Source organism: Triplophysa dalaica, chromosome 8 (assembly GCF_015846415.1).
Source record: "Triplophysa dalaica isolate WHDGS20190420 chromosome 8, ASM1584641v1, whole genome shotgun sequence".
NCBI lineage: Eukaryota > Metazoa > Chordata > Actinopteri > Cypriniformes > Nemacheilidae > Triplophysa > Triplophysa dalaica.
Genome location: NC_079549.1, coordinates 11,825,322 through 11,950,800, shown reverse-complemented (window position 1 = coordinate 11,950,800; position 125,479 = coordinate 11,825,322). Strand labels below are relative to the sequence as shown.

Here is a 125,479-nt window from a genome sequence, read left to right as displayed (position 1 = left end):
CGGATGTGTTATGGTGCGATTCCTGACCGTAGTCTGCGAAGGCAGTTGACCTTAGTCCCCTTAGACTGCTCGAACCCGATGATTACTGCTTGCAGTTATATTTAGGGTTCGAGCCCGAAGGGCTAGAAACCTATTGTATTTGTTAGTTTTATTCTTATTATTATTCTGCCCTAAAACTGATGCTGCAGCCCAAACCGTAAGACCGACAGAGCTGAGACTTGGTCAGATGGTAGTAGTCCTTGTCGCTACTCAGATACACGGAGCCAGCCAAATCGGCCCATAGGTGGCGCTACAACGATGAAAAGCGCGTTTGCGCCTTATACTCCTAAACCATTGGTCGCACACCCAAGTGTCTTATATCAGTGTAATCACTGGCTCAAAACTTAAAAAACGTATATCTCCGATTTCATTTCCGGTATGCAAATTTTTTCGCTAATTTGCATTTTATGAAAAAAAAAAAAAATGAACTAGTCCCTGGATTTTTGCCCTATCGAAACCAAACCAACGTTGATGAATTCTGTGGACTGTGAATGTAAATAGTTATCGAAAAAAAGTTGAATTTTCCATTCACGGCCGCTAGGTGGCGCTAAAACGTCCAAACCGGAAGTGGCATATTTAGCTAAAATGGCCATAACTCGTGAACTGTTTGAGATATCTTCATGGGGCTTGGAACATATGTGTAGACCCTCAGTCCGGAGTCACAATAAAAAAAATGTGGCATTTTGGCCACTAGGTGGCGCTATAATTTGAATGAGCTAGAAAATGGCTATAACTACGCAACCCTTTGCCCGAATGACTTGATAATTGGTATGGTGTCTCTTTGTCTCATGCTTCATGAATATCTAAAAGGACATTGACGTATGTCAAAAAACATGGCCGCCATTGGCCAATGAATTTTGAGCGCTCATTACACCGGGTAAACGGAGGCCGATCAAAACGACACTCGCTGGGCTTATTCATCTCAAGGTCCTTAAGGTCTGTAAGAAATGTGAACTCATTTGGCCACCGGGGGGCGAAATAACGCTTTAGTAGTGCTTAAACATTTGTGTATCATGTGACACTTGACATATAACCAAACTATTTGTATTATATGATAGATCTCCTTATTCTAAACAACTTTGCCTCTAGAACAACTTCTGTCGATCAAATGGTTTGTGAGTTATCGCAGATATTGATAGAAACCTTTCTTCGCAAACTTGTCCCTGAGTTTTTGACCGATCAGACCCAAACCAATGTAGATGACTTGTGTTGAGTGTGAAGGTAAATAATTATCAAAAAAAGTTGAAATTTCCTTTCACGGTCGCTTAGGGGCCCCAAAATAAAAAAATGGGCGGAGCCTATCACATTTAAATGGCCTCAAATCAAGAACGGTTTAACATAACAGCAAGGGGCTCAGGAAATATCTGGAGACCATCACTAGGATTTCACATAAAAAAGAACGTGGCGTTTGGACACTAGGTGGCGCTATAATAATAAAAATGGCATAATGCACATGTCTTTTGGTAGCCTAGACAACTGTTCGTCACGTGACATTTGAGTAATACACAAACTATTGATATCAAACGATAGATCTCCTTATTCATAACAACTTTGCCTCTTGAACCATTGATGTCTATCAAATGGTTTGTGAGATATTGGTGATGATTTAAAAAACTACTTTTTCAAACTTGTTCAAGGACTTTCAAGCAATTTCAAAATTTCCACCTCAGTTCATTTCTTTGGACTCTCTAGGTCAATAATCATCAAAATCATGTTGAGTTTTTTTTGTTTTGTGACCATAACAGGGTCCTTTATTATATTAGCGTGAAACGAGTATGTTATATGTCGATACTCCTTAATAAATAATCCAACTTACTTGCCATTTAGTACTATTATACATATTATGACACTTAACAAGCATGCAAAATGTGATGCTCATAGGAAGAGACATTCATTTCGATGGCTTTCTTATAGAGTCACCAGATCACAATGCATGTAGCTTTGCTAAAGGAACGATAAATATGTGCAGGATAAAGGTGTGTAGTGTGCGTGTGTGTTTATGGATATCATTTCCCTCTGTATCATATGAGTTTGAATGCACTGTATAGTTCTGTATGTCTTGTGTGATCGAGAGTGTGCATGTGTGTGTAATGAAATGTGTCTCACAGGAAGACAGTGTTAGAAATATAATGTATTACACATTAAACGTTGCTCCATATTTACACATCTATAAATATAGCACATGTCTGCTTGCTTTTAAGATGAGTGTTGATATATATATATATAACAAAGCTTTATTAGATAAAACCAGTTTAATTGCATGTAAACCCAAATTGCTACTCAGCCAGTCACATGGCAGCAGCTCAATAAATTTAGGCATTTAGACATGGTAAACATGACTTCCTGAAGTTCAAAGCAAACATCAAAATGGGGTATATTGTATTATGTGAGGTGTTTGTATAAAATTAAGCATAATTTAAATGCCATGGCATTCTAGAATATTATGAATGTGAATCAATGTATCTATTTAAGATGCTCCTGGCCTAAAGCCTTAAAAAAAATGTATACACGTCTATCATAATGTATGGCAGGTGCCATGCCACATCCATAGCAACTAAACAGGTTAATTTAGCAACCATTAAGCTAGACCTATATCTCTGGAACAGAACATCGTAGAGACATGAGAATTGGTTAATTTCACTCGTCCCTTATCTGTTTAAACCTGCATATGAGTGTAAGCATGCGTGGTCTGTATTAACCGTTGCTGACCATTTCTTTCATTTTTCTGGATATCGGTAAGTGTCATCCGTTGCGGATGTGTTATGGTGCGATTCCTGACCGTAGTCTGCGAAGGCAGTTGACCTTAGTCCCCTTAGACTGCTCGAACCCGATGATTACTGCTTGCAGTTATATTTAGGGTTCGAGCCCGAAGGGCTAGAAACCTATTGTATTTGTTGGTTTTATTATTCTTCTTCTTATTATTATTCTGCCATAAAACTGATACTGCAGCCCAAACCGTAAGGCCGACAGAGCTGAGACTTGGTCAGATGGTAGTAGTCCTTGTCGCTACTCAGATACACGGAGCCAGCCATATCGACCCATAGGTGGCGCTATAGCAATACCAAACGCGTTTGCGCTTGTTACTCCGAAACCGTTTGTCGCACACCCAAGTGTCTTATATCAGTGTAATCACTGGCTCAAAACTTAAAAAACGTATATCTCCGATTTCATTTCCGCCATTATAGATTTTTCGCTAATTAGCATTTTATGAAAAAAAAAAAAAATGAACTAGTCCCTGGATTTTTGCCCTATTGGAACCAAACCAACGCTGATGAGTTCTGTGGAGTGTGAATATGAATAATTATTAAAAAAAAGTTCAATTTTCAATTCACGGTCGCTAGGTGGCGCTAAAACATCCAAACCGGAAGTAACATATTTAGCTAAAATGGCCATAACTCCTGAACTGTTTGAGATATCTTCATGGGGCTTGGAACACATGTGTAGACCCTCAGTCCGGGGTCACAATAAAAAGACAGTGGCGTTTGGCCACTAGATGGCGCTATAATTTGAATGAGCTAGAAAATGTCTATAACTACGCAACAGTTTGCCCGATTGACTTATTATTTGGTATGGTGTGTCTTTGTCTCATTCTACATAAATATCTAAATGGACATTGGCGTATATCAAAAAACATGGCCGCCATTGGTCGATGAAGTTTGAGCACTCATTACGCCGGGTTAACGGAGGCCGATCAAAACGCCACTCACTGGGCTTATTTGTCTCATTGTCCTGACGGTGTGTAAGAAACATGAACTTATTCGGCCACCTGGGGGCGTAATAGCGCTTTTGGAGTGCATGCACAACTGTGTATCACGTGATATTTGACATTTACCCAAACTATGGTTATAATATGATAGTACTCTTCATTCTGAGCAACTTTGCCTCTGGAACAACTTCTATTGATCAAACGGTTCGTGAGTTATCGCTGATGATGTCAAAAACCTACTTTCGCGAACTAGTTCCTGGTTTTTCAACCGATAGGAACCAAACCAATGCAGATGACTTCTGTGGAGTGTGAATGTAAATAATCATTGAAAAAAAGTTGAAATTTTTCTTTCACCGCTGCTTAGGGACGCCAAAACTTAAAATGGTCTGAGCCTATCACATTAAAATGGCCATAAATCCAGAACGGCTTAACATATCATCATGGGGCTCAGATGGTATGTGTAGACCATCACTCCAAGGTCACATACAAAGGAAGGTGGCGTTTGGATACTAGGTGGCGCTAAAACATTAAAAAAGGCAAAATGTACATGTATTTTGGTGGCCTGGACAACTTTGTGTCATGTGACATTTGACTAATACACAAACTATTGATATCAAACGATAGATCTCCTCATTCATAACAACTTTGCCTCTTGAACCATTGATGTCTATCAAATGGTTTGTGAGTTATTGGTGATGATGTATAAAACCTACTTTTGCAAACTTGTTCAAAGATTTTCAAGCAATTACAAAATTTCCACCACAGTACATTTCTCTGGACTCTCTAGGTCAATAATCATCAAAAACATGTTGAGTTTTTTTTTGTTTTGTGACCATAACAGGGTCCTTTATTATATTAGCGTGAAACAAGTGTGGTGAAGGTCACCACTCCTTAATAATTAATCCAACTGACTTGCCATTAAGTACTATTATACATATTATGACACAAAACAAGCATGCAACATGTGATTCTTATCGGAAGAGGCATGCCTTCACAACAGTCAAAAAGGTGAAATATCATACATTTAAAATTACTATTTTAAACTTGTCTTTAATAAATACATCATTTGCTAGTCAAATTGCTAATCAGCCAGTCACATAGCATAAACTCAATCCATTTTGGCATCTAGACGTGGTAAACACACTTGCTGAAGTTCAAACCGAGCATCAAAATGGAGAAACAATTGGATATATGGTATGGGATATATTAGATAACACATACCACCTGAGGATTGTTGCCAACCATGTCCATGTTTTGATGGCTACTTCCAGCAGTAAAAAAAATCGACCATGTCAGAAAGCTCAAATGATCTCAAACTGGTTTCTTGAACATGACAATGAGCTCACTGTACTCCAATGGCCTTCAGAGTCACCAGACTCAACCAAATAAGCATCACTTAAATGGCAAGGTCTTCTGGAATATTGTTGCAGACCATGAATGTGAATCAATTATCTATTTAAATTGGTCGTATTTTTTTTATCAATTCTTCAGAACAAAAAATAAGCTATTTTGAAGAATGTGCATTGTATTAAAAAAAAGACCTATATCTGTGCAATAGAATGTTTTAGAGACACAGGAGTTGCTTTGTTTTGCTAATGGCTTCGTTCTTTATCAATTGACAGCTGCCAAGCCACGCCCTTAGCAACCAAACAGATTATTTTTTGCAATCGTCTAGCCAGACCTACATCTCTGCAGTAGAATATTATAAAGACACGGGGCTTGGTTCGTTTGACTTGTGGTTTGATGTGTTATTAATTGACAGGTATTAATTGACACCCATGGCAACCGAACAGGTTAGCTTAGCAACCGTTTAGCAAGATCTCTATCTCTGCAACAAATCATCATAGAGACATGAGAAATGGTTTATTGCACTCGTCCCTTAGGTATTATCGGTTTACGCCCGTTTTTGCATACGAGTGTACGCATGCATGGTCTGTATTAAAAGTTACCAACCGTTTCTGTCATATTTCTTGGTGTGGAAGAGTGTCATTCGTTGTGGATTTGTTACGGTGCCATTCCTGAGCCTAGTTGACAATGGCAAGGCCAATAGAGGCCTTAGACTGCTCGAACCCGCTAAATGCTGCTTGCAGCTTTAATGTTATTTATAATTGCTCACAGAGCAGATTTTCCCCCCTAAAACTGATCGGGCAGCCCAAACCGTAAGACCTAGAGACTTGATACTTGGTCAGATGGTTGTACTCCTGTTGGCTACTCGGAGACAGAAAGACAGCCAAATCGGCCGTTAGGGGGCGCTACAGCGATGACAAACGCGTTTAGGCTTATAACTCCTAAACCGCTTGTCGTACACCCAAGTGTTTGGTATCCTTGGAATTGTTGGCTAAAGCCGAACAAAACGTATATCTCCGTTTTTATTTGCGCCCGGAAAAGTTTTCCGCTAATTAGCATTTTATGCAGCTAACACGTTTTCAAACTAGTCCCTGGTTTTTCGCCCGATTGGAACCAAACCAACGCTGATGAATTCTTTGGAGTGTGAATGTAAATAATTATCGAAAAAAAGTTGAAATTTCGATTCATGGTTGCAAGCAGGCGCAAATATATCAAACTAGGAAGTGGCATTTTTTAATGAAATAGCCATAACTCGAGAACTATTTGAGATATTTTCGTGGGGCTTGGAATATATGTGTAGGACATAACTCCGATATTACGTGTAAAAGAAGGCGGCGTTTGGACACTAGGTGGCGCTATAACAGCAAAAATGGCAATATTGATGCGTTTTTCAGTGCTTAAACAATTGTGAATCACGTGACATTTGACATTTACGCAAACAATCGATATCGTATGATAGCTCTCCTCATTCCAAACAACTTTGTCCCCAGAAACATTTTTGTCTATAAAAATATATAAAAAACGGAGTTTTCTCTTTTGGAATGAAACTCTTCATAAATACAATTGTAAATCATTATATTGTCACTAAACACATATGAGCAATAATAGGTGTAAGCTCAATCATTGTTCATGATGGATTTTTAAATAATTTAAAATAACTCAAGTTTGACTTTTATTTTAAAACTGGCGCTTGTTTGACGTCGCTTCACTTCACTGATTTGAGATGGAAGTTTACCGCGAGCAGGTGATTTCTTAGCAAAGCGGATTAAAAGGCAAATATAACTACCATCCTTGTTTAAAGTGCATGAATGATGTTTTATCTAAAGTTGTAACACTTGTGTAAATGTTATCTGGGTAATTTTATCGTGATGGTTGTTGATATTGAAGCGGGTGATGTGTGTTTGGACATTCAGAAATCTGATGTGCTTTATTGATTCCGTGTTGAAACTGATGATTTGATGATTAAGTATTATTTCAGGATCAATCTTAATCAATTTAAAGCTTTAAGTGTTTATGTTTTGTTCCCTGAGAATTTACATTTACATGTGTATTTTCCCTTGTTTTACAAGTATAGCGCGATCTGCCTGGCTCCGTTACTTTAGTCATGTGTTACCGCCTCACGTGATGTATCCGGAAGTCTTTCACGCAAGCGGCAGTGGTAGCAGCAAACTGCGAGTTCTCTCAGTCTTCCGTTTCTAAAACGATCTCTTTTTCTTTTCTCCTCTTTGCTAAGCAATGTCTGTGAGTACTTCTTATCATTTAATATTAAGATAGTCTCTATTTTGTTCACGGTAAAGTTGTGGCTAAATTAGCTTCATGCCTATTACTGCAGACTGTTTATCAGCTCGATTGCATCTAATGACGTAGATTACCCGAATTGTTTTGACACTTGTATTTAACATCAATATGTAGAATTAACTCTTCTGTATTGTATTGCAGTTTCACAATAATCTCAGTAAACTTTATGGAAAATAATCATCCAAGTCGTGCAGTTTTTTTGGAGTGTTTAAACTGATTGGAGCACAGTCCATGAAAGTTTACATTGGATAATATACATATACTAGCACCAATTGCTGATCACACTATAAACCCAAACGGAAATGTTTAAATCTGAACGTCATATTTACATGGGGGTTGGTTTATCCTTCATTCTGGCATAAAGCATTTGATCATTAATCAATTGAGAACTGCCAGTCCACTCCCAAGCAACTAAATAGCATACATTAGAAACCGCTTCGCAAGCTCCATGTAGATGATCATAACATCATAGAGACTTGGTGTATGTTTTGTTTCACTTATTGGTCGATGAATCTTTAATTGGCAGCTACAATCCACTGCCTAGCAACCAAACAGAGTACATTAGCAAACATTTAGGTAGACCTACATCTCTGCTTCAGAACACAAGAGACAAAAGGGCTGGTTCGTTTCACTTGTGACTTGCGTATTATACGTTGAAAGTTGCAAAGCCTCTCCCTAGCAACCCAACAAAGCACCTTAGCAACCGTTGACCGAGACATATATCTCTGCTTTAGAACATTGTAGAGACACAGGGGCTTGGTTCGTTTGACTTGTGGCTTAGCGTGTTATCAATTGTCAGGTGTCATGGCACACCCATAGCAACCAAACATATTACCTTAGCAACCGTTTAGACAGACCTGCATCTCTGCATTAGAACATTGTAGAGACACAGGGGCTTGGTTCGTTTGACTTGTGGCTTAGCGTGTTATCAATTGTCAGGTGTCATGGCACACCCATAGCAACCAAACGTATTACCTTAGCAACCGTTTAGACAGACCTGCATCTCTGCATTAGAACATCGTAGAGGCACGGGGTTTAGTTTGTTTCAGTTGTGGCTTAGTGTGCTATCAATTGGCAGGTGCCATGGCACACCCATAGCAACCAAACAGATTATCTTAGCAACGGCCTAGCCATACCTACATCTCTGCAGTAGAATATCGTAGAGACACAGGGGTTGGTTCGTTTAACTCATGGATACGTGTATTATAATATGACACGTGACAAGCCACGCCCATGGCAACCAAACATATAACCTTAGCAACCGTTTAGACAGACCTGCATCTCTGCATTAGAACATCGTAGAGGCACGGGGCTTAGATTGTTTCAGTTGTATCTTAGTGTGCTATCATTTGGTAGGTGCCATGCCGCAACCAAACAGGTTAGCTCAGCAACTGTAAAGCAAGATCTATATCTCTGGAACAGAACATCGTAGAGACATGAGAATTGGTTAATTTCACGCGTCCCTTAGGTATTATCGGTTTACATCTGTTGTTGCATGTGAGTGTAAGCATGCGTGTTCTGTATTAACCGTTGATGACCATTTCTTTCATTTTTCTGGTTATGGGTAAGTGTCATCCGTTGCGGATGTGTTATGGTGCGATTCCTGACTGTAGTCATCGAAAGCAGTCGACCTTAGACCTCTTAGACTGCTCGAACCCGATGATTGCTGCTTGCAGCTATATTTATTAGGGTTCGAGCCCGAAGGGCTAGAAACCTATTGTATTTGTTGGTTTTATTATTATTATTATACTTCTTCCCTAGAACTGATACTGCAGCCCAAACCGTAAGGCCGACAGAGCTGAGACTCGGTCAGATGGTAGTAGTCCTTGTCGCTACTCAGATACACGGAGCCAGCCAAATCGACCCATAGGTGGCGCTACAGCGATAAAAAACGCGTTTACGCTTGTTACTCCTAAACCGTTTGTCGCACACCCAAGTGTTTTATATCAGAGTAATCACTGGCTCAAAACTTAAAAAACGTATATCTCCGATTTCATTTCCGCCATTATAGATTTTTCGCTAATTAGCATTTTATGAAAAAAATAAAAAATGAACTTGTCCCTGGATTTTTGCCCTATCGGAACCAAACCAACGCTGATGAGTTCTGTGGAGTGTGAATATGAATAATTATTAAAAAAAAGTTGAAATTTTCATCCCCCATCGCTAGAGGGCGCAAAAATGTCCAAAACGGAAGTAACATATTGAACTAAAATGGCCATAACTCCTGAACTGTTTGAGATATCTTCATGGGGCTTGGAACATATGTGTAGACCCTCAATCCGGGGTCAAGGTAAAAAAAATGTTGCGTTTGGCCACTAGGTGGCGCTATAATTTGAATGAGCTAGAAAATGGCCATAACTACGCAACAGTTTGCCCGATTGACTTATTATTTGGTATGGTGTGTCTTTGTCTCATTCTACATGAATATCTAAAAGGACATTGGCGTATCTTAAAAAACATGGCCGCCATTGGCCAATGAAGTTTGAGCACTTATTAGACCGGGTTAACGGAGGCCGAACAAAACGACGCTCGCTGGGCTTATTCGTCTCATGGTCTTTAAGGTCTGTAAGAAATGTGAACTCATTCGGCCACCGGGGGGCGAAATAACGCTTTAGGAGTGCTTAAACAATTGTGTATCACGTGACATTTGACATATACAGAAACTATTGGTATCATATGATAGTACTCTTCATTCTGAGCAACTTTGCCTCTTGAACAACTTCTATCGATCGAACGGTTCGTGAGTTATTGCTGATGATGTCAAAAACCTACTTTCGCGAACTAGTCGTTGGATTTTCGACCGATCGGAACCAAAACAATGCAGATGACTTCTTTGGGAAGTGTTTGTAAATAATTATTGAAAAAAAGTTAAAATTTCCTTTCACGGTCGCTTAGGGGCGCCAAAATAAAAAAATGGGTGGAGCCTATCACATTTAAATGGCCATAAATCCAGAACAGCTAAACATATCATCATATGCCTCGGGAAATATATGTAGACCATCACTCCGAGGTCACATACAAAATAACGTGGCGTTTGGACACTAGGTGGCGCTATAATAGTAAAAATGGCTAAATGTACATGTCTTTTGGTGGCCTAGACAACGGTGTGTCACGTGACATTTGACTAATACACAAACTATTGATATCAAACGATAGATCTCCTCATTCATAACAACTTTGCCTCTTGAACCATTGATGTCTATCAAATGGTTTGTGAGTTATTGGTGATGATGTAAAAAACCTACTTTTGCAAACTTGTTCAAGGATTTTCAAGCAATTTCAAAATTTCCACCACAGTACATTTCTCTGGACTCTCTAGGTCAATAATCATCAAAAACATGTTGAGTTTTTTTTGTTTTGTGACCATAACAGGGTCCTTTATTATATTAGCGTGAAACGAGTACGGTGAAGGTCGCTACTCCTTAATAATTAATCCAACTGACTTGCCATTAAGTACTATTATACATATTATGACACAAAACAAGCATGCAACATGTGATCCTTATCGGAAGAGGCATGCCTTCACAACAGTCAAAAAGGTGAAATATCATACATTTAAAATTACTGTTTTAAACTTGTCTTTAATAAGTACATCATTTGCTAATCAAATTGCTAATCAGCCAGTCACATAGCATAAACTCAATCCATTTTGGCTTCTAGACGTGGTAAACACACTTGCTGAAGTTCAAACCGAGCATCAAAATGGAGAAACAATTGGATATATGGTATGGGATATATTAGATAACACATACCACCTGAGGATTGTTGCCAACCATGTCCATGTTTTGATGGCTACTTCCAGCAGTAAAAAATGGACCATGTCAGAAAGCTCAAATGATCTCAAACTGGTTTCTTAAACATGATAATGAGCTCACTGTACTCCAATGGCCTTCAGAGTCACCAGACTCAACCAAATAAGCATCACTTAAATGGCAAGGTCTTCTGGAATATTGTTGCAGACCATGAATGTGAATCAATTATCTATTTAAATTGGTCGTATTTTTTTTATCAATTCTTCAGAACACAAAATAAGCTATTTTGAAGAATGTGCATTGTATTAAAAAAAAGACCTATATATGTGCAATAGAATGTTTTAGAGACACAGGAGTTGCTTTGTTTTGCTAATGGCTTCATTCTTTATCAATTGACAGCTGCCAAGCCACGCCCTTAGCAACCAAACAGATTATTTTTTGCAATCGTCTAGCCAGACCTACATCTCTGCAGTAGAATATTATAAAGACACGGGGCTTGGTTCGTTTGGCTTGTGGTTTGATGTGTTATTAATTGACAGGTATTAATTGACACCCATGGCAACCGAACAGGTTAGTTTAGCAACCGTTTAGCAAGATCTCTATCTCTGCAACAAATCATCATAGAGACATGAGAAATGGTTTATTGCACTCGTCCCTTAGGTATTATCGGTTTACGCCCGTTTTTGCATACGAGTGTACGCATGCATGGTCTGTATTAAAAGTTACCAACCGTTTCTGTCATATTTCTTGGTGTGGAAGAGTGTCATTCGTTGTGGATTTGTTACGGTGCCATTCCTGAGCCTAGTTGACAATGGCAAGGCCAATAGAGGCCTTAGACTGCTCGAACCCGCTAAATGCTGCTTGCAGCTTTAATTCTTATTATTATTCTGCCCTAAAACTGATGCTGCAGCCCAAACCGTAAGACCGACAGAGCTGAGACTTGGTCAGATGGTAGTAGTCCTTGTCGCTACTCAGATACACGGAGCCAGCCAAATCGGCCCATAGGTGGCGCTACAACGATGAAAAGCGCGTTTGCGCCTTATACTCCTAAACCATTGGTCGCACACCCAAGTGTCTTATATCAGTGTAATCACTGGCTCAAAACTTAAAAAACGTATATCTCCGATTTCATTTCCGGTATGCAAATTTTTTCGCTAATTTGCATTTTATGAAAAAAAAAAAAAATGAACTAGTCCCTGGATTTTTGCCCTATCGAAACCAAACCAACGTTGATGAATTCTGTGGACTGTGAATGTAAATAGTTATCGAAAAAAAGTTGAATTTTCCATTCACGGCCGCTAGGTGGCGCTAAAACGTCCAAACCGGAAGTGGCATATTTAGCTAAAATGGCCATAACTCGTGAACTGTTTGAGATATCTTCATGGGGCTTGGAACATATGTGTAGACCCTCAGTCCGGAGTCACAATAAAAAAAATGTGGCATTTTGGCCACTAGGTGGCGCTATAATTTGAATGAGCTAGAAAATGGCTATAACTACGCAACCCTTTGCCCGAATGACTTGATAATTGGTATGGTGTCTCTTTGTCTCATGCTTCATGAATATCTAAAAGGACATTGACGTATGTCAAAAAACATGGCCGCCATTGGCCAATGAATTTTGAGCGCTCATTACACCGGGTAAACGGAGGCCGATCAAAACGACACTCGCTGGGCTTATTCATCTCAAGGTCCTTAAGGTCTGTAAGAAATGTGAACTCATTTGGCCACCGGGGGGCGAAATAACGCTTTAGTAGTGCTTAAACATTTGTGTATCATGTGACACTTGACATATAACCAAACTATTTGTATTATATGATAGATCTCCTTATTCTAAACAACTTTGCCTCTAGAACAACTTCTGTCGATCAAATGGTTTGTGAGTTATCGCAGATATTGATAGAAACCTTTCTTCGCAAACTTGTCCCTGAGTTTTTGACCGATCAGACCCAAACCAATGTAGATGACTTGTGTTGAGTGTGAAGGTAAATAATTATCAAAAAAAGTTGAAATTTCCTTTCACGGTCGCTTAGGGGCCCCAAAATAAAAAAATGGGCGGAGCCTATCACATTTAAATGGCCTCAAATCAAGAACGGTTTAACATAACAGCAAGGGGCTCAGGAAATATCTGGAGACCATCACTAGGATTTCACATAAAAAAGAACGTGGCGTTTGGACACTAGGTGGCGCTATAATAATAAAAATGGCATAATGCACATGTCTTTTGGTAGCCTAGACAACTGTTCGTCACGTGACATTTGAGTAATACACAAACTATTGATATCAAACGATAGATCTCCTTATTCATAACAACTTTGCCTCTTGAACCATTGATGTCTATCAAATGGTTTGTGAGATATTGGTGATGATTTAAAAAACTACTTTTTCAAACTTGTTCAAGGACTTTCAAGCAATTTCAAAATTTCCACCTCAGTTCATTTCTTTGGACTCTCTAGGTCAATAATCATCAAAATCATGTTGAGTTTTTTTTGTTTTGTGACCATAACAGGGTCCTTTATTATATTAGCGTGAAACGAGTATGTTATATGTCGATACTCCTTAATAAATAATCCAACTTACTTGCCATTTAGTACTATTATACATATTATGACACTTAACAAGCATGCAAAATGTGATGCTCATAGGAAGAGACATTCATTTCGATGGCTTTCTTATAGAGTCACCAGATCACAATGCATGTAGCTTTGCTAAAGGAACGATAAATATGTGCAGGATAAAGGTGTGTAGTGTGCGTGTGTGTTTATGGATATCATTTCCCTCTGTATCATATGAGTTTGAATGCACTGTATAGTTCTGTATGTCTTGTGTGATCGAGAGTGTGCATGTGTGTGTAATGAAATGTGTCTCACAGGAAGACAGTGTTAGAAATATAATGTATTACACATTAAACGTTGCTCCATATTTACACATCTATAAATATAGCACATGTCTGCTTGCTTTTAAGATGAGTGTTGATATATATATATATAACAAAGCTTTATTAGATAAAACCAGTTTAATTGCATGTAAACCCAAATTGCTACTCAGCCAGTCACATGGCAGCAGCTCAATAAATTTAGGCATTTAGACATGGTAAACATGACTTCCTGAAGTTCAAAGCAAACATCAAAATGGGGTATATTGTATTATGTGAGGTGTTTGTATAAAATTAAGCATAATTTAAATGCCATGGCATTCTAGAATATTATGAATGTGAATCAATGTATCTATTTAAGATGCTCCTGGCCTAAAGCCTTAAAAAAAATGTATACACGTCTATCATAATGTATGGCAGGTGCCATGCCACATCCATAGCAACTAAACAGGTTAACTTAGCAACCATTAAGCTAGACCTATATCTCTGGAACAGAACATCGTAGAGACATGAGAATTGGTTAATTTCACTCGTCCCTTATCTGTTTAAACCTGCATATGAGTGTAAGCATGCGTGGTCTGTATTAACCGTTGCTGACCATTTCTTTCATTTTTCTGGATATGGGTAAGTGTCATCCGTTGCGGATGTGTTATGGTGCGATTCCTGACCGTAGTCTGCGAAGGCAGTTGACCTTAGTCCCCTTAGACTGCTCGAACCCGATGATTACTGCTTGCAGTTATATTTCTTATTATTATTTTTCCGCCATAAAACCGGTCGCCCAGCCCAAACCGTAAGTCGTAGAAACTCGACACTTGGTCATTTGGTTGTATCTGTGCAGGCTACTCAGATACAGTGACCCAGCCAAATCGGCCCATAGGTGGCGCTACAGCGATGAAAAGCGTGTTTGCGCACGTTAACGCTCGTTACTCCTAAACCGTTTGTCGCACACCCAAGTGTTTTATATCATTGTAATCATTGGCTCAAAACCTAAAAAACGTATATCCCCGATTTCATTTCCGGTATGCAAATTTTCCCGCTAATTTGCATTTTAGAAAAAAAAAAAAAATGAACTAGTCCCTGGATTTTTGCCCGATCGGAACCAAACCAACGCTGATGAATTCTGTAGAGTGTGAATGTAAATATTCATTGAAAAAAAGTTGAAATTTCGATTCAGGGTCGCTAGGGGGCATCAAAACGTCAAACCTGGAAGTGGCTTATTTCATTAAAATGGCTATACCTAGAGAATGGTTTGAGATATCTTCACGGGGCTTAGACCATGTGTGTAGATTCTCATTCCGGGGTCACAATAAAAAAAACTCGGTATTTGGCCACTAGGTGGCGCTATAATAGCAAAGAACTCGAAAAGGGCTATAACTAAGCAACCGTTTGCCCGATCGACTAATTATTTGTTATGGTGTGTCTTTGTGTCATGAACCTTGACTGTATAAAAGGACTTTGGCGTTTCTCAAAAATCATGTCTGCCAACGGTCAACGAAGTTTGAGCACTCATTAGACCGGGTTAACTGAGGCCGATCGAAACGACACTTGCTGGACTTGTTCGACTCATGGTCCTGAAGGTCTATAAGAAACGTGAACTTATTCGGCCACCGGGGGGCGAAATAACGCTTTTGGAGTGCATAAACAACTGTGTATCACGTGACATTTGACATATACAGAAACTATTGTATCATATGATAGCTCTTCTCATTCTGAACAACTTTGCCTCTGGACACGCTTCTGTCAATCAAACGGTTTTTGAGTTATCGCTGATGATGTCAAAACCTACTTTCGTGAACTAGTCCTTGGTTTTTCAACCGATCGGAACCAAACCAATGCAGATGACTTCTGTGGAGTGTGAATGTAAATAATCATTGAAAAAAAGTTGAAATTTCCTTTCACCATTGCTTAGGGATGCCAAAACTTAAAATGGGCGGATCCTATCACATTAAAATGGCCATAAATCCAGAATGGCTTAACATATCATCATGCGGCTCGGAACATATGTGTAGACCATCACTCCAAGGTCACGTACAAAATAAGGTAGCGTTTGGACACTAGGTGGCGCTAAAACAGTAAAATTGACGTGTATCTCATATCTTAAACAAATGTGTATCACATGACATTTGACACTTACACAAACTAATGATATCATTTAATAGTCCTCCTCTTCATTCTGAACAACTTTGCCTCTTGATCCATTGATGTCACACAAACGGTTCACGAGTTATCGGTGATGGTGTTTAAAACTGACTTTTGCTAACTAGTTCTTTGATTTTTTTAAGCAATTTCAAAATTCTCTATTGCAGGTACATTATAATTGATCATAAAGATTATGAAATGACCATGCCAGTAAACATTCATAACATTTAGTTTGATAATTATTCAAGGGAATGTATTCAATTATACAACACATCTCTTAGATGGTGTGTGACTATGTTCCACATTATAAATCTGGTGGCGAAATGGCCAGGCTCTGTTCACGACTCAAGTATCGGAGAGTTATGCACATTATTTGGACGTGGCAAGTCAAATAGTCTTTACAAACTAACTGGATTACTAATTTTGGGCCTAACAGAACTGCATTTTTCCATTATATAGGTGACTATGATGGAATCCTGCTAGGGGATAAAGGCTATGCCTGCAGGCAGTATTTTATGATACCATTACCTGACACCAACCAACTTTGAATTAGTTTATTTTGTTGTTTTATTGAGAGAAAACAGCTAGTCATGAGTGTGTAAGCATGCAACGCTTCTTTGAGCTGATACTGATAATTTCTATAATTTTTCTGTGTTGGTGGGAGTTTGATCCGTCGTGGGTTCGTTGGGGTCTGACCCCTTACACTGTTCGTGGATGCACTGCTCCATTGAATGGCATAAATACTCGAAACCCGCTTAAAGGCTGCTTGCAGCTTTAATTATTATTATTTTCGATGTGAACGCTCCTTTTTGGCTTTCAATGTTTTATGTCATCATCTTGAAAAAAACCCTCTAAAATTTGATCCTAGTAATCTCTCATTTGTAATAGTAATCACTATTCTCTGAACGATTATGAAAGCTAGCTAACACTGTCTCAAGTAACGAATCTGGCGACTCGATATTTAAAATCGTTTCGTTGTGGCGAGACGGTGACTAATCACCACAATTAAAAGATATTTCTTTCAGAAGCGGCACAATGCAAACCGTCAACGGCTCATTAGACATCCGAAACCTGCAGTTTCTCGTCACTCAGAGATGAGAGGAGATGATATGTGTCTGCTGCGGCGGGTTTGCGCTCCGGCTGCCGGTAAACGCCCCGCTGATCCAGGAATAGCGCCACTGCGCGCCGCTGCGCGTTCATTCCTGAAAGATTCTCGTATTACCACGAGCTCCGGCTCTCAGATAGGATGATCATTTACCAAAATCTCCATTGACGCTGAAATAAAGCTGTCTGTCAAAAACCCGGTTCTTCTGACACTTTTAAGCCCATGTATAAAAGGGAATGGATGCCCCAAATGACAGTGATTATTACATATGAGCGAGTGTACTCTGCTTTTCACATCATCTTTCATTGTAAAATAAACGGACAAAGACCTAATGAGTGACTTGTTTGAAGACCAAAGTACAAAATTATTTTCTTTAAATATTACCAGATTAACAAAGAAAAGTGGTAAAGAATTAGAACTAAGGTAACGTCTTTTTTCTCTTTTGTTGTTGAAATATATTGCTTAGTAATAAAATATAACATTTTACCTTTTATTTCAACTCCTGTTGAATTTTTAGTTGGAAACCACTAGAGGGCGCTTAACAGTTTACAGATCACTGTGATCCTTCACTGATATTAAACCTGAATATAATGTGTTTGATACAGGCCCTATTAAGTTCTCTCAGCGGAGGGCACTGTTGTACCTTTCATTTGAAAGTATCAAACCTAAACTCTTGTGAATTCCTGTCTCAAAACAAGATGCACCTCCTTCACCCATTTTGTCTTTGGTGTATCTTTCATTATTCAGGCATACTTTGACAGCACTGTTTTAGATGCATAAATATTTCACATAAATAGATCCCACAGCTGTTATTGTATGTGCTTGCTCTTAAAGCGAATGCTGCAGTGCAGGTCTATTAATGACTTGGCAGTTGGCACAGGGAATAAGGCTCAAATTTGAGTGCTAAACAGAAAAGTGCACATTATTGACAAAGTGGTACGTTTGAATTAAACCTCATTATTGCATTCAATGTGAATTGTAAAGGCTAAATTGCTCCAGTTAATTCTGATGAAGAGCTCTTTATTTAGAATTGCCGTGAATGAAGAGAGAGAGTTGCTGTTCCTCCTACCTGGCTTGGTCTGTTAAATGAAGAGGATGGAAAGATAAACAAAGCTGTTGTGGTGCTGACAGGTGAGGGACGTGTAGCGTTGGTCCGATGAAACGTGAATGGCTGTAATTAACTTTGAATGGCAAAATGACAGATCATAAACAGATAATCATGACAACCTGTTTTTATTCATATACCTAATATTATATATGCATTGTCTTAAAAACAATACAGTAAATGTAGGTTACAGCCTGACTGATGACTGTGTTGTTAAGTGAGGAATAACAATGGATGAAGAGATCTTCAGAATGAAAAAGTATTAATCATAATAAACATACATTTGTAAGCATTTATTGCAAGTTATTTACAAGATAAATTAAAATGTAAATGAAATATAGTAAAGCAGTGATTCATTTTATACATTTATTTAACTTTTTATTTAGAATGGTTTTTGCTTTTGCTATTTATTGTTTAAGTGAAATAAAATTGGCTTGTATTTGGTTCAGCATCTTCAAGAGTCATGAGTCATCTGGTCTCTCATACGAAGAAATCTGATATGTTCTGATGGCGAGAAAGAGAGAGACCTCTAGTCACAATTAAGCTGGATCTAAGTTCAAACTAATAAATTAAATGAGTCTTTCACATTCTTTTTATTCGTTACAGTATACATTTTACATGACTTATACTTGACATTAACCATCAACTGTAAGACATTTGCAGAATACCATGCAGTACATGAACAAGGAGTGTGTCCTTTATTGTGGGCATAAAGTGGTCTTAATAAGTCAAGGCCGCTTTAGCTACTGTCACTCTGCCCTCATTTTCCTCCTACAAGTTTTCTCACTGTAATTACATTTTCTGACTAGAGGAATTTGCTAGAAGATGAATGATAATAGTCTTTGCGTGGCTGAGATGTGTCACACCTGAAAGTTCAAGACCTTTCCTGTGTCTCCAGAGAGAAGCTTTCACACTGACAGAAAACCCGGGGCAACAATTTCACATTGAAGCGGGTCTCTTCCTGACACCTCTCAGTTTTTCTCATGTGTCTTTAATCAGATTTCACACATCGTTTCAAATTAATTATGAACATGCGAGGAAAGAGCATGATTTGTTGGCTTTGATTGCTCTTGTAGTCTTGCCAGTGTGACCATCGGTTATTTTTGAATACCTTTATACATACTCAACCTGAAGTGTGACAAATGTAAAACTTTTGACTTCTTTTTATCCTGGTTTACTGTTTTACTTTAAAGGCCCAGCTAATGATGTGTGTTAACTATTTAATCAAAAAGGTTGATTATGTTTTGCTATATTTATGTGGATCACATTTTATACATCATATCTTTTCTATAATTGTAACTATAATGACATTAAAAGCTGTGTGTTTACATTTATGTGAATGACAAGAAATGACACAACTAAAACAATGTTAATTTAAATTAGCAACTTGTGACAAGTTTCCAACTAGCCTCTCAATAATTGATTTAATGGTCAGTCTCATTTCACCGTGGTGAATGTCTTTAGATTCTGACATCTAAAATTCCTCATCTTTTATTTGATCAAGCAAAATGACAAATATCACCGGTCAGTATATAAAAAGGTTTTGTCACAAAATAGCTTATGCTTTAGAGCTTTTGTGGTTTATATCTTGGAGCCACTAACAGATATTTGCATTATGCTTTTAACGGGACAGTTCACACAAAGACGAACACTCTGTCATCATTTACTCACCCTCAAGTTGTATCAACCTGGGTTCATTTATTTGCTAAACACAAAATAATATATTTGCAAGAATGTTTGTAACCAAACAGTTCTGTGGCACTATCTACTTCCATAATAGGGGAAGAACTTATCATGCATTGGCATTAGTTCAGGCAGGCCTTGTTGTCAAGCTTGGATATCAGCTGTCATCAGCTGATCACAAATTCATATTCAGCTTATATCAGCTGATCCGATACGTTCTCTCGATTGAGTGCCCTATTTAAATTCTGTTTCACCCAAGCCTGCCTCGCTTGCCTCCACTGCATGTTGCTTTTCAACCCACCACATCCCCAGCTTCTCCTTTAACTAGTGTTTAACTAATATCAATGGCACTCTGTTGTCATTGTTGCACGCTCTGTTCTAGGGGTGGTTTGAGCTGCTCTCCCAGCTTAACCAGGAGAGCCATGCCAGATGCTGCTGCTATTTCCCTGTCTTATTTGTCATGTAGAGCTCATGAGAAGGAAGGGAAATTTAAATTCACGCATTTGGCAGACTGTTTTATCAAAAGCGACTTGCATTGCATTATCCTATAAATGTGTTACTAAGTATGTGCAATCACATGGGATCTAACCCAAGCTCTTACCACTGAGCTACAGGAAAGCATTAGAAATTTAGCAGAGAGCCATACCACCAAAATGTCAATTTACAATCTGCCTATAAAAGATTACTTGTCTCTAAATTTTGACTGTTTTTTCAGAACTGTTTGATTTACCACATTCTTCAAAACACCTTATTTTGTGTTTGGCAGAAGAAAGAGATTCATACAGGTTTGGATCAATTTTAAAGTAAGTAGGTGATGACATATTTTTGGCTATCCATTTCACAGTGGCTTGCTCCAGCGTGCATCCCAGTGGTCTGAACTTTAAATCTTTTTAGTTATATTTTCATGTTAACACCTATATTTTAAAGAAAAAGGGGCAATTTCTTTGGGAAATCTCAAAAAATCCAGTTAATTTGTTCCCTGGCTAGAATGAAGCCTGAAGCCATCATAAATTACCATTTCATTAAGATTCAGAAGCCAAACGGACTTAAATATTCATGGATTCCCTTCTTTCTCTGATTAGATTTTAATTACATGATATTGTCTTAAACAAATGAGGGACGTCAACGTAAATGAGCTATTTGTTTTGAGGGATTATGAACATCTGAAAGGTAGAACAGCTTCAAAGAAGAGGAGCATTTACCCACAAGACACGACGACCCCTAAGAGCCCATCGTTGTCTTGTTTCTGTCGAAGAATAAGGGAGAAAAAACCCTGAGCACTCGCACCTGGTCAGGACCTTCTTTTTCTAGATTGTTCTTCAACTCATTCACTTCATTTCCTGTCTGCTTTGAAAGTTTCATGACCTCCAGTAATTATTCAGTAGTGTGATGCATGACTCGTGTGCATGACGCTTCAAATTATGAGCAAAAGTTACAGCTCTTAGGTTCTTCTCCCCAATGAGTATTCAGTCATGCATGTAAATTTCTCCGTTTTATATTCAAGGCAGAAAAACATGATACACCTGCTGTAAGCAAGGTCAAGGCAGTGGCTGTAGACACAATGTTTGCAATGGCGTTAAGTGCATTTTAGCATTTTAAACTTGGTATAATCAGGTCAAAGCCATCACGCTTTTTAAAATTTAATTTTCCTAAAAAATCTGTAGCTGCTTAAATATTTACAAAGCTCAGCATGGAAATTAATTTGTATAATAAAAATTCCTTTTCCTAGTGTCACACCTGCTTGTTATGTTCTGCCACAATAATGTCAAATCAAAAACATCCAATACCAAATGAATGCTTACTAACTTCTGATTACTTTCCTTCAACGCCAGGCATAAAAAAGCAAATTATGGCTATGATGCAGCAGTTTTCTCTTTCCAGCATGAATAACTCGCCTCACAACGGAGATGCCAGCTCTTCACTATAATGGCCTCATTAAATTTGCTTGCAGGTGACTGGAGTGTCCACCACCATGAAAGCATATCAAAGCCACCGTGTGTTTGGCAGAGTAAGTGCAACAAAAGTGCTGTCCAGCACCGCAACCGAACACTTAAGCACCGATGCGAGGCATAAATGAGCATGTTGCGTATTTGCCGCAATATTTATGAACTCGGATCTGATTGTCCAGGACGACGGCATCTACCCATTATTGCACAGATGCAGTAACACTTTCCCAATAAACAAACAAATCGACTTCTCATTTACATAAGGTGGCTGTCTTGCACGGCCAGCACTCTTGATATCAAAAATAATAGGCAGTGATGAACAGAGATATATCAGCTCGTTCGAGTAATTGTGCCTTATGGGGATTTGCCGCCTCTAATGGCGTTCTTAAACACACAGAATAAGAAGACCATGGCTGACTCATCAGGTTCAGGCCAGTTCTTCTCACATCTTTCTAAGAATTTATTACTTACTTGAAACTATGAGATGGTTTTAGAGTGCATTGTGCGACTAAAACGTCTGATCCACACAGAATAATGCAGAAATTGGATTTAAGATTTACAGATCTTTCCTCGTCAAAGATCGTTTTTATAAATTTGAACGTTAGCGTGTATTCTTGCTCATACTTTATGATTAAATCTGTGTGTACCCACGTTATATAAATAGGCCCTTTATGTTAAAATGTGTTTGATGTATAATCATTGTTTTACTTATGAATGTTGTGCTATCTTTCTCATTTTCTGACACTCTAAAACTTGTAATTTCTTGCCCTACAGGACAACATTTTTTTATTCTTTCATCATTGACTCACCCTCTTGTCTTTTCAAACCTGTATGACCACAAACAAATATATTTTAAAGAATATTGGTAACCGAACAATGAAGGTTCCCTTCTCTTCTATTGGAAGCACACAAAACCAATGCAAGTCAATTGCTTGTTCGGTTACCAACAATTTTGATTAAAATATCCCTCAGAATTCTGTTATAAAAGTCCTAAACATTATGCTGTGGATTGGACACAGCACTCTTCTTCAAGAAGCGCCTGCAGTGTTCGAGGTGGAAATCTTTTTAAGAATCATTAGAAGTTCAATGATTTTCAGATCTATGGCCTCATTTATGAAACGTGCGTACGCAGAGATTTGATCATAAAGTGTGTGTTCGCAAAAAAATCCACGAAAAACATTAATATTTATAAAAACGTTTTTTGACGTGGAAATGTACTTAGCGCCACGTCATGGTCAGAGCAGACGTACACACTTTTGCTTGTCCGAGTGCTGCAGGTTTTTGGAAATATAAGTCATTCTTGCCGCTCTTAAAAGATTTTGACGTTGACAGGTGATCTTTCATATATCAATGACTTTAATTAGACATCATTAAAAGGCGGAGATCTGAAACCGTTAGCTGTGAGAAATTTCAAGATCATTTGCTATTTATAGATTTCACATCTGATAGAGAGGCGTACATGCGTTTTCTGTGCGTACGTTGGTTCAATGTATCACTCGTACGCACTTTGATAAATTGTTGTAAAATTGAGGACGGTTTCTACGCAACATTCTATAAATGAGACCCCTAGTGATTGATGAGATCAAGAAAAGCATTTCACCGCTTATACGAAACTTATACGAAATTTAAGATGTAGCTGATCCTGTAAGATCCTCACATTACTTGGATGTAATAAAACCGCACACAACAATCATCAGTTTCAATGACTTTCTCAAGATGACTGGTGCAGATCCCTCACCACATTTAACTTTCTCTGTCCAAGCAGTAAACTTGTCCGGATGTAGGAAACAGTGTGAGAGTCCTGGTTACAAGCGTTTCAAAGTTTCCTTTTTCATGTTGTGTTTACGTTATTTCATTCATATTCTGTACTGGCTATGATCTGTAGTGAGCAGTTTCTTACCTCAGGAGAGTTCCCACTGTCGTAGACTTGACATGGAAATTTCATCAGGCATTTGTCCTTTAAGGACCATTGCCTGTTCTAAAGTGATTCCTGTACGCACAATATACTCTATGTTTCTGAACGTTACTGAATGACTGCCAAATAAGAATCCACTGTCAGCCAAATACAACTGCAAACATTCCACATTAAAGATATGAAACAACCAAATATAACAATAATCGACAATAAAACAACACTGGACCCCACTCACTTCCATTGTAGGGACACAAAACCATTCCAAAATATCTTCTTTTGTTTTCCAAGTTAAAAGAATTTAAAATATCTCAATTTTTATTTCCAGAACATCACACTTATAAAAAACACCAATCCTCAGAAAAGCCTACACGAGTAGAGGAACGTCCTCTGACACAGGAGTAATCAGAGCACCTTGACTGTGGATTTAAGCGAGTCGAGTGAACGGAGCCAGGCCACGCTCTCCTGTGGAGCTGCGGAGGGCAACAAGGTCGCTCAGAGTCACAGTCATTTTCAAGATGAACAACCTTGTCCTCTTGGACTAAATATATCTGCAGGATTTCCAGGTGTGCAGACTAGCTCCCTCAAGCCACCCCACCAAGGACAGATGTCAGCCTTTGGCGCCCCGTTACTGACCCTGAAAGAGACAATCACAGCTGGATGAAGAAAACAGACCCGGAACAGATTCTGCATTGCTTTGCCTGAACGTAGTATGATGTTTTAAGCATTATGTGGGTGAGGAAAGATGTGATCCCCGTGCACAGGTGGTTGAATTCAGAATGGGGAAGGGAAAGTGGGTTAATGGAAATCATGTACACTGCATGTACTACCTCCTCTTTGTACTACTTGGGTGATCAAATTCATGTAATGTTAGTTTTACACAGGCAGGGAATTGATGCAGTAGACTGTGCTTAAATTGCTTAGATAAAGTTAATGGTGGCTTTCAGTCCATACATTGTTCAAACATGCTTAATTAATCCTCTGCAGGGTCACATGTTTGCTGGAGCCCATCCCAGCATCTCACACTATTGGCAAGAAACATCCGTGTCCGATCCATCATATTGACTTGAACACAGTCTCACAACAAATCTTTTAGATGTCACATGTGCTGTGTCTGAAACTAAAGACGGATGTTTCACTGGCCGGTCAGTTAATGACTCTGAATGAAAGAACCTCCTAAGGAAGTTCCAGATTGCTCACAAGACACCATAAGATCATGTCTAATGATGTAAAACAAATTCAAGTGTGCTTTAGAGGTAACCAAATTTAGTGAGTACAAAGCTTGTTACAAATGGTGTTCTGGGTCCATCCTCTAATCACAAAATTGCACACACAGGATTGTGAGATGGTCCCTTTTCTTAGATGTTATCCAAACAAAGCCAAAGCAAGTTAAAATACAATTCTTCATTTAAATAGTAAGACAATAGTAAGTACTAGAAATACATTACAGTTTTTCTTAATTGCTTTTACCTGGTTAAAGAAACTAGGATCCACTCAGTTTTCATCATCACTATCTCAGCAGAGCAAGAAGACATGTCTTGCAAATGTTTTAACCCTTCCTCATCGGATTGACACATTTTCCAACACTTTTCCAAAACAGTTGACACGGATGTCATTCAAGCAGTCCGAACTCCATTGTTTTGGCTATGGTAACCAAACAGAAACCATCTACAGTATTCCTAACTATTAGAAACTACCTAGATCAGTATGTAAACACTGAAGCACCTGTTTGACACTCCTTCACACAAATCTTCAATTAGCAATCAGTCTGCAGGTCTTATAAAAAAGGAACCTCATTGGTTACAGGCCCTCTATCACAGTTCCAGGACAGAGAGGTGCCAACATAACCATGTGTGCTGCCATCTCCAATGATGGTGTCCTATATCATATCCCAACTACTGGCCCATACAAAACCGAACGCCTCATAACATTCCTGAATGCACTTTATGAGAGACTGATTACACCGAAAGAGAGAGGGCTGTTGAGGCATGGCATGCCACTCTTCGTCATTATCAGGGACAATGTGACGTTCCTGCACTCTCGCATTGACAATGAGTGGTTTGGAGTACACCCTCGTATGATGATGCTGTTCCTTCCAGCATATTCCCCATTTTTGAATCCCATAGAGGAGTTCTTGAGTGCTTGGAGGTGGACGGTTTATGATCACCATCCCTATGAGCAAATGCCCTTGCTGAATGCAATGACTGCTGCTGCCCAAGAAATAGGTGCAGAGGAATGTCAAGGTTGGATAAGGCATTGCAAGAGAGGACATTGAATGTGATGTGGATGAGGTCATCTGGCCCCATCGTAAAGACAGAAGAGACTGAGTAGCCATTGTGCCTGTATTTTACAAAACTGTATTTTGGTTTACATGTATTTTATGTGCCCTGCGATGGGTTGGCACTCCATCCAGGGTGTATCCTGCCTTGATGCCCGATGACTCCTGAGATAGGCGCAGGCTCCCCGTCACCCGAGGTAGTTCGGATAAGCCGTAGAAAATGGAATGGAATGGAATGTATTTTATGTAGTATTTACAGTATTTCAGTTTTCAGCCACAGTTTGAAAAAATGTAGGGCATGGAATCAATAAACATTGCAAATGATTTCTTATTTTTGAACCAATTCTTTTAGGCCTGTGTGTTAACCGTTTTGAAAATGTGGAGTGAGTTGACGGCTGCATCAAAACAATTAAGAAAATCTGTAATTTGTGTATAGTGCCAAGGCACAGCATTGACTTAAAAATCTCAATTTTATATTCACAATCAGTTGAGTTGAGTTGTTCAACAGCATCTCAAAAATTATTTCTTACAACATCAAAAATTTTCAACATTTTGATCTGCCTTTTGGTAGACAAGAAAAGTCATTAATGTTTTTAACTTGCAATAAAGATTAATTAAAAAAAGGCAAGTTCAAGCAGCAGTCGTCTCTTTCTTGAAGCTGTCTTTGACATAAAACACACGTGTGAAGCAAAGCCTGCCAAACTTTAAACTCAATCTGACAAAATCTCATGACTTTATTCCACTCCAGTCCTATGTTTAGTTATTTTAGTAAGTGGGTGGCATCAAAATATGTTTCAAGAAAGCAATTTGTGTTGGCAGCCACTGTACTTTGTGCGAGGAGAGATTGTGAATAGTCAGTCATCTGGAATGTCACTGGGGAGCTTTTAGCTTGAAAAGTGGAAAATGCACTTTGAGGAACCAAAGGGTTTGTATTCATTTGGTGTAGAGCCTCAGTTTTTATAGCTTAGAAAACGTTTATATTGTATTACATTTTTTGTGCTTTCATTCCGCAGAAAGGATAGAAAGTATTAGTTGTTGCTCTTCTGACAGCATAACAAAGGATGTCTGACCCGAGTTCTTGAAATGTGTCTAAGTGCTCTTGTTGGTTTAATACATTGTTAAAAAACGTCTGATATTTACTGACCTTGACTCATATAGTCATGAGGGTCAGTAAGGGTTCTTTCTGATATAATTTACTGTTTTATGGTGTTTGGTCACATAACAATAAGCCTTCCTGTTGGTCAAGCCACACTGGCTTCTATTTGGTTTTCACTATTTTTAAATTTGACTATTTGAAATTGTGAAAACGTCTTTTTAAATATAAAATGTCACAAGAAAATGTACTTTTTTTACTAGGCAGCAATTTCACATGAACGATAATCACACAAAACTTACAATTGTTACAAAATAAAGAATTTGGTGTATTGTGAGAAAAAGATCATACTTGTCTTGGGGGGTTCTGAAAGAGTTTGGGAATCCCTTTTCTACTCAACCAGTGCACGTCTCACAGTTTTCTTAAAGGGAGAGTTCACCCCAAAATGAAAATTCTGTCATGAATTACTGTACTAACTGCCCTTTATGACGACTGGCTTGTAGGGCAGCAATAAAAGACATCCACTACTTCTCCAAAATTTCTTTGTTCAGTTAAACGCAAAGATATTTGGAAGAATGACAGATCTGGGACATCGACTACCATTTCGATTTTTTTTACTATGGTAGTCAAAGTTGCCCCAGAACTGTATCCGTCCCTAAATTCCTTAAAATATATTATTTTGTGTTTTAAATGTTAAAAAAAGCATTCGTGTGGAAAGCTGTCAGTTGCTAACAAGTTCTTCCAATTATCTTTCTTTGTGTTCATCAGAACAAATAAATTTATACAGTTTTGATTTTTTTTTTTTTTTTTTGGGTGAACTCTCACTTTAAAGAAGGCAGGCAGGTGTGTTAACACCTCTGAGGTGTCAGGTCTGCCTCTAAAAATGCATCTTTTTTAAAAGTTTCAAACTTTTTTTATTTTTCCTCTGCTATTCCTCAGATTTTGTATCAAACTCCTGCGCACACTTGAAGACCAAGCCCAGTCAGGAAAGGACCAGGGGAACCGCATGAAACATGTGTTTAACTTTGAACATCTCAAAATGTGATAATTGTGTTTTCTTGCACATCTTACTTTTGTTCATTGCTAGATATACATAGAGGCGTCAGCGTAGATTATCAAAGTAAGAGTGTTGACAGGCAATTTAGACATTAAACAAAACGGTCCTTTCAGTTGTTAACTTTACAGCTGAAGTAAGAAACAGCAGCAGAAACCTTTAGTGTTGAGGTGTCATTAATCAAGAGCATTTGGATGAAGGGGGGGAGGAGGGTGAGAAGGTGAGATGAGATTTGGTGCTCAGGGCTTATTTCAGACTCCATCCTTGAAGCAAAGAATTAATCAAAGGAAAAATATCTCTCACTAGTGTCGGATTCTCGCCGTGTGGCTCACCTACAGTGTCTGGCATTTTCGTTTCGTTGCATCAGCATCTTGCGGCCTTTTAACACTTTTACATTTTACATTTACAATAAAAAACTGTTTCAATAGAGATGCTACCTTACAAATTCACAGGTACACATAAACTAAATTATTTTTATAGCACTGACATATTAATGCACGCCTCAGTGCCGTGTTCGCAGTCTGTGTGAGATAATATTCCAACATTTCATTTGCATAGTCTGGAATTTGTGTCTCATGAGTGATTACACATCCATTTTATTAGTGTAAATATACCTGAAATTAGGTTAAACAGAAACAGATATTGCTCTCACATATTTTCACATTTTCTCACACTGCTGTCTCTGGTTACAAACAACCATTTAAATATTACATTTATAGAAAGTCATTTTTTAAAATCATCACTGTAAAAGAAGAATTGTAATAGCCTACCTACGTAGAGGTAAATGTATATAAATAACGTTACATTTCTGCCAGAATCAACCCTATGGCTTCTTTTCCCACAGAATATCCTATTGTCTGTGTGTAGAACACAGGAATTATGTGCACATTATGTTTGTCTTCTGGGTGTGTTCCTTTTCTCACATCCTGGAGTGCTTCCTAACCAGTTTCACACACTTAGTCGGTTGCTGTGCAGTATACTGTATCAAAGAGACCAATTCATTTCACATGATTGTTTGCTGTAAACAGTGTTATAAATATTCTTAGCATTTAAATGATTTAAAACATCACCTGACATTTGCATTCTATGTGACAACACCTAATTTTCTGAACTTCACCTGAACATTATATTTCTCTGAGCTCATGTGTGGTGCACACATTCAATAGCAACATCAAAGACAAACAAATACAAGGAGATATACTGTACAAGGCACATTCCACGAATAAGGTTCACTTTTGTGTCCCATTATTTTTGAAGCATTATTTTAATGATGTCCTCTGTGAGTCAACACATGTTTTTCCATCACTTTACCTGAATTTCATTTTATGAGTTATACATAATGCAGCTAGATTTTTAAATCAGTTTAATATCATTTAATTCAATTTAATTTAAAGTGACTTGAAAAGCTTATTTGATTTAATTACTGAAGGCAGCTTTTGAACCATTTTGAGTTTCTTTTACTCACTGTATAAATGATGCTATTATCATAATATTAGCAGAGCATTACAAGTAACACATCTATTGTCTGTAATCCATGGATTTGACCTGTTCTGCAGTTCAGAGGTTATATATTCCTTATATTGTAACAGTCAAGAACTACGTGACTGGTAAAATTTGGACCCTAGTACTTTCTTACATTTTGAAGAATATGTTTTTTTATATAACTATAAACAAGCATTTGGTCTCAAACTTGCTGAGCGAAAGCTTCATTTAGACCAAAATGTTTCCTATTCTCTGATATATAAATGAACATAATACATTTTCATTTATCTCTCTTTGACGTATTGAGGTCAAACATTTAAAAACACAGCATTAAAAAGCAGAATCTGAAATAAGAGGAATTTGGAAAATTCAGGTTTGTTTTAATGAACAAGTTATTTTACATAACAAATGTTTAAAGTCACCATCACTAAATTATAATTAATAAACAAATAATAATAAACCAGTTTGAAAGTTTACATAAACCTGTATAAGGTTACCTGATCAGTTACTGTGTTTTTATGTTTTGTCATAGTTGTTGAAGAGCAATTAATCTGTCTTCAGAAAACCTTTCCGATTCTCCTCAATCTGTGTTTTTAAGCATCTTCTGCAAACTTCAGACAGTAGTAAGAATAAGGTAATATATGTAAACTTTTAAACTAGCATTTTTTTTGTAAAATTAGTTATTATTCTGTGATGTTCACTATATGGAAACTATGTAAAATAACTTGTTCATGGCAGTGCCCAATTAAAAATGAACCTTAAATTTCAAACTGCCTCTTTTTGTTTTTAATTTGCAACATTTTCCAGATTCTGTAGGGTGTATGTAAACTTTTGACATTAACTGTGTCTCTGTTTCTATATTTTTAGGCTAAATTTCAGGTTCAGTTTTGTGTGCTTGTATGATGTTTTTCATAAATAAAATAACTACAACTTCATATGGATGATTTTCTAACACTTTTGTTTGCTGACACAGCTGCCGGTCTCAGTGCAATTACCAATTCAGGCATTATTTCAGCCTTTGTGAGTATGTTATGTATTGTATGTGAAGCCCATACATTATGTCTCATATGAAATATTCTTTCTTGTTGTCATCCATGGCGTCCTGCAGTGCCGGGTCTCCACGAAGAGCGGCATCTGCGGTCTCAGCAAACTCTGTGCCCTTGGCCTCATTGGTATGGTATGTGCCTTTGTGCTGGTACATGTATCGCAGAATGATGGCTAGGAGGAGAAGCAGGACCAGAACAACCACAGCAATGACAACTAGAACACACAGACATAGAGAGAGAGAGAAAGTTTATATTTACCTGTGGGCAGAAGGTAAGTAGAGACTGATCTCTATTTAAATTAAGAAATTTGGTGCAGGTTTAGTGGATTTAACTGATATTTATCATATTTAACACCATTATACTGAATTAGACGAAAAACAAATGAGATTAAATTTAGAGAATAAGGTGTAAATTTAACCAATGGAAATGTTTACAAATGTAAACACTACTAGCAAATATACAACAAGTTCCGTCTGTAGAAAATAACAGCAACCGAAACTAAACTACCTAATTAGAATGCACAATGAAATATCCAAATCCTCTCCTGATATGCAAAACCAGTTTCCCTGACAAGGTATTGAGAAGCTTTGTATCATTAGAACCCTGCTGTGGTTTACTGATTCCAATTACTTTTGTGCAAGAGTACAAACCAGATAGCGATGATTTATATGAAAATTAACTAAAGAGAGACCACAGTCTTGGCATGGTTCTGGCACTTTCATTCTCTACTCCACCAGAAAGGTTTTGAGGTGTTGTGAAAAAAGACCTATCATTTGTCCAGAAATCATCCTGGCCATCATCAAAATGCTCTTCTTTAATAGGCTCAACGACACAAGCATGCTTCTTTTCAGAGATGAGGAATGTTTTTACTTTAAAGTACATTTTCAAATATCTGTATTTTATCAGTGTTTTTCCTTGGAAAAAATTTACTTCACTGCATTACAGCACATATCATACCTTCCACACCACTACATCTGATAAATGCAAATCGTTTTTTACATTTAATAAAAATTGTACTCAAAACATTTTACTTGCATGATAAATATTTTGTGTACTTACGCATTAAAGATAATGCAGCACATGTAAAAAATCTATTCAGTGTAGTGAAGTTAAAAGTACAGTATTGCTACCCTGGACAACAAACCAGTCTTGTGGGTCAATTTTTCGAAATTTAGATTTTTTATCTAATCTGAAATCTTTCTATTGATGTATGAGTTGTTAGAAAAGAATATAAGGATATAGGATATTATACAATATCTGGCTGAGATACAACCGTTTAAAACTCAGGATACTGAGAGTGCAAAAGAACAAAATATTGAGAAAATTGCTTTTGAAATTGTTTATCAGAGGCACTGTGGCCGGCTATACACTCAAAAACATAAAGTTTTTATATATTTAAGTTAGGAAATTTACAAAATATCTGCATGGAACATGATCTGTACTTAATATCCTAATGATGTTTGGCATAAAATAAAAATCGATAATTTTGCCCCATATAATGTATTTTTTTCTAAAATAAAATTGCCTGCGCTACTTAAGATTGGTTTTGTCATCCAGGTTCACATATATGCTTTAAAATGAAGTAAAGTAATACATTTCCAGTAAGTACTTGAGTCATTTTAGTCTACCCAAGAACCTTTTTCAAGTACATCTGCTTATTTTTACTGATGAAAACAAATTGTTTCATTCTTTCTGTCCACTTTGGTGCTATAAGTTTAGTACAAAATGAATTTCCTTCAGATAATGCAAGTTTTATTCCTTTCAAGCTTTTTTCATTAAAACATGTTTATTCTACAGTTGCCTTCGGCTTGTTTACCTCAGGGCTTAAAATAGTAATACATGAGTTTTTTTATAAAGCTTTGAAACAAAACAATATGTATTGTTGAAAGAGCTCCAACATAAAAAAGAATTGTTTCGATTTCTATAGGTGAGTTTTGAGCAAAACTAGATATTTAAGAACTGTTACTTACCTCCAACTATAGCCTCGAAATAGTGACCAACTGATCCCTCTAAAGAAACCAAAAGAAAATATTTTAATAAAAGACTATTATTGTGTTTAAAGATCAAGTGTATGAAATTTACCGGGCATCTAGTGGTGAGGTTGCAAATTGCAACCACGGAGGGTGATGTCACATTACCGAATTTACGAAAAGGCGCCCTGTAGAGCAGTTTGTCCGTTTAGGCCCTAAACTTTAGGGCTACTGTGGAATCAACATGGCGAATTCCATGCAAGGGGACCTTTGGTGTATTTACATAGAAATCGCTCAGTCTAAGGTAATAAAAACATAATGTTTCATTGTTTATGGTCTTTATACACCTCTGAAGACATAGTAAAGTTATATATCATATTGCATTTATGTCAATAGATTCTCAAAAAAATGACACACTGCACCTTTAAAATGTAATTGTATCTACAGAAGGACCTTGTCGGACACCTTCATAAGACATTCTACGAGAAATCAATAATAATATAAAGCACTACTGTAACACTATAAACCACATGTGTTTTGTGACTTTTTTCGTTGACCTTTGCTTTTAGACAGAAGATAAAATGTCTTTTCCTTTGGATGTTTTCTAAGTGGCTAGAACTCTAAAATGTTTCCACAATGAATGTTACGGCCACACCGATCTCTCGCAAAACACGTATTGTTTACTTTCTGCCTGTGTTGTTCTAACACGGGTGAATCTTTCATGACTCTTTGTTTTTATAGACAGCTGTCTCCCTGCTGTACTGCATTCAGACTCATTCTCTCCTTCACCATGGGGACAAAAAGCTCGTTAAAGAAAGTGATTGAAGATAATCATGAATTATTGCAAAGGCAACATCTGCTGCCTTGACTTGACTTTCATCGAAGGACACGCAAACCAAACATGTTGCTTTCAGAATGGAGATGGATCTAGTCAGACCCCAAAACTACTTTTAAATAGAAAGAATAATGCAGATTTGACCAAGCAGATGCCCCCAAAACATGAACGATTAAGCTCCCTCATTAGTGTCTAATAACCAGTTACATTGTGATTAAAAGCTCATTGTGATTTGGTGTTTACAGCGTGGTTATATTTAGAATAATTAGGGAGACACCGAACATTGACATTTGGGTAATGTGAAGGGCATTGAGAGGTGTTTGCAGGTATAATGCACACACATGATCTTTCGTATCTTCTCATATGTGCCCACAGAGACCAGTAATTACAGCAGGTGTCCTTTACAAAGGGTGGGGTAATATAAAAAAACATAACTTACAAATGATGGCAACCTCAGAGAGGCTCTCGGGCAGTGAATTATTTATAAATCAATCAAGAGCTCCTAGCTCTACTAAACCAAAGGACAAAAAAGGTTTGCTGCTTTGGATCTCTCAGCGTCCCTTCTTCATAACTTTCTTGAAATTAGGAACACTCTGACTGCAATATACTTCTTGAATTGACCATAGACTGGTTTCTGCTTCAAATTGTGCCACAGATATTATTAAGAAGTGTGATCAAGTCTTTTACTAAATGTCAATGTCTAATGGTAAATACTTACTGCACTTAAGCTTCTGTTATGGAACTGTACACATCTCACATGTACATATTTGGTCATTTTCATTCATTTAATTTAACAGAGGCTTGAAAGACTATAGACAGTCCCGTCCCCTAACCTAATGTTGCAGTGTTGGGTTGATTGTGACTAACTGACACTTACACAACAACGATGGAGTAGAATACACAAACTTGTTTGCATTTTAAAGAAACACTTTGTAAAGAAACATTACGTGCCATGCAAAAGCGCATATCCACATTTAGCCCAAGTGACTTTTTATACCCGTTTTCAGCATGTATGCATGATAAAAATGTTGGTGTAAATAGCATGTCTCTGCTGGTCGTGGTGATGCAGTAAATCTACTTTTTTCTGGAGAAGCATTAATGTTGCATAGCACAAATACATACGGTCCTTGATTCCACCTTTTTATTAATCGCACATACAGAGAGAACGCTGGAAATAAATGTATGTATCAAACAGAGACAGGAATATAGAGGAAAAAGTTACAGATTTATTAATAGCGACACAAATGACAATACTCTTAAATACCACATGGAGTTTAAATTATGCGATGGGAAGACTTAAAAATTGACCCTGAGACAAAAATATAAAATATCCTCTCATTCTACTGGAGAAACAGTCAGTATGGTAGACGTTAAGCCGGTTAAAAAAGATCTTTCGAAGTCGCACAGCCACAGCACCCCAGGAAGCATTAAATCTCTGCTAAATTTGCCATGCAAACACGAGGGAGCCCGTCTCGCCTGGAGGCGTCCCCTCGTTAGCCTTGTTAGCAAAATCTGCTAGACACTGGGACACGGAGGAGGACATCTGTGCTGCGTGGCCAGCTCTGAAGAACAGCTTTTTTCACAGCCTGCCATCAAACCCGTCGGGTCGGTCCTAAAAGACGTCGAGGGCCAGAGGCATTCCACCCTGCATCTCTCACTCATGCCACACACACCCAGGGCATAGCAAATCCATCAGCCAGACATTTGCTTTCATCACCTTCCCAGAAGTGGAGCTAATCTCGCCCAAAGCCGGCTTTTGAAGCGCACTGGTAATTGTCTCCCGATAGGACGAGCAGCAAAACCGGGAGCCAAAATGAATTCCGGTCTCTTCAGTTCTTGGGTGGGAGAAGCATTAAGCTGATAATTTTCCACTTTGAATTAATGCAGATTTTTCATTGTTGCTCTGCCCAGTGCCCAAACTAAAAAACAGTCCAAATTTCAACAAACTGGATAACAACCAAAGCAGCGGCATTTAACTGTGATCGCCATTGTCAGGGGACATCCAGTGTTCTGGCTCTCCTCTGCTGGCCTTCACAGACATTTGATAACTAGGTTAAAATATCTCTAACTATCCTGCCTTGGAAATCCAAGAGAAACTATCCTGCCTCACAGAACTTCTGCCTTTCTATAAAATGGTTTATTAAACTGTCTTTCCATTTAAAAGACCATTTTCATCACCTCCATGGGCATTTCCTGGTCAAGCCTGGTATAGTGTCAAGATGGCAGGGACAGAGGTCGTTGTGTGATGTGTGAGGTGATGGAGTGTCAGGGCAGGCCTTCATGTTTCATGTAGAGGTGAGCTGAAGAATTAACAGCTCCTGTGATGTCTGTCAGGAAAGCACTCGACTGTGACCAACTGCCTGTGCCAAACTGAGAATAAAAATAGACACTAAACGCATGGCTAAACTCACTTTTAGACATTTTCCCTCTTTCACGCCCTCATCTTAAATGAATGGCCATTTATTATTAAGTGTACTGTTGAGGAAGAAAAGTAAAAATGGATAAATACAGCTGCACAGAATACAGGAAGTGTCATCTCATTCAGGCATTTTCTCCAGCTTTTCATTACATTTCTGACGGCATCAGTATATTTAATTTTTTTTAACTGTAACACATTCTGTACCTAAATGTCTTAACACAGTTTTGTTATCTATTTGCTATATTCACTGATACTATCCAAAACCAAAATCATATAAAAAATATAATATTAAAAAGAATAACAAATTTCCTGTTAACTGTCACCCGTTCCGTATACGGGACACCTAAGTTTGCCTCAATATTGTGCATGTAATTTCTAATCGAATCATGACTAACTATATATCATTGGAAAGGTCTAAGACTCTAGAATACAGATATTCTATTTCTAGTAGTTTATGTAGGGAGAGGAATTTATTATTTTTTATAAAGAGTATGCTTAGATTTTTTGTCATCCTTTTGCAACCCACATTTTTTAAAGCATTTTTTTAATCTAAGTAAAAAACAAACTTTTTGAATGTATTTTTTACAACAAACCTAACAACACACCTTTTTTGCCATTATCAGCTACTTTTCTTTTTTTCAAACCAGATCAACCATTCCAAAGAATTCACGAGTTACCGCCATTTTAGTTCCAACATGCGTTTTCATGTGTAGGCTCAAAAAGGGCTACGACAGTTAATAAATTTAGGATAGGCTGATATAAATAAAAATACATTGTAGTACATTGATTTAAATAAACTATTGCCCTTTTACCATAAGGGGTGCGTGATATTAAATAGCTAATTATTGTTTTTTAACTAAATTTAAACAATAAAACAGTTATAAACCCAAAACAAGATGGAAAAAAGCAAAATAACAGTAAAATAACATGATAACATTGTTTTGGTCAACAGAAATGGTGAAACTAGCAAATACAACATGTGACAACTTTCTCCAATTCAAATACCACAACCTAACCTAATAAAACACAGATGAACAAAAATCCCATTTTAGAGAATAAAAGCATTTGTGTTATTTTCTTCCTGGTGGAAACTCCCCTGTGACAACTTGCCCCAGTTTCCCCTCTAATGTAATATTTGAAAAAATATTGACACTTTTTGATACAACTTAAAGGCTTACAAGCCACAAGGTCATCATCCTTCAACCTGTTCAAAAAAAAGCCAAATTCCTGTTCTGTTGAGGAACGGCAAATGCTGAGACAATGAAAATAGATGAGGGATCCGGCAAGTAGCCTCAGCCTCTAATGAAGCTTTAACAAACCAGACAAACGTTCATTCATAGTTCATCAGCACACTTTAATTAGACACATTTTTCATTGGTGCACAAAGGATGTCCGTAAAGCATCCTGTAAGAATGCCATTAGATTTCACACTGTTTTACATTTTTGTGCCCTTTAAAGACTGTAAGAGTGAGAATTTATCTCGACAGTACCTCAGGGACAAGGAATCTGCCAAAGTGATGAATGCATTTGAAAAAAAAGGTTTAAAGTCCAGCTGACCTGCTGTCTTCCCAGTAATGTGTTGTATCATGTTCAGAATGAATTGTAAACCCGTAATATTGATGAACAAGTTATTTACTATGTCTGCAATGTACAGTTCCATATCAAGAAAGGCGTCAAAACAGCCTTGAGCGAAAGTCCATCATAAATCTCTCATTTACTGGTCAGAAGCTTGTCTCAGATTCCTACTATATACCACCAAGGCAACTCAGACCTTTAAATCCTCCTCTTAAACTGATTTTACGATTGTCATTTCTATCTTATTCGAGAGAAATGGCCACTGTATTTCAACACTGTATTGTAGGTGATACTGTATGATTGCTTTGCGGGACCATATCAGAAAATTGATGCTTGAAGAAGCTTTGGTGAAGGCTAAAGGATGTCCATCAGCCCTTTTATTTGATGGAGAATTCTGCAACAATTCATAAACTAGTAGCTTTTTTACCTTTATACTTGTATATTTATATAAATGTATATTTACATTAAGGAATACTTTAACGTTTCTTTGTTGAGAGAATTGGGCATGTTTCTGTAAATAAACTCTTAAATACCATTAAATAAATCTAATGTACAAAAATATCACTGTCTGTCCAGCTATCTTGAAAAAAAAAATCTTGGCTTTGTAAACTGTGATAGGCTGACTGAGACCAGTTTTTACTGCACCTTTGCATTGTTGTTCTTTTGTTGCACAAATTGCCTCTATTGTTTTCCTCTACTTTGTAGTCGCTTTGGATAAAATTGCGGTAAGTGACTAAATGTAAATGAGGTTATTTGTAGTCATTTAAAATTGGTTCTTCAATGGCACCTTTATATTTATTTTTTGGGGTTATTTAGCTGCATCTCACAATTTGTGTGACATTCTATTATGATTCTTTCAATAAACAAAATACAATAAATACAATAATACAATTATTTAAAATAAACACAAACACATCACATAAAGTGAAAGTATGTCAGGCATGTCCCATTACATTAAAAGTCCACGTATTTAAAATTTGGTTCAGAAGTAGGTATAACTTTTCTCGTGTCCGTCGGCCAGAGTTGAGCTACACAAAGCAATTGGCTGACTAGCTTTCTGTGCTAAGTTAAGGAGGTTTATCAGTCAAGCTATTGCATCGATTTTCATCATCTGGCGCACATTCAGCTCTGGTAACGTCCGTATTGCAGCCTGTGAGCAAAGAGAGGGCAGCAACAGCACAGGTGCAAGTATGTTTTACACAAGGTCTTGACAGTGATTACAGCCCTGAATTCTCAGCCATATTGGGCTGTGATAAAGAAGACAGAATTAGGAAGAGAACACGCTAGTCTACCGGTTTTTTAAGACGAACGAGCAATAGCGCTGATGACAGGGCAGGAAATGAAACTAATGGATGTGACTAATGGAGCGAGATTTCCGCACGTCTTAAAGGAGGAGAGAGGGCGGGACATTCACATTGGCTGAAAGCTTGTGCTGGTGCATTGAGGTAAAAGAGAGATGCTTGATATGAAGGCCAGATAGAGGATCCAACCCAGCAGCTGTGCAGCTTAATACACGAGCTGCTTGTTCTTCCACACCATTGCACAGCCAACCGTCTTTATTTCCTTCTCTAACTCTCTCGCCTGCTACTGTAGTGTCCAATAACAGTCATTTATGGTGTATTTTTTAAACTGTAGGCACCGCAGACCATTAGAAAGCTTGCTTAAATCACATTTACTTTACACTATCATTGTTTGTCAACTTACAAGGAGTGCAGTGCATGTGAATTCTGTGTCTGGTAACATTTTCCTGTGGAAATGACTACTGACTTGGCTCAATTTCTATATATAGCATATTGTCCTAAATATGTATAATTGATGTTCAATGTTATTCATATTTACACACAACACCAAATAAGCAAAGTTTTCAACAGTGTTCTGTTTAAAAAAGATAATAAAACAATTTCATGTACATTAATACTGTATGCTTAAGATACATTTTTAAGTTCATCACCTAAAATAATGCATGCTTGTCTATTATTACTATGGTTTTACTCGGTTTCTTTAGCTTTGTCAGTTTTTAAACACTCTTGACGTTCCCGACCCTTGTAACCTGATGTAAGATGATGTGACTTACCCTTGACAAACCATATATCAAATCCAACTGACATCCCGCTGAACGGTGACACAATGAATCTGAATGGCCTTTGCTACCTAGATGGCTCCATTTATCATCTGGATGTGTCTCACAATACCGTGTGCCATAATCAAAGCAGCATAATTATGAATATGATATTCATCTCTATAGTTTGCACTTGCCCTTGACAAGGTCAGTCTATCATCATTGGGACTAGGGCATCTAATCTTTGCGAGCGGTGAAACTGTAAGAAATAGATTGAGATTCACTGGAAAATATGTAAGAAAAGAAAATTGCAAATGACCCCCGGGTCAGTCGGCCACAGATACAGTTATTCAGTGGCCCAGAAATCAGATTGTGGCGCTGAGGGGGAAGAAAAATCAAATTGAGAATGAGGGCTCGAGGCGATGGAGAGCACGTCTATGAAGATAAGAGGAATGTGGAAATATCCACAGGGAGCCAAACCTAAATGTACAGAAAGGTTTTTAAAGTTTTGAGACTTTGCATTGCAAGTTGATAAGTACAAACATGAGACTAGAGGTCTTCGTCAGACGGGCCTCCAGGTAAAGGATTAGAACGGTTTCATGCTGCAGCTGTAGTAGTCGCGCTTAAGTCACATTTAGTAACTCCGACTGGAGATCTAAAAGGAATGGAACCCAGACCTGAAAATGTAAACTACAAACACACTTCTGTTAGACAGAAATGTACCGCCTGTGAATGGTGTAACCTACTTATATCTCAAACAAAAATAAATAACAGCGGTTTGAGTTCAGCTTGTGTGTGGAGTGGAACAGGCCTTGAGGATTTAGTTTTTTATTTTGTCAAAAGTTTTTGGAAATTGAATCTATAACACATTTCTGTCAGTTCCAGCCCCCTCCTAGAGTCTGTGTCAGACATAACTTTACAACAACATAAACAAACGCATGCGCGCTCTTTGGGCCAAAACTACCTCCGGTAAGAATAGAGGCCATGCAGATATATCTGAAAACAAGCAAAATAAATCACAATTAAATTACATTAGCTAGCAAGTTAAAATTATGTCTGGCAAGTATTTTTGGGGTTTAAAGAACCGAGGGTGGACTGACTAATATACAATAAAATAATACAAATGAATATGAATATAAATTAAATATCAAATAAATTGTTATATTACTAGCCAGTCCGATTAACAAATACAGTTTGGAAGTTAACTTCGGGCCAGGCACGTGCATCCGATGAAACCCTCTTTAGTTATGTAAATCGTTCTGAAATTAGAACATTTTTGCACGGGACTTGATTTTATCCATCGGGAACTGATTGGATCATTGGAAAAGGGAGGCAGATTGGAATCTTTTCAGTGACTTGTTGCCAAAGGGAAGGGGCAGAAACGAGTCCATGATAGCTCGGTCCTCACACTGTAACTCGTGACAGGAAGAGATGTCGTTTCAAAGGAGGAGGTTTACGTTTTTGATTAAGGATCAATGACGTATTAGATCTTTGGACACATGCCAATTTTAAAATACGAATAAATAATAATATCTATTGCAGTTATGCAAACATTAAGGATGTGGTGTACACAAAAATGCAGATTAAAATGTTAAATTACATGATTTTAGTGTTTTTCATCGTACATTTCATGAAATGGCAATAGTTTTAAATAAATGTCATGTGATTAATCTGAATACATGCCTTGATTTTTTTTACACATCTTTAGCATTTAAAGTGTTTAGAAATAAAGTATTTGTCTTTCTTTGATTATGTAATGATCTCATATTTTGTTAAAAATTAACAAACTTATTTCCATGAAAATACCGCACACAACTGATGTATGTAAATGTTTTAAAAATACCATTCACTGCATACTGTATCGTAGATTCATATTTCTGTCAAATTGAAAATTGAAACAGCCAGAATCTTTCAGTATAAACCTTCCATCACCCTTTGCTGTCGGGTTCATCATGTCCACAACACTGAGCTTAGACAAACTCAGTTGTGGGACTGGTCATGAGATTCTGAGTGTGACACACAGACACACACACACACGCAGCCCTGTGAGAGCCTCAGTTAAAGAACTCCTCCTCTCCCTCAGCTTTCTGATTTCCTCAAACAATCTGCTGTTTCTTTCCTTCTCTCTCTTTCCTTCATGGCCTCAGGTCACATCTGCCTGGGATTCGGGCTCAAGTGGTAACTGCTTCTATCTCGCTCAACCATATGTCATGCATCTCGACTCATAAGAATACGTTCCCCTCTCTCCACTCCAACACTCCCTCAGTCTCGCTCATTCACGCTGAGAGTCTGCGGTTCTCTGGGAGAAAAGGCTTTTTAATCAGTTTACTAATGGGCATGTGCTCTCATGAGCCACTCAAGTGACTGCAGGCCTACCGAGGTTGATTATAGACAGCTGGTTGAGAATAACACCTGGCTCTGTCAGTAATAATGAAGTCTGCTGTTGATGGCAAAACATTCCTGAGAATGAAAATAAACAGAGTGGCTGTTACGGCAAATACCGGACATGGAGAAAACTTGCTGTGGAGTTTCAAAGTGTTGTGCATTGCATTAATAGAGATGGACGCTGAATTCAGATTTGCCATAACTTTTTAACATTTATAACTTTGCAAAGTTAAATGGAAGAAAAGCAAAATATAGAGTTCTATATAGAACATATATTTGATTTAAATGCATGATTTTTAAATGTTTACAATGTATAACATTATTATTGTATTATACAATCCTCTACTGCGTAAAACCACTACTAGCATTGATTCATTGATACAGCAGTTTCAAAATGATTGTCCTGAAACTTTTCTTTCTTCCTTTCTTTCTTTATTCATAACGCACTTTCACACAACACTCAGTATCCGAATTGCTGTACAATACAGCTAGAAATAAGCAAAATTATAAACACAAAATCGCAAATACAGATAATCTCAGCTAGTAAAAAACGACAGACAGTAGGTGTGGCTTAGTTGTGAGAGCATGGCACTCACAAAGTTAATGCCATATTTTAAGTTCTTTCAAACAATGCAGCAGAGGGAAAATAAAGCTAAGTATCATCTGAGTACAGGTGGAAAGACACTCCATATTTCTCGAAGAACGCACCCATCCGTAGCATAAATATATAAAATAAAACGGGGACTAGGATTGAGCCCAGAGGTACCACACAAGCAAATGGGTATGAAGCTGACCTGTGTTTGCAAATAGAGACACAAACTTCTATTTGTTAAAAAAGATTTTCATATGGGATTGCAACTGAGTCAAGACAACTGCCTCAAGAATCGTAGAGAGAAATGGCAGGTTTAATACAGGCCTGAAATTATTAAGATTTGAAGAATCAAGATGTGGCCTCTTTAATAAGAGAGTTACTGTAGCTGATTTAAAGCAGTCAGGTACAACCCCAATAGATAAACTAAGATTAAGAAGCGATATAAGATCATATCCAATGGTATTACAAATCTGTTTTAGAAATCTGGGTGGAATGACATCTTCTAAAGATAAAGTTTCAGGAAATCAGGAGCATAAGAGGAGGAGCGACGGGACTGCTGACGAGAGAGGGCCGGACCCGGGCATATGTTTACGATTGTATTTATGTTCTTGTGGCTGGCAGTCGACCGTCAGGTGGCTGCCGGTCTTTTACTTCCGTTTCATTGTTTGTTCATTTTTAGTAGTTTGTTAAAATGTTCGCCGGTACCCGCCTCCTTCCTTCCCAACTTTAAACTGTGTTACAGATAGTTTATCTAATTTTACTGGGAGATGAGTAATTGAAAACATAACGAAAAGTAGATTTTTATTTATTTAAAATTAATCATTTAATTATTAGATTTATTAATTTCATTAATACAAAGAAAATTATTCTGTTTAACTTTCAAATTGCGAAAAGAGATCTGATAGCATTCTTTGAATTTCCAGGTCTGTAAAACAAGAAAACAAGAACATTTCTTTAAAAAATAAATAATAAAGAATAAAATCAACGTCAGTTTAACTGAAATAATCATATTTTTAATATATTCCGTTGTGCTTCTTAGCAGCCATGCCTGCAACACCACTGTGCAGCTATATACGCCATGACAAAAGACAAGTCCTATCTTCGTGAATGGCGGAGGGCATATATTCTAAAAAAACTGGCAAACATTTGAATTAAATATATTTGATTAAACCTGATATGGACGGTAACATAACGTTGGTATGCTGAGATGAAATTGTTCTAAAAATCCTCTTTTCAAGTCACTTCAGCTGCTTCACAGCTTCACACCCGCCACAGAGAATCGTCAGTCTTTATCGATTGACTATTGGATTTTTTTTAGGGGAAGGCGGGACTTTCTTGACTAGAGCCGTCATATTGAGCGTTGCATTCCTCTCCTTTCAATGTAATGGCAGTAACGCATCTTGTTAATATGGCTATTATCTTTGATCATTGATCTTACTGTCATAGCCATTCAGGTATGCCAATAACCTCTGTTTGAGAGAGAGGCCTTGCTACACACATAGATGTTCATTTAATAGTTCTCAATAAAAAACTATATTGTGGTTGCCTGCCAGTGTCAATTCAAGTTAAATGCACATGCAGCTGTTTTGCTGAGAACGGAGACCACAAAGTTTCTTTTAACTATTTTATCTCAGCAAGGGGACCAGCAAGGGGGCTTTATGTGTAAGGATTTTCAGAACAGAAGATAAATTCAAGTTGTGGCTTGTTGATTTTGTCCTCAGAGGAACAAACACACACGTACGTATGCAGGCACACACGCATTCCTTGTCCTGTAACATCTACAATCCCTCTGGTTTCAACTTTTTAACAGCATGCACTACTAGTGAAGCTATCACAGTGTGAGGGAACACTAGAAACACAGTGTTTGTTTATTGCTTCTCACACAGAGATTCCAGAGAGTAAATGCAGAAATTTATCTCAGCAAGTCTCCCAACATTGGAGGATTTCGTTCATTCTCACAGCCAAAACTGTTACATTCCTGTCTTATCTGCTTACATTTACACATTGATTTTATCACCTGAACAGACTTGCTTTCCTCCTGATATCAATCCATTTCTGTGGCATTATCGTTTTTCACTATGAAACATTTCTCCCCCTTTACTAGTTAATTCCAATATTAAATGGTGGCATAATAACTTGTGTGAACTTTGACACTCTCCCTGTACTGCATAGTCTTTACTTTTGTTTACAACATGAATCTGTTTATTCGACCTATTTGTATGATGTAAGATCTGGCTGCTAAATAAAAGTTGTTGCCCTGTAGGGGTGAGGGGTGTTACTCTTGGGTGTAATGTCTAGTCTTAAATGTCTCCTCACTGTTTGGGATCCATTTCTTTTATTTCCAAAACAAAAATCAAACAACTTCCTGTCACAGCAGGACATCATCAATTAACATCATCATCATGTGACTCATATTTAAATAACACTACGCCAACACACAGGAGGTGACAACCCGCTGGGTCTTTTGAAAATGCTTCCCAGACATTTGACCTACAATAAAACCTTGAAAAAGATTGATCTCTGCCATTGTTTGAAGCTAAACAAGTGAGATAAAAGCACATAACAGTTTATTTGTAATGTAACTGCCTGGAAAATACATTCTTACATAATTCAATTTTGCCTTCTGAGCTCATTCCTTAGTAATATCAATTATTAATATCATTGATTCATACAGGATGCATTAATCACTTTTTGCATTAATATGTTGAAACCCATTATGTTTCAACATTCTTGAATGAAAGCGTGTACATTAATGACCAATGTTTACACAGTAGCGAAGCTCTTGAAAGAGTCTGCATTCTTGTTATGATGCATGCGGTGTTTTCACAGCTCATTGTTCCTGATCCAGCAAACATTCAGTAATTTGATCATTCTCATTCATTGCTTACGACACCACCATCATCTGCTATCAAAGGAATCTTTGGTATGCCGAAGTGAAAATAAATTCTAAATCAAGCAGGAGACAGCCATATGGAAGCAACAACTGGTCAACACATTGCTAAGATGATTCTACTTTTTATTCTCCACACAACGAGAGTCAAGCATTGCTGTCATTTTATGCAATACGCACAAAAAAAATACACAAGCTGAATGACACGCACACACATCATCATAGACCACCAACATGTCTCCTTATTTCAGTTCCACATGACTTCTCTAAACGTCCCCAAAATACATTCAAATACAACCCCTTTGGATCACTGCACACTGTCGCTTCAACTTGTCCTGACACTTATTCTTTAAAGTTCACATAACTACAGAATACTTACTTTGATGTACGGGTGACGTGAGAAACGTTCTTTGGGTTGTGCTAAGTGCTTGTGCTGTGGAGTTGTCCATTAGGAACATGTGAAGGAATATTTGGCCGTGAGATTGAGAGGAACAGCTGTGGGAGAGTGTTCTCCGAGATGATGAGATGTCTGCAGAGAAACAGAGATGGGGATTGCTTCAATCCAGAGTGCTCTTGGTGAAAACAGAGGAAGGAAATAGCAGACAATCTTTTTTATGCCTTACAGACCAAATTGCATCATACACATCCCAATGTGTTTGTGAATATTGAATAATATTTGGATGTGGGATTTTGTTACTACACATCAGCTACATAAATCACTTTCATAGAAGCAAGTAACCCATTGTGAAATTATATTTCTAGAATATTATAATGCATTAATAAGAAAGAATCCAATGAAGATTAATGATAACATGATTGTGCAACTGATCTAGTTGAATTTAATACTCACACAGAAAATGAACTTGTCTTGCTTAAAGGTTTCACAGCTTTTAAAACACCAACTTTTTAATAAAAAAATCATAAAATTAAATAAAGTCAGTGTCAAAGTGAGGTATGATGCAGAAATCAGATTTGTCTATGAAAATGTTTGATAAAATGTGTCACAAAGCACTATTATGATCCAAATATTATTTACACTACTATACTTTCTAACAATTTATCGCCGCAAGGAAAAGCCCAGGGCCTTAACACTCAAACTGAAACAAAGAGTGTTTCCCTTTTTCCACCCACACCCTGCATGTGCTTCCTGCCTGAAATCCAGCAATAGATTATACACTGGCATGATTCAATCTTGAAACCTTTTGTTTTAATTTCAATATGTGCACAATAAACCTGAATATAGGGTTTAGGTTAAGCAAAAGGAGAGTCGCTTTTCTTTTAAGCTGGGCTTGAGAAGGAAACTATTATATGACTCCAGTAGGTTGTTTATGCCTGTGGCTTAATGAAGCTCCATTAATGTTTTTCACTATAATATACTTTCAGTATATTGAGATCACTGCTATTTAGTTCTTTAAATACTTCCAAGTACCAAGCATTGTTCATTTTTAAATGTATACTTGAATTGAGGTTAAATATCAATGTCTTTTATTATTCTCTCATCAATATTTTTATAATTCTTTTGATCATCCCTCTCATATTTACATTTGCCATATCACACAAGCCTGAGGCAACATGGCACACTAGACCACGCATGGGTAACAAGTCAACAAGTGGCCTTTATATGTGATAACTATTTCAATTCTGTTTAAAACTCTTGCTTGGTGGTTTCCAATGAAGTTGGTTAAGAGGATTTTGTCCAGTTTATAATTTCAATAGCAACTGAGTAGGTGTCCAAACGTGTCACCGGTACTGTAATTTCATATCCACATGACCACAGAGTCAACAGTAAATACTACAAGATTGAATCATATGTTTGCATAATGTGTAATGTAGTGAATAGTGTAATGAAGTATGCATGTGTTTTTGTAGCTCATATTAGCATGGCAGATGTCACTCACAATTATTTGGAGTTATTTGAGCTGGCATGTTGCATCTCTGTCACTCAACACCTTTAAGGCACACACAAAGCTTTGGAGGACATGACAATATGAAGGAAATCAACACATTTGTAACTATGAAAAAGAAAGTTAAGAGTTTGCCCTGAGTGTGAGAGATGTATTGGATCGAAAGAGAAAAATGAAGAACAAAACTTCACCATGCAATATATCACTTTAAAACTCAAGTCTTTTTTTGCATGATTGCACTCTTTAAATGTACAGATCTGAACTCACCGACTTTCCCAACAGAACACAAACAGCCCCAAAGTTTTCCAAAGTGTCCTGTTTCTCTTCCTAGTGTTTTTTCGAGAACCACAAACACTTCCTTTGCTCAGCAGAAGTGATTTTTCGCTTTCTAAAAAGAAAGGCACTATTATCAGAGGTCTGTTTTCATAAGATCCGCTTAGTTTAAATGTATGCCATTCTGACAGTCCCGTTCAGCCCTTTCCAGCCTTTACGTGCACCCGTACACATCATTTCTTCTGTTCGACCAATGGCTCGGCAGGCCCCACCTCCTGAACAACACACAGCTGAACAGACTCCGCCTCCTAAACAACAGACAGCTGTTGTCAGTTTGAGTCTAGAGAAGGAGGAATACCATTTGTCTGATAGGAGCAAATAGACAATAATAGTTATGCATGGGTGTGGGCAAAGCGTATTGTTAAATATTTGCATTTCTTTTGTAACATAAGAGCTGGAGGAGGAGCATGACGTTCATATATCAAAATAGACATTGTGGAACTAAAACAACTGTTATGTTAATATTGCTGCAAATCATATATAATAAGATGCATTTATAGGAATATACTACAGACATAGAGTATAGACAAATTGCACATACAAATTATGCACAGCATTTTATTTTTGTGAGTGTCATCATTATTCTCACCAACAGCACAAGCCATCTGTAGATCTACACGCAGGATGCCCAATGTGTTTAATTCAGGTGTTTGACTTCACAGAGCCAGTGAAAACCTATCTGTTATACGCTCGATTTTTCTTGTCTCAAACGGCATCAATATCCAGGTAGCAGTGTAAATCTCACATTATATTCTATCCAATCTCGCATGCTACTTACATGTACAGTTTTCAGTTGGCATACACTTTATTAGTTCAAGTTCTTTATTGTCATGTACTAATGCAGGTACAATGAAATTTTTACTTTATTTACTCCTCACGAGACAGACAACATACAGGACAATAAAATGTGAAATTTGAAATGAAAGTCAATAAAAATTGAATTTTCTGAAGTATGTGTACCTATTATTTTAAATTAAACACACAGAAAACACAAAATCTTCTTTGTAGTGTAAAAAAGCGTGCAAAGCAAAATGGTTCATCACTGTGAAGATTCTACTGTGTCATTTTTTTAAGAGCATAGCCAATGCATTGAAGTACTGATATTGACAGTCCTAAACTGAATCTGACTCATCTGCTACTGATGAAAAAAAAATCTTGTAGATAATCATGACCCATTGTAACACAGTACTAAATCGGTTTAAATTGATATTTGGTTGTGCATACCAACAATTAGTTTCACAATTTCACAATTTCGTTTTTGCACATAGGACATAAGAGCAGTCTTCATATCTTTATATCTTAGTATCAAACAATACATTAAAGTTTAGCTAAATGCTATTTAAAAGAAGCTCATAATTGGTAAAAGTGATAACCGTATTTTGGCACAGTGTAAGAATACTTAATTAAACTTTAAATTATTACTCAAATTTCACCCATAATACCAAGTAAGGTTTAATCATGGAATTGAGTTTTAAACCACTAAAAATAAAGAGACATGATTATTTAAATGAAAAGAATTGCACTGTTGCTTAAGATACCCCACCAAACACATGGTTCTTCTGTCCAGTTTTGATTGACTGTGATACTACGATGTGAATTGAATTTGTTAGATGAAAGTGGGATTTTAATTGCTCTCATCTTTCTGTCTAAAACATTATTGGTGATTTGTGACTATACTGGATAGCACAGATGCTGCGCAAAATGTTTCCATCACTGCTTTGCACAGACCAGGTGCCATTCAATTCTATGCCTGAACTCCATGAATGAAGTAAAGATTTTTTTTTATCTTTAGATGTAGCATAATGGTTTAGAGCACTTCCTAATAATAATATGTAAAATGTCAATTAGATTTCTATAAAGTAACTTGAGTTACATAGCAAACAAACGTTTTTTTATTTTATTTGCTGAGTTTACGAATGTCTAATTATTGCATTCAGACTTAAAAAAAATGACAGCCAGCCATTTATTTTTCACAATTTCACTTTTTAAATGCTTTATTGTGTTATCGTGGATTTATTGTGATTAAAGCATAATAGAATTAGATGAATAGAATCTGTTTTTTATGCCAATAAATTGTACTACTATATACTCATAATAAAAAAAAATGTAACTCGCTAGATTACAATCATTTCTTTCAGTCGCATAAGAATCTCCCCAGTTATCCTCAGGTATCTCTTGGCTTTGGCTATGCTGTTGTTTCAGTCATTGTCTTGCATTAGTGTGATGGGTGTTTACAGTAATTACCCAGAACAAGATCCCTCATCCTCTGAGGCAGGAGCGTTTGGACAGGCCTCTGATTGGCTGCCACAGAGAGCATTACAGCCTTTCTTTGTTCCACACACACAGAAAAAAATCTGTGGAGGAAATTATGCAAAGGCAATATGTAGTGCCTGTTTCTACAACAAGATTTTGATTACAGTAGTCCTATCACAACTAGAAGTATCCAGCAGGTAAATTACCTGTGGTAAATGATGCTTTACAACAAACATGCTCATATGTCTTTGACGGCCTCGGGCTCTATGTTTTATCGGTGAAGGAATGGCATTAACCTGCATCAAATTAGTTGAAATTGCATTTCTTTTAAGAAAATAATCACAGCCCTCTTCCACAGTTGCTACAACCCTCCCACAACAAACAACCTTGAGAGAAAATCAATTCTAATTGGTTATGTTGACAAATTTCCTCTCTTGGCATTTGTTTAATTGGACAGTCAGTCAAGGACAGTAAACCTACTTCTATTTTAACTGCATCAGGGAGTGTATTTAAGGTGAATTAATGAATGATTGAATGAATGAAGCATTTATATAGCGCTTTATTGTGTATTGCTGTACACCCAATGCGCTTCACAATCATATGAGGGGTCTTTGCTATTACCATTTAATTTAAATGTACACTATTTGGACAAAAACTTTTTGACGTCCCCTTCTAATGGACAGGTATGACTGCTTTAATCATTTAAATCTTAACGCTACAGTATATAATGAAATTCTAGAGAATTGTGTGTTTCTAGTTTTCAACAATTTGGTCAGGATCCTTTTCTATTCCAACGTGACAATGACCCTGATCAAAAATAAATTATTGATTCAGTCTATTGTGGAAGAACTTGACTGGTCTGCATAAAACCCAGACCTGAACTTGGTGCAGTCATTTCAGAACACAATAGACCATTCCAAAAAAGTTACGACACGATTGGAAACTAAATTATTTTGTATGGTAGTATAGCATTAAAGGCAGAACAGGTGGTCCTTTCCAGATACATGTTTTGTCATGTTGGTTGGAAATCATTTTACATCCTGATAGGAATCAAGAAGTATAGTAGTCAAATAATACTTTCGTTTATATAGTGTCCTACAATCAAATGCTGATGTTAATATTAGTCATAAAGATGTCCTTATATACATGTGATCACATACAGTCCATGCATTATTGTGCACATAAAAACATAGACTATTTTATGTATAAACTTGTATAAATGTAACAGGCGCAGAAGCAAATCATACTAAAACTAACAAGCAACATTGTAAAAATTCATATGAGCCACCTCGCAAAATAGTTAAACATTCTGGTAAAATTGTTGGTGTTTCTTCTTGTGTGATGTCAAATCCATACATTTTCGAGAAGGTATTGTCTCCTCTGCCAACCTCAGAGAAACCTGCTGTGCAGATAAGGAGAGATGCATTACCTTCTACCACACACAGACATTTAGAGGGTGGATTGATGTGTACAGTAAACAAGAGACTGAAGGTTTATCAGTGTGTTAACATCTCAGGAATATGTAAGATACAAACTTAAGCCTCAGTGTTTTATCAGCTCTCTGTTTTTTTCAGCTCTGATAGAATCTCGCAGATCATTGCACATCCCCAAATAAACTGGCAGATGGACAAAAACATATTTCCAACAGGAACAATGCAGTGATTCACTATGCACCAACAGGGGGTGCACAGGGCCTTTATCACATTATTTATGATTATCTTATTTGTCTAATTATACTCGTATACTCTATTTTTATAGGGTATTTACCTATCTGACAGATGCAAAAAGATATATAAACATTACTTAGTTTAACTACTAACTACAACAACATCTAAAATTCCCGTCTAAAGTAAAGATAACTACAAATTACCAATAAGAATGCATTTTTTCCCTAACTTGAGTCTAGTTGTACTGGCCTAAATGGCTTTGCAGGTTTACTGTACATCATTTTGTGTCTTATCTTTGCACAGTCCATCAGCACCAATACAATCAATTCCCCCCTCACATCCTTTAACAATCTTATCATGTCTATGTCACTCTTCTGTTGTGTCCTTGTCTTTTTATCATCTTTCCTCGATGTTCCATCTTTCATTTCACCTCCCTGCCATTCAGTTTCCTTTACTACTCCTTAAAGCATCTCTAAATCCTGGACAGTTGGGAGGGAAAGACAGTGTAAACAGGCTGGAGGTAAGGAGTCAAAGGCTAAAGGTGGATGACTGGAAATCCATGATGTTTGTTTTGGTTCAGTGATGGACAGCAGCGCCAAAACAAAAGTGCACACACACTCCAGGCACTAAGCGCTGGAACAAAATGAAATCAACCTGTTCCAGGGCTGTGTATGAGTAAGAGGGTGTGTTTTCTAAATGTATAACAAAATGAGCATGATAACCTGAAGGGTTTATATGTTAAACAATATATTATATAAAAAATACATGTGTATTTGCAAAACAAGTTTTATGCTTAAGTTATGCCATCAAAACAGCGACATCTGCTAACGGACAATTATTTCGTTGTCACGGGAACATGCCAGCTGAAGATATTGAGGAAATTACGTCGCTCCCTCTGCCAAGTGCATTCCAAACGTCTACATAATGGCACGCAAATGCCCTATTCACTCCAAAATCTAGGAAAATAGGAATGACGACTATATTTTGAATTTTCTACCATGATGCTTTGGTACGAAGACAAATACCATTGCAGCCCTAGTATAAAGGTAATGTTTTATCTGTTTAATTCAACACCATGCCAGAAAACCCAAAACTTGTGAATCCCCCATTCTAAAAAAATCAGTAGGTGACAAACACGCTATAAATCTTCAGACCTGTGAGCTTCAGTTTAACCACACGGGAAGCAGTCAAATCAATTACAGCATGTGTTTGTTCTCTTTGACACACCATGGTTGAATAGCTGTGACCTTGCGGAGACACCCTCTGTTCTTTTCCTCTATCTGTAGGGATCAGTAATCATTTAAATGGAAATTATCTTCCCAACAGTGTTGAAAAAGTGGGCCAAACTACCCTCATAGCTTGAAACCAAAGACCACCCAGTTGCCGGCACTGAATCTTCAAAATGAAAACTGCCCATCAGTGATGAAATCATGCATAGTTATGGTTTTCCTTAAAATTGTTTTTTTTTCACAGGGTTTTTCAGACTGCCCACAATAGCATTTAATATCCCCTCTGTACTCACTCAGAGGGATAAATAATATTGAACATGATCTTCAGACTGAAGGGTGAATTACATCATTATTAGTGCTGCACAGGGTCTCTGGAGCTGTTCAAATAGTGGGTGACATAAGAACACATTAAAATCATGATATTAAATTGGAAACATTCAGCTGCTGTATATTATTGACTATTAAACTGAACTTTGGTGTGTATTTTAATAGGCCAATCTATACAGGCACTGTTGTGCCTCCGCTAGATACACAACCTTTTACATGGTATTTATGTACAGTATAGGCCTTTATGTGTACAGTATATTGCAGTGTTCAGCACTTTACTGTTTATCCTACATCTTTTGAATGTATTCACCAAAGAATCAAACTCTTTACAAGACTCACTTATTGCTGTTTTGTGGATTTTACAAGAGGCCTATAAAAACTTGAGTGTGCTTTTTGACACTCGTGTTTGTTAATAGTTACACCCGAAAAACTTTATTGATTCAAATCAACTTTAAAGGTCAACAGAGAGAAATAATGATCTCAGTTGAACATTTTTCATTTCTCTGTGTCAGCTTTGCTTAAAACAAAAAGAAAGATAATAATACATTCAGAGACAAACCTGTTCGGCATTTAAATGTCATCAGAATGCTTGCGTTAGAGAAAACGTGAACAAACACGACAGTCCCAACAGCAGACAATGTGCAGAACCATCAGAAGAGTGTATTTATTATGAACCTCACTAATGCATTTCCAGGCAGATTCTCAGAAGTCCCAGAGCCGAGGAAAGGAAAATCCAATCCTCCTGCCAATGTGCATGAAATTAGCTGATATTTACTCCCTCGTCTTGTACTCCGTTTGACTTTTTCTGATTTCTGAACATAGACAATGTGAAATATGTTCTACAACTGCAGCTTAAATCTTTAAAAGCTCTTTCGGCTAAAACATGTACAAACAAAAATTGAACACAGTATGTTATAAATAGGATGACACATTATTTATGCATATGCCAGAACATTACTCAAGTATTGTAATTGTTTTTGTTTGTTAGGGTTAGGTGTATTATATTTTATCAATCTGCACAATTAAAATGTTAAAAAACAAATGATGTTGCAATATAAACAATATACTGTAAAGTATTGGCTATATATGTGACCCTGAAACACAACAAGTTTCAAAAGCACAGGAATATTTTTGGTAATAGCCAACAAAACTTGTATGTCAAAATTATTGATTTTTATTTTGTGATGTCAAAAATTATTAGGATATTAAGTGAAGTTTATGTTCCATGAAGATACTTAGTAAATTACCAAATGCAAATATCAAAACTTAATTTTTGTAAGTGGATGCAGCAAAATTGCTAACAAAATGGAAGAAACACACTTAAAAACACCACTCGCTGCTGCACGCTCTTTGGGAATAACCCACTCAAGTTTGATATCAATGTAAAGCTAGACTTTATGCTTTCAGGTTCATCTACAAAGACATTACAGCAGTAAGCCAATATAGAGCATTAAAAAGCTGAATAGGAGAAGAAAGACCTGCACGTGGTTTCAGTGCCACATAATATGCCGTGGAATTTGACTTCTTTCAGGTTCCAGAACAGGTAACAAAGCTGATTAAGGCATATTTTCAGGATCTCCAAATCTGTATTACCACACAGGATAGTCCACAACATGGCAACAGCTGGAGTTTGGCCTTGGTGTCATGATCCCGTCCTTGTCAGGAGTTTTCTAGTTCTGTGGACAGGGTCGTGACAGTACCATATATTTCTTGTTGTGTTTTGCCTGGAAGAAAGGGCCTTAGTTGTCATTTTGCGCCACTTGCTCTCCTGTCGCATGTCTTGGACCCGTCCCCTTGTTTCCCCCGTAATCTTCCCATAAGTGTTTCATTCCCCTCACCTGCGCTTTGTAATTTTCTATCGTTAGTATTCCCCATTTAAAGGAGACATCATATGAAAACCCCACTTTTTCTTTGTTTAAGTGCTATAATCGGGCCCCGGGTGCATCTAGCAACCTAGAAAGCGTGAAAAATAAGAAGTTTGTTTTGGTGTGCAAAATTACAAGGCTGGAGATGACGCCCTGCAACAGCGGTATCAGATGCAAAGGCAGCCCTCAGACATAGGGACATCGTGGGACAAGTTCAATTGGGACTTGGTTTGGGATCAACCACGCCCACATGGTGAAAAGGAAATGGGGAACCTGGTGGTGGAGGAGGTACAGAGTCAAGGGGAAGCAAGTAGATCCGCCACACCGGTCGCTCAAGCCCATCAAGGCTGCTGTATGAGGTGGGAAGGCATTGAATGGAGCAAAATCACTTGGAGTGAGCGTTGGAGTTTTATCACAAGTTTTATCGTAAGAGCTACCCTATGTTGCCCTTACCAACAAATCTGCACGTCTGGTGTGTACAGGATCCATTCTGCCACCTATGTGCAGCTCCAGCAAACCTTAAACATATTCTTGTGGGTTGTGATACGCATGGCGCCACAATCATGTACTTAAGTGTTTGGCTGCAGAAGTGAGAGTCTCAGCAAATGTCTAGGAGGCAGCCCTTAATTCGGGAGGGGCAGAAAAGTGGGCCAAGCCCTTATCCCCAGATTCAGGTCTGCTGAATATAGCCAGGGATTGGGAAATGCAAGTTGACTTAAACCATAGACTTACCTTACCCTTAAATCGTAGCAACCAATTTGTGGCCGGACATGGTTTTGTGGTCCAGCTCCATTAGGGCAGTCATTATAGTTGAGTTAAGTTTACCTTGGGAAAAGGCCATTTATGAAGCGTGGGAAAGAAATAATCTCCGATATGCAAACTTGGCATCAGAGGCAGAAGATTGGGGCTGGACAGCGAAAGTGTTCCTGTTGGAAGTGAGGTGCATTAGCTTTGTTTCCAATTCCACTACACGCCTGCTTAGGAAAGTGGGGATCAGAGGACAGGCTCAATGGAGGGTGGACAAAGAACTTGCCAATGTTGTTGAGAGCAGCCACCAGCTATGGTTGAAACGGAAGAACACAGTATGGGCTGCCAAATGAACAGGTAAAAAAATGATGTTACGTGTTGTAATGTTAAGCCATATAGAACAGGGGGCACTGAGCATGCATTAACTGTACCAGTTGGGATAGAACAGGCTTAGCCAAAGAATTGCCATGTATGGTTGCAAAGAGGTTTTGGTAATGTGTTGTAATGTTATGCCATACGGAACCGAGGGCGCTGAGAATGCAAATTGAGTGTTGTTGAGGCTGCAGCCACTAATCTAATGAGCTAGTTGACAAAGGAAGTGGGGTTCAGAGGAAAGGTCCAGGAGAGAATGATCAAAAACAGTCCAGTGGTGTGGAAAGAAGAAGCCACTGGCTGTGGTAGAGTCGGATGGACACAGTATGGGGTGCCTAATGACCATGTAACAATGCGACGCACACCCAGGTACGATCAACCTGTGGTGCGCCTCCCTTGGCTGAGAGGGTCTTGTGGTAAAGTGATGAAACACATTTTCACAACAGTAGGCTTGGAACACCTAGTCCAATTAAGCGGATCTGGAATTAGCCGGCCTGCTACAGCGGATTTGATTAACAACTGGGATTCTCTCAAAACTTGGATTTTTTTGAGAAAGGTTTTGTTGTCCTGGGTGACATACTGTATATCAGAATCAAACTAAAATATGGTTGGAATACCTGATATCTTACAATAATTGTGCCCTTAACTACAGTCTTGCTCACCATTATTGGCACCTTGGTAAATCTGAGCAAGGAAGGCTAGAATAAACTGCATCATATTAATCTGCCATACTTGAACTTCAACCAGGTCCATGGCCATATGGAATGAAAAAGCACATCAGCACATTTGTTCCAAATAAACATCCACATCAATAAAAATGGGTCACTGAACACAAAATAAAGACCCTTCATAGCCATCCCAGTTCCCTGACCTGAACCCTAGAAAATGAGTGATATGAACTGAAGAACAGGGAGGACCAACATTTGAAGGATCTGGAGAAATTCTTTATGGCGGAATGGACTCAGATGACTCGCAATGGAGTCTCAAACCTCATCACACTGAAAAGAAAACATTCAGAGCTGATTTCTTATAAATTAAGGTTGCAGGGTGAATTAAATACAAGGGTGCCAATAATTGTGGCCAACATATATGGAAGTTTTTTTTTCTCAATGTAATATTCATTGAGTAATCATTAATGAATTCATTAACCCCACTTCAAATTGTTTTCCTTCAATGAAATGTTGGATTATTGTAGATTTTTTTAATAATTTTATTTTTTATTTTTTCAGCCTTCTTTGCTTATATTTACCAAGGGTGCTAATAATGGTGAGCAGTACTGTATAAAGCAAAATCTTCAATTTCCTCTCTCGTTATTGTGAAACAACTTTAATATTAAAGGGCAGATAACCATGGAACTTTAAAATGTTAAAAATGAATCTTGTTTTTTTAATCACGTTTCTTCACTTATATAAAAGGTTGAGCATGAAAGAACCCTTGTCATTCAGTGCTGAGAAATGTTTCCTGAGGAATGTCTTTTTTGAGTAAGCTTCATCAACCCCTCCTGTATTTCTCTTCCCCCCCCCCTCTCTCTCTCTCTCTCTCTCTCTCTTTCGCTCTTGCGCACTCTCTCTCTCTTTCTCTATCTCACCCTATCGCTCTCACAGTGGGTCGGTTTCCCCATCGCGTGCTCCTATCACTGCATTCTCAATGCCTTTAATGGAACCTGAATGGCTACTGGCCTGTTATAGGCCACATGGGGATTGTAATAATCACAATGTAATATTTTCTCCATGGGGGATCAAGAGGCTGTAATTTGAGAACTGACAGGTGGTGGCCATCACTAAAGCCTTCGAGGGTTGTTGCTGTGAGTTTTTTCTGCAATTCTTTTTGACATGATTTCTTTCTGCTGAATTGTACAAAAAGAGTTGGACAAAAGTGTGAAGAATTATTGTTGGTCAGTTGAATCCAAAGTTTAGCGCATGCAACTGTGGATGTGTCTGCAGACATCTATTGATTTACTGTAATATCATAAAATGGTGAAACACTACAGAACAAATAAGTATTTTATATTAGGTAAATACTGTAAATATTAAAGTTAAATTGTGTATTTATTTGTATTATACTGTGTAAACCAAACACTCTGATAAAGACTGAAAATGCATTTATTTCATTATCTCCCTTCAGACTGATTAAAATTAGTTAGAGAATGAAAGAAGACAACACACTAGAGAGAAAGAGCTGCAGGACATTTGCAGTAAACACACAAAATGATTATTTAATGACTTTAGTGCTTATTTACTCAACATACAGTTATGTGTTCATGTTTCTGTTTAAATTAAAAAAACTCCTTAAGGATATTTGACTACTCCTCAGGTTCTGGATTTATCAACCATGGAAAGATTACAACTTTAAAAAGTAGTTTGATACTTCAGCAGACTAACCTAAAATGTTGACTAATTGGGCAAACACATTAATCCTCATTCATTTATCGGTCACTTCAACTTTGTCTTACCTCTAACATTTAATATAAAGAAAAAAGCACTCTAGCTGGCAGTAAAAATAAAAGAGCCATTTTACAGTAAAAAAAACCTGTTCGTTTAATCCAAAGCTGTTTAACAACCATTTCAATCCGCACTTATGATATGCATCATTAATGCATAATAAATCCACTCTAACATTCCTACTGTAAGACCTTTTCTCAACCCTTCAACCTATTGCTTTAAATGTACCCAAGCTTAAATGCACTGCTCGTGCTGTGTTACTTGAATAGACTTGATTGTACTTCCCTCAGCAATATCAACATAATTTACAATGCAATTGTTTAAACATTTCTTTGTCTTACATAAACATTATAAGTGCATGATTTGTCTGAATTTAATGAATTTGCAGGAACATCGACTGTTTACACTCAAGCGCTTGACTGCTGCGGAAGTCTTCCATTCACCTCTGCTCAGAATATTTTGTGAGTCTAGTGGGGTGATAAATATTACAAGGTATCAAAGTATTATATTTGTGAATCAAATATATTTTAGGCTCCGGTAATTAAGAAATAAAAGAGATTAGATTCATTTTCATTTGCTGAAATTTGAACTTTTTATCTGGTAAACATCCTTATGGCTAGTGACAAATAACCTCAGCACTATTAGAGCAGAAGGGGCTTAGTAATTTTAGTAGACGCACGTCATCACCCTGCGTGCATACAGTCAATTAAAGCTTTTTATTACAAATGGTCATTAAGCTGCTCCTCATCTGAACACTTCATACATCTTCTGGTCTCTCAAGTGTAATGTCAATGAAAAAACGACTGACCCCTATCTATTTGCCTTTATATTTCTTCTTTTTCGCTGACAGAAGGTTCTTACATATAAGTGCTGACTATTGGAACACACGTTGCATTGAATGTGTTTTCTGATTATTTGGGTCAGCAAATTTTCATATAAGCACTCCTTTAGGTAATAGACTGCCATTAGAGATTCCCTAGTGGCCGGTCTAAAATGATTTGCACTGGAAATTGAATGCAGATTTAAATTACAGCACATGAAATACAAAAACACTGCTGGTGAAGGAATTAATATAGGAAGAAGATATGGGAAATATTAGGAACATTTCTCCCTTTTTAAAACAAGATAAAGCACTATTTTAGTCTGGTCATTTTAAATGGATGATACTGTAACACAGCTTTTAATTCCTGGTTTAAGAAACCCTTTTCCAAAGTGGGATAAGCACTATTTTTGTAAGGTTGTGGTGCCAAATATTTACAGTTTGAAATAATGAGTTGATAGAATGTAACATATAGTTGTTAGAAACAGACAGACCATCGTAAAAAAGCTTGTGCTTACCTTATTAAATATTCATGTTCTTTGCAAAGCTTTCAAAACATTGGCATGTAGACAAGGATGAAAGAAATGTTTATTACCACATCATACAGGTGACCTTAGCGTTATTGACTAGATTCATATTCAAAATAGAATCTGCACAATCAATGTTTAATTTCTATCAAATAAACATCTAGTTCAGACATTAGAACCCTGGGTTATAATACAGGGTAATAATACAGACATATAGTGTGAAATCATGAACCCTGAATGACCACAGTAAAGTATGAACAATGTAAAACATAAAAACTAGATAACCTAGGATTACATTTAGCCTAAAAATGGCCCTTGGTTAACAATAGCAATAGTGAATGCTTTTCTGTGTGCTTCATTGAGACATTCATATGTCTTTATTGAGATGCTTGCGCTTCAGTCCTTGTGCTTCAGTGACAAATGACGACATCACTCTACATGAGAACTGAGCGACATTAGGGCTTCGGCACAAGTGTCACGCTTGATAAACCCGGTGAGAGGTGGTCCTTTTAGAGCCATGACACTTTGAAGCCATCACAGATTAAAAAGTGATTGACTGTCACTCATAGAATCATCACATGCTTGCACAGACATCTAATGTGAATTCCTAAGAGGAGAGCTATTAAAATCCTTTAAAGGACCCAGTCTTTTGCTGTTTTAGAGGCTTTGATTTTGTTTTTTGGATGTTTAACAATGGATGTTCATGTTTCTAATTAAAAAAAATGCTTTATATTTCACATATTTCAAGTCTATTGTTCACCGCTGTCCCCTTTCTAACAAAACGACTGGATTTCTTCGGTCTATATAAAGTCTCTCATTCCGAAACGCTCTGATTGGTAAAGTTGACCAGGTCTGTCCTGATCGGTCACCGCTTAGAGCATGTGTGAAGATGTCCCACCCATACCATATCAGTGATATGTAGCTGATTCTTATTACCAGCTTTATGGCTGTGATGAAAGGGAAAGTAGTTTACTGAGTAGCTTAGTCAAATGTTTACAATCTCTGATAACCAAAGACTACTCCAGCGGCTCTTCCTCTTCTCTAAGGAAGGCCTTGTCCCTTTTTTGGCATATTCCTTTGGGCAGAGGTTATTAAATGCACTTGGAATAGTGAAATCATGTACCCGGGAAGTAGAGGGCTGTAGTCCAATCCAGCCATTCTCTGTAGTCCTTAAAAAGCGAATTCTGTTAATGACAATATCTCGCTTGACACTTAACTTTGAGCTTTGTCATTGTGCAGGTATTGTTTATGCTCTAACAGTAACATTATACACTAACTAAAGGTTGAAAAATGTGATAGCGGGGAATGTGGCCTTTAAAGGTACGGACAAGAATATTTTGGGTTTATATGTGCAACAATCCAACAATCCATCCAAAAATGGCGTAATTTATGACTTTTGCCATTCTCTAAGTTAGCACACTACATGTACCCCATTCTGGAAAAGCAGTTAATATTAATAGGAAGACCTGTAAATATAAAAACACTGTGAAGCTGATGATTAATGAAATTGCGATGTATTAATCTGTTTAATAAACTGACAACTATTTCTCACAATCCAAACAGTTTAGACAATTGCTTTTTCAGTTCTCACCCACTAGCCTATTTAGACATTTTATCCATTACTCTCATTATTTTGCAATCAACAAAATGCTCAGTTCTGGTCAACAGAAGTTGCATATTTGTTGGATATAAAATAATTGGGGTTTGGCTTCAAATTCGTTTTCCCATAGCTCAGTTGTTAGACCATTGTGTTACCGACGGCAAATTGTGGGTTTGATCCCAGGGATTGCACATAGTCAGATACAAATATAAAATATAATGCAATGTATGTCACTTTGGGTAAAAGAGTCTGCCAAATGCATAAGTGCAAATTGAACGGCTGTTTGCCTCTGCAAATAGATAAGAAATTCCTTTCACTTCTTTATCTTTGGCAAAAAAAAAATCTAATGTGGGGAGAAATCATTTCATCCTCGCCACTTTTCTTTCCAGGTAGCGGAACAAATGATGGCACATACATCATACCACAGAGCCATTTTCAGCCCCCTCTCCTGACTAATTCGTTTATTGAGCCTTTGGATGTTCTGATCATTGCACAACGGTATTCTAAACTCTATGGGAGGATTTAGTTTAAAGCATAATCCCTCTTGTGAGGTACGTGTTTTGGATGCATATTTAGGAATTTAGTTTTGCAGACCTGTTTGCTAAAATATGTATCTACACCATTAAAACGAAAAAAAGTCTCAAAGCACCATTTGCAGTCTTTCAAGTACATGCTTGCTGAACCCTTGAATTTATTCAAGAGCTTCAATGTTTATCTTGAATCCTTTAACTAGTTTAATATATTATATCACTGAAGGAGACTGTTAGCAGGTCTTACATGAGAAGTTTCACAGAGATCTAAAGTTCTCCCGGATGTTCTGCAGGTCTGCCATCTGAGGAAACCTCCTGTCTTGAGAATCTTAACATTTTAAGGATGCGCATGAAAGTTTTCTCTGTAACTTCTAAAATTCATCTACACCACAAAAAGGCCTTTTCTAACATACATCTCTCAAATCGTCGACATGTAACAACAAATCCTCATGTGCTCTTGCGTCACAGCAATCCAACAAATCCAACCGCTGCTGATCTGGCAAGGGTTGAGCTCACTTTATAAACAGCAGATAACTGGTAACCATGCAGCACCTCCTCTTGATCTACATTCAAAGTTAATAACCTGCTGTGGTGTTCACTCCTTAGAGGCTACTGACTCATGTGAAATTAGATAAAGATATTCTTCAGGAGAGAGAAAATGAATCATTGTGATCGCTGACAGTTTTATTGTCGAGTGCTTGGTTGCACTGCATTATTGGTCCCAAAAGACAGATAATGATAAAAAGGCTAATATGCTCTTCAGCTGTTTCATATCAGGTATGGTTAGTCAGGTAAGTCCAATTTTTTGTAAAACATATACATTTCAACACCATTTTTTTTCAACCTTTATTTCAAAGAGGTATCCTGTTTTAAAGTCATCTCTCATTCAGCACCATTATTTGGCACTCAGTTATAATGTTTAGTTACTGCTTTATTCCAGTACTATTCAGTCTATATCATTGTCAACACTTGTAATATTGCCTTTTGACTTATCCTTCAACATCATAATCCTTCATTTTTCCATACTTTTTCTAACACTTGATCTGTACAGCACATTGCACATGCATTAGCAGTTGCGGCGACTGGGGTGATTATATGTGATTTTCTGTATGTAATGCTTATTAAATACATTATGTCTTGCTTCAAATGTGATTAGAATGTCTTTATAAAAAACAAACTTACATGAATATATAGCCTTTAGAAATGAATAATTGCAGCGTTGCATCCTAAAGGTGGTTAAGCGTGTTCCTTCGTTTTAAATTTCAGTTTCTTGTAGGCTGACTTTGTTATTCCCTCACAAATCACTCTTTGTTGTTATTCCCTCTTTGTTGCTATTCCCTAAACTATATTTGAAGTGTAAATGCAAGTGTCAGCACCCAGAGGGAACTATTACAGTGTTTTATTGGATTGTCATTGGAAAGGGATCAGCCAGATAATGAGATAAAACCCCAAAATTGTTGACCTTCAAGCTATGCTACTTAATAAATTAGGGATAAGTGTCCTCACTGCATAATTACTGTAGTTTTCAAGTGACAGTTCTAAATGTTTGTTGATTGTAAGACATTACATTTCTCTATTCATAAAATGGCTCAACCATGCTTGCTTTGGGCAGAAAAATAGAAAGGAAGGCATTGTTTTGAATGCATTTAACTTTTAATTGCTTGATAAAATAATGAAGCATGTAAGCAAATGAGAAAAGGATTTATGAATAAGAAGCAGTCAACCATCAAAACGGAAAACAATGTGCCCAGCCAAGTGCATGGAATCAATTTCGAATGGCTTTCACATCAAAAGTTACAATGGCCTACATCCTAAGCAAAAATTATCAAATTTTCTTGATATCAATGAAGCATTTAAGACAGTGTGGATGCAACCCTGGCTGTCATTCTAATCCTATTCCATGTGTATATTTAACAAAATTGACTACTTTAAATACAGATATGACTATATGTTTTCTATACAGTATATAGAGTGGACCAGGAGATACCTGCACAGAGCTACATTGGTTGCAATGACAACAAGATAAGGCCACATTCATCTCTGCATTAGTGTCACCAAATTTTAACCTCATTATCATTGTCAAGATGATATTTTCTGTCACCACCCTTTGATGTTCATTAAATCACACAAATTTTCACCCACTTTTCTTTTAGTAGAGGCACTAGCAGGTCACCATCTTTGGAAGCAGGACCATGTTGAACAGATTAATCCAAAACCTCTGCTTAATAGACAAACTTTGACTTTTACAAGAACTTGTGACACACAGGTTCTAGGGGATAAAGTAGGTTTAGTCAATGCAAATATTCAAGACCTCTCCCTTTTAAAGTGCAGGCATTTATTTGACTATACATGATTTCCATTTTCTAGATTGAATTTAATGGCTGCTATGTTGCTGTAAATGTGCCATAAAAGAGGTTGTGCATATGCAAATAAAAGGGCTTCAGATTTACACTGCCCTCATAACCTACTCTCACGCAATAGAGAGAAAAACATGCAGGGGTATTTAACAAACCTCCTATGCAAACCAATAATGGCGACTATAATAAACTGACAAAATGATTGCGTTTTCTGCTAAACACGATTATAGAGGCAAAATGGTTAAAAAGATCATTTCACATTCTGGCTGTCTAATACATGGCAATAATTCTAAAAAGAAGTATTTGTTTTGTTTACATTCAAAACCTCCCGTACTCACGAATCCTCTTTTTTATTCAACAGGCTTAAAATTCTAACACGAAACACAGACTGAGAAAATCCAAAACAAAGTAGATTGCCTAAGTTGGACATAGCGCAGAAGATATGGTGATGTATCTACTGGGATCCACTACTTCATAAAGGTTAAATGCGTAGAGAAACGCAGCGACTAGAGACCAAAGGCTGCTGGGGAGGAAGACGGCAGCCTGGATCATGCCAATGACCGTGACTCTCATCTGGCTCTTCTGTTGGGAATGGGAAAAAGATTCATTCTGTCCCATTTGCTTCAAATGTCCACAGAGATAGACAAAGGTTTTGCCCCAAGAGATGGACAGTGTGATTAGTGGACAGGTGCAATATAAGACAAACAACATATTTGACAACTTAAATATAGTAAGTCCTTTATCTGTGGTCGATGTCGTGTTGTGATTCGCAGTTGAATTGATCGTCGTTGATGGACTCTGCATGAATGTTATTGTTCCCATTGAAAGAGACATTAAAAGAAGTACCTGAGTTGAAATGAAGCCAATATATATTATTATGTTAACGTTCCTTTTAATCCATACGAAGATGTCACTCCTGTGCGGAACGATCGACATGTTGTAGAAAATGCTGATCCAAGCGTTACACGAGAAGTTGCCGGTAAATGCTTGATAAATCACAACTCTGCTTACAGTATGAAGCCAACTAGGTGGCTTAACAAAAACAGTTATTATCACCACTGCTGTGACAAATTGTAGAACGGCTGAATTGCACAGCACGGTGATTAACAAGAAGCGCATCGGATAGCGAACCGTCACTCCTTCAGCCGGTTGTATGAGCCAAACCAAGAAGAAAATGTTGACAAGAATGGCTGCAAGGCAGAACGGGCCACAAATAGCGACGAAAAGCAATGGTTCCATCATGATTGCTGCCTTTTTTGTTTGATCTACACCGTCTTGCAAATGTCCTGCTTATCCCGATTCATCCAGGATATATTATTCCCGTGATTGAAATGTGCCTTGATAGCCAACCATACAATCAACTGTTCCTCATTTGTAAATCGCTTTGGATATAAGTGTCTGCAAAATGGCTAAATGTAAATGTAAACAAATCACACCCATTCTCACCTGGATTTAAAAGCATGATGCACAACCATTTTTTTGAAGTATCATTATGCTCCATAAATACCAAGAGAACATCTGATGTGTAATATGTTAACATCTAAACGTGTCATTTTATGATTGCTTGATGTTATAATTTCTTAAACAGTGTTTAATCTGTACTGTTCTTAGTATCACATGAGTACAAACTAGATAAATTCCAGAGACTAGGTGGTAGGATTGACTTTTAACAACTACACAGCAACACACAGAGAGAGCTCTATGAAGCCACGAGGATGAGAAAAATAAACATTTCATTTCTTGACCGGTCAAACTCTCTATTTAGTTACTTGTGGTCTTAACCTTTTGAGGTGATTTGAATGAATTTCCATGAATATGAAGGTCTGAGTTTGAACAGTCGGATTAGATTTGATGTGCTGTATGTTCCCCAGTCATTTCTGAATGAATCTCCTACTTTTGTAAAACAAATAATAAAAAGACAACCGCTCTATTTTTCTCTATACAATACTTAAATCTATTGCAATTCCTGGTTCAAAGGGACTTTAATACCGCAATAAATTCTGTAATGGTACAGTGAAATCAGAAATCGGTTGAAAAATATACCCAAAACCTGGATAGGGTTGGATGCAAATTGTAGCCAACTGAGTCAATGAAGTTTGGTACTTTCACAAAAATCTGGGACGTCGATAAAAAAAGTGTCTTTTTTATTAAACATGTATTTACAATATATCTGTACATTTACATTCATACAAAACAGCCCCTAAAATAATTCATATCAATAGAGGTACAAAATAGTTTAAGAGATAAATATTACAAAGGACACTTCAGTTTCAAAAGAGAAAGAGAAAGATCTGTCAGTCCAGTCCTAGAAGAGACAACTACTTTTGTGTCAGTTGGGAGAAAGAGTGAAGTATTATTTAAAACAAAAAATACCCCTAAAACTTTACCTTAGCGTATTTGCATGGTTGTGTTAATTTTGATTAGACTTTCATGGATGGGGTTTAGTTTTAACCACCACAAAAAAACAAAGTGAGCATCAGAATGAATACTGATTTCGTATTGGCAAAAACTTGAGTACTAACTGCTACAGTTATAATATACTTCAGAACTGTCTGTGCAGATTTTCAGTTATCCAGGTCATTACAAATGGTCAAATAAAGTTATTCTTGTCAACTGTACATGCTTCTCTGTTAAAGGTATTGTGTTTATCTTCTAAGATGTTGAAACGGGATGATGGAGATTCGGTGATAGATTTGTTTAGAAATTATTTTGTGTCACGGATGGTCAGGCGGGACAGATCTGTGATAATGTCTAAAAAATTTTCTGTGACAACCTTTAATTACATTTTATGACGTTTTTTGGTCATTTTATAACAAGGTGTCGCCTTGGAGTTCTATTTGCGTTCTGAGTAGTTTTAAGACAAGATCTTCAAAGAAACGTACAGAATAAAACATCACAATGTGAATAATGCTACGTTCAGATTATAAGCGACTTTGTTGTTGCAATTCGCCAAGGGTTGGCGGTTAGGTCACTAGTGGGCGTTTTCTATAGTGGTTGTCTGAGTGACAACATCCAATGATCACGTTAGCTCTACCATCTACCTATTGGCTGTTGCTCCTGAAAGTCGTTCTTCATTTGTATGAAGTTGAAGATTTCAAAACTTTCTCACATCACTAGACATGCCCCATCCGTTCACAAAGGGATGCTACTGCTCGTGTCGCCAGAAGTCGCCAGCTCTCCATTGAAATGAATGGAATCATGTCGCTTGTAATGTGAACGAGGGGTAAATTGTCACAGAACACGAATATGTAAATAACTTCGTTTTGACATTTAGAACCTTATAATTCCAAGGGGACGAAGGTTTGAATTATTATATTTAATCTCTTTACATGATGTTTCAAGTGCAAATTTCCTAATTTGTTGTGTGCAGTGGATTACTGATGGACGAGTTGCATCCCTGTCAGTTTTGTCATGATTCTAATCTGACTGTAATTCACTCTATATACCAGAAAATCAGAGCAAGTACTAGAGAAACACATTCAGTTAACTAGAATAATTTAACTTTTTATACCAGAGTATGCGTTGGACTTTTTATGATTTACGTTTACAGCTTGCATGCTGAGACGTAAATGGTTACATTTATTAATAAATAATCTTTGTGTGGGACAAAACACTAAATATTTGTTTTAAGATTCAAAGAACAATTCAAGATTTGTTCACTATGGCAGATATTTCACATTTTAAAACACATGGGTATTGTTACATCATGTTCAACAACAATATTTCTGCACATTTGGAATTAATTAAGCTTCTGTTAGCAGCTTCTCATTAAAAATTAAAGAATTATTTGTATTGTGTAACTCTTAGAATTCAAATCTCAGTCATGTTCAGTATTAAGATCGAGTGTTCAAATGGGTTTGGAAATCTGCCTGCAACAATTTTGCAACCTTATGTGTTTCTAGCAAACAAGAAAAGTTCACATGCTTGAAATACATGTTGTTGCAGGACAACAGATCTCAATCCAGGAGTTAACATGAATTAACATGCACTGAAGCCCATTGAGCCTGTTCCCTTCTTTCCAGCATCTACCCAGAGGACATATTCATTTTGATAAAAACACCTTCTAACACACCACTCACATCCCAGAAATGACCTAACGTTAGTTATTCCAACACTTGTGGGTAAGCACTGTGAAAACTACAGACTACAGTACTACTTACATTGATCAGAGGATTCCGATGATCCCAAAGCGAGGAAACCTCCAGCTTACAGTATGAACCATTCTGGATATAAAAGGGCCTTAGAACAAATTTGCTGAAGGAGATACAGGAGGAACTGAATTTTGAACTGAAAACTACAAGGACTATTACTGCCAGTGTCTCTCAGATGTAATATTCCTGCATGCTGTCTCTTATAGGGTTGTGGAGGTGAAACTCTGCCCTATAAGCGGCTTCAAGGCTACGTTGGTTCTCCTTCTCTTGGAGCTGTGAAGCTCTTTGGGCTTGTCGGTGCTGGTAAAGGAAACGCGTCATCACTGCCAGTACACAGAAGGTACTGAAGACTGCAGCTGTAACCACACCTGTGAATCAGAAAGGCCTTCATATTAGGGGTATTATTTAAAGGTACAGTTCACACAAAATAAAAATTCTGTCATCATTTACTCACCCTCGAGATGTTCCAAATCTGTACAGATTTCTTTGTTCTGATGAACACAGAGAAATATATTTGGACGAATGTTTGTAACCAAACTCAAAATATGTTCTTTTGTGTTCAACAGATCACAAAATGAATAAAGCAATTGTTCCTACTATGGAAGAAGTCAATGGTGGCCAAGAACTGTTTGGTTCAAGCATTCTTCCAAATATCTTTCTCTGTTTTCATAAGAACAAAGACATTTATACAGATTTGGAACTACTAGAGAGTGAGTAAATGAGGTAATAAACGGGCTTGGTCTCTTCCTGAAATAAAGCTATTCGATGACTGATATAAACCACATTTATATATATATTTCATATTTTCATAAATGAAGCCAGAGTCCTTCATTTTTTTATTATATGGAATAATATATGTGGGGTACTCTTAAAAAACGCTTTTGTGTCCTCATACTAAGTCTTAATCTAACGCTCATATCTATTCTCCAAATCTCCTTTCCCATCCTCTCCCAGTTAATCCTCTTTGGTGAGGACTTCATGACCCTTTCCGAAAGTAAAGTGGCCATCATCCACAATTCAGTCTCCAACACCCACGCCTGGTCACATCTCCCACTCTGCTCCTAACCTTGTTTGAGAATAAACCTGCAAGCACTCGCCAAAAAACCGCTGAGTGCAGTTTTTGTGAGAAAACTCTTCAGATCATCTCTCTTTCTTTACTTCCAATACCTATACTTTACTACTCTTCAAGCATAGTGACATTCAAGCTGGCAGAGCTGTGATCTCGATCTGTTGGTTTACATTTCTGTCTGGATAATAGGTCAAATCAGCTAGAAATGTTCACCACTTACCCATCAGGCACCATTTCCACTTGACTGCCCCAAGCAACAGACATCCCATCACATGGCTTCTGTTATCACCATGATAAAGTCACTCAACTCTACATTCCATGTCCTCTTTCTACATTTGCACTTTTTGGATGTCTGGATGTCCAGCCATCAACTCAAACTTAGTCTTGAGAAGATGAAACTCATCTTCATGCCATCCAGAACCTCACCCTCATCAAATCTCCACACAGTAGATGCCTCCAGCTGTGTGTTATCTTAAAAGAGCAGTTCTCCTTTGTGGATCACATCGCAACAACCACCAGGTCATGTTGTTTAATGGGCCTTGATATAATGGAAAACACATTTCTGTGTCAACTGCTTGCACTGCCTCTAGTCATTTCAGTGCCAGTGACTCAGATATTTTTATTCAAAGTGACTTAGTGCATTCAAGGTCATACAGATTCATGTCGTGTTCCTTTGGGAATCAAACGCATCTGATTGGTGTAATGCTTTACATTTGAACTAGAGAAGCCTTTTGTTTAAAACATAAATGCTGTTTTTTTAGATTACTACTGTAGATGAAATCTAAAGATTCCTGTATAGAAATTAGGAGCAATGAGTTCACTCTCACATAACTTCCTGCAAATCCCCTTCTTCCTCTAATGGAAAATTTATGCCGTCAACAAACTGTGAACAATTTCTTCTGACAGTTCCAATGGAGATTTTATTGCCATAAGTTACAGCACGCAACAAATTACAGATACAAAGTCGTGGTACATTTCAAATAGAGAGAGCAAAGAGAAAAGATGAACATAAACAATAATGTGTGATAGGGAGAGCTCATTTCATACTTCACTGACTGTTACAAATGAAACACTGAAGCAGATGAGGTGGTAAAACAAACCTCCAATTATAGCTGAATCAGGCTGGCCGTCGTCTCCGTGACGTTCATTGTCTTTGCCCACCTCTTTGCCATGATCTACGGTGCATCACACAAAAAGACATCACTGATGTTCTGTTTGTTGTACATTATAAAGAGTTACAGGATTAGGGAGCCATTCACATTTCGCGTCTTCTGTGAATCGTAATTTTAAATGTAGACGTGTGGCAACCACGCTCAAATAGGGAGCAACACGGAGATGATGTCGTTTGACATTTTTCTACGCGTTGCCGCCACATTGAAATGATAATGTTCAAACTTTCCGGAAGAACGCAGGTGCACCACAAGTCATGTGACAAGAAAAAAACAAACAACTTAACCTTTTGTGGATGAATTGAGGAAAGCTGAGTGAAGTTGGAGGTTTTCTCAGCGCATTTAATCCATTGATCCTTTGTTAATACCTCCTCATCATAACGGCAAGCGTAGCCCGTGGTTGCTTAGCAACGGCAGACACCAGGAGAGCATGAGCTCCCAAACGCTTTGGAAAAAGGAGTAAGCGAAGCGGCACGATTTTTTGTACGGTTTTAGACGTGAAATGTGAATGGCCTCTTAAGGTTTTTGCACATAAAGTCTGAAATTTTCGTATGCATTTTTTCGAATTATTAGACACATCAGGCAAAAAAAAACTACATAAGGAAACCGAAAATATTAAATAACCTTACATTAGATACGTTGCCAATATTATTAAAACGAGCTAGTAGCCTAATCACGGCACACACTGTGCAAAATTTAAAGAAAGAAAGAAAACCAGTAAGAAAAGAAAAGAAAAGAAAAACTTTTATGTTTATAGTTATTTTAATACCATAAAAATTCATAAATGATGGTGGGGTTCAATGTCACGGTGGACAGGTGATGTAATCGGCAGGCAGGTGGACACCATGTATCACCGGGGACACCGACTATCGCAACAAGCCAGTATTTTCTTGCATACCCGTCAACACCGTTTTCATGTGCATTTGCCGCCATCCATCCGTTTTGTTATTTCTCCTGTGAAATCCAGTATTTCAGTTTCTCCCATGAATGCAATGCTAATGGATCGACACAGAACGCAAACATTCCCCGGAAACACCGAAACTTGAAACCCTGCGGGTCTCCCTGAATTTGATAACCTAAACGTTGAGGGATGGTCTTGTTGCATTTGGCACCAGGGCTAGAAAATCAGCACATACTATCCTGTTATCAAGCTATTCCGCAATCATAGGCCACTTAGAAATCGGCACTTTGTTTTTTCCTGGATTTTTATGCTCGTTTGTACAATCTCTGAATTGTCAAAACACCTCTCAAAATGCTGGCTACGAATGCGAGAAACGCAGAAAATCAAACCTGGTCCGAATGTTTTTATGACGGACAAGGATATGTTTGTCACAATGTGAGGTCTTGTTTATTTTAAAAAATTCGGACTGTATGTGCAAAGACCTTTACTCTGATAGTGACGTTTTTGTTTAACACAGGCATATTGAATTTTGACTAAATTGTGACATATATTCATAATCAACAATGGTAACAATAGAACATGATTTTTACGTTCGTCTTATAAATGTCCAACCTTAATTAATTGATGAATTATTGTGATGGTTTTTATATAAAAAAACATTTAACATTTTGTGACCATATGAGGAAGTTACATTGATACATTCAAGCTACTTTGGTAGTTAGAGTAAATGTAAATTATGGTATGAATTTGCACTGTGGTTTCGCAGCACCTTTTTTATTGTGGTGAAGAACATTTTCCTAACAGTCTAATCGTATTTACATAAAAACAACATGTGTGCTATATTGCAGCAAGCACAGGTGCGTCTGTAAGACGTCTGCTAAAGATCTGGAGATCTGGAATACATCTGCTTAAAAAGCGTCTGCTAAACATCTTAGAAAGAGCAGTTTTACATCCATTCTAAATCAAAAACATCTTACAAACGTCTTCTAGATGTCTATATGACATCTGACAGCAGACGTCTCCGAGACGTATTGCAGATGAACAAATAATGTATTGCAAATGTCTTGCAGATATAAATGCAGGGTCAGAAAGACGTCTGCCAGATGAAGTGTGTTATCAGGTTATATGCTTATTTAGAAAACATAAAGTCTGAGTTATAAAAAAATATCATTCTGTCTTCAGTCATTGTTTAAGTACTTACCTAAGCGAGACACAGAAGTGGAAAGGTCAGCTAATGCTCCACAATTCGACTCGTGCAGACGTCCTCGTATGCTAACCAATGAGCTACCTCGGTTCAATAACGCTGCCTTAAGTGGAGCAACTTGGTTGTACTGGACAGATGAGAAGCAGCCAATGAAACCTTTACTTCCAGCATGAGCTACCTCATCATCCATGACATCACTTCCTGTTCAGAAAAATGGAAAAAGAATATTATGAACATATTTCAGACAGTGTTTGTTGAATATAAATAATATTTATGGTCTCAAATTACATAATTACAGAGGGACGAGAATCCATGAAGCTACACTTTTTCCAAATCCCTGGATATTTTACCCACAGGCGCTCATTCATGGTTAATATAGCAGCTTCAAGTTTGCCAGACACATTGAGCCACTGAATGAAAGATAAAAGGCTTCGAACTGCAAACAGCCTTCATTGTTGAATCACCCTTGGCTAATTTCAGTAAATGGGAATTTGGAAACCCGTCAACCATCACAAGAGGCAATGAAAAGTCACAGGATTGTTTAGTGAGAGGACTTCAGGTAAGGCTGATGCACAAGAACATTTGATGTTTAAATGGGTTTGATTTTAGTGTGCAACCATCATAAACAACATATAAAAAAGTATCAAAAATGCTTTGATTTTTTTTTCTCAACAGATGAATTAGTTTCCTATCAAATAACATCAATTCATTACCTGTCACTTTTCCCAGGGTCAGTGACTTCATAGAGTTAAAGGCTGCCTCAAATGAAAGGACATACTTCTTATTTTCACGGTCAACCTGAGCAAATGAGTATATGAACAAAAATCAATCAAGCATTTCCCCGTATTTAAATGTTACAAAATGTAATTATTAATTTACTGTAAGCTTTAGGTTAAGTGACACATAGTGACATTAAAGAATATAAATACACTATGTATATCAAATCATAGTGCTTTCATATTTTTTTCTACATGTGTTCATTTGCAACTTTAGTGTGTTTCACGTATGCAATGAAATATCACACCTGAACAAACACATCCTTTCCCTCCCGCTGGATATGAACTCTGTGTAGTCGTCCATCTGCCAAGCTGCTCCGAATGGGGCTGAAGACATCTGGGCTCAACTCTTTATGCAGTCGATACCAAATCTGTAAACTCCCTGTGTTAATCAGATCGATATATTTAGCATACTTGGCATTAGTTACTTACAGCGTTGGTCAGCGATGAATAATTTTTTGTGAGCAAGCCGTAAATCTTACAAAATCAATTGTATTATCTATTTGGTACGTACACTGGTCTAGCAAAATTTAAAAGCATGTAACTCCCGTCACTGTAAATTTATGTAGCTTCCAATATTGGCTCTGCATATTGACTCTAGAGCTCCAAATGAAAGTATTGCATAAGTCTATGAGATAAAGCATTCATATATAGACAAGGCTTTAAAATAGATTCAAGGATATTAATTTCTTTGCAGCCTCTGGCCCTTTTGCTCTGTATTGATTATGTGGAAACACATTTATTTGTATCTCCCACGCACATATTGTCCAGGATCCGGGGGACTAAAGAACTCTGAACTAAGGCACAGGTTAACGCTGAAATTGTTGGTACGCTTATATCTCACACACCCCCTGACTTACATTGGTTGCCAAAGGCTGCAGTTCACACTTTCTTCCCAATATTTGCTATAGCACCATTTAATTGAATTTAACACTAAAATGAAGGTGGTAGTACAGTTATGTAAGTGTTTGGTATGATATAAATCCGCATTGGGAAACTATTCAGAAACAAAGGATTCTAGTAACACCTTAAATGTATGTACTTTACAAATGAACTTAAAAAGAATACCCATTGCAAACGTCAACTTGATTATCTGTCTGCCAATTTTGGTTCCAATTTTGCTTGGTTTAAAAATGATTGTACAAAAGTAGAGAAGAGAAAGAGACGCACAGAGCTATAACTGTCCCCTTAAATTAAACCTTGCAGTACAACATTCATGATGAGGATCTAATTGAACACCTATTATAGGCATATAAACTCTGAGTCGGTGTTTTTCCGCCAGCTTTGAAATTGTTTGCACAGTTTTCTCACCATTCCTTGCTAAGATGACTGCCACATATTGCTGGCTGAGCGTGTTGACCGTCAGCAACATGGCAGGACTCTGAGTTGTTTGGAAACGGAGTGCCACGGTGTCTCTGGACACGCTGTACTGAGAGGAGCCAGACAACACGGCAGGCGTCCTGTTCTGCATGACAGAGAACGCCTCCTGAAAGGTGTAGGTGACCGAAGCACCTTTTTCAAAGGACATGGACACCTCTGTGGACACAAAGAAAAAGTGGAAGTTGTGTATAGTTTGTTTACTTTATTTCTTTCTTTTATGTGGGTTGTAATAAAAATTCAAGAAGGTTAAAATGTTTTACTGCAGCATGTAAAGCATTAAAAGTTAGATGAATGGATGTTAAGATGAACAGAATCTTATAAGAGAGACGGACAGAAAGATCTAAATAGACGGAAAATCTCAGTCTGTCTGCATCATCACTGGCAGGCGGCTCTGATTAGATACAGACGAGTAGAGAACAGAACAGCCTTTCTCGTCTCATCCTCATCGTCTTTGATCAGCTCAGTGAGCTCATCAGATCAAACTAAAAAGAAGCAGTTAGACACACATCTGACTTCCTGATGTCTTCATGAATGCCAATGTGTCCATTTTACCTTCCTGTTTCCTCTCAGCCCTATTTATACAACACTATACGTTCCGAGTTTGTTTACGTCTTCCGAATGTACTTTTTCCATGACTTCAAACAAGGTGCCTGAACATTCCACCCACACGAAGATGAAAATACAAACGAAGCCATGTATCATTAAAGAAGATCAATATTGCTTTGTAGATGGGGCATGATGTAAGCATGGATTTTTACAAACCGAGGGGTTCTAATGTAAAAGGTAGCTTTGTTTTAGATTCGGTACGTCGAAAAATCCCACTCGACACAAACGCCTCCGAGACGTCTGTGCCTTCTGTGCTCATACAGGCAATATCAAAGCTCTCCAATTCAGCACCAGTGAGCCTTTGATAGAGCCGAGTTATTCAGAGACTGGCAGCACTTGCCCACTGACATATGGGTAAATTATTTTCACGGAATATTGTGCAAATTTATATACGTCAGCAAGTCGACATGAATTCACGTTATATTACATGCTGGTTTCATCATGCCTGAAACAAAGATGATGATGATGCTGCTCCTGTGAGGTGCTCTGTATTGCCTAGCAACCGTCCGCAAAACAAGGCCAATTATGGCTGAAGAGTTGGATCCTCTCAAACTAAATTTGCTACAATTAGTTATTATGCAGATTCTAGTTAGGTGCTTTTTTTCTCAAAATGGTAATTTGCTATTTAATGCCTATACTAAGGGGATTTACCTTCTGTGCATGAGGGTCCTCCATAGGCAGAGTTTGTGCAGTCGCACACGTAACCGCTGCTCTTCTCAATGCACTTCCCCCGATTGAGGCAAAGTCCAGCTGAGCTACTACAGTGCCCCGCACACCCCGAACTCACTCCCGGAGTCACTTTGGCCCGTTCCTCCAGGTCAAACATGACTCCGTTCATATTAAATGCTCGAATGCACCCAAGAAAACCTCTTTGTTTTGTGGCTGTGCATCCTGGAAAGCCAAAGAGAAAGAATATGAATGAAGAGGAAGGAACAAATGAGTTTTATGTGAATGTTGAAAAAAAATGTTTTACCAACAAACATCTGGCTGCCGAGTTGAAGGCGTAGGTGTCCATCGGGAGGGGTTTCTGCGATCCGGAGGGGCAGCTGGTCAACCTGCAAGGACGCCTCCCTCACGTTGCGTTCGGCTCGGACCCAGTGCCACTGTCTGTCGTTCAGCGGCACGGGAGATTTTACAGTCAGGACCACTGGCCCGTCGCCCACGTCAAAGGAGACGGTCACGGCTGAGGGAGCTGGTGGACAGCAGGACTTTAATGATCTGGAGAGTCTACAATGAGTAGAACATCTAATACCTAAAACCTGATTTGAGTATGCCAATGGGATCGGTGTGTCATTATTTGCAAAAAGCACCATGTTACTGGTCTCAACACCAAAAAAGAAGACTGTGGTACTATTGTGTGGTCTGGGATGTAAGACCACACTGAAATGTATACTGTATCTAAGTGAAGGAATCATTTAAGTGTTCTAAATACATCCTCTACTTAAAATATATAATATAATTACGATTATACATTATGTTCAGAAATTACACTTTCAGATGTCAAAGCTTATCTTGATCATTTGCTTTAAATGTGCAGATCATTTGCTTGCATCTAAGGAGAGGGTCATGGCAAATGGAGCTGCTCGATAGGTTTTTAAAGTTTCAAGGGTCTAAATAGTCTACAGTGAGAATGATGACTCGCAACCAGAGATTAAAACCAAAAATGGGCAACTAAAACATAAACTAATACTGACAATTACAGTAAAATATAAAATATAATGTAATATACTATTGATCATTTTTATGAATATGTTTCACATTCATGTTTCACTTTTATTGCAGTTAATAATATAATAAATGTTTTAAATGTGTTTCAGTAATACTTTATGTGGCATATTAAATTAGATTTGTGAGCCTGGTTATATGAAAACCCTTAAGTGAGAGTATTGAGGGGTAAAAATTCCTGAGGGAAGGTATTTTAACAAATGTCACCATCACACTTATCAAAGTGTTCATATCTTTGGATTTTGCAATATTGTCAGTCATAACTAAGCAATGGCGAAGTGGTTGCTATAGTTACATCGTAGAAGATTTAATGGACCACAATGTAACATTACAGCAACTGAAATAAAGGACCGAAGCTGATGAAGGCATTATTTGAGATAAATATGCAAAAAGAAAGAAGGTCTTCCAAATGTGCTATAAAGCATCAAACCAGTATTCTGCCGATATTCATTAGCCTTTAAGGAAGTATTTCTACAAATGACGTCCATCATTGCGTTTAAGACTTAAGGGATCTGTTTATTGGGGAAGTCATGCCACTCGGCGGCCATGTTTGCAACACCTCCGGGCAGCTATTTCAATCAAGCAAGAACAGAGTCCCATCTACTTGAATGAGAGAGGACAGATTATTCTGAAATCATTTGCAAAATTCACAGCTAACTGGAATTTTCCGCCTAACAAAACCATAAGTTTTGTTCTATTGAGCGAAAACAAATTATTGGAGGTCACCTAAGTTTCTGCAAATGCGCACAGGTTGGCAAATTCCTTACAAGCCTCTGTGTAGAACCCCGCCCCAGAGTGTACTGTGTTCTATGTTCAATCAGTGTCTATTGATTAAGGATTTACTCTTTTTACTGGAAGGCAGGAATTTCGTCACAAGAGCTGCCATCTTGAACGTTGTTTTTCCCCTATGCAATGGTTCGTCTTTTTATGATAATCTAGTATTATTTTTGGTATAATATCTAATAAAGACTTTTTCGGCAATGCATAACAGAACATAAGGGAAGACATTAGCAAGTAAAGTTGAATGCCTAGTATCCCATGTTTTTATTAAGGGTACCTATGACTCTATACAGTATCTAAGGGCTTTCATGCGCCAGAACAAAGGACCTTACATTTGTTCAGTGCTAAGGGTGCTTTAACTCACAGCTCAGCTCAACTCGAATAAAGTCCTGAACGCCCATGTTCTCCAGGAAAATGCCAGAGAGTGATGCTGTTTTGAAGTAGAAGGAAACGTCGAGAGAGAGTTCTGCCTGGAGGCCGTGGAAATGCAGACATGAAGCCTCTTGATAAAATGATGCAGCGTTCCACAAGGACTCTAACAGGAAGATATGCACCACATATTTGATTATAAATCTGAACGGATTATATATTCAGTTTATACATAGAATTATCTGCCCAGTGTCTCTTTTCTCCCACACTCGCTCATGCTCTGTCATTCTCTTCCAACCATCCGTCTCCGTCACGTATGACAGAACAGAACAGATCAGTTAACGTACTGTCACCGGAGCACTGCAGGGGTCCAACGGCGTACACAGCTTCGGAGCCCAGTCTGTACGTGTCACCAATCACTATCTCCTGAACCGGCAAGTGTTCTTTATATGAGAAAACGCCAGTGTCGTTCTCCCTGTGAACCAAAACACAGATGCCAAAGTGTTTTAACAAGAGATACATACTGTATACGATTTTAATGCTTCTTTATGACTGTTGCTTGTCAGACTGTCTGACACAATGTGATTTGAATAAAACCCATCGCACACTTTGCAACATCTTTTTTGCCTTTCTGTATGACACACATTGTTGTCTATATTTGGTCCCAACTGTTACGACCCATGCATCATTATCTGTCCATCTTCGTAGCAGTAAAACCATACGAATGCGATGCAATAGTATTGACTCTGCCAAAATTTAACAGAGGCTAACATGTCTTCAGTCACGTCCTCTGAAAGAAAACGTGACACAAAAAGCAAAATTCTAAGCGCATGCACCCAGTTTTAGCCACCAAGCCCATAGACAAAGTTTTTATACCAAAAAGACTGCAGATTAAGATAAAGTGAGTAAGTCAACGCACAATAAGTCGCATTTGTCTTATTTACCATGACATTCGATCCGCATCACAGTTGCAAAAGTAGTTCATGTCAGCACAGTTTTCCTCCAGACCGCAAGAGCACTGCTGCACCCCCGGCTGGAATCCACCCCAGTAGGTTCTCTTTTCTCCTTTGCGGTCCACCCACCATGACAAAGGGCTGCCATCTGCAATTACACCAGACAAGACCGGACACATTCATTTATAGTCCAAGCTTATTTTCTGTGAATAAAAATTATGCAGTGGAGAAACTGTACAAATGTAAACTCATCTAAATTAACATTAGTAAAAAAATGACAATTTGCTTACAAGCTTCACATTGATGGACATGCATAACTGAATAGATTTTTTTTATAAAGTAATTGCCTGATCTGTACTGACAACGGCTACTTGAGCAATACTTTTGATTTGTGCCAGAGATGTTTGCGGTTTCAAGCTCAGGATGCACTGACAGAGTTTTAATCGACAGCTTAATTTAAAACACTAAATCAAAACACTTGTGATAAAGTAGGATAGTAAAGGCTTTCAATAAATCTCTGGTATGAACTGTATATTAATGCCAAGTGGAATTTAATCTGGCAACAATTATGACTTTAGCCTGGGAAAACTGCCAGACTGAAAATAGAAACCGTGACTAAATTATGGACATTCTTTATCATTCTCAAGCTTTTGAATCACATGAAGTCTACAACAAAAAGTACATAGACCTTAAACATCTCAGTATTTTATCATATTTTTGCTTTTCTATATAAAGTAATTTCACGACTGTGAGATTACGTGATGATAATTATATGCCATTTTCAAATTGAAGAGATTGAACACTTCGCAACACTTGACAGGCAACATCAATCTGTATACTTTGTGTCAAACAGCTACATGTAAAAATGCATGAAACAGGATTTAGCTCCAGAAAATCCATTCTGAGCACAAGCCCCAAATCTTTACATTTCCACAGTTACTACGATTCATCAGTTAAATAGTTTTCACGTATCAAATCTGGATTCTTAAAAAAAAAAAAACTACCAACTTGACATTACAAAACTCTTAAGTAGTATTTGCATCTAGTGTTAAACAAATTTACACATCTAACGCATCACATCATATTTACACATACATCGCTTCAATGTCATTTTTAAGAAAATAGTACTTATCTCTACATACAGTATGTATGCAAGTAAACAAGGCAATGTTTTGCAATTGTGCACGTTAAATATTGTTATACAAAAGCAATGAAAGTAATTATGTTTTTCTTTCAAGTCTATTGGACCAGAAAAGAAAAGAAAGCATTTCTGATAACACAATGGGTGGAGAATAATAATAGTGTTTATAGTCTGGACTGACATGATATCAGCCTCCAGGGAATTGAGCTACATCAATTTTTCATAAACCGAGGAACCTACACTTGACTCCCTCCAATAGCTGCCCAACCTGAAAAAACAAAAAGCTTTTCAAAAGCTACATCTCTGTCTTCCTTCCCGTAGACACATAACGACCCTTCTCACATCCTTGTGGTGAGATGCTGATGAATCTTTTCGCAGGGCTGTATAATCCAGTTCAACATTCCATCTTTTGCATCACGAAACTGCTCTTTCTTCATTTATCATAATACAGTTTTGACAGACCCAAATCTCTCCGTGATAGATCCTCTCCAAAAATAACGTGTCTAATTTGAGCTAATTCATATTTCACAATTTATCGTTCAGTATGAATAAAGATGAGGAAGAAGCACTTTGGTTATCAGCTTCAACTAAAGTAGCTGACAAATTCAATCTAACACAATGTGCTGATGTTTATTCGGCATTAATGGATAAGAAAACCAAATAAAGATCACTGATTTAAGTGTTCCCAAGTGTTCAGAATGCACAAACTCACCCCAGGGGTTAAAAAGTCGTGATCTCCGGCAGTGATAGGCAATTTTCTGCTCACAATGTTCCGACAGGGACACTAATGCCTTCAGCTGATCGGATGAGGCGCTGTAATTGAACCACGCGACGTGCGGCTTCTGCAGTGTCGAACCTCGTACTCTGACTGCGTCTGAGCTGTTGTGACGGACCACTGTCCACACTTTGTTCTCTGAAAATAATGTGAATTATTTTAGCACTCCAGAACATTCACAGGCAACAAGGTGACAAATAAATATATAAAATATAAAAAAAGGCATGGAATCACTTTACAGTATGGTTATGTTTGTTAACAATAACTTTGAACTAAATTTGTTAAGATGAACTAACAATGATCAATACTTCTACAGCGTTTATTAATAATGTTAACTTCAAAATGTATTAAAGCGGCCATGCAACAGTGTTCTGGCTTCCTTACATTGTTAAACGGGCTGTCTTCTCCTGCTTAGCATGGTCAACTTAGCATATTACGTAGTATTTCTGTGCTCGATACACTTTTTGAACATATAAAACTGTTTGGTAACAACTTTTTTTGTCCCTTATTGGACAATTCTCCCGGAAAAGCACACAGCACGGCCACACGGCAGAACGGAGAGCAGGAGAAGGATTATGCGCAGACGTCACTTTCACTTGTAAGCAGGAGAGAGAGAGCGAATATAATTGCGAAGTTCCGGTGTTTGTTTGTTCACTGCATTTGGGTGATGAATGTTATATAAACTGTGGATATAACACTGGATTTGGAGATCGTTTGAAACTGATCTATGGAGCCGTCCCAGCGCTAGCCGCTAGCCAGCTAAGCCAAGTCCACTCTCATTGAGCGGAGGTCATTTTTAGTAAGAAAACTATTGAATTTCAGCAAACCAACAGCACTACATCTGAGCATTGTTGAGTACCTCTGTGATCATTTCCGAGTAAGTGCAAAAGTTAACTTCACTTTTTTTTTAATGTGAATATAGCTTAAAAAAGATAGCCTGAAGCGCTTCTCCTTTTTGGTTGTCGATATATGACTTAGTGTTTCGGACTTAGTGTCACGTCATCTTGAAGTTCCTGAGATTTTAGCAGAAAAACATGTCATCGCTGCTTGTGCATATACCCAATAATATTTGTATTAACTAACATTAACAAGGAATTTAAAAGATGCTGAAAAACTAAATTGCTTGTTGTCAGTTTAATTTAGGTAATGCATTTGTGTCAGGGACATCCATGGAGAGAAGCCAAGCACAGGTAGCTGTACAAAACATAAAACTTTATTTAACAATACAAAAGTCCATGATGGGGAAAAAACGAGAACATAACAACTGTTAACTGAAACGAAAGACTTCCCACAAGGGAGCAAAAACCAGGGGAAACAGGAAACTAAAACTTACTAATTTTCAACCACTTAGACAGGACTGGGTAAATAACAGGCATCAAGACACAAGGTAATCATCTGGACATGGCAAGGAACCAAGCACAAGGAACCAAGCACAAGACAGTGAACACAAGGCCATTAAATAGGTGAACTAACAAAGGATAATTAACAAGGGGCAGGTGTAGGGAATCAAATACTGATGGAAACGAGGGGGCGGGGCCAAGAGATGAGACCAGAGAGAGCCCAAAGATTAAAAATACCTCATGCTGCCAAGGTAATACATTGAGAAGAGTTTAAGAATGTGAATGTCACAGAAAAAGAGCTACTGGCATATGCAGAAATGCCAAACAAAAGATTTAAAGTAAACAAAAAGATTTCTATTTTAGACAGAAGCAGAGGCAGGTGTCTTTAAGATGAGCCCATTTAAGGTTTCTAATCATTCTGCCAAACTCTGTCTAAATCATTTTTGGAATACTTTATAAAGCTCCACACACACACCGGACAAATATAAAAACTTGAAAAATACTCCTAATAGTCCTATTCCTCTATATTTGATACGGCTTTATCCCAGACGATCCAAAGAGCACCTTTAATAATAATACACAGACCCGTGTAGCACCCTTTGCCTTTTTTGTATTCAAATATAAAAACTTTTAGACTTTTTAGACTTGATTTAAATTTTGAGACCTTTTTGATATTATTTAATGAGACCTATTTGATCATCGAAAAACTACAGTATTCTCACAAAAGAATATACCCTATAAACTTAGATAGTTAAAAACATACTCTAGTGAATCTCTCAAATTGTAGTTTTCATGGTGCATTCAACCAAGTTAGTGTATCATAAATATAAGTATTACATATATTTTTATATCATTTAGTCCTAAATTAGCTAGGCTTTATTGTGTGACAGTTTAAATTTCGCTAAATGTTCAATCTTACTTGTAACCATGTAAATGTATATAATTTGATATCTCTGCTTACAATGTGCTAAAAAACTGCGAAACTGCAAAAACACATCAATCACTTTCAACAATCAACATGCTTTAATGTGCTGTTAACATGCACCTGCTGTTACTATCATTTGTGGAGAAAGAAAAACTTTTCTTTCAAGAAACTTTTAATAAAAAGCTTACCTGTGATATTACAGTAGACTTTAATGGGATCAGAGGACCACTTCCATCAGGATCTACAGAGAAATATCCAGAAGAACTGCCTGCGAGTCTGTAGTGTTCACACGAAGCTTCATACACAGCTAAAAATGAAGACAGGGAATAAAATATTTAAATGTTTATCAAAGCACTTGTTTATGAAACACTTCAAAAGCAATAACAAGGCTATTGTATGAAAGGTTAGTGCTTTCTACTGTACATGCCTGTACTTTTAAACAAACTTTCTTTAAAGACAATCCCTGAAGGGAAACAGACAAACAGAGAAATAGAGCTTTGGTAGAGAGAGAATCTCTAAGGATCAAATCTTCCCACAGACTGTAGAGGCCTGCTTTGATATACTGCACATTATGCCATGTTAGTCACTGTGTCTTCACTAAATATCAAAGCTCATTCAAAGAACCCAAAAGGCATGCTGGGAGTGAAATCGAAACAGATGTTACTTGCTGTTAACCTGAGATTTAATATGTTACAATCTAAGTAAGTGAATTTAATATTGACACTATATGCTGTATATGTATAAATATATAAATACTGTAAGTTTATTAGTGTTTCTGAAATGTAGGAATCCATTGCGCAGACCTACAGTTATGGCATGTAGCTCCAGTGTATCCTGTACCAGTGCAATCGCAGTAGAACGATGACCACGTCTGAGAACATCGGCCACCGTGCTCACAAAAATTATAGAGACACCTGACAGAGGACGAGAGATATACAGAGGTATCAGGAATTGTGCAATTCTGGTCGAAAGCTGATACAGTTTTAAATAAACGGGAACAAACCGAGTACAATCAAATGATTTAAAGCCAAATACATGTAGACAAATTATTTTTTAAGTCAAATTTAAATGAATGTCAGATGACAGCGACAGACACAGTAAAACAGTCTATTAGTCAATATAGAAAAGTGAATATTAAATATATAAAAATAATATAAAAAATAAAGGATATTTTATATCGACTGCAACTGACTCTAATTTATAAAAAAGAGTAAAAATAATATTTGAAGTCATGTCAGAGAGCATCAGATTGCCGTGTCAGTCGCCTGACTGGAGAAAACTCATTTCCATTCCAAGAGGTACTTTGCTTTTCAAAGCCACGATAGTTTATAGGAATAATCTGCAACAAGGAAATCCTTTTAGCTTGTAAATGAATAAAAATATACTGAAAGTTAAAGTATCTGAAAACCTCAACAATGACTTAAACAGGCAGTCAGAGAAATATCACGCCATCTTAACTCGCCAGCACAGAGCACTTATTAAATACATCGATGTTATTTTACAGTGTGAAAATGATCATTCATTTAGGATTTCAGTTGGAGACAATTTCAGATTATTCAACCTCAACAGTAAAATGAACGCTTGAGTCTTAACATCACAAACTGCCTGTCGATAAACTAATACACAAATCCATGTTTGTCAGACGTTTCCAGAGACGTGCTGATTAATAGCACTTTAATTTCGTCTGCTTAACTTTCACAATTACCAGCCTTTTAAGCCTGCATATATTATTTCACTCAGCTCGGTTTGCATGTCTGGTCCCCGAAGAGCCGCTTTACGAGGCCTCGACGTACAATATAGCCATTCAAACAGCCATTAACCGCTACAGGGAGAGTCAACTGCAGGCTGGATACTGTTTCAGGTGATGATTTCATTACCTCTGTGCTATTTCTAGTCATGCTTGGAAGCAGGGCTTTGCTGGACCATAAAATTATGCTAGAACTGCTTCGTAGCAATAAACCGCCCAGTGAAGTTTTAGCGATGGAGGTTGTCGGTGAAGAGGGACGTGTTTAAAGTAAAAGTCGATGACCTGAAGATTTGTTGTAAGGTTTGTGATGTGGAAAGTAACAGGGCACGCTGCGCTTGTATTAAATGGGTGATGGACGGCGGACGTTTATTTGTGATTTTAACTGATGCAGTATAAGTGTCCTTAGGCCACATATTGAAAGAATCACGTTAATACTACATTAACCTTTAATATTTTGAGCAATGTCACAGGGACAGTTCACCCAAAAATGAAAATTCTGTCATCGTTTACTTATATTGTTAACCAAATAGCGACAGCATCTATTCAGATGCATTGGTTTTGTGTCAATACATAAGGCCCTATAAGTAAATGGGTGCCGGGGCGTTTACATAAGGCGGAGAACTTATTTTGTGTTATGTGAAAGAGAGAAAGTCATGCAGGTTTGAGGGTGAGTAATTAATGACAGAATTTTCTTTTTGGGTGAACTATCACTTTACTGTTTTAGGCAATGCAAGACAATGTCTGTAATTCAAAGGTGAAATAAACCATCTATCAAATTAATAACATGAGAATTAATGACCAATGAGAAGCACAGAGCTTTAAAAACACATGCAGACAAACATGTTTGATCAGTTCAAGCAGCTCATTTGCAGAAAGCACATCGAAACGACCACCCATGCATCACCACCTTTAGACAATAACAAGGTCTGCATTGTAAAAAAAGATTAAAAGGTCTTCCAGTAAGACTTCATTAAAATTTAAAATAAATGTGCCATGCAAAATAATGAACACGTTTCTATGGAGAAGCAGCCGCGACAACATCCGAAACCAGAAATAGGACAAAGCGTAGTAGGGGTCAGCTATTTTGGCACTTGATTATCAGAGACCCAGTCTGAGGCGGGATACAGAGGGCCAAAGACGTAAGAAAGGTTTCGTCTAGCTGCCGGCAGCGGTCTGCCCTCTGGCAGCCTCTCAAAATCTGTCACACAGCTCACAGCGGAGGTCCTCAGACTATGACAGCTGCTCATGAATGATTTAGGCTTGCCACTGATGGAGGGGTCTTGTCATGTTCATACAAGTTCACTATTAATAAAATGCCCCCACTCAGATAAGCCGGCGGGATATGTCCCTGCCAAATAAAAACATATCGAGAGACTGAATGAAAGCCAACGCGGTGGTCTGGTTGAAATAAAATGGTGTGGATGGTTGCGTATCAATTTCTGAAAATATACAGGCCTACTAACAGAGTTATAGACATTTGAATAGAAATCTTAAGCAATTAGACATATTGAGTAAGTAATAAGCAATAAGTAATAATCTAAAATCATATATATATTTTTTTATTTCTGTACAACTCACATTTAATCTAACATAATAATTCTCTCTTTTCTAAATTCAACCTAAAGGGGTCAATGTATGTTGCCGTTTTAGGTAAAGTCAATAGCTCATAGCACCATAGCGTTGCCAAGCGTTGGTTATAAGTCAAATCTGTTTTTGGTGCTTTTGGTTAGATTTTTTTATAATGTTCTTGTTTCCCCCTTTAGGTTTTTGTTTTGAGTCAGTCAGGTTGGTGATTCAAAGGCTTTTCTGTCTGGCCTTTATGTTTTGAAGATGCTGTGCTGAAATCTGTCTGCATTTGGGTTTTGTCCATGCAATCCCAGACAACACAATCTCGGGCCGCCAAAGCAATCTTTAAAATAGAACACCATCCAGCAAGCAATCCTGCCATTTATCTTGTTTACTCCACATAAGTTAATAAGGAGACGAAAGCAGAAATCTCCCCTCATCTATGCGGGCCCCAGCAGACCTGAGATACCGCAGGGGTCATGTAATTCTGGGTCGATGAGGCTTCTGATTCCAGTGTGTGGTAATGAGAAGAAGTGCAGAACGCAGCGCTGAGCTTGTTAGTGGACCGCTAACCTAAGTGATAGTACAAATGAACTTCCTCCAGTTATAATTAGGACTCTGCCAATAGTCTAGCTCGACTAGCCCATGCTGAGGTTCAAATGACAAAGCTTTGACTGGCGAATGTTTTCACATTGCAGCAAACACAGTAAAATTCTGTGTGTATTTTGGTGGTAATGTACAATGGGAGCAAAAATCTGGCTTATGATGATGTTTGACTCATTGATAAACAGTGAAGAAAACTGCACCTGTCACGAATGCCGCATAAGTCGAACTGCAGGTGACTGTAGCTCCCGAGGTGGCCTTGGTGAACTGACATGAGATCAACTGGTTGGTTGTTAACAAAGATGAGCCTAACGCAACCCTGAAAGGCTATTGTGGGATTCAAGCAGCTTGAATCATTGTGGGATGCAGGACATCCTAAAGAAACAGTTAAAAAATGTGAGTTTTAGGATGAATGGACAACAAAACATGTACAAAATATGTAATTTATTAGTTTCATTACCCTTTAAATGCACATATGAAAATGTTTTATTTGTATACAAGGTTACACAATTATGAACCCCGTTGTAAAAGTCACATCTAATTATGAGAATAATTAGGAGAATCAATATTGCTATTAGGAGAATCAATATTGCTGTGGCCATAAAAATTAAGCAAATAATATGTGTTTAAGGATAGGATGGATTATAGATTTCAAGTTACAGTAGTTTTCATTTATAATAGGATAAATACTCTCGGGCTGTTAATAAATTGCAATTAATCGGATCAAGAATAAAAGTTTGTGTTTATAATAATCTATGTCTGTGTACTGTGCATATTATTTTGTACGTATATAAGAAAAATATAAAATTTGAAAATGAATAGTTGTCTATATATAATTTAAATGACTTTAACATTAACACTTATGACCTTGTAGAATATGTCATTATACATTTATTTATTTATTTCATATATGAATGAAAACAAAATACTACAAGTTCATCCTTCACTATTAAAATAAGTTTTAAGTGTGTTTGTTGCCCAGGGGAATGAATGTTGTGAATAATGTGAGGCAACTCACTGACATTGAGTTGATTATAATCCATCAAGTTTACAAGAATACAAATGACTCTGTTAATCGTGCCTGCAGAAGTAATTACCAATGGTCTTTGGATCCCGCCTGGAGATGTTTACACACTATATTTTACCTCCAAAATACTGTTTTCCGTTTGGCTCCAGGTAATTCTTCAGCTGAATGGTGGATGCAGGCTCATTGTCCAGAGTCATGATGATCTGTAGACCTCTAGAGCTGAGACTCACTGAATGCCACAAGCCATCATTCACCCTCTGGCCTGTCAATCAGAAAAAACACTATGTATCCTGTTTTAACGAACACATTGCTAGAGTTTGTAATATATAGAAAACCTTTTAGTGCAACATTTCACGCAGTTGGCACTTAAACCAAATGCGCAAAGCCTTTCGAGAAAACAAGCAGTGTGTAACAAGAATTGAAACAAAACTTAAAACACAATACAAAGTGGCATCAAAACATCTGCTTGCAAAAACCGCCCCCCATCCCCGAAGATAAATTCTTTGAGGTTTGATTTAATTAATTCCGGCCATTACAAATGAAGGGCGCCCAAGCTGTGTGCGGCCACTGTGTGTCAGCCGCTTCCCCTGTGCCGCCATCTGTTTTGTCTTTTGAGCTCCATTGCTCCTCTTCTTCTATATCAGTAATTACCACACCCTCTATTTCAGTCAATGTTCCGATGACGTTAGACAAAAAAAGGTTTAAGGAAGGAAAACAGCAGCTTTAACAGGGTCTAGCCTTGAAAAGCAGATGGAGTTTGCCCTTTTTCCCCTACTAAGCGTCAATCACTGTCAAACATCGGGTTAGACTGAAATTTGCACCTGTCTATCTGAGACACTAATCTTATTTAGTCCAGCATGCATGTTTGACCTTGATCTCCAGTCCAGCATGCTAGACAAAAATGTAACTTTTAGCCTTTGTAGCTGGAGAGATAAGCTATATTGACTTCTATACAAAAGATTTTGTTTTTTTGATGCATTTCATTGGTTTAAAGCGCTGGGGAAACGGTGTATCATCCTGTGCTCTGTAAGTAATAGGATGTCTCTGAATTGCCTGGCTGGCTTAATTGAAAAAGAGAGACATTTATACCCTTGATCACTTTGTGCATGTAATTGCTGAAAGTGAGAATCCTTTCCAATTAAACTCCTTCAAAGCAGTAATTTTGGTGGCTACAGTATGTCATGCCTGGATAAAAGTGACAATTCTAGCATTTGATCATTTCCATGTCACTTGCAGAAGCTTTATGCAGCTTACAATATGCCGGCCGCATGTTAAAAAGATTGAGTGTTTGAAAGAATAAACACTACATAAATTACATAATTTGGAGAACGTGCTACCGATAAACTTTAGAACAATCCAGTGTTCAGAGGGCAAAGTCTGGTCGTGGAAATTACATCTTTTTCACCATGTACCTGCAAAAAGTGCACTCTTTAAAAATATTGGGTTATTTTTGACCCATCAAGGGGTCAAAAAGGTACGAACCCAACCGCTGGGTTAAAGGTCCAATGTGTAATTTTTTGGAAAATCTACTGACAGAAACTCAATGTAATGTATATAACTATGTCTTCAGAAATGCATAAAGACCTTACATAATGAAACATTATATTTCTATTACCTTATAATGAGCTATTTCTATCTACATACACTGTGGGTCCCCTTACATGGAATTTGCCATTTTGTATCTACAGTAGCCCTAAATGGACAAAATGCTCTAAAGAGCATGTAGTGCTTCGAAAGGGAGGATGGACGGGTAGAGTAAGCCTTGGTTGCAATTAACAACCTCAGCGCTAGATTCAACCAAATGTCATACACTGGACCTTTAAAATATCCCAGAAAATTATTTCAATTTGGCCCAACAATGGTACACAGTACCCACAGTAGGTTGAATTATAACCCAACGGTTGGGTTAGACACACTTTTTGACCCAACTCTCTCATTTTTTAGAGTGTAGTGAGTTAGCATAATAAAACCAAGCTAAAGGAGAAAAATCTGAGCTCCTCACCCGCCGACACTTCTGACATCTTCACAGATGCCGTCTGATGTGTGAGGCGGAGGCGCCCGCTGCTGATCTGAAGAATCAAGTACGAAGGCTCCTGACCGGAGATCAGTGGGTTGGATAGAAGCAGGCCGTCAGGGTTCCACGTACGAAACTGCAAGCGTACTGAAGGGCCTTCCAGGACCGGTGCAGGTGCTGGCAGCGACAGAAAGCTGCTGCTGGAGCACTGAAATGTGGCTGCCACCAGCTGCGGCTCAGAGCAGGAAAAGGTCACGTTGCCCTGTGAGAAGAGAGAGAGAAAGCCAAAGCAGGGAATGACCAACGGCACTGCAATCTGGATACACATGACCCACTTGTAATGTAAAAATGAAACGATACACGAAGCATAATGAGCGGTACCTCAGTTTGCCACACCGAAGGGACCTTTTGGAGTATAACCGAGTGATAAAAAAAGCTGGGTTGTTTTAACTCATAGTTCGGTGAAATAGAGACAAACCCAACCATTGCATTTAAAGGGACACTTTACCCGAAAATACAAATGATTTTATCATTTATTCACCCTCATGTCATTCAAAACCTGTGTATGACTCTTGTCTTGATAGATGAAAGAAGATATTTTGAGAAATGAGGGTTTTATGTCCATGCAAGTCAATGTGGGCCAATGTTGTTATATTCTTTTGTATTGTGCTTCTTTTGTATTATATTCAAAGTAATACAAGTTTGTAATGATATGAGGATGAGTAAATGATTAAACGTTTTCATACAGTATATACCATCTAAATCAACCCATGCTGGGGTTTTTTGAGCAAGACTGTGTCAACCCAAGACTCTATGGACATTTTCTAGGTTAATTTAAATCAACAGATGGATTTGTCCATAGTTTATTCTGCACTTTTTAAAAGAAGAAATGGATTTATAGATTGATATACACAAAATAAACTGGAGTACATAAACGTTTCTGTAGCAAATAAACATGCCTCAGGTCATTGGTTTTTCTGTCTAACATGCTTGGTTTCAGGTCACTTCACAACATTTCAATGAGTATAAGGTCGCAACCTGACTCGGTTTTTTTTAAATGTGAAATTTCCCCTGCCATAGCAATACATTTTCATGGATTTCCTCAGGATCATTATCATGTTGTATTTGTCATACTGAATTAATGCCAATGTCAAAACAAACCAAGGTTTAGCCAAAGGTTTAAAATCACGTTTGCAGTTACATGGCAGCTAAACCCTCTAGCAATGGTGAGAAAGCTGGAACCACAACGTGAGACAAGGATAAGCAACATGAAACAAGCTGAAGAGACACAGGAGAATTGGAGAGGTTGGGAACCAGACAGGCTAAACCCACAAAGGCAGCAGGCGGTCTAGATAAATGTCACCAGCGCAGCTCCATGGAGAGCAACAGAGGCTCTGAGAGCACATCCGCAGGACAGAAGCTCACATAAGCGTGAAAAGGTTACTGCAGTGTGAGGTGAACACCTCATTGATCCCTGTGCCATGGGGCTGTAAAGACACCAGATCGCTGAACTGAGGCCTCGCCGAATCTTCTACGGACCCGACAGCCTTGAGCTGTGTTACGCGTAAGTATGTTTGTTTTCTTACATGGCCTGGCTGAATACATTTTTCCTCTGAAGTGATTCACACAGGGTGTTTTGTCAAAGTATTTTTGACAAAGTAACAGGAATGTTATCATTTTTTAAGGCATCTTACTTTTCCTGCCAATTAACGTTTTAACAGCTAGTCGAATGTGACACAAAAACATAATTTGGGAAGTTGTGAAGGCTGACAAAAGTAAAGGTGTGAAAAAACTTGAAACAACAAAGATAGAACTGCTTGTGAACGATTTGAAGGATTCTTGTTGAAAATTAAGCGACAAAGTATGACGGAATCTGCCAACAGCAAGATTTTGGGTTCCATTCCCAACCAATACACAAACTTAAAAAGTCAACTTTTTATGCACTATGAACTGATATAAGTAAATGTGTAAGTGCAGAAATTTACCGTAAACTATTCAATTAGAAAAATGCATAAGTGCATAATGTATGAGACAAGTTGCTCACCACACTGTATATCTGAGGCTTTCGCCGCTTTGCCAGGTCGATGATATTGACTCCATTGTAGTAGAGGTTCTCCATGCAGCCATGAAAGTTACGTCGAATAAAGGTGCCAGGTTTACCAGGCAGAGGGATCCCTCCAAAGCTTAGCTTTATACAAAGAACAAAATAAATCCATCAGAAAACAAGGTTCATTTCAACTTTTTTTAGCATATTTAATATACCACAAAATATCCAATATGTTCCTGCTTATAGCTCTGAGCTTCATTGAGGGATTTAAGGATCTCTGAGGAGAAATGGTCTGTTGACCCTTAGTTGTTATCTGTAGCCGTGAATTAATGTAAAAGTTAATTTTCATTTATACAATCAAAAGACCTTAGTAGGGCAAGAGGACATATTACATTTTATTCATGAAAATGGGTCTTTGAGGGATAGACATACAGTCCCGTCTATAGGTCATTGGCGATTTTTTTATCCATCAAAATCCACATTATTGAGACAGCAAGAAAACCAAACACAGACTGAACATTTTTCCTCTAACAGCCCTGCTCATATTCACAGAAAAACAACAGTCTATGACATACAAAATGTATAGTGGTCATTCTTTAACACTTGATTTTGTTTTTTGAAGCATTTTCTCAGGAAAATAAACATTCCACAGGTCTTTGGAATTTAGGCTGTCTGACATTCACTTGAGGTCATACCACACGGTTTAAATGAGTTTAAGGTCAGGACCTGACTTGGCTCCATCAAATGTGAAATTTCAGCTATTCAGTAGTATATATTGTTTTGTGGGATTGTTGTCACGCTGCTTGAGCTGCGCTCTATAAAGCTTCATCTCACGTATGGACAATCTGCAACAGTTCCATAAAATGTATGGATACAGCCCAGAATTTATTTTTCTGTCAGAAATACAGTCCAGTACATCTGCAGGGTATTTCCAAACTACACTGAATTTTTAAAAAGAGGTTTTCTTGGATAAGCAATTTTTGCCCTTGGGCAAACGTAAACTTCCAAATTTTTGCAAAACTTTAAATGTGGTACATTTTTAAATCAACCATCAACTAGTTTGTCAAAGTCAAGAAGTTAAGCAACATTCATTTACGAAGGACAGTAGTTTTCATTCTGGGTAAGTGCTTATCACAAAATGCTTTGGGAGGCTAAAAACAAACAGCAGGATGGGTGGGACTTTTATTTTAAAACAATTAAACATGCATTAAAGAGCCCATGGGTAAGCATGAAACAGCAGGCCGGGTTGTCGACGGTGGGGAAAGTGAAGGTCAGGTTGTGTGTTATGTGGTTGGGGTCAGGTCCAGAGATGCAGGACCAGGCTGTTGTTGTCTCAGTGGCAGCTAAGCTAGGTCACGTCCTCCCTGGATCTCGAGGGCACCTTTTACATACATAGAGCAGTGCCTTTTCTCATTGGTGGGAGGGAGGTGTACTTCAGGCCGTTATGGGGCTATTAACTTCAGGTTCACCTCATCACTGCTCTACTGATGGCAATTGCCTCCTATTGTATGTCTGCCTCTGGAACAGCGATCGGTATGCTGGGGAAACACTGATATGTGAGGAAGCAGATCCTCTATCACAGCAGATTTATGAACATTGAATTTTCCTCTTAAAGATATATAAAGTATTTTCTTGTCGTTTTGTATCCCGAGGCTTTTTCTTTGGCTCCGAAGAACCCAAACCTGTGCCATAAAGAGAATACTCAACTCCTACTCATAACTCTTATTTTCAATGGTTACTCTGATAACTCGTGGCTGTTAGTTTGCACTAATATTGTTATACTGTAGACACATTTCTTCAGACACAAGGTTTTCATATCCGGATGTTATTCAAAATTCAAATTATTTACATTTACTGCACATTTCAGACAACTGGACAGAGGGAATTTGTTTCTTAAAAAAGTATCAGCTTGCATTTGATTAAATTCCTTTACGTGCATTGACCATGTAAATATATTTACCATGTTACTACTTCCATGTTTCAGGAGAAACACCTCTGTCACCAAATGAATGCTACTTTAATCATATCCAATTTCCACAATGAGGAAAAGTAGGAGTGTCTGAGACCTACCTCATAGTCAACCTCTAAAGAATCTCCATCACCCCTGGTTCTGAAGTGCTGAGTATGTCTGTCCAAAGTGAAGTTAACCTGCTTGTTAAAGCGTTCGATCAGAACAGAGTGCCAGTGGAGATCATCCAGCAAACTTCCGAGAGTGACCACCATTCGAGCACTACTGGACCTCACCCTGCTGTCATCTAACAATAACAATGTGTCATCATAAGCCGTGGAAAAAAAATAAGAAGCCGTTTCAAAATCGCTTTTCTAAACGTATTATTTATAGGTTTATGTTTCGGTAAATGATCGTTTCATTCTTTGAACTACTAACAATATTTCTAACAATTTTCAAATGAAAAATATTGTTTCTATTTGCATTCATTTTCAGAAAACGGGTAAAAGAACTGAAAAGATACTTTTCTCTGACATAAAATATTAACAAGATTAACAAGATAACAAGTTCATATTCACTTTAAGCAATACAACAGTAATATATGTACAAGTTTTTTGGAAAAGTATAAAATGTATTTATTATAAACTTTATTTTTAGCACAGTTAACATGTGACTTGTTATGCTGTTAGTCTTTCACATTGCTGGTTGCTGACTTTAGATCACTCCAGAGGTTTGATTTTGTTAAAATTCAACAGACACTGGATTGGAATGGCCACAATACATCTAGAAATGCTGATTTAATGAAAATTTGAATATTTTATCTCTTTAACTCCTACTGTAACTCACCTAGGTTTAGATGCAAGGCCAACCTGCCACGATGTAGCTCCAGAGTGATATAATCCCCTCGCTGGCCTTCTCCGTGCAGTAAAACACCCTCCGCCTGTCGACTCTTAAATCGCAGAGATATAACATCTTTCACCGTGCTCATTGACTTCTGGTTGAATCGGTAGAGCAAAGAGCTTCTGCCATCAAAGTCTGCCACATATGATCCTACAGACATGTGATATTAAGCAGTTACTTTTTTATCCATTAAAGAAATTCTCATTTAATTTAGAATTAAAGAAACAATAGTGAGCAGAACAATAGACAATTTAGAAATTTCCATTACTGTCCTATTTTATGATTTCACGTAAGGGATGTCGTGTAAATGACATGGTCTGCATGGAATTACAGCAGTCTTATGGATTCTGAGGTTGGAAGAAAATGGCTGGAGAATTGTTTCACTCTAAATGGTGATGAGAATATTTAAAATGCAATCAGCAAGATGACCTGTATTATGCTGAAACTAAATAAGGTAAGAACATTCAAAAGCAACAGAGAAAATGAAGTTTGCTAAACTGCTTATGCTGTAGGCTAAAGGAAAAACTCACTGAAGTTTAAATGTTTTGGCTGACATCAACGCCAGCAAAAAAGTAAAGGATGATGGGCATGGAGAGATGTTATAAGCATATATTTATATTGTTTACAATTTTGGAATGAATGGAATCCGGCCATTATAGACCCTGTAAGTTTGTTGGTAAGCTTATGTCAGAGAATAACATTTTGGATACTTATTTGGTTCAGCAACCTTGACTTCATTATTTTTAGCCATAGACTGTATTAAATATGGACATAGTGTCTGTGACGTCACCCGTAGGTTTCTGATGAGCTGTTTTGAAGCTTAAAGTGGGCGGAGCCAGCCATTGGCATTTAAGCAACGCGTCTTTCCAGGACAATCAAAAAAAATGGGCAATGAGGTGGGACGTAGTTGGAGCTGAGGCGCATGGTTGCTGAAACTACTAGTCCCCCAAGTGGCCACACACCTATTTTGCTGAATTCTAAGGCTTGATATAAGTTAAATAGGTTATTAAAATATTCACCCTTCTCACAGATGTCATGAAGGGTAAAATTAGCTATATAGAGAAACATTGTTTTTTTTACTAGGCTTTTTTTTAAGCTGGCATTTTAACATGGGGCTCGATGAGATTCTGCTTTGTTTTGGAGCCAGCTTCTAGCGGCCAGTCGATGAACTGGAGTTTAAGTCACTTCTATGTTGGCTTCACAAGAGACATTGGAAGGTTGTTGCGTGTTTTCAGCCTAGATAAACAGACTGTAAAAACAAACTACTGCAACGCCATCTATCCAGACCTGTGTATATAAATCTTGATGATATGGCAAATCTTTAATGGCATCAGGGAGGAATTGAAAGACAGATACAACACCGAGTCCTTCAGGTTCTCAATTCTTGGGTGGAACTGTCAGCTAGTTACAATTGTTACTGGTATTAACATGGTTACAGGTTAGTCTTGCTTTATATTTAACATTATTCTGCAGATTGACAAGTTAAACAAACGTGTCAACAATATATAAATCATATTAATATGCTAATATATTGCATATTAATTTACTTCTCGGGGTGGGTTCCACATATAAAATGACTGACCTGATATCATTGCAGTCAGAATGACAGCTCTTGTCTCCAAAACTACCACGAAGTGAAATGAAAAAAAAAAACACTGCACTTTTTTGAATAATGAAGCACAGTATGTCAAATTTTCTTTTTTATATAAAAAAATAGAGATATAAGGTGTCAGACCAACAGTGACGATATGAAAATTCAGTTAACATTTTACAATTACATTTGGCAGACAGTTTTATCCAAAGCAACTTACATTGCAGTGTATTATACATTTGTTCCTGACTATGTGTAATACCCTGGGATTGAACCCATGACCTTGGCATGCTAGTGCCATGCCCCAACCACTGAGCCACAGGAAAGCTATATAATCTATATCATAAAGCAGCAATATACTGTAATGGCATCCTGTAAACAATATGAGATATAAAATAAGCAATAAGCTTTCGCTCTGTGTGTTTCACTCTTGAACACCAGCTCAGGGGGGAATTTACCAAAAAAGAACTGTGGCCACTGACAGTGTTGTTTATTTCACGTACTGTGCCAGTTGCATCCAGCTTCAGATTCACAAATAAGGTATGCAAATCAACGAACTGCCAACAAAAATCTGAGCTGAACGCAGTTTGCACGGTGCAATTCCACATCTTGCAGACTAAGTGCGTTTGGAGACTGCACATGCATCTGGCAAACTTTGCTGAGACAATAGCATCGGTTCCCGACTGCAAACCAGACACCTGAAATGGCTTTTATAAATTCAGAAAGTATGCTCCACTACATTGTGCATCTGGATATTTGCCTGGTTATAATGCAGTTCTACAATATTTAATACACTGGATTAATGCTGCCATGATTAATAGAAAAAGCTTTGGCTACATTTAAATTGCAATTCACCATCTATGGTTGAGAAATAACACTGTTTTAAAAAACAAAGCAATATGTGTTGTAGCCTTATTTACATCAGGTTGGCAATAAAATATTGTCAAATAACACAAACAGTGCAGCACTATTGAAAGCAAACCATATCATATCTGGTTAAATTGTATTTCTGTTGATTTACAGCATTTTTATACAAAATGATTTGTTTGTGCATAACTAATGGATGGAATGGCATGATTGTAAGTTATGAATGATGAATGACGTATCAACACTGGTACACTTTGAATGACGTAACCAACACTGGTACAGTAGAACTTCACTTTTTAGTTTTTAACACAAACATTTCAACAAAATGCAACCAATAGAAATTTGCTTCTTGTCAAAAGACTTTCCTACTGACCAAAATGGTGTCGTGTAGATGCAAAAGCCACATCTTCTTTTTTGTGTTTGTTCAAACTTGTTTCCTAGAACTCTTTTACTGCATTTCAACTCATTACTGTATGATGTCACTAGTTATGAAGCAAAACCATACAGCCCACAGAGGAGCAAGAGAGTGAATGAAGTGAAGTGCGTTTTTAAAGTATGCCTTCTTTCAAATTAGTGAAGAAAGACTCAAAAGACTCATATAGATTCCAACAGTGAATATAATGACCTTTAGGATAATAGGCAACTGCTCCATTTGGTCAAATAAGGAAACTGCTGGCTGTGAAAAACATGGTCTGGAAACGGCAATCTTACAGTTATAGATAATGACACTTGGGTACCGAAGCATTCGCAGGTTCAGCTTGAGTTCACAACTGTCACAGCAGTTGGCTGATTAGCATTAGCATTTTGCCCATTATGTGATATGTGGCTCACGTTAATCTGTGCTGTTAGGTGCAGTCACGGCACTACCAGTGAGCAATAGCCGTCAAATCATGTCTAATTAAAAATAAATTTTTGCTCTTCCTGTAAGGTTATATTTTGTACTCACAAAACCGTAAGGGTATGAGTGCTTCCCCGCTAATGTTCATTTTGATTCTTTAGGGAATAATCTGAAGCTTTGTATGAAATGTTGTTTGGTGGCTGTGGTTCACTATTACAGAGGGAACGGTTCACCCAAAAATGAATTCTTCATTCACTCACCCTCAAGTTGTTCCAAATCTGTGTAAACGTCTTTGTTCTGATTAAGAGAGAGCAGGATATGTGGAAGAATGCTTGTAACAGTTCTTGGCCACCATTGACTTGTGTTTTGGGAAACTTTTGACTACCATTGTAGTTTTTCCTTCCGTGGTAGTAAATGGTGGGCAAGAAGTGTTCGATTACAAGCATTCTTCCAAATATCTCTCTCTGTGTTCATCAGAACAAAGACGTTTATATAGATTTGGATCAACTCAAGGGTGAGTAAATTACAGAACTGTCCTTTTAAGTAGCATTTATTAGCAAAGCAGACATTCGTTCAAATCCAAGACATAACCCATGTCCGTGTAATATAAACGTTTCTGTAATACACCATCTGATTCTTCTTGCTTCAAAACTCTATCTTAAAAAGCCTGGTCAGATGAGTGTCTGATATTTAGACAGCTTAGTTCGCTATTGGAAGATGTAGAGTCATCAAACAAGCTTTTTTAAAAATCACTTGAGTAAAAACCACAGCTGTCGTGCAGTGCATTATCTGTCTGACCTTGATTCAACACCTGGCGGAAATGACTGAAACAAGACAAAAGACAGCGGCTGTGAAGATCTGCTGAAAGAATCATGGGAAATGCTTTTACCTTATATACTGTGCCATAGCGCTTTTATTGCCTGTGTTATTGTAAAATGTGCACAGTGTGAATTGCTATCAGATCTGGGATGCTTTTGTTTTGTTTTTATTACTAAGATAAAGGCAAATGAAATCTGTGACTTCAACTAACTCCCATTTTCTGTATAATTCCTCCATATCTGAAAAAGTGCCTGTCGTGTCTCACAGTGCACCTGGAAAATATTATTTTTGAAATGGTAAATACTTATTTTAAGCAAGTTTGTCACTCACGGTAGGTACAGCCATACACAGCCACTCTGAGGCCCACCCGACCGCTGGGGCTCCACTCCAGAGGAACGAAGCGAAGGAACCGGGTTCTGATAGGCTGGCTGATTTTATGATGGACCACACTGTCTGGATTCACATTACCCACGATCCTCTGCAAACAGACAAAACATTGTAAAAATAGTTTTGTTTATAAACATTTGATAATGTGGTAATTGACAAGACTGCACAGATTTGGTAAAATAAAATAGTAATATTTGTTTTGAAGACCTCAACAGTTTACGTAAATGTCAACTTATTTTCATCTGCTACTGTTCATAATTTGACAGTAATTTGTGTCTGACTCACTCGCAGTTGCGATTCGTGTTGAACATGAGAACAGATGACCAAAACACCACATGGTTATAGATGAATCATAAAGGGAAAATGTCAACTTTTTCGAAGATAGACTATGTCCCTCTGAGACAGTGATAAATAACAACAACAATATCATCACGTTCCCTGGTGAGATCCTAGCAGCCCACAAACACTGTTATGATGCCAGCAAAACAAGAATATGATGGTAATGAGTTTAAAGCATTGTTTTGCTTGCTCACTGGCTCGGAGGAAGAAATACAGCGCTTCCCAAAACTATCAGGGATAACAGATTTGTAGATAAGCAAGCTCACTGCTTTAGAATTTGTGAAAGATGTTCTAAAGAGATTTCACCCTTAAGGAGCAAAGTTATCTGACGTTTGAAAATTAATTTAAAGTCCACTGTTTTGTCTGATGTATGTTGTTTTACTCTTGTCGAAATTTCGGAAAAAACTGTGGGATATTGTATTATTTTTCTACTTTTCTGCTGTTTTTTCTCATGACTGCACAAAAATACACCAGATCTCATTAGTTCTTTTCTACAGTGGTTAATATTCCATTCTTAAACTTCTGAGCATTAGCACGTTTCTAATGACATCATCAACTCCTCATCTGATAGCACACTGACGACAGGATCCTGTCCCAGACTGCAGTTTCTTCTCTCTTTTTCCACCTCTGAGAGGAAAAAAGAAAACAACAATACATCCATCCAATTACCGATCCGTTCACCTCGACCCAAGGGCACGGCGGAGCTTCCGCCGAGACTGGGGAGATGCCCCTGGTAGGAGGCTGCCCACGTAAACAGCTCCACTCCACACTTCATTAACTCTATTCCTCCATTGACTTCTGCTAGACCTCCATCTCCTTTCATTAAGCTCCTGTGCTCTGCTGCCGTTATGATAAACTCTCCACAGACCGTTTCATCAGCCCTCTTACGTCTGCGACTGTTACACCTTCTGTGAGTCACCAGTCGCCACTCCCCTTAAACCCCAGTCAACACTCCCCTTAAACCAGAATCACTAGACATCATAAATAACAGCTAGCAGAAGATGAGCTACACTGGGGAGGTTTTGTATGTGTGCCTTGAATGTAAATCTGGTAAAAAAACAATAGAATTTGCTTGATATGTGAGTGTTCTATTAAATGACAACTTGTCACAATATCGTAAACATTGCTGAACGTTCATGGTTATGTCATGTTTCAAGAACAGACAGTTGACCGTTTGTTTGAGCAAGCTTTCTCCATTGAACCCATCTAAACATGAATTAGACTCTCTCCCAGGAGAAACAAGGACCTGAGAGTGTCACAGATAGCACCACCTCTGTGCCTCTGTGACCATCTTTAAACGAGTGCTAAGACAGGAAAACTGTCCCCAGACGAGAGACAAGCAGTCTCTTTCTTTCCAGACATCCTCTCTGGCTCCATTCTGAATTGCAATTCTGTGCAAAGAAACATCATAAAGGTATTAATTGCAGCTGCTAAGCGCAAGACTTGACAAGTAGGGTGGGCCTACCTATCAGTTCAATTGCTTTTGAACCTGATGTTCCAAATATGGTAAGAGGCAATACATTTCCGTCACACGCTTGCTGTATTCGACCAATCACTGCGCACTGGTTAACTGGCCCATCATAGCACACCTCGCTTTTCAGAGCAATGAGCTTTGTTAAAGATTTGCGAGTTTTCAGAGAGGCGGGGCAAAGAGGAGATACACGCATGAAAAAAAAAACATTTTTAGAGCAAAGTTCTTCTGTGGTTGTGATTTGGACCTGGTACAGCTAAATGACTCACACTCTCATCGATTGCCTATGGGGCTGCTCAAGCCTCCGTGTAATGGAGGAATGGATGGAGAGGGAGAAAAATAAAGAAATTAGCACACGAAACGTGGTGTTGAAGTAACAATTTGGATGCTGTTGGCAGCTGTAATCCTTTAAATTAAATACTGTACATTGGATAGAGGCGATTAAAAGAAAAATGAGCTCTGCATAATGAAGATTTTGATAGGTTATTCAAATGAAACAATCTGCCAAAAACATACCCTAGATCGGATGACAGCGAATTCAATAACAGAAATATACTCTATCAATTCTGAGAGCTTTGCAGTTGCTTGTTTAATTATTTTACATTCGGCTGACACTTCACTTTTTAGTGCTTTATTCTGTTCTTTACACACACAGTAGGCTACACACACCAGAGTGAAAACCGAATTAACTCCAGAATAATACAGTTAGTGACAACCGCATTAACCAAAACTAAACGCCGTGTGAACGGAACTGAACAAATCATGAAGATACAGTTCTGGCAGGTTGAGTCAAGCTCGCATCAGCTAATCCTCATCTACCTTCAGCTTCTGTTTAAAATGAACTCTGCTACCAGCAGCTCATCACGTTCCTCAGGAGAAAATTGGCCTCCTTCATCCCCAATTCCACATCAAGTTTACAATCAGGACTCAACTTTCTCATATTCCATTGCATAAGTTTCAGTTATGTATTACATGTGTTGCACTTAAAGGTCAATAAGAAGCAATGACATCTGCTTGTTATGATCTGATTATCCTAAGGGAGGTTATTACTGGACTATAATATGCAAATTGTCAATAATTTTTGACGTTAGTAATCCTGACACAACTAGCTGTTTATGACGCCTTTAAACGCCTATTTGAGGTGTTTCCTCTTAAGGTGCAAGAAAAGAGGTCTTCACTTTCGCACATTTTCACACAGAGCTAGCCGATCTCACAAGCTCTTCGCTAAAGGGACAGTGTTGCCAGATTTTCATAGAAGAGAAGCCAAGAGAAGCCGAAAATAATTTATAAAAATCCAAATATTTAGATTAAATCTCAAATATCCGCATGTAGTGGGATGAACAGCATGGGTTGCCGATTAACTAGTTCCTGCGCATGTCATACTGTCCGTCCAATCACATGTATAAAAGGGGAACGTTCAGACATTCTTGTGTGCCAGCGTGTCGCTGTAAACCTTAGCGATAAACGTTATACCTACATACAGTGTAAGCTGCCTCACTTTGTATTTTCAATAGAGGTGACCTAATGTGCTATAATTTCTGTATCAAACTATTGGAAGTAAAACACATCTACCAGGGCCCATTATGGATTAAGCAAACTAGAAATATGATCTTGCATTCATGCCAAATAGTGCACTATAGATTCCGAGATAATGCACGTTTCAAGCTTCTTCAGTAACACAGAAAGAAAAGGTCTTTCTTTTATTCCAGCCCTGAAAGAGAAGCAATTCTTCACAGCGAGGTTTTTCCGGATGTTATGGCAGGCTAACAACTCTGAGCTGTCAGTGTTAACATCTGTCACATTAGTTAACGTCCTGCAATTCAATTCCTGTTCTCGTTCTCAAGAGAAGATCCTCACTCTTAACATTCACTCTCAGAAATTCTCATGGTAACGTTCTTACATGCCACAGACCTACACTGCCCGGAGAAAAAACTGACAAAGACTGACATGTAGCTCAAAGGCCCACGGGCTGTAAGAGAGAAGAAATGACCGTGGAGAGGCCCTCACAAAGCTTTGCACTCAGCAATTTTCTGTCAACGTAGGCGAATCCTGTTTCCCCGCCAGGACATGATGGCAATACAAGACGAGAGAAGAAAGAGGCTACTAACTAAATGTGTCAGGAAAACTTGCATATAATTGATGCATATAATTCTGCTTTTGAAGTGCTGGAGTCAGATTTAGTTCACCGGCGCTGTGGCTATCAGGGATTGATGAGCTGACTACGGCCAACTAATACACTACATGCAATTAATCCTTTATTGCAATTTGTCTGCCATGACCGTTTATTGATTAAAGATATATGTCCCTAATACACTAGAAATGCAAGCTTGTACAAGATGATCTTGTTCTGCCTGCTCTTACGCACACATGCAAGCTTTCTCATTTCATGGCAAACACAACAGATCAAAACACTTACCACCAGCCGCAGTGCAGGCTGGAGAGAGCAATTATCGGACACTTTGGGGAGTCCATTCACACCTTCCTTCAGGAAAACCTTCCCTGACATACATTTCATTGAAGGCAGATGGGTGGGGTCGTTCACTACTTTAGTTCACGCCAATTTAGTATTCCTCACTAATTCAGGTACACATTAACTGAGGCCTTACAACAAATTAGTGATTTTTCTTTATGCGGCTATTCCACATGATGGTCATTTTTCAAACTTTAGTTAGTGTGAAATGTTGTTCTTAGAGCATAAACAATATCTACAAAATGACAAAGTTCAATGCCAAGCGAGATATTGCCTTCGCATTTCAAGGACTACAGAGAACGGCTTGAATCGGCAACAGCCCTTTACTTCCTGGGTACGTGGTGTCACTATTCCGAGTTTTTGAAAAACCTCTGCCCAGAGGAATACGCCAAAAAAAGAGGCGAGACCTTACTTAGAGAAGAGGAAGAGCCGCTGGAGTAGTGTTTGGTTATCAGAGATTGAAAACATTTGACTGAGCAGCGCGCTTTATTACTTTCACTTTCATCACAGTCCTACAGCTGGTAAAACTAATTCTGATAAACGCATACTAAGATAACCAACAGTCAAATAACATCTTCCCTTACTTTAACATAAGCTGTGAAAGCTGTTCTGTGTAATACACTGATATTGTGTGTGTGCACGCATACCTCTAAAAACTTATATCAAACATGCTTTGAAGTCCTGCTTGGAAATGTCTCCTAGTGAATCTGCTTGTTTTAATGTCCAACGTATATGAAAATGCAAAACTAACGCTTCTGTTATTGGTGTTAATTAATATAACCAGTCTGACCCAATCAGTCCGGTGTCCGGAAGAAATCCAGTCGTTTTGTTAGAAGAGGGACAATGATGAACAATAGACTTTAAATATGTGGATTATAAAGCGTTTTTCAAAACTAGAAACATGAAGAGCCATAGTTGAACAGCCAAAAAGCATAATCAAAGCTTCAAAAACAGCAAAAGAATGGCTCCTTTGACTTCAATATTAATTGTTGATCAAATGCATTGTGTCCAATCTTTTTTACTTTAGCACTGAAGATGACTCCCTTGAAAATTTGTGATGATGTGACGTTGAAGGAGGTTGCTGTGTAAACATCTTTCTCTGTCTCGCTTATCTCAGCAAAAGGGAGGAGAAAATGCATAACTGTGGCTGTGAGATTTGTTAGCTTTCAAATTTTACTCCTGGGCAAAAAACAACAACAAAACAGACTCTTTGCATAATTGGTTTTACAATTATATAAAAGCTATGGAATTTTTACAACGTCAAACATAAAAGTTATGATCTAAAAAGGACGTGTGCTAAACATAAAGGAGGAAAGATCTTGTTTAAAAGCAAAATTTTACTACGTACAAATGATTTCAAAGAAAGATAATGAATATTAAAGTCACCATGAAATCATGAAAAATGGGTGGGTAGCACAAACAAGGATTAAATAAACAGAGTTTAGAACTAATCTAGGGTTTGTTGATCCTAGTTTTATTTGAAATCAAATTGCGTTTCTATCACTTAATTTTTAACAGAGATTAACAAATTGTTGATTAAAACTTTAACCTGTATTTAAACCGTCATATGTGAAAAAATTCCCCATGATGGATTTGCCAGTGTAGATAAAAGGAAGTAAACAGCTTGTGCATGTAAAAGAAATGTAATTTTGTAATTTGAAACCTTTCTCTAGATAATTTGTTGATCAGTCTGATTGTCCATTAACACATTTCACAAGCCTAGAGGAATATAACAGCGAAGAACTTTGACAGTTGCGCAGTTTCATCATCCTGCAGCTCGCAACTGGAGCAGACAAAAGAGAGAAGAGGGAATGTACAATTCCGCCGGGTGGCCATATCAGCAGAGCCGGGGACATGGCCAATCGAGGTGGACATTGTCCAGGATCTTCCGGTCCCAGTGGTGTTAGGCTGCGACTGGCTGGGATTTGAGCGGCCGATTGCCACTACGTTCCAGGTGAAGCAGGGTAACGGGGGCCGCCAAAGACGTCGAGCGCCAAGAGCCAGGGACCATCAGCGGGCCTTCCTGGTCACAGGCAGCGAAAGAGAGGCTGATTGCCAACCGAACCCCCCCTTATGTAAATATCTTTGTAAAGATCTTTTCCATCAGGTCACCGCAGGAGGAGCTTTTAGCCATGAACGACGGGAAGATGAATGGTTAAAACATTGTTGGAGCCAAGTTTGAGAGTTGGAGGAACAGGACCGACTTCCCGCGCCTCACCCTCTCCTCACCCTCTCCCCCACTTCGTGGTCAAGAACGGCTTACTTTACTGTGTCGCAGAGCGGCGGGGGGAAGTCAAACACCTTCTCGTGGTGCCGAGGACCAAGACAGAGACCGTCCTTGAGCTGGCTCATTCACATCCAATGGCGGGGCACCTTGGAGCTCAGAACACTCCTCAACGAATCAGGGATCGGTTCCATTGGCCCGAGATTGATGCAGAAGTGAGGCGTTTCTGTCAAAGCTGCCAAATCTCCTCGGCATCCGCCCCCCAGGCGATTGATTCCGATGGCCCTCATCGAGGTACCCTTCAGCCGGATCGGCATGGATCTTGGGGCCTAGTCCTCTTGGGGCCATGAACGCATCTTGGTTATCGTGGACTTCGCCGCCCGATACCCAGAAGCCATCCCCCTCTGCAAGGCCACCACGAAGAATATCGCGAAGGAACTGTTTATGATGTTCAGTCGGGTGGGTATCCCCAGCTCCATCTTGACGGAATAGGGTACTCCCTTTATGTCCCGGCTGATGAATGACCTCTGCCAGATATTCAAGATTAAACAGCTCCGCACCTCATTGTACCATCCCCAGACGGACGGACTGGTGGAGCGGTTTAATCAGACCCTCTAGCGGATGTTAAGGCGAGTGATAGCCGAAGATTGGCGCGACTGAGACCTCTTATTACCATACGTGTTGTTTGGGATTAGGGAGGTTCACCAAGCATCCACCGGATTCACTCCCTTCGAGTTGTTGTTCGGTCGGCAGCCCAGAGGCCTGTTGGATATTGCCCGAGATGCATGGGAGCAGCAGCCAGCGCCACATCGGACGGTGATAGATGACGTGAAGGAGATGCGAGAACGGATCGACCGGGTGATGCCCTTGGTGAAGCAACACTTGGTCGAGGCCCAGAGCGCCCAGCAGAAGGTCTACGACCGTCCCACTCAGGCACAAGACTTACAACCTGGTGAGCGGGTGCTCATCCTCGTACCCAACGCAAATTCTAAGTTCCTGGGATCCTGGCAGTATCTTTACTCTGTCATCGAAAACGTGGGACCGGTAACGTATCGAATTTGTCAGCCGGGACGTCGGAAGGAGGAGAAAATGTATCATATCAGAGGCGAAGTACCTGGAATATCAGATCGGTCGGGGACTCATCAGACCCCAGGAGAAGAAGGTGGAGGCTGTGCGGTCAGCGGTCCCGCGGACCACGAAGACCCAGGTGCGTGCGTTTCTAGGGTTGGCGGGCTACTATCGCTGTTTCATCCCTCATTTCTCCTTGATAGCGAGCCCCCTAACAGACCTGACGAAGAAAGGACATCCAGATGTCCTGAAATGGATGGCCGTGGCGGAGACAGCATTCCGGACCCTTAAGTGAGCCCTCATCTCGTCACCGGTTCTGTACGCCCCTGACTTCAAGTGCCCCTTTGTCCTCCAGACGGACGCCTCCGACACCGGTCTGGGGGCAGTCCTATCCCAGGTCCAGGAAGGAGAGGAACATCCCGACACATACATAAGCAGCAAGCTGACGCCGGCCGAGACCAGGTACGCAGAAGTAGAGAAGGAGGCCCTGGCCGTGAAGTGGGCAGTCCTGGAGCTACGCTACTACCTGCTGGGCCGAACCTTTACCCTGGTCACAGACCACGCTCCCTTACAGTGGATGGCCCGAGCAAAGGATACCAACGCCCGGGTAACCCTGTGGTTCCTTGCGCTCCAGGACTTCCACTTCACGGTGCGACACCGAGCCGGGGCCTCGAATGGCAACGAGGACGGGTTGTCGCGGATGTGGTCCGGTTGGACAGGTCTGTTAGGTAACACTTCCCTCCCACTCTTATTATCGTTTCGGAATACTGGAACATCAGGTCGATGCTTGGGGGGGGAATGTGGCGGAAGGTACAGATCTAGGATCAGCGTCGCCCAGGAAACGGCCCGGCAGCTAATGCTGATCACCTACACCTCAGGCCGATTAGCTGCCGGGCATATAAGCCACGTGCACGTGCCACTCTGGGGCTGGTCTCCTACGCACCTAATACTGTGTCTTTGTCTGTTTTAAAGAGTCAGGCGAGCTCGAGCATGGACTGGCAGTTTCCTGATTTCAAGAACCCGGGTTGTCTCATTGTTTATTGGTTATTGATTATTGGTTCATTATTGTAATAAATTCCCCCTCCGGGGTTGTTTCATCTGCCGTCTTGTGTCCGTCGTGTCTCTTACCGTGCCACAACCACATGACGTAAGCATCAAAAAAGAGGCAGGACTACACCTACTGTCCAATGGCTAGGGATTTTTAGCCCTCCCCCCAGGCCCAATTTACAACAAATAAAGCCCCGATGCCCCCGCCCAACATTTGGACATTTGGATGTCACTCTGATACATGTCACGATACGGAAATGAAGTAAATCGCAACTTCCGTTTCATGGCGACTTTAACAAGATGCGCCATAAAGACTGATAATTCAATTAGGTGGGGCTTAGTGAGGCGCTTGCCAACCACTCCAACAAAAGCTGGAGTGACATCACAAAGGTGTTTTTAGCATAAATTTAGCTTAAGAAACAAAAGTAGGGGACAGTTTATGACAGGTTTAAATGTTGGTTGGAAATTAATTATTTAATTGTTATTTTGGCCAGCGATTTTGGAAATATCTGTCTTCCCTCATTCAAATACTGTAGATAGAATGTGATCTTGCTTTGACTGAAATAGCTGCCCAGTGTCACTGCAAACATGGCTGCCCAGTGGCACTGCAAATGGATCTCAGTAAATCCTTGGTGTTTCGAGTCTGACGTCATCACGCAACTGTGTTTTTTAGCAATTGTAACAATCATAGGTAGTTAAGATGGTTAGAGTAAGGTTAGGCTGTGGGTTAGGGTAAAGATTTCTTTAGACTTGAAACACCAAGGATTTAGTCAAAAGCAACAGCCACGCCCATGGATCTGACTCGAAACACCAAGGATTTAGTGAGAGCCCACTAAAAACAAGGCCGACAAGTGGCACGCCTTCAATAGACGGACTTTGTTTCACCACTAGTGGTTATCAAAAACAGTAACATTCCTACATGCCTCACTTGTCTAAAAGGAAACATCATGCTTATTTACCTGGTGAAAGAAGCTTGTAAGAAAGATAGACCAAAATAAAACCAAGATAAATATTTATATAATTTACAGAAAACTTAGTCAATCCATTACACATGACAGGACAATACTGTGACAATTCTCTTCCAGATTCAAAGCAGGGTCTGAAAATCTGACATCTATTATATTCAGAGCTTTTTCATTGAACATTTATACGCAGTGAGGGATTCTTGAAATTACTCATTTTTTAATGAAAAATATTGGCAAAGCTAAGAAGATCAAAAGACTCCTGCAAATAGCAGAGAAAAGATTATCGCCTATACTGCTTAACGTGCTTCCTTTTAAACTTGTTACCTGATCAGCTTTATTCAGAGTTCCGCCACATAAAACGCAAATTACATCTTACCAGACTGTAATCTTCTGCTTTTATTAAACACACTTTGAAATGTCATTATATCTTTAATAAAGCGGTGGCCTCACAGTTTAAACGTAATTACAAAGCAGCGATATGAGACAATGAATCTTCCATCATTTATAGGTGTCATAACTGTTGAGCCTCAGCCTGAAGACGAAGACAATGCAAGTGTGGGAGGCTCAGCATCAAACCTGTGAAGATTGAGCGTCTCTGGCAGGTTCAACATCATTAGGACGTTCTATTTTGGAGCTCTCAGAAATTGCTAGTTACATTTCATATGTTTGGAGATGAATATAGAGTTCATCTGTTCTGAACTTTAACTTGTGAAGATATGCTGCGGAAGATCTTCAAAATATAAAGACGTAGGAAAAAAGAAGATATCATTTCTAAATTATTTTCACCATTTATAGGAAGATGTTGAGGTAAACTTATAGTTTTTGTTTTGTTTTGTGTACTACTTCGGACGAAATTTTTAATATGAATATTTTTTCTATTTGCATTATATTTATAAAAAATGAAACAGAAACATGTCAAAATCATTATTTTTATGTGATAACCAGTTTTCATGTGTCTAGTCATGCTGTCAGTCTTTCACATTGCTGTTGGATGACTTTGTCACTCCTGAGGTTTTATTTTGTTGAAATTCAACATACATTGGACTGGAACGGCCACAATACATATAGAAATTGAATAAATGAAAATTTGGAATGGTCTTTTAATATTTTTCACACTTTTCGTAAATTCAAGAAGCGAACCCTCGGGGCCCTCAGGCCGTCCTTTTCGTGATGAAAGCTTTAAAATATTATTTACAATAAATGTACTCAGATTTTCCCTATTAGATATGTATATTTGACGTCCTGGATTGATGTGGACTCTTTCCACGTGAGATTTCCAAGACTGTGTTTGAATTCGCCCGCTATTGCCCCCCAGTGCACTATATTGGGTGTCCGCCATTTTGTTTTGTCATAATGCTTTAAAGGATCTAGAGTTCAGGCGTAAGGCCTCCATGCCTCAATTAATTCTGGTTGGTGATGTGCACAGTTGTTTATTTTGGTTAGCAAAGTGGTTTTGACTGGTCAGTCTTGAATGTAACATATTGTGCGTATTTGCTGTTATTCTGCATAACACTGACATTTTATCAGATAAATAGTAAATTTACAACAGTCAGTTTCATACGCTTATTTCCCTGTACCAGTGTAATATTAAGATTTATTAAAATCATATTTTATTCTCTGGTGAATCTCTGTTTATTGTTTGCTAGTGTAGTCACCGTTTTTTTTTTACTGAGAGCGCTCTCATGAGGTGTTGCTTTTTAAACTTGTAAAGTGTGTTTGTTTTATGATCAGCCTGGGAGGCAGTGTCTGTCCTGCACACATACACGCGGCACGCTGATCATAATGCATCCGCGTAATTATAATTTGTATTTGTATTGCATGTTATTTTGGTGATAACACTCTTGGTGTGCTGTTGGGCTTGTTGCGTTTCAAGTCCAGAGTAGCATTGTAAACGTATCATTTGGGAAGTGTGATGGCACAATGATGTATGCACACTTGTATAGGAAAGCACAGAAATACCTTTGTACTGTGGTAAGTATGTGTGTTGGGGGAGGGGTAACACGTGCGAAGACTACCAATGTTCAAATGACACGGTTCACAACTAAATTGCAGCTATGACTTTTCTTTTATATGATGTCTGAAATACCTGGTTCCGATTGGTCAATAATTGAACTCTTTTGTCGGATATGTGTGCATAATGGCAGGTATTACCATCGGTTCAGTATGCCAATAAGATATTTTGCCTTCTTTAATACAATAATTTTAACTCAAATCTAATGTCTATTTATTTATTTACTGTAAGCAGCCGTCTAATAAGCAGGATAACAAGGAGTAAGCCAGTTGCAAAATAAACTCCCTCTGGGTAACAACTTCAAAGTCCTTATCAGCCCGTAGAGATTTATTTTGCGATAATGACCAGCTGACTGTAAAATATCTCTAATATATCATTATCTGAACCCACGCAGGTGTGAAGGCTGTTCCATCAGTAATTGGCACTAAAATACACACACTCACCCCGACACTGTCCTCCAACATGTATTGTTTCCAGACCCTCCCGGTGTCACTGTAGAGAAGCATATAGGCGCTGACCCAATCCATGCTGCCGTGACGACCTTGTGTGGCCACGGCCGTCACCTCCATTCGGTCCTGTAGGTCAACCTGCAGCCATGGCGACCTGTCCGTCGACTCCGGGCTCCACCCTCCTCCTCCTAAAGGACCCCAGGAGACCACAGTCAATGTCTATTGAGATTCTGAGAACTTATTACAGTTTGACTGAATATGTTTTGACTGAATATGGTCTTAGAATATTATTAGAGTAACATACAGGTACGTTTGGTTTTGTATTCACTCAGTTTTTCTGGTGTCACTCGTTTGACAGATTCCTCTTAGAAACAAGGCAAAAAGTCTTGACTTCTTGACCTTACTTAACATGTACAGCGTTCGCTTTGGATCAAGCACAGGGAGGTTTGCCTGGGGGCCACACATGTTCGATAAAGATGCGTCTCTGCCCCCATGATCCTCTTGCCAAGGACTGTAGGTGAAAGTGGTCAGGCTCAGGCAGAGAGGTTCATTAGTCAGGCACTACGAACGTGGCTCAACTCCACAGGAGCAGATGAGAGCAGAATTTTAAACCTGGGATCTCTGACTTGAAGGAAGCAGCGTTTACACAGACCCCCAAGGGAGAGGAATCATTTAGTTTGTTACAGTCGTGCATGGCAGAGGTTCGTTACAGCTATGAATAGCTCAGAGGACACGCTGAGAGAGGGCAAAAGGCTTGATAACACATCAAACCAGCAATTTCCTGGAAGTGGAGTTTGTTTTCTTTCTTGGCCTTGTGGGTTTGAATTAAACACTCAGGGATTTGAATTCTACATCACTTCTATAGTACAACACTTTTTACCTGTATGTTTTTCATGACAGGGTAATTTATGTTGTTTTCTAAAGTGACTCTGACAACTGAATTAGCATACAAACGAGAACTTATACTTACCATCTCTTCTGTTTAGTTTAGCGAAGAACGCAGCCCGACTGTCTGAGAAATGTGAAGAGCTCTGAAATGAGGTTGCAGGAAGAAGAGATGCCAGAGATCCATCACAGCTGTCTGGATAACAGAACAACAAAATATATTAGCTTATGAGAAAATAAACTCCTTCACTTGTGTATGTGTAAAATGGATTTTCTTTAGATGAGATTTTTACTGTTCAGATAAGCTTCAATCAATCATTTGAAAGTTCCTGTAGCTCATAAAGTAGGGCATTGTAGGGCAACACCAACAAGATCGAGGGTTTAATTCCCTTCCTTCGGAGTAAAAACTGATCAAACATAAGATAAAATGCTCAAATGATGGGCTTTAGTTTTTCCTTCACATCCTCCCCCCAAATTTCCTGTTTTCCATCAGCGGAGTACCTGATGAGTCTTTAATTATGAAAATGCCATTTATTTTATTTCAATTACTCACCACATGAGGAAAAAAAGGCTACTCGTATCTTAATGCATCCAGATTTTGTTAAAGCTTCATTTGAGTAGGAAATGAAGAATCCATCAATTGACAGTCCTTTTAAAATGGTGTCTTTTCTGTAATCTTCTTTATCCCTCATGTCCCGTACTGTGTGGGGTCAGACTATACTATACTACACTATTCTATACTCCATACTGTATTAATGCAAACAATATAAGTAAACATCTAATGACTTTTGCAAGTTTAGCTGCATAAATTGTTCAGTCAACAGAAAAGGAAATATCAATAAATAACATCAGTCGCCACTTATCAGTTGTACATAGCACCTGATATAGGTATAAAATGAATGAAGGTAAAATATAATGCACCTTTATGTTGTTCCCAGACTAAAATAAATAAAAATAACCCAGTCTGTGAAACAGGTTAAAATCTGAAAATATAAATACGAACTTTATTTTACTATTTTATTTATTTTACTCAGCAAGATTTAAAGATATTGAAATGATATTTCCAGAGAACGTTCTTAACATTATGTAGGATGGTCAGCACCAATAGTCTGGTGGTCAGTATGCTGACATATAGTGCTAGTATGCTTGAGGCAACCTGAGTTATATTGCCGTTTCGTGCGATATTTTTTTCTGCTCCTGCTCCTCTGTCTCTTTCCAGCACTTTAATGTCACCTCTCCTCTGTCCTATCATAATAAGCCGAAAAATAAAAAAAATGCATTAAGTTGGATGATTTTATGTAAATCACAAAATATGACTACAGACTGGGTCACATTTTTAAAACGGTACTAACTTTTTCTTAAATTCAGAAGTAGCAATATTTTGTTAACAGAAATTGTGGCATTAACAGCTTTAGATGTTTTAAAGTTATAGATGTTTGCCATTTACGTGCTCAACGCACTTAAAGGCTTTGACAAATCCAATTGGATTGCATGATCTTGAAATTAACAAAATAATAATAAAAAGAGCATAGCGGTCAAAAGTTATGAAATGTGATGGAGAGGAAATAGGTTTCTGGGTCAAGAAAGCAACTGCTGCAGGTTATCTCTATGGAAACAGCAAAATATACCTCTGTGCTTTGGTACGAGTTTCATAATTAGGGTTAAAACTCAGCAGGGGTCTTGACTTTAGTTTTTGATATAAAAGGTCATGTGCTCTATTATCATCAGTTTACAGATGAGAAAGTCATTTACTTTTTATAAAATAGGACAACGCACACACTTATAGACACGCCTTAGTCTTCACTGCCAAAAAAAAGACTAACAAAACCTTTGGTTTTCTCAAAAGAAAAAAAGTCATACAGGTTGCCAAGAGGATGAGTAATGATGACAGAATCTTCACATTCGGGTTAACTAATCCTTTACAACGTCGCATAACTCCAAGGCTCAATTACTTCAGAACCCATTTACACACAACATGTGCTCCATTTAACTGTATTAAACAGCATGTCGACTGAAAAACCTAAATTAATTTAATTAGCATGTCAACAAACCCTGTATTTGGGAATCTAGCAGAGATGTTCACTTCCATTCAGTGTGGTTTACATAACAGATCCTCAAATAACAAATTATTTTGCATCGCAAGCAAAGGTCCTGAAGCAGAAAGCAGGAAATGTGAAAGGGTAACTGAATATCAATATTTACACATGGGATTTTATGGTCAGCTCCCTACTGATCTTGAATTCTACAAAGTCATTTCAAAAGACTCAAGCACAGTTAAATTTGCCATAGACGAAATGAAATGCCAGTCATTAGTTGACATAAACTTTAAGTATATATAAAGTATGTATATATTTTGCTAAATTAATGCTTCAATCAAAACACATTCACAGATGAGTACTGTCTGCTCCACATAACCCCCGTCTTTAAATGTAGGCGACATATGTTCAGCTATTAACCTCCTGCTAGGCAATAACCACTTATGACCTTCATGAATATGTGAAGACTTTTCTGTGGCTTAGTTTCTTTGTGTTACATCTCTCTTTTATTTACTCATTTCAGGCTCTTGATCTTTGAAGATCAACAGCAAAAGGACCAACAAACCCAGACAACAGTTGTTTTTTTTTGAGAGCAGCCAAAAACAGTTATGAAATAAATCATTTTGAAACAAGAGCCTCTAATTCATGCAGACCTCACATGAATAGCTCAGACTGCTTTTATTCCTCAGAGAACTGCTATTAATCTGTTTAAAAATGTGAGTTTTTTTTTTTTCAAATTCTCTATATGTCGAAGCTGACATTTACATGGAACCCCGAGACATTCAGTTTGCCGTTGAATTTGTCGTTTCATTTATTATAAGAATACACATCACTGAACTTGTGAAACGTTAATAAGTATTTTTTAAATCTTTCAGGTTAATGGTTTTTACATTGAAATTGATCAGTAGCGTGATTCATGCAAGCGTTTCAAACTAATGACAATGTAAACCAACATTGAATTACCTCTAGTGAGACTAAAACAGTTGCCTGAAAATGCCACACAGAGACCTCAACAATTACATGAAACATGACAAGAGTAACAATCAACTAACTGATCAATTACAGCCTAGAAACAGGTTCCTTACATCGCAAGTCAATAAGTAATTAAATGACAAAAACAACAATAGGACAAATGGTCAAACGTTGCAATTACTGTTTATTTATTATTTAGGTTGGGATAAAGGTAAATGGGACTGTATCAGAAAATCATTTTCTTTGTACGCTTATTTGAATAAAAATGTTATCATTGAATCCATGTTTGTTGATGTGACTTAAAGTGATACTCATAAATTAAAATTCTGTCCTTATTTACTTACTCTCTTGTCATTTCATGCATGCCTTTCTTTCTTCTGCAGAACACAAAGCAGATTTTTGTTGTTAACCAAACAACAGTGGTGCACATTGACTTGAATTGGTTTTGTGTCCATACCATAGAAGTAAATGGGTACTGCCATTGGTTGGTTACCAACATTCTTCAAATTTTCTCTTTTGGGTTCCGCAGAAGAAAGTAAGTCGTACAGGTTTGAAATGAAAACTGGGTAAGTAAATTTATGATGACGGGATTTCGGGCAAACTATCCTTTAAAAGAAGCAATGTAATAGAAACTCATAACAAAAGTTCACTTGAAATGCATGGCTTATATCAGGGCTGTGGTGCAGTGGTCAATACATATGCTTCAGAGATGGCGTTATAAACTTATGGGAATCTGGGATCTAGTCAAACCGACTCGAATCATGTCCTTATCCCAAACTCCCTTTATCCATTCTTCCACAATCCTATATAAAAATAAAGGCAAAAAGCCTACAGCCATAGGAATATATTTGCTCGGTTTTATTTATCTAATCTAAGAATCATTTCACAGCATGCAGATGTTTACAACCAACTAGAAACATTGAGTGTTGTAGAGGTTGCAATCTGGTGACCATATTACTGCACAACCTTACAGTATGAGGGCACTTTAGGAAATTACAAGAATCTTTTAGAGAAAGCCTGGTGGCTCTGCAGCTCCCTGTGTGCTCTTAGAGCTCCGTTTAGGATTTATTACTGTGCCTCCAGCGTGGAATGGCAGATTATGAGTACAGAGATCTGAGCCTGTCTGCACTCACAGGCCACTGATCCGGGATCAGGACGGCCGGCAGATTTGCCTTGACTCCGACGGATCTCGCGCCATTGTTCCACGTCTCTACGCCAATGCACAGCAAGAAACTCTAATCTGGTGCAGAGCAAGCGAGGATAGTGAAAACTGGCTGCCGAGCGATTACAATAATCACTGCATTTCAGCCATCTGTGAGTCAAGGACTTGTTTTCATTTAGTGAATCTGTTTGGTTTTTAAATGGTGACCATGACAGCCTCCAGAACGCTGAATGGTGTATTCAACTGAATGACGAAACGCAAGGGCGGAGCGCAGATGGGGTCAAATAATCTTATATTGTAAAAATCCTAAATGTGACCTGATTTGACTGCACGGATCATGTATATGAACAGATGTCTATAATACTGATTTAACGCCCAACTCAAGAGGATCTTATTTCCCCGTCGTGTCTATTACCCATCATACATCGGACCTCCTCTGGGATTACACCTCAGCATTTCTGTGATATTGTCACATGGTCTAATTGCACCATTCAAACACTTGTTTTGTCAGTTAACCCTTTAATTCTGGCTAAATGTTCTTTATCTATCTTCCTTATATCTAGTAAGTCACATTAAATATAATTCATATTGAATAAAACCAATAGCTTGTTCAGAACAGAATTTCTATTCATAATTTCTTGCATACTGGAAAAAATTGTCCGTAGAGTGTGAGTGCGTGAGTGAATGAGTGAGTGTGTGTGCCCTGCGATGGGTTGGCACTCCATCCAGGGTGTATCCTGCCTTGATGCCTGATGACTCCTGAGATAGGCACAGGCTCCCCGTGACCCGAGGTAGTTCGGATAAGCGGTAGAAAATGGAATGGAACGGAAATTCTTGCATATTTACAGACAGTTCACCCAAAAATGAAAATTCTTTTATCATTTAGCCTAATCACTCTGTTGTCATTTTAAACCTCTATGAGTGTTTTTTTCTGCAAAACACACAAAAAGGTATTCTGAAGATTGTTGGTAACCACACAACGACGGTACCCTTTGGCTTGCATTGGTTTTGTGTCTATGCCATAGAAGTGAATTGGTAATGCCATTGTTAGGTAACCAACATATCTTATTTTGTGTTTTGCAGAAGAAAGAAAGTCAAAAAGGTTTGAAATGAAAAGAGACTGATTAAATGATGACATAATTTTTGGGTGAAATATCACTTCAAATGTGCTGTTTTCCGTTAAACACCATTATACTCGAAAAATACTATGGGGCTTATTCACAAAACAGTTCATCCACTTTTTCTTGCATATTTTCGTACTCTCCAAGGTACCCGTAATACATTTTAACCGAGCTCTGAATTAAATCACAACTGTTATTTTCAGTGCAAACACCTGGCACTCCGAACCAACTGGCAAAATCCAGAATTGCATTGTGCAAATTACATTGAGCACAAATTTTGTAAACTCTGCACCATTATCAAATTTTCATAATTCCTTTAGTGAATCGGTCACTAAAATCCTGCAGACTGCGAATGCAAATAAACTGTGTAACAGTGGGTGCAATTCATTCCGGTGCATTCCCACCCTCATTGTCCAACTGGCCCTCTATGATAATATGTATTTGTTACCAACATAATTACATTAGACTACTCTGAATGATGTCAATAAGTGGGATAATGGGATGGGCATAAACAGGTTTCTCACTCCTACATTTGCTGGGAAATGAACGCTCTTGATATGCGATTCTATCAGCTTCTGTCTAGAGAAAGTCATCCATCTTTAACATCATTGACTCCTACTGTCACACAGATGCCGGCTGCATTAATTATATCTCTCAATTGTCAGCACAATAGCAAGGATGCTTGTGGTCACAGCCATGTCAAAGTGGCAGTCAAACTTTCTGACCTCAAAATTTGGTCTTTCAGCAGGTCTGGCTCAAGGTGGTCAACACTCATACTGTTCGCAACGCAATTTTAACCCCCTCTTCCAGATTGTAAAATGAATGTGTACTTGCAGACTTGCAGACTTGCCTTTTGGAAGCCTATGCTGACATGGGGTACATTTGACATACCTGGATGACAAATAAGATTTTCAAGAAGAAAAAAAAAATATTTTAAGCAAAACAGTTTGAAAATGTATTTTTATGTCCAAAAAAATGTATTGTGTTGATTTACATTGGTTTTACAGCATTTTAGGGAGCATTAATTCATTATTAAACAAGATTTCTGATTTTACCACCCAGAAAATGTCAGGTGGTGCGACCATATATTAATTTAAAATAATATACATTTAATGTATTTAGCACTGAGTATTTTTCCCCTCACATATAAGAAATTTAACATAAAATCATGCCAAAATATTTTATTAAGAATTTTATTGAGAAAATTAACATTTATTTCTCAGTTTTGTTCTCTGTTTGTATGTTCGGACGGTCGCACCACCTGACATTTTTGGTCTTTCAAACACCAAAACTCAAAAAATCTATTGAATTTCAATAAAATGAAAAGGGTTTCTTATAAAGGACATATTGTAGATCCATTTGATATATGACATGTATTTATTCAAATTCTTTTTAGGAAAATAATGAATTTGGACACAAAAAATACATGTCACGTCATTGACCCATGTACTGTAGCAATACTTGAAAAAAAAGTGTGCACTTTGGGACAACAAACATAGCTCAACTGGTAGACAAGTGTGCCATGGGATCAAGTTCCAATAAATGCTAAAACTGATATTACGTTCAGTATTGAATATTCTCCAGGTATTCAACGCGTATTTGTACTTTTATGCTGGTTTGTGTGATTAGGCAGCAAAACTATATCCAGCTTAACTCACTTGCTAGTGCAGCATTGCCTTACAACACTGAGTCCATACAATAGGAATTTAAGTTGATCCTTAAAATGGAAAACATTTTATGCGCTTTAGCTGTTTATTTACAACAAAGGTTTTGGCCTGATAATGCAAACCTTGAGATGAAAGTTTTTGAAAACGATGTGATTATCTTCTCTATGAAAACAGGAACATGTGAAAATGCTGACACAATCTGCATGTGTGTTTCTTTACAAAGTGACACCTTCAACTACTGGCAAGGCAACTACAGTCAATGTCAACTGGACATAAACACACTTTTCTATTTTTACTTATTTGTCAAGTCAAGTCAACTTAAAAAAAAATATAGCACATTTTAAAGCAACAGAGTTGCGGCGAAGTGTTGTACTTTTACAGCAGAGCATACAACACATCTTACATCCATTTGACTAATCTAATTTAAAAGCTAAAGAAAATAAATAAAATTAAAGAGCAGATTTAAGACTGGCTAGTGAAGGGATAGCCTCACATTAATAGGCAAGCTATTCCAGAGCCTGGGAGCTCTAGCAGAGAAGGCACGGCCACCTTTTGTTTCACAGTGACAACGAGAGAAGGTTAAAAGAGACTGATTACCAGATCTGAGAGCCCTTTGAGGAGGTAGGGAATCAGAAGATCGCAGCTTTATTTTGGTGCCTGACCCGACAAATCCTTGTATACAAGAACAGCAATTTTCAAAATCAATCCTGAACTGTACTGTGAGGCAATGTAAGGATTTTTGTACCAGTAAGAAGCCTAGCTGCAGCATTTTGAACAAATTTTGGACGGGAGATTGCTGCTTGAGGCAATCCACCGCAATGGGAGTTACAGTAGTCCAAGCATGATGTTATGAAGGCGTGGATTACAGTCTCCAAATCTTTATGGGACATGAGCTGTTTTAATTTTGCAAATAATCTCAAAAGGAAGAAACTTCCCTTCACTACCATGCTAATCTATTCAACAATGAATCAAATATAACCCCAAGATTTCTTACATGAGGTTGAACACTAGCAGAGAGAGAACCCAAACCAGAAACAGTTGTACGCCTAGGTTGGCCAAAAATCATAATTTCACTTTTGCCTTTATTTAATTGCAAGAAATTATTAGCCATCCAGCATTTTATCACTTCAAAAAAGCGTGTCCCAGGAATCACTATTATCGATTTTGCTGGAAGATAAAACTGCATATCGTCAGCATAGCAGTGCTACAAGATCTTATATTTCTTAAAAATGGCACCCAGGGGTAACACATAAAGTGAGAAGAGTAAAGGGCCTAAAACGGACCCTTGGGGAACACTCATGACAAGGCTTACTGAGAACTTCCCAACGCTCACCGAGAAGGTTTGATCCTTTAGATAGGAGGCCAATCACTGCAACGTGACATCCTGTATACCCACCACTTTTTCCAGCCTATGTAACAAAATGCTATGGTCGATTGTATCGAAGGCAGAGCTTAAGTCCAATAAGACTAGCACCGCACATTAGCCAGTATCCAGAAGTTGCAACAGATCATTACTAACCTTTAACAATCCGGTTTCCGTACTGTGCACCGATCTAAAACCCACCTGAAAAATATCTAATATATTAGGCCAGTTGACAAAGGAATTTAACTGGCAAAAGATGACTCTCATAAAGTTTCAAGATAAAATGAAACTTCGAAATAGGTCGAAAATTACTGAGAATAGAGGGGTCAAGATATGGTTTCTTGAGCAGAGGGTGGACCACTGTATGTTTAAAACTTGATGGAACAACTCCGTTTGCTAAAGAACTATAAATAATACAGCTGGATTTAAGGTTAAAAATACTTCCTTAAAAAGACGAGCCGGGATTACATCAAACTCACAGCCATAGGACTGCAATATCATTATATCAGCAAGCTCAACTGAGGACACAGGGTGAAAACTAGTTAGCGAATCAGTCGTGTAATACCCCAGAATAGTTATTTTTAGTACTGGTGTGGATACTGTAACTAATGTTTAGCATTAACCTCAAAAAGTGAGGAAGTTGTCAGGTGTGTGAGCACTATAAAAAATTGAATAATGTCTGATTAAAAGCAGATCCTCAAAGCAGTTAGAATGTTATTCCAAAACACTTATTAGAACTTGACCCTCTCATGTAGATCCGGCATGAATTATTTTTGTGACACATGCTCAATTAAACCTTGACATCAAAGGCATAACTCAGCGTCCTTATAATTTTTTTAGTGATTCTAAAAACAAAGTGTACCCATGCCTACGGAAAATAAACCCTCATGCAGCCAATGATATTGTAACTAGCATCAGCTTATACTCTTTATATGTTTCTCTGTCTCTGAAATCATTATTTTACTATACACATGTTAATCATGCATACAGCATGACATCTCACTGCGACACAAAGATCTTAATGCATATTACACGATAAACACAATCAAAATAATCGTAAATGACATTGCAAAGTAAAAAGAGGCTAATGCTAAGTCTGTCATATTTGCCAGAAAACTATAGGAGCCCCATTGCCAAGACAACTGCTAAATTGATCAAGAGAAGGTCACCCACCAGGAAACTTGGCCAAGTTAATTTTTAGCATCACACAAGTTTTTGATGAGACTCCAGCACAGGGTTGTAAAACAGCATGTCACACACCGAAAGCACTGCTGCTCATAATTAAAAGCAGACAGACTAAGTTCCTCCTTTGAGATTTTGAAATCTCAAATCAGAAACAAGCTTACAATGAAAATAAATAAGAAATATTACGATTTTGCACCATTTCAAGGTAATGGCTGAATAAGGTACTGTAGTTCCCAAGTTCCTTTAAAAAACGGATGTATTAAATTTCCACATTTAGTCATTTAGCAGACGCATTTAGCCAAAGCGACTTATAGAGAGTTCAAGGAGCAATAAGCGATATGTCATAAAGGAGCAGTGATACAAAAGGTGCTAATACAAAGTTACTAGTTTCAACAAAAGCCTGACCAGTACCTGTTGAGAGAAAGAGAGAGGGTTAGTTTTTTTGCTATGAAGACACTCCGATGTCGTTTCTGATTTACAGTATCTACACACTTGTGCCATCGAACTGTATAAATGCAATATGGCTCTCGTAGTAATGTGATACATATCATCCTTACTCGAGAGATATTGCATTAATATACTTCTATTTAGAGATTAAACTCTGTATTAACATTACTTCTGCTTTTGTTATTTTTATCATGGTTCTCGTTGTTATAATTATCATTTATAAATATGTTTTGTTTCAAATCCACTGTTCTATTTGAAAAATTAAACAATCTGTGATAAACATACTCAAATACTTCAAACTCTATTATTTACATTATGGAACATCTGCTTTAAGTATAAGTATGCTTTCCTCATGTCTCTCGTTTTGGCTTTTCTGCATGCTATCATTTTACAGCTTTATTTGTCAGTATTTGGTCCTGATGGCTTTTGAACAGCCATTATTCGGTGGGCTCTGTTCGCTGAGCTGTACAGGAGATTGGCTTCCCTCAGTCTCTAATTAGGCAGCCTGCACTTCACCAAAGCAAACACTGCACTACAAAGAGATGCGACTCAATAATGCCATCAAATTGCTTTCTGTCTTCCAGCAAAGATTTCTATTTTCTGTCTCCCTCTGTTCCAGAAAAAAACCATCATGTAGGTGTGTTGCCTGTCTGTGTGTTGGATGATTACGAATGATAACTCTATAATGCAGAACATGATGAACAGGATGTTGAAAAGATGGCTTTGAATTTTGAAATACATCTCATGGTTAGCTGCATGAGATCAGATAGGCTTAAATGAGAACACTGACATACTTCAAAAGAAGCTCTAAGAGATAATGAAATAAGAAGCACGGCAACACAGAAAGATCAAATATGCTCAAGGATATAGGACCAAATTCAATGCAATCTTCTGTTATGAAGCTCAGACTTTGACTTGGCAAGATATTCCTTTCTCTCTATACAATAAACACAGAGAACCTGAAAATCTAGAGCATAGGAATGAAAACCACGGCTAAAGAGAAACAAGCATCTTCACAACATATGCAACAAAAGATACTGAGTAGCTGAAAAATGAACCACCAGAGACCATATTATGACATCCAGCTTTTGTGACATCATCCAACGTTCTGAGGAATGTCAGCTGGGTAAGTGATTTAAATTCATAGATCACTCAGGAGAAATTTACAGTTTGTCACTTCATGCCTTATCACTGATTTGCTTTTAGCTTGTGTGAGCACATTACATTTACACTTGGCCACATTCATGTTTCACAAATAATTTTGATATTCTATTCCCGCACTACATGCAATTATATTGCATTGACTATCGTGGTGATGCAGTGCAAATGAGTGAAATTTTGTTGCACTGAATGTGTCTCATTAAGGGTTTTTAAAGTGCTTTGATGATGGTGTAACAGGTAAAAGCTGTTATGTTATGCATTAAACATTCAACTTAATTTAGTTAAAGGTACTCACGTGTGAATTAAGGGGCTTCTAAACTTCTACTTGCTGATTTCATTTAAAAGCAAAGTGGTAACACTTTGCAACAGGGTAGTATTTATTAACATTAGTTAATAGCTAACACACTAACCAACAATGAAGAATACTTTCAGCAGTTGTTAATCTTAGTACACGTTAATTAATTAGCAATAACTAAAATGTTTTTAAAATCATTAGTAACGCAACTGAAGTAAGGGAGAATGTACCGGCAGCTGGTTGTTATCGCAAAAATAAGCCCCGACAGTGTGATCAGGACCCGAGGGCAATAACGCACTAACAGCCGACTGCTTTTACATTTTCCCGCTTATTACATGGCTACTTGCCACATATGAAAAAAAAGACATGAAATGTGAATTTGAAATATTTTATGAGCTAATTTTTACCAAATGCAGACCTTCCATGAGGAAAATCTGCTTACTTTCGGGTTTTAAGGTAAGAAACTATGATCAAATGTTACGAACAGGCAATTTGGTTTAATCATTTGTAAATATAATGTTGTATATGATATTAAAATACTTATTTATATTTCATTTGTAAAAAACCTGTAAATCAAATTAGTTCCAATTTTCAAAAATGTTCTTGTGAAAATTTAATGAAATTTCTTCATACTCTAAAGTAGCTTTAATGTAAACATTTAATATATGCAGATTCATGTGTATGCAAATTAGTCCTGCCTCCACTATATTACACCAGCTCAGACTAACTGATCCACTTGTGTAATGTGATTTGCAACAACATGTTTGTGATGTAGAAACCCATTTCAAGGCAGTTTTAAAGAGCAAAACACTCAGCAATGGTGGTGATTGAATACATTTGCACATGGTTTGTCATGAAGCATAATAAAACCCCACATAAACATATAAACAACACTAAAGATTAGATTTTCACCACAGGAAGTGTTTAACAAAGATTGATAAATGCTAAAACTCATACCGTGTCAGGTTA

At 38.0% G+C, this 125,479-nt stretch overlaps 3 protein-coding genes across 3 annotated transcripts; all 3 read right to left on the bottom strand.

The window, feature by feature from the left end:
• Window positions 1-28,908: 28,908 nt before the first annotated feature.
• On the bottom strand, window positions 28,909-47,965 carry gypc (glycophorin C (Gerbich blood group)). Its single transcript, XM_056755394.1, has 4 exons — window positions 47,754-47,965; window positions 45,962-46,111; window positions 32,828-32,866; window positions 28,909-31,071 (listed from the first exon to the last, which is right to left on the bottom strand). Exons 2-4 carry the CDS (start codon window positions 46,038-46,040, stop codon window positions 30,875-30,877), a joined length of 315 nt encoding a protein of 104 aa, XP_056611372.1. The 5' UTR covers window positions 46,041-46,111; window positions 47,754-47,965; the 3' UTR covers window positions 28,909-30,874.
• Window positions 47,966-64,971: 17,006 nt separating this feature from the next.
• On the bottom strand, window positions 64,972-65,793 carry LOC130427748 (uncharacterized). Its single transcript, XM_056755393.1, has one exon. The coding sequence runs from the start codon at window positions 65,791-65,793 to the stop codon at window positions 64,972-64,974; it is 822 nt and encodes a 273-aa protein (XP_056611371.1).
• An 888-nt stretch (window positions 65,794-66,681) lies between these two features.
• cntnap5a (contactin associated protein family member 5a) lies at window positions 66,682-113,793 on the bottom strand. Its single transcript, XM_056755131.1, is given in 25 exon segments — window positions 66,682-69,073; window positions 70,875-70,949; window positions 73,046-73,249; window positions 73,762-73,846; window positions 74,073-74,206; window positions 75,136-75,360; window positions 76,462-76,701; window positions 76,784-77,002; window positions 78,680-78,850; window positions 79,032-79,159; window positions 79,629-79,785; window positions 81,491-81,691; window positions 84,007-84,036; window positions 84,039-84,125; window positions 84,626-84,732; window positions 87,938-88,109; window positions 88,880-89,023; window positions 90,764-91,037; window positions 92,820-92,963; window positions 94,893-95,077; window positions 95,617-95,820; window positions 100,116-100,263; window positions 112,211-112,404; window positions 113,187-113,297; window positions 113,655-113,793. Coding segments are annotated over 25 exon segments (3,975 nt in total). The 3' UTR covers window positions 66,682-68,876.
• Window positions 113,794-125,479: the final 11,686 nt, after the last annotated feature.

Coding starts and splice junctions, on each gene's coding strand:
- gypc (XM_056755394.1), bottom strand. CDS start 46,040: ATGTTCCTAATGGACAACTCCACAGCACAAGCACTTAGCACAACCCAA. Junction 32,867..45,961: donor CACGTCACCCGTACATCAAA/GTAAGTATTCTG, acceptor TGGTTTCTTTAG/AGGGATCAGTTGGTCACTAT. Junction 31,072..32,827: donor TTTCGAGGCTATAGTTGGAG/GTAAGTAACAGT, acceptor TGTGTGTTCTAG/TTGTCATTGCTGTGGTTGTT.
- LOC130427748 (XM_056755393.1), bottom strand. CDS start 65,793: ATGGAACCATTGCTTTTCGTCGCTATTTGTGGCCCGTTCTGCCTTGCA.